Source organism: Falco biarmicus, chromosome 4, assembly GCF_023638135.1.
Source record: "Falco biarmicus isolate bFalBia1 chromosome 4, bFalBia1.pri, whole genome shotgun sequence".
NCBI lineage: Eukaryota > Metazoa > Chordata > Aves > Falconiformes > Falconidae > Falco > Falco biarmicus.
In genome coordinates this window covers 112647467-112789953 of record NC_079291.1, presented here as the reverse complement: position 1 = coordinate 112789953, position 142487 = coordinate 112647467, and the positions used below count along the sequence as shown (strand labels likewise).

General features: G+C 44.2%; 2 protein-coding genes and 2 long non-coding RNA genes across 8 annotated transcripts; 3 read left to right on the top strand and 1 right to left on the bottom strand.

Moving 5' to 3' along the window:
- The first annotated feature begins 30307 nt into the window (after positions 1 to 30307).
- Positions 30308 to 73976, top strand: LOC130147863 (uncharacterized). 2 transcript variants are annotated; one of them, XR_008821408.1, is made up of 2 exons: positions 30308 to 30727; positions 71669 to 73976. It is a non-coding gene; the product is annotated as an uncharacterized LOC130147863 (long non-coding RNA). The 2 variants fall into 2 exon arrangements; XR_008821407.1 differs by lacking the exon at positions 30308 to 30727 and adding an exon at positions 44961 to 49127.
- On the bottom strand, positions 66904 to 76134 carry CISH (cytokine inducible SH2 containing protein). Its single transcript, XM_056335618.1, has 3 exons — positions 75229 to 76134; positions 70561 to 70787; positions 66904 to 70040 (listed from the first exon to the last, which is right to left on the bottom strand). Exons 1-3 carry the CDS (start codon positions 75273 to 75275, stop codon positions 69538 to 69540), a joined length of 777 nt encoding a protein of 258 aa, XP_056191593.1. The 5' UTR covers positions 75276 to 76134; the 3' UTR covers positions 66904 to 69537.
- An 8189-nt stretch (positions 76135 to 84323) lies between these two features.
- On the top strand, positions 84324 to 134905 carry MAPKAPK3 (MAPK activated protein kinase 3). Of its 4 annotated transcripts, none has more exons than XR_008821405.1 (12): positions 84324 to 84550; positions 85575 to 85925; positions 119735 to 119874; positions 120718 to 120782; positions 122921 to 123000; positions 124825 to 124951; positions 126415 to 126490; positions 126669 to 126793; positions 128822 to 128907; positions 131509 to 131608; positions 133117 to 133164; positions 134119 to 134171. XR_008821405.1 is itself a non-coding variant. In XM_056335611.1 (12 exons), the coding sequence occupies exons 2-12, from the start codon at positions 85701 to 85703 to the stop codon at positions 134269 to 134271; spliced, it is 1206 nt and encodes a 401-aa protein (XP_056191586.1). In that variant the 5' UTR covers positions 84326 to 84550; positions 85575 to 85700; the 3' UTR covers positions 134272 to 134905. The 4 variants fall into 4 exon arrangements, 3 of the variants coding, with proteins under 3 accessions (XP_056191588.1, XP_056191586.1, XP_056191587.1); XM_056335611.1 differs by having other exon boundaries at positions 84326 to 84550; positions 131528 to 131608; positions 134119 to 134905; XM_056335613.1 differs by lacking the exon at positions 134119 to 134171 and having other exon boundaries at positions 84325 to 84550; positions 133117 to 133254.
- Positions 134906 to 137406: 2501 nt separating this feature from the next.
- On the top strand, positions 137407 to 139663 carry LOC130148796 (uncharacterized). Its single transcript, XR_008821670.1, has 3 exons — positions 137407 to 137928; positions 138324 to 138414; positions 139527 to 139663. It is a non-coding gene; the product is annotated as an uncharacterized LOC130148796 (long non-coding RNA).
- Positions 139664 to 142487: the final 2824 nt, after the last annotated feature.

Sequence of the window (142487 nt, the reverse complement as noted above, 5' to 3'; positions counted from 1 at the left end):
TGGTCCCAGCTTAGCTGCCTCTGTGCTGGCCAACCGTCCTGCCACAGCCTCGCCCGGCGGGGGTGGGCCTGGCGAGGTGCAGCCCCCGGGGGGGAGCTTGCCTCGACCGAGGGCTTCAGTAGGCGCAGCCGCAGCGTGGGGCTTTAACCCTTGTTACTGTGGCAGTAAAACAGGGCCTCTGCTTGGGGCGCGTGGAGGGAAGCTGGAAAGGGACCTCCCAGCTTGTGATACAGACTGGGCTTGTACCTCATGCTGTTAATGGGAGGCCTGAAGCCCCCCCTAGGGCTGCATTAATCCATGGCTTTGGACAATCTCCAGTGTGCTGGAGGACAGAGGTGGAGTATTCTTGTTCTGGTGCTATTTCCATGTAAGCACCCTGAAGTGCAAGTACCGCCTGTGTTTTCAGTTTTCCACCCAAGATGTGGGGTGAAAGGGACTTCTCAGGGACCTTAGAGAGTCAAAGAAACATGTTTATCCTCACAGCGCTCTTAGCTGAGCCTGTGGCCTTGTAGGGGTGAGACCTCTTTCCAGGTGAGGAACTGACAGACGTGGAGTGGGTCCACTAGGGGTGACCCAGGAAATCTCTGGGGACCCAGGTGACTGAATGCTTGTGGATTACTGGCCAGCACTCAGTTCCTTGATGCAGGGCCACAGATCAAAATGGGTTGGAAGAGAGTGTGACAGTCATTTAGTCCAATTTCCCTGTCCATGTAAGAATCAACTTGGCTTACATCATTCCTGATAAATGTTTGCCCAACCTGATTTAAAGGCTTCCAATGCTGACAAGGACTTTTGCATGCAATCTGTTCTGGTGCTTTATTGTTCTCTCTGCTAGAAACGTATCCTTTGTACGTAGTCTTCCTTGCACCCATTAAAGCTGAGTACTGCTGCCTCTGTCCTGAGGTGGAGAACAGCCAACTTTCTCCTTAGAGCAGCTTCCAAGTGGTAGTCTGTTCCCATGCTCCCTTGCAGCCTTCATTTCTGAGGAAAAGAACACCAATATTGTGTTGTTCCTGTAGGGCACTTGCGCATCATTCCCTCCCTGCTTGCAAGTTGTAAAGGGGGACCAGGTGGGCTGAAAGGTGGTGCACTTCAGATGTGTTGCAGGTGATTCTTGTGCCTATGGTGTTTGAAATAACAGAGCTGCTACAGCTCATCTTATTACAGGAGAGGAGTCATTTCCCAAGCAGTGAAGACCAAGCCAAAACTTGCATTAACATTTTGTTTGGGCAAGTTTTCAAAAGCTGCATTTAAGTTTTAATAAACTACTGTTTCTCCTCCAGGTTGCATCCAGAGGGACAAATACCCAGTGAGAAAAGGCTTCTCTCTCACAGCCAAGATGATGATGAGATACCAAGAGAGACTTTATCCAGTTTCGAGCCAATTTCCTGCTCCATATATGTTTTGATATGTTTTGAGTTACTTGTCAGAAGTTTCAGATGTTCCTCCCTGTGAAGGGTCATGTCACAGTCGTCCTCTGTTACTTTTGCATGGCATCTGCTTGCAGATCTCAGCACGGTCCATCGAGTCCCTGGTGAATGCAGAAGGCTGCCTACATGCTGCCATCCGGCAGCCATGGGATCACAGCCAAGGCATGCTCTGCATTCAGGTGTTGCAATTGGGACAGGTAGCAGAAGATACTGTAGCCTCAAGGATGTTCTACAATGTGCCCTAGTTGCAGAATCAGACCTCTATCCAGCTTCCTCCTGCTTTGCGGTCAGCTCTTTGGTTGTGCCACATGGGCTTAGGCTGATGTGCTTGGAGTCAGAGTCTGCATCTGAACTGTTCCCAAGATTTGCCCTCTGGACGGGGCAGTCTTTTACAAGTGTGCCTGCAAGCGGGAGGTGGTGTCTTATGGGGTACTGACCTGTGTGAGCCCCCTGCCCCTCTTTGATCTTGCCTGTCTCTGCCACAGTGGCTCTGGCAGAACAGCCTTCTGAGGGTAGAATGAAAGTACAAGCGGTTTGCTAAATTGCCTGCTCATGTTACTTGGGGTTTTTGATCCCCTCCAGAGAGGGTGCATAAGGGTTATGTTACCCTCTAGGTAGAAGGAATGGAGCAGTCCAAGGAACATGCCAGTACCAAGAGATGTGATCGTGCTAACCTATGTGTACTGTGCTGAGCTGAATACCGTGATGGTTTTCCTTCTGGGCTGAATCTTGGGATCAGGCTTTTGGGGAATATGGTGTGTGCAGATGCACTGGAGTTTTTGCAAAATCAGCTGTTTTCAAGGGTTTTGCTCTAGAGCAAACTGCTTTAGATTGCTTTCTCTCATGCCTGAGAAAAGAAATTCACGTGCCTGTGGATTTCACTGTGGGGACAGTGGGTTGTGATGAAAAAGAAGGGAGAACCTGTTTGCAGCAGTTCCTACCTACAAGCAAGGCCTAAGTAGTTCCAGCTGAGCCCAGAAGTAGGTGTGACTAGCACTCTTCTCCATCTGCTGTTGCTAGGTCAAAGGCAAATAAACTGTCATTCCATTTCACTCCCTTTGGGAAGTTTAACACTGCATTTGCTGGAAACTTGACAGTTGTTTCATCCTATTCTGGGATTCACCAAACTCGGATTCAGATCCCTGCTGTGTGACAAACTGCCGGCCTGACCTAGGGTGTATTATTGTTCCCTGCTGTTACAGTTGGAATAATATCCCTTCTCTGTCTTAGAGACCATTGTAAGAGTACCTTAATTAGAGGATGTTGGGGGCTCAGTTACTTCAGAAAGGACTGGATTATGACTGTCCTATGGCAATCTCTTCTTCAATTACATCTGGAAAGAGCAAAGAATGAGCCAACTCATATGAAATCTGCCTCACATGCTTCTTGGTGACAGGGCACACCACCCTGCTGCAGCATGACAAATCAGATTTGTTTTGCTGATTTCCAGTGCTGCCAGTGCAAAACCAAAGGATGTGGGAGTAAGCCAAAGTACCAGAACTAGTTTTTCTGCAGCAAGCGTATCTCTGAGCGTGAGAGCATGATGCACAGACAAACCAGCCTGCTGCAGAGTGCTGAGAAGGTGCATCCTGTTCACAAAAGCAGCTGGTGTTTTTACAGTATATGAGCATCTAATATATTGCTATTGCAGACAGGTGGAGACAAGTGCTGCCACGTTTTGTGGTCTCCATGGTTTGTCTCCTTTATGTGGTTGGTATCAAAACTGTAGCTTTGTTTAAGTAGCAGCTTCTAGCTCTAAAGATATGCTTCATCTTCACCCTCCACCAGCAGACCTGAATGGTCACTCTTCTGTCTTGCTCATCCTAGCATTCTGGACCGAGTGAGCATCAACGTGTCATTTCAGTTGCAGCTACCTGGTCAGTGTTACCATGATAACCGTGACTACAGGAGCACAGCTACCACAGGGCAGAAGGCCTTGGAACAACCGTGTGAACAAACTGCTGCCTGGGGGGGAAGGGGCCTTGTCCCCATTAATTATTTGCTCTGGGTTCAGCTTTCTTCAAAGGGCTACATAAGGAGTCTCAGGCTTCACCCTTTCTTTTGTGACAGCTGGGTGGTCTGGGATCGTCCTGTTCATGGCAGGGAGCATCGGGAGACACTGCTGGGATTCTCAGCCATCTAAATATCCAGGGCCAACAGGTGTGGTGAGAAACTGAGGCATAACAAAAGAAGAGCCATGGCAGAGTCACACGAAGAGTTCAAATGCTTTTAATGGGAGCTACCTAGCTCTAGCTGTACTTGTTTCTCCCTATACTGGTTCTTTAAATAGTATAGCTATCCCAGCTATCACTTGAGGGGATGACAGTGACTAGGAAGTCACTGTTATTCCTTCCTGTTTGCATAAGGAAAGGATGGGAGAGTGTGACCACAGAGATGTTCAGTTTCAAGAGCTTCAGTCTTGAGGTAGGACGCGAGGATGATTTTCACAGTTTGTGTTACTGGTCCAGCGATTACTGAACACTGCAGGACCTGGATGTATGCAAATGATAGATGTGATGGAGGAGGAAGGCAAGGATAAAAAAAACATTACGTGAAGTTCATCTAGAGAAGATAAGATTCCTGAGAAAGGGTGTGTTAAAATGAAGCTGAGGTTTTAGGAGGGATGGCTTGTGCTGCCACATTCCTGCTTTGTCGCTCTGAAATGATAAGCATGGGGCTGAGTCTCGATAAGGACCAAGCTGTATATAGGAGACAAACTGAGTATCTCTGCTTAATGTATGTACTTCAGAGAATGAATGGAACCCCTTCTCCAACGTGGATGGCTTTCTGGTAGGCCACAGGCAATGGGCCTGCAACAGTGGACAGAGCACAGGACTCTGAGGAGCCTTGTTGATCGAGAGCAGAGCACTGCTCAGAGTATGTCACAAAGATGCCACTTGCCCAAGTTTCTATAAACACCAGCCGCACAGTTAGGTATGAATATATGGGAGGCAGAACTCTGCTTCTAGTGGGATGTCTTCAGCAATTCTTACATGGGAGATTTTGATTTCCATTTTGTGCTAGCTGTTGCCTACAGTTTTTGCTCCCCACATGCTGCTGCTTCCTTTTTTGATGGTTAACTTGTCTCCTGTGTTTTGTATATACGCTATAGCATGTGCACAGTGGGGCATGCCCATCAGCTTGATAGCACAGTGCCTACTGCAGTGGAGTCCTTCCCTGGCAGCCTGAGCTGTACCCAGCAATGCTGGTAGAAGAGGGGCTTCTGCCATCAAAATTCTCACTGTTTATCTGAAATACTCATCCAAGACTGTCTAGAACATGAACAGCATTGCTTGGGTTGTTGAAAAGGGCTTGAATTATTATGAAATTCCTGGCCTCGCATTTGGCTTATGATTAATTACTTAGGTTTGCATAGCGCTTTGGTGTTCTACCTGTAAATCCAAAGTAAGCCGTTACAACTGTGTTGACCTCAGTGGAGTCATACCGCTTGCTCCAGCTGGGTTGAATTTGGCTCACCTGGTAGTATGTGGTATTTGCATTCTGTGAAACAAGTGTCCAATCACTGATCAAAGCCTTTCCAGGGACTGGAGGCTGCTAAGCTGATAAATCTTTCCTCCTTTTGCATACTGCTCTGCCACTTACCTGGGAATGACCTTCTCACCATACCTTTTGACTCTGAGCTTGCTGCGTCTCTGCAGTCCTTCTCTGAGCCTTTGCAGTTCATGGTGTGTTTGTGTTGCCATAGAACTTAGAAGCTTTTCTCACAGGTTACTCCATCTCTTTCAAAGCTTTCAGTACTCCATTCCCCTGCCAGCATCTTGTTGCATAACTCTCCCCCTGCCAATGTTGCTGGCTTGCATGGGTGAAATACTTTATGCTAGATAATTTGGAGTAACCTTGTGACAAAAAAATCCTAATCTAAAAGGCAGTTTAGTCTTGCATTGTCCTTCACGTGATTTTACTGCTGATGGGTTTTGCTGGGGTGGGAGTCATGGTGCTGGCATCTGGTTTCTTTGCTTGAGAAGAACAGATTAAGATCATACTGTGCTCAAACAAGGCTTCTTCATTTAATGTGTATGGGCAGTGGGCACTCAGGCTGAAAGTAGATTTTGTACTTTAACTTCCAGGTCAGTGAGTTTTTTGTCTCATTTGTGTCAGCAGACAGTAACCCTTTGTTCAGCATCACAGTATTTTCCACCTCAGCAACACTCACTCACACACAGACACACACACATGTGATGCAGATCCTGAATTGTGCAATAAACCCCATGGTAAGTTCCATAAACCCAGCAGGTATATCAATCTGTTCTGCTTCAGGGCTTGATTGTGTGCCCTATTGACCAGCAATAAAGCCAAGAGTATGGAGGTAGTTAGTTATTCATTTGTTTTGGCTTTTCCATCCGTCATTGCCTATGTGGGAAAGAAAAGGTGCATAAATAATTTGAGTGAAAATTTTGTCTTTGAAGAGGTAGCCTTTGTAACTTGTGAAAGCTGGATAACTCAGTAAAATTAGTTAAGTATTAAATAAATTATTTAATTTAGTAATTAAGTAATTTTGTTACTAAGTAGTGCCAGGATTAAGGCCAAGGTAGGTCATGAGCATGAAAGATCATGAGTCACAAGCACAAAAATTAAGAGGTGAATGCATCTGGATGAGTGCCCTGTAGCCTGTTGGTGATGTCCTGATTAGCAAATAACTGCTTGAAGTCCTGCCTTTGCCATGGTTGGTAGTTTCTGGAAACCTCCTTTGCTGATGCACAGCCTGGAGAAGCAAGAAGGGCGGCACCATCCTGCTGCTGGCACGCCTTTCCCGAGCATCCCTCTCGGAGGTGCAGGCGTGTGCCAGGAGAGCCTCAAGCATCCATTTCTGGGTAGCAGTGTGCGTCCCACACAGGAGTGTGACCCTTCTCCCTCTCGAGGCCTGACCTGCTGCTTTTCTGCAGACAGTGACCAGAAGAGTAAAGGCAACCCGCTTTGCTCTTCGAGTCTGGCAGCGCCTTACTTCCAAAACTCTGCTCAGCCCTGGAGTGCTCTCACACCCAGCTGTGCCTGACCTCCTGTAACCTCGCTGTTTGTGCTGTGGATCCCTACAGAATTCCCTCTGTCCTGATCCTCTTGGACTTTGTCCTCAGAAAAAAATCCTGCTTAGGCTTCTCGGAATTAACACACATTAGCTGAGCTCAGAATTGCCATTTCCTGGGAAGTTCTGACACTGTAAAGCTGGTTTGGTTTTTTTCCTCCTCTTTAATCAGAATTAAATAATTTATTTGTAAAATTTCCTATGAGGACACTGTGTCCCAGATTTTGAGTTTTAGAAATGTTTTGCTCTGGGATTTCTGAATTTTTGTTTTGAGTTATATCCATTTTAAGTTGTTGTATTGCTTATGCTTACTGCTGATTTGCTAAGTAAAGACTAACAGTAAGTCACAGTATGTATGTAAGAAAGTAGTAGTTACCTCTTTTTTTTTTTTCTTTTTTTAATCAGTAAAAGCAGCTGCTGCTTAATGACTGAAACATCTTATCTTATTCTCTAGAACAAGAAGTCCCTTGCTTACAATGTAACAAAAGTCTGGCACTGACATTACAACACCCAGGAATTGCCTTCATCTAGAAAAGCAGGTAACATTTCATTCTGTAGTAAGTAACTCATCTTAATGATCTAAAAAGTAATAAAATATTTCACTAGTTCTGTCATGTTAGGGCAAAGTAATAACAATGCATGTGGGACAAAAACCTCTAAGATAAAACATGTACAATTTGCAAGTGCTGAAGTAGAGCTTCTGAACTGCCAGAAACAAAGTTGTTCCAAGTAGATTTGGCAGGAACTTTTACGAAAATCAATAGCTCCTTCAGGAAAAAAAACTTTTTAAAAAATCTGTTCTTAAAAGAAGTTCTTCTCAAGAGTGTGTTTTGATGGTGCTTTTCTACTAGCTATGTTTCTGTCCCAGCAAAGGCACTTTTTGTTATGCTCCTTAGCACTGTGAGTAGAGATGACTTAAACCTTTCTGACTGGGAGTTAAACCCAAATCTCCATAGTGAAGGTCCTAAAAATTCCCTCAATGCACAATCTGCCCTTCTCTGGCTCCCGCACTGCTTTTGTACTGCTTGTAACACATCGTGTCAGGTATGAAATAATTCCCCTTATCCTGAGGCAGGAGCACGCTGTTCAAACAGCTGCTGTCCTTCCTGCCCCTTACACAGGGAAAGGATAGTGCTCTCACTGCTGGACCTCTTCTGTGGAGGCCTCCGTCCACGCGGAGGAAACAGCAAGTGTTGTCATGCCTGTTTTATCTTTTCTGAGGTTCTGCCCAAACAAGCAACACAAATAAGTTCCAGAAAAAAACAGGGTGGCCTCAGCACGGAAGGTAGTTTGCATGACCAGGAGACCACAAGATTAATAGAGGCAAGGTTTCCTTTCCTTTCATGCTTTGTGTTAAGATGCAATGACTAGTGGATGGGCCTTTGCTGCCTTTGTGGAGGAAAGTGTGTCTGTGGTTGCCTTTCATCACTCATCACTGCAGACACTGGTGGGAAGCCACAGTTGGGGAACAAATTCCAGTGTGGCTCACAGCACAGATAAAGTTTATCAGTCTTAAATTAAATCCATGCACCTATTACACCATATAGCTAAAAGAAGACAAACTGATACCACAGAAGCAGCTTGCGTGTGTGTTTTAAGCAAGCATGTTCAATTTGGGAATAGCATCCACAGTGGGGAGCAGATCTGGGCTGTCGCATGGCAAAGAACTCCAGTGGGAATGGGATTTATAAGTAGGATATTTTCATGGGAGTTGGTACACAATCCAGGCATCAATAGTTTTAAGATGTAAAGAGACCAGCAGAAGAAGCATGAGTCAGCAGTATGCTGCCGAAGCTGGTCTGCCCTTAGCAAGACACAGCTGCTATGTTCCCCCTACTCCACTGATTTAAAAGCTATTTTACTTTAATAGTATTGCGAAAGAAACTCTTAGCTAACAGGGAGGGCTGAGCTCTCCAGAAGTCAGAAGTAAAGGTGCTGACAGCTTTGTTGCAAATGCAGAGATAAGAAGATGAGTGACAGGTTTTGAGTCAGTGTAGAACAAGCAGATTTCATGAACTAGTTTATGCTGTGTGACCTTAATGCCAGTATTACTGCAAGGTCTGGGAGCAGTGCATCAAGCAAAGACAGGGTGTGAGGGCAGTTTCTGGAACCATGCCTCTGAAATAGCATTGGACAAATTCCCATGGGTGTACTCCTCAGAATTTTATTTCCACAAGACAACAGATGTTCCCACTTGCCTCAATTCACAGAATTAGATTGAGGGTTGGAGAATGGAAGTATTGGTTATTCCCTAGGCTGAGATCTGGGTTTAGCTATGTCCAAATAAATTCTTTATGCAAGTATGAAAATGCCTTTGCTTGTTCTTAAACGGTATTTAGTATGCCATTTTTGCCCTATCTGGATTTATGCTGGAAGTGGATCTTTGAAAGGCTAGGCAAAAGGCTGTAGTCTGGAGACATCACAGCTACGTGTACAACACTAGAAGCTACAGGGGAACCCTAATGTAATGAAGCCAGTTGAACAGGGAACTGGTGTTCCATTAGCAGGGAAGCCTGAGGAGAACTGGCCCGTGTCAGGAAAAGGATGTTCCTGTGCTTCATGGTAGCAGGGAAGGTTCAGTGCATGTATCTGACCATTTTGAAGGGGTTCTTTGGCTGCATTTTGGAGCTTGCAGAGTCTAGTTAAGGGCTATGTACTTCTGAGTAGGACAGAGGTCTAAGATTTGGGTGCCTAAGTGAGGCTCTGTCTTTCTGTCATCACTGACTGAGCCATAGAAGACCCAGGGTTGAAAGCTGGAGAGTCAAACCAACATGGTAAGGTTGCCCAGGAGGCATAGGATCAGGGGAGTTCTCTGTGGGCATTTGCTTGTTCTTATGTTGAGGAGTAGGGCAATGCAGCTGGTGCCTGCACTGTGTGTGGGAGAGCCCTGCGGAAAAGCAGAGAGCAAGGGACTGTGTGCCAGCACCAGCTTCATGCCATGTGCGTCCTCAGTCAGTGTGGGAATGATATGCACGAGGGGCTGACAGGTGGGCGTAGAGGAGGGAATGAGCAGAGTGCTGAGAAGGCTGCTGTAGGCAGCAGAGGAATTTTGATGGCAATAGGAATGTATGGTGAAGTGTCAGGGCTGATATGGTTGTAGGATAGTTTCAAGTAGACAGTCCTGCTACAGACAGGGATGTTTAAAACCAAGACACAAGAGTGTGCCAATAACACTGTGTACCGTTCTGTCAGAAAAATGTACTCGTTCAGGAGCAGGTGCAGAACAGGGCTAGGAGGGTAAGGGACAGAAAGCTCAGCAGATGAGAGAAAACTAAGAGATGGGTTTGTTTTACCTAGCAAAACAAAGACTGGGAGAGGAATGTGATGTCTCTTTATAAACACTTCATTGCAAAGTAAATACCAGAGGGGAAGAAAAGGTCTTTATTATAAAGATCAATGCTGGCATGAGGACAAATTGGTACAAATTTGCTATTAATAAACTTAGCCTGGAAATAAGATTTGCAACCACTAGAGGAGTGAGATTCTGGAGCAACCTCTCAAAGGGAGAAATGGAACCCAAAGGAGCTTTGTAAAGGAGCCTGAAGAGCCTGCAGTAGCAAAGGGAGAGTAAATCGAATCTCGTTTTATTTTGTGCGTGTTGATGCTATAGACAGCCTGACCCAATAGTCTATGCAGGAGGGCAAGTTGCAGTAGAAGAAGGAAGCAGCAGTCAGCAGCTGTAATTAAGAATCGATAGCCAGCTGCAGGAGATGGAGAGTTTCATGGCAGCTGAGCTGTGCAGATACCCAGCTTTGTGTTTAGTGTTTAGGAACAGAGACTTCACCAAATCGGGTAAGTTTAGAGCCTTTTCACAGCATCTTTTAGAAGCAAAACTTCCACAGGACTCACCTAAATCTTCCCTCTCCACCTCTCAGTTGCTGCCGTTTTCTGCTCTAGTCTGGCACAGATCTACATTGTGGCTGTAGCAGGGTAGCTTTGTCTCTGTGCCCCTAATTCCTCGTCCATAAAAGATTAGGATATGTTTTGGGACATATTTTGAGAATGCTTCCAGTTTTGCTGGAGAATTCCCAAGAGAGCCTTTTGGCATGAAATTCTAGAGGGAAGGTTAGCAAAGCTTAGGAGAGCTGCCTTTGTCAGAGGAGATGCTAGGAATCCTGCAAACCAGCTTGTTGGTTTGCAACAAGCTTGAAATGCTATCAGTAAATTTTTGGATTAAGAGAAAATGAAAGTGGTTTGGAAATTACAATGTTATCTTGGGTCAGATCTGAGGAATGCTTACCTATAGGACAAGCTGAACTTTTCAGGCTAGAAAATGAGAGGAAAATGCAAATAGATAAGCAAAAAAACAACGAGCTACAAGAACTTCAGCCCTTAATGGTGGTACACAGAAGGGTATTCCCAGAAATGGCAGTTCTTTGGAACTGGACTGAAGAATGCAAGAAGCAATCAATGAATAGAAGATGCATCTGCACAGAAACATGAGGAATGACAGAAGGGATAGTAGGGGAAGCAGAGCAAGTATCTTTTTTCAGCCGCTAATCAAACACGAGCATTCAGTGCAAGAGACAGTTTACTCCCCATTCCTTCTGGCTGCAGACCTGGAGACCATCAGAGATATATGGCAGAAAGCTGGAGGAGCACTATTGCCCATATGAAGAAAAAAATCTGCTGCTGCTTTGAATTTTGCTGCAATATCCATGGTGTAGCTGTGCTGAGTTTTGTTTTCTGTGCAGCATTTTTTTTCTTACTAATAGATTTTACTTATTTGTCCCCCAGACTTGGCAATAAAAGTAAGCAGAGCTTTGGAAAGTTGCCATTAATCGATGGAGTCAGTGCACTGGAGTAATAAAGTGAATATAAAAATCTCATTTCCCAGAGGAGGCTCTTACCCGACAACGTGAGAAGTCATAGGTCTTTCAGAAGTGGCCAACTTCTCTTGCCTCCATCTAATTAAGGCATTCTGTCTTTGCATTTTCAAGTGATCATGGGACCAGAAGGGAATTTTAGTAAGGAGAGGGAAATCAGTGAGGGACTGACACCAATATGATTTAATAGTTGGCAAGGACAACAAATCCTAGTCCTCCTCTGCAGCCCAGCTTGACACCTGTAGTCCTTGAAGAAGGACAGAAACTTGAGCTCTTCGCTTACGGGCCGTTTGGCCCATTTATGGTGAAGTTAACTGTCCTGTGCACATGCTGATTTGGTACCTTGTTTTTATGGTTTTCTGTTGGTGCACAGAAATAGTGTGATTAAAGCCAGGCCCATGGGATGCATGACCTGCAGTTGCTATTGACTTTGAGGAATGTTTCTCCCCATTCGACCTGACAGGTCAACAGAGGATTGAATCCTGGTGTTACTTACTAAAAATGAAGTTACTCAAAACTGTATTCTAACATATCCTGTTTGGAAATGAGCACAATCTTACCCTAACTCTTCTCAGCAGTGTCCTTCAACATTACAACAACAAAGTTGATGGTCAAAAAAGGTTACTAGTAGACTGGCATAATAAGTTAAGACTGTTTCATCGGCTGAAGGTTATCAATTTGAAATAATCTGAATTTGTTAATGCAATAACTCCTACAACATTACCTCACACTTCTGAGTATTTGAAGTGTTAAATATTCCAGATACCATTGTGGTAAGTCTGAATTTCTGTCTGGTTTCCAGAAGTTAAAACCTGTGTGTCGGATTCTGTGAGACCTAGATCTGTAGTCTGCAGGAAAAAAAATTCTCTTTTTCTGCAATATCCTAGAAATGGAGGTAGAGGCTTATTATTCAGTAGAGACAAAAGTTTTGTCCCCAGTTGTCCAAAAAATGCCTCTTCAGATATGACAAGAATATCTCTGTTCTAAGCTGTCTTAGGATGTTTGCATGAGCAGCATAGGGGCATTTGGAAGAATGCTGAGTAGCTCACAGTCTTTTCTCTTGGCAAATGGAAGAGGTGAATACAACAAATGCTGCTCACTAAGAAGCTGAAAGCCTCAAGAGAACATAACAAAGATTAATCTGTCTCCTTCTGAGGTATTCCACAATTTCCTTTTTACTTCTGTCAATTTAACATAGAGCGTAGTCTGTATAGGGGATAGTCAAAACATATTTCTGTATTTCTTCCCATTTGTTTTCCTTTCTTCCTCTGCCACTCCATTCTTTCTTTTTTCTTTTTCTTTTTCTTCTTTCCTTCACAGCTTAAATGAAACCAAGTAAGGTGCTTGGTAAGTGTTGTACAGTTTTAATTTCTTTCCTTTCTAATTCTGTTAGTTAATGTAAGAAACTTTTGCATGTTGAGGAGCTGGTTTTTATATTAGTTCCAGCAAAACAGCAATAACAGAAACAAAGGGCTCAAATCTCATTTGTCTTCACTTTTTCTTATTGGCTATTCCAAACCAGAGCAATGGTTGTAAAAGAGGACTGAAAGAATTCTGAAAAATGAGTAGTTGTAAACTTGCAAGTTTTGCCCTGAGTGCATGCTCAGTTTTGAAACTTTCATTTTTGCAAGGTGTTTGAATTTAGAACAGTGAGTCCTCAAGAGTGTCCTCAACTTGTATTGAGAATCTGTCTCAGCTGTGGACGTTCCAGAATGGCAGTGCCCTCATAATAATGGAAACACTTGGAAAATGCTTGCCACGTCTTTTTACCTTGTGTCACTGCCACAACTCTTCACAAAATCACAGGGTTGGTCAGGGCTGGAAGGGACCTCTGGAGATCATCTAGTCCAAACTGCTAAACCAGGTTCAGCTAGAGCAGGTTGCACAGTGGCATCCAGGCAGGTTTTGAATGTTTCCAGAGAGATTTTTGTCTCTACAACCTCTCTGGGCAGCCAGTTCCAGTGCTCTGTCACCCTCAAGGTAAAGAGTTTCTGCCTCATATTCAGAAGGAACTTCTTGTGTTGCAGTTTGTGCCCACTGCCCCTTGTCCTGCTGCTGGGCACCACTGAAAAGAGCCTGGCCCCGTCCTGTTGACACTCACCCTTAAGATACCTGTAGGCATTGATAAGCTCCCCTCTCAGTGTTCTCCAGGCTGAACAGGCCCAGCTCGCTCAGCCTTTCCTGAGAAGGAAGATGCTCCAGTCCCCTCACAACCTTCGTAGCCTCCGCTGGACCCTCTCCAGTAGTTCCCTGTCTCCTGAACCGGAGCCCAGCACTGGACACAGCACTCCAAACACAGCCTCACCAGGGCGGAGCAGAGGGGGAGGGTCACCTCCCTCGACCTGCTGGCCACGCTCCTCCTAATGCGCCCCAGGATGATCCCACTGGCCTTCTTGGCCCCCAGGACACGCTGCTGGCCCACGGGCAACTTGCTGCCCACCAGAACGCCCAGGTCCTTCTCCGCAGAGCTGCCTTCCAGCAGGTCAAGCCCAGCCTGTACTGGTGTGGGCGCTGGTTCCTCCCAGGTGCAGGACCTCACACTTGCCCTTACTGAGCTTCATTAGCCTCCTCTCTGCCCAGCTCTCCAGCCTGCCCAGGTCTCGCTGAATGGCAGTGCAGCCTTCTGGCTCATCAGCCACTCCTTCCAGTTCCGTATCACCCGCAAACTTGCAAGGGTGTGCTCTGTCCCTCCATCCAGGTCACTGATGGATGAGTTGAACAGAAGCAGACCCAGCACTGACCCCTGGAAACACCACGAGCTACAGGCCTCCAGCTCGACTGTGCTGCTGATCACAACCCTCCGAGCTCTGCCACCCGCCAGCTCTCAGCCCACCGCACTGGCCACTCACCTAGTCCACACTTCGTGAGTTTACATATGAAGATGTTATGGGAGACATGTCAGCAGCCTTGCTGAGGTCAAGGTAGACAATGTCCACTCCCCTCGACTACCCAGTCAGTACTAGCCACGGAAGGCTATCAGGTTGGTCAGGCATGATTTCCCCTTGGCAAATCCATGTTGACTGTTCCTGATGACCTTTTCCTTCACGTACTTCAAGATGACTGCCAGGATGAGCTGTTCCGTCACTTTTCCAGGGATGGAGGTGAAGTGACCAGCTTTTAGTTTCCTTGGTCCTCCTCCTTGCCCTTTTTGAAGACTGGAGTGACATTGGATTTCTTCCAGTCCTCAGGCACCTCTCCTGCTCTCCATGATCTTCCAAAGATAATGGAGAGTGGCTTGGCAGTAACACCTGCCAGCTCCCTCAGCACTTGGAGGTGCATCCCATTGGGGCCCATGGATCTGTGGGTATTAGACTTGCTTAATTGGTCTCTCACATGATCCTCCTGGATGAAGGGTAAGTCTTCCTTTCTCCAGACTTCCTCTCGTGCCTCCTGGGAAACTGGAGAGCCAGCCTTGGCAGTGAAAACCGAAGCAAAGAAGGCATTCAGTAACCCCACCTTCTCCATGTCTTTCATCACCAGAGCACCCACCTCATTCAGCAGCGGGCCCACATTTTCCATAGTCATCCTTTTCCTGCTGATGTACCTGAAGAAACCCTTCTTGGTATCCTTGACCTCCCTCACTAGATTTAATTCCAAATGGACCCTAGCCTTCCTTATCCGCTCTGCATGTTATGACCACATCTCTGTATTCCTCCCAGGTAAACAATCCCTTCTTTCATGTCCTGTGAATGTCGTTCTTCTGTTTGAGGTTTGACAAAAGCTTCTTGCTCATCTATGCAGGCTTCCTGCCCCCTTTGCTCAATTTCCTACTCATGGGGTTGCACCTATCTTGAACTTGGAGGAAGTGATGCTTGAATATTAGACAGCTCTCTTGGGACCCCCTACCCTCTAGGGCTGTAACCCATGGGATTTCTTCAAGTAGGTCCTTGAAGAGGCCAAAGTTACCTCTCCTGAAGTCCAGGGTTGCAATCCTACTTATTGTCCTGCTTCCTCCATGCAGGATCCTGAACTCTAGCACGTTGTCATCACTGCAGCCAAGGCTGCCCCCAACTTTCACATCCCAACCACCCCTTCTTTGTGAAGACAAGGTCTAAGAGCACACCTTGCCTTGTTGGCTCCTCCACCACCTGCATCAAAAAGTTATCATCAGCGCTCTGCAGGAAGCTGTCTTTCCAACAGATACCAAGGAGGTTGAAGTCCCCCATGAGAACCAGGGCCTATGGTTGTGAGACTACTGCCAGTTGTCTGTAGAAGGCCTCATCAGCTTCCTCTTCCTCATCAGGTGGCTTGTAGCAAACACCCACAACAGTGTCCCCCATGTTGGCCTGCCCCTTCATCTCGACTTGTCCTGCATCCCCCCCAAGGGAGAGCTTGATACATTCCAGTTGCTCCTTCACATAAAGAGCCACTCCACCACCTCTCCCTGCTGGCCTGTCTTCCCTAAAAAGTACACAGCCATCCATGACAGCATTCCAGCCGTGTGAGCTATCCCACCATGTCTCTGTAATTGCAATAAGATCATGGCCCTGCAACCGCACACAGATCTTTCATTCTTCCTGTTTATTCCCCATGCTGCGTGCGTTGGTGTACGGGCATTTCAGAGTGGTGCTCGAGCACACAGGTTTCCCAGGAGGGGTGCAAGAGGATCCACCACAGTGATGCACACCCTTGTGTCACAAGGCTGGCTTTCTGATACTCATCTTGGGAGGCAGCTAGGGTACATACATCACTGCTCTGGTTGGTCTGGCTTGTTCCCCAGTTGGATGTGACAGCATGAGCATTGCCACATTGGATCCCTTCCCCTGAGTCCTTCAGTTGAAAGCTTGCCTCACCAAGTTGGCCAGCCTGCTGCCAAAGATTCCCTTGCCTCCTCTAGGCAAATGGATCCCATCCCTCCCTAACAGGCTATAGTCAAAGAATGTCCCATTGTCATAGAAGCCAAACCCTTCACAACGGTATCAACTGCGAAGCCAGAAGCTGATGTGCATTATATGCCTATTTCTGGTTGCACTCCTTCCTCTTACTGGTAAAATGGAAGAGAAAGTAACTTGGGCACAAAAATTTTTCGCCTGCACCCCCAGGGCTTTATAGTCTTCCTTGATTTTGCCCAGGTTCTGGCTTGTGCATGGCGGTTGCCTGCTGCCTGTATGAGTTAGCCACAAAATCATTTTAGTCTGGTTCACACAATCACAAGGGCTGACCTACAGACTCGAGAGCTTTGTAGAAGCAAACAGTGAGTGTCAAACCCTGCTCTCAGTTGGATGGAAAATCAGACATCCATGGAACAACCCAAGCAGACTTCTCCAATAAGAAAAGAAAGTTGAATGTTATTTGCTGGTTAGCAGAGATAGCTGGGTTGAAAGAAATTTCAAGGCATTTTTTCTAATCAGGGGGTCCTTTTTCCACACGCACATACAGTCCTGCTTATCCGGTCAGAATGACACACTCAGCGCCTTCCTCAAGCTGAGTTTCAGTCTTTCCACATACTTCTGCTACTGGTGGCAGTCGTTGCAAAGGGGTTCTTGAACCTGTTCACTTCTTGTTGCATTAGCTTCAGCCTGACAATAAGTAATGAAGGGTGGAGTGTGTGAATCCCAGTGAGTGTGTTCATAATTTCACATTGAAGAACTGGTTGAGTTGGGAGTGTATTGCACAAGATGTATTGAAAAACCCAGCTACAGTTTCCCTGTAATCTGAATGCTCCTATTCATGATTGTCAAGGTTTGTCCGTTAAAAGGATAAAACACCTGCACTGAATAATGGAAGGTCTTTATCGTAGAAGTTACATTCCCCACTTGTGGCTCACTTAAGACATAAGCGCAACTCTGATATAAAGGACACCCCATCTCCTGTCCTGTCTTCCCACCTGCCATTCCTGTCTCCACAATGAGCTTAGCAGCTGGGTCGTTCTTTGTGCTGGTACAGCATGTTCAGTTGTGCTGAGGTGGTTTCTTGCTGCCATGAAGGAAAAAGTTAAGGACTGAAATGAGCTCTGCCATCATCTGTAAGGCAGTAGGAGCCTGGTGCTGCTTCTGCTTTGCAGAATTCCAGCACCTGATGGACTGGACCTTGCCACCTTCCCTGAAAGACAAGCCAGTTGTGGGGGATTTAAAATTCCCTTCCCTACGGCAGATGGGAAATGTTGCAGGATGGAACTCAGCACTTCCCTGTGGCTTGGTTCAGATCCAAGTGATACGAGCCTGTTCTTGAAATATGTCAATTATAACCAGTGCCATGGCATCATATTTTGTACCACTTTCTCTAGAAATATCTGAGAGGGCAAATCTTGGTCATTTTGGATGTGGAGAGTCTCTCATGCTTGGTTCAATTACTGGTTGCAGTCTCATTGTGAGGATGCAGCAGATTGAAAGAAGGAGCAGATGGCATTAGAAGATGGATTAATAAAATGAGGAAGAAGGCTGCAGACGGTGGGGAATTACCCCCCGTTTCCCTTTTCCTGGGTAGGCATGGACTTCTACAGTCTTTGTAATACAGAGCTCAGTGCCTGGCTGAGAAGTATGGTCCAGCTACTGAGGTGGATGTGGTTTTTAATGTCTGCTTCTCTGGCTAGGATTATGGATAATGACACTTCTTTTTAACATCTGAATGCAAGGGAGTCTGCATTCTGTGCTGTCTGCTGCCCAAAGGTTAGATATAAATGTAGCTGAACAGTCAGGGAGGAGGAGAAAGGGATGTTTATGTGATGCTGAAGTCTATTCAAGGCAATAGTGCCAGACTCCGGGGAGGAAATTCACTTGAGGAAGCAAATTAACATGATGTAATGCTCTGAGAAAAAACAATACAAATCAGGAACTGCACTAGCCTCACTGTTGTGCCTTTCAGTCTGACTCTTCTGTGCTGCTGTTGACCAGGAGGAGCAATGCTAAACAGTCCATGCAGGTGATGAGGCATTTGCCTTTCATTTCACTGGATCAGGGTAAGAGATGTTGTATAGAGACAGGACATCATCTAGTCAAAGTGAAGTTTAGCTGCAAATATCATGGCACATCACAGCGATGTTTGTGTGAGATACTTCTTCTAACCTCTCACTGTGAAGGTGTAGAGCTTCTTGTTTTAACGACTTTTCTGAAATGCATACACCTTCACCATGCTTGAGCCATTCACAGTGGCAGCTGTTGGAAGTATCTGAAATGCAACCATGCAGACTGACCTGTTGCACAATCTTGGTCTACAACACACCTGCAATTTTCCGCCCTAATTCCTAACAGGGCAGGGAGGGGTTAATGGTACTGTGACTTATGCCAAGTGACTCTTGACCTGCCAGTTGCCTGCCCAGCTCTGATAAAATCTCCGCAAAGAGGCTTTGATGGATCACTTGCTCTGATCATACCAGCTCAAGTGGGTGCTTGTCTTCAGACTCCTGAATCTACTGGCAGACACCTTATTTGAAGATTTGAAGTCGACAGCTCACCAAGCTTACGGGCTTTTCAGTGACTTCAGCAGAAGGATACCTAAGAGCTGTATTTATGATGTAACATACTGTGTCATAGGTTGAGAAGCACCTGGAATTTTTTTTTTTTTGTTCTCTTTGAAGTGACAACAAAAAACAACTACCAGATTATCTGAAAATATTCTGGTTCTTGAGCCTGTGTCTGTTGGGTTCTGCCATGATCCATGTTGGGAATGGGTGACCTCTGTGAAGTACTTAAGCAATTGGATTGGTAACTAGGGGACATCTGTGACAAACGGCCTTTTCACCTGGCTGGTGAGGGCTGCTAAATGCTTGCCCTTTGTGCAGGTGCTGCTCAGAACCGGGCAGGTGCTGGGTGTTAGCTGGGAGTAGGTCTCCTGCAGAGACCACCTGGAGCAGCTTGGGCACAGATCTGATTTGCAGTAGTGCTTCTTTACGTCTCTGTGGCAGAGGGTGTCTCAAAGTAGGAATTAATTAATTTTTCATCTGTTTGACCTCCTTTACTCACTGTAGTGAGATACAGAGTAGTAGAGAGGCACTGTGACATGAAGATGAAGCAGTTTGATCAGTTCCGGTCAGGACAATGGTGGTGATGAGGCTGCAGCAGTGTGCTCACAAAATGGTGCTGCATTAACTTTGTGTTGATTTATTCCAATGCTAGCACTGTTTGTTCCCATGCAAGCAAGGAAGGAAGGAGAACTGTGCTTAATATTCATTTTCAGCATTGCAGTTAATTGTAGAGTTCTCTGAAAAGTGAGGATGTTCCCTTTCCTAGTGTTCTTCCCTCTGTTAAATTAAGCACAGGTGAAATCATTGACTTTCCAAGATAACTATCAGCACAAGGTCATTTTTGTGTTGTCTTGCTCTTCCATGTGTATTAAAAGGAAACAAATTCAGCCTTACTTGTCTGCCTGAACGATGAGGTGTAAATATAGTTCTCATTCTTTTCTTCAGAAAGGAGAGTCAGACCAACCCTGATAGCCTTTGAAAACTGAAATGTTTGGGTTTTAATATATGTAAAAAACAAAAGAGTTTTATGTTGATCTACACAAGAATTGGAAAAATAACCATAGTCCTTAAAAATGCTGGGAGAGAAAAGTATTTTTCATATAATTGAAAACATTTGATTTTATTAAAAAGATCATTCTTTAACGCCAAGTTCCAGTTTATGTTTTTACCTGCATTGATTCCATATTACTGCTTATTTGTGGTTTGAACAGCAGATTGTGCATTACACTTAATTGTAAGATGGTTGTTGCAGCATAGATCACTCTGAGCTCTGCTTATCTGTATGTAATAGCTGTCCCTCAGCCTGGTTCAGACTTGCAGCAGGCATTTATGTTTATTTGATAGGTGAGATCAACTCCTTATTCTTTGTGATCAAATAAGAGATATAGAAAAGAAAGTGTAGTGTGTAAAATAATAATATGCTCAGTACAACCTTTATATAACAAAAATTGTACAAGGTACACAGTGATCCAGTTAACAGCGGAGCATGAAAATGTGCTATGCTAGTAAGTTTGGGAAAGGAAAAGTATCTGTAGGAAAACCTAAACACCAGGATTGTGTGACAAAGTTACCAATTTCACTTCTGTAGTGGAATGACAGTATACACAGCCATTTCTTTTCTTTGAACAGTGTTGCTGGGTTTTAACAGACCAGCATATTTTGTTTGGAAGGGTAGTCCCGGGTTTCAAATAATACCTCGGATCTCTGTGATAAAAGGGGGACCTCTGAGCTGCTGGTTTCCTGTCCCTGTTCAGATGAAATACTCTGGCCCCATAAATGTGGGCAGCCTCAGTCTTGTGCTCTGTAAGTGAGCACTGCTGGGATTTTGTATCACTCACAAAAATGTATACATTTGTATACCACAAACAAATGATTTGGTGGTGGTTGAATTTTGTTACTTGGAAGAGGCACTGAGATGTAAAACCAGGAGGACTTCACATCGTATTTCTTCCCCAAGAAAGTGCCTCTGTGGTGCAGGCTGCTCCATGTTCCGTGGTGGTCATGCCTGCAGCATGCTAGCGGAACTTCCCCGGGGAGCAATCCAGTTGCACCCCAAGCCTCTCCTGTCTTTCCACTTCTGTACGTACCGGCACCTGCCCTCCATGCTGTTTTCTCAGCAGAGGCATATGTAGATGGATTGTGGCACTGTTTGAGCGTTAGAGTCATGTCTGCAGGGTGTGGACCGAACAGGGAAACAAGGAAAGGCAAAGCATCTGAGCAGTCTTGTGCAGGGAGGCTTATAGGACTCTCATAAAAATGGGGAAAAACTCCTATCTTTTTTGAGGTTGATCAGCCACTACAACAGTAGAAGCAGAGACCCTCTGCTGACTCAGGAAGCTGCGTCATGTGCAAAGGCCTTTGTGGTGGTCATAAACACACAGCACTGAGCAACGCCGCAGCGCAGAAGGCGCTGACTCTGCCTGCCGGTGAACCACACGGTGTGACAACGTGTGCTGGTGAGCAGGGACCACAGCTCTGAGCAGGAGGAGTCCGTTCCTCACACTACTTGAAAAGTTGCCAAGTAGAGTTTATCCTCTTAGGATTTCATCAGGCACAGCAGAGAGAGATTGAAGGGGAAGGGAAAAGTTGGGGATATTGTTCCAGAAGCATTGCAACTCCTTCTCAGCACATCAGCAGGTTCTCACCTTTGAGGTGGCAACAGTTCCTGGTTCCCACAGAGCTCCTGCAAGGTGAGCAGCTGCTGTGTCACCCAGGAGCAAGTGTTTCATTCTTTTCACTTGAGGAAGAAGCAAGAAAAGAGTGTGCTGGGTTTCAAAATGAAGCAGTAGTCATTGTCTATATCATATAGCAAATTGCAAGTCCTGCTTCCCTCTCAGTCCAGGGGGATTCATGAGCTCTAGAAAATGCAGATGCAAGCAGTTAACAAGGAGCTGCTGAAAATAGGCTCAGCTGCTGTGGAGAAAGGAGCAGGATGAGTGTTAAAAATATTTTTTTTCACTAACAGGCCAGGTAGATCAAGCCCTTTGCCTCTGATCCTTGAAGGGACAGCAGAATAAACTTGGTAGAGTCATAGAACATGAGCCTACAAACCTAAGAAATTCTGGATCCTCCAGCAGTGCAATCTGGGCACTGACAAATGAGTGGAAATCAAATTCAGGTGGAATGTATCTTTCTGTCACCAATGACCCCTAAAGAAGCTCCTGTTCTAAGAACTTCAGTTGGACATCTCTGTTTAGCTGGGTCACTATAGGCAGTAAGGGCCTATACTAGTCTTCACTGAATTAGGTGGTTTTAAAAAAAAACCAAAACAGTCTGATGTATTGTTTAGTAAATCAGTTTTTCCTGGAAGAAGATATTTCCAAAAAGTGAGAGTACCTATATTTTTTGCTTTCTTTAAACCAGTTTCAATGGTGTGGATGGAGCCAAAGTGGTGGACAAGTCTGGGCAGAATCCTCTATCAGCTGTGAATTTCACTCAAGGTAAGTCACTCCCCTGCTTTAAGACTGTTACAGGATCAATGTCATGTTTTGTGCCTGGTGGTAACGATCCAAAACCTGCAGTGCTGGGGAAAGAGAATGACATTCTTTTATGCCTTCTCTATTTCGATGGACCCAGCAGGCTTAAGGTATCTTGGGGTACTAACCAAATGAAACACAGCACTTGGGACGAGCTGTGGCAGGTGGAAATTGCTGAAACTGTTTCTAATGTGATGTATGGTGGGTACGTAGCTCCTGCCCTACACACTGCCCTCTGAGCTGGAGCTTGCTGGAAGGGGACTTGTAGGAGTGCCTTAAAATACAGGAATGTCATGCAAGGAAAGAGGGGTGGGATGCCCAAGGCTCTCCTGTCCCCTTATGCTGTGATCCAGAGGAGTTGTCTTGGGCTGTTGTCTCTTGCTTTGTCCTGTGTCTGTGTTTTTTATAATGGATTTAGAACATGTTTCCCTTAGAGCTTTTTTCCTGTCAATATGACAATGAAGTAGAGAGATGTATATAAAGCACAGATGTTCCTTCCAAAGCACCAATCCTGTGCGCAGGAGAAATCAAGGCAGCAGCAAAGCATCACAAAATCCATAAGATACTGGTGCTATATTATAATATCAGTTGAACAGCAGTTGTTTGTTGTATTTGATTGCCTGAGGAGCCAGGAGTTAGCAACAAGTGGTAAAAACCAATCTGACTGAAGACTAATTGTTTTTTTTTAAAAAAAAATTAAGAGCACTTATATATGATTGGCTGGGATTTTTTTGGCTGAAAAAAAAATCAATTTGCATTTAATAAATTTGTGTCCTTTCCCTGTTTCTCAAAAAGCTCTTAATTTTTAACAAATTCTGTGTGTACATGCATAGGTAAAAAATGAAAGCATAATGTTTATTTGAGGGTGAAGTTTATATGTTTAAGCTGTAATACCTTTGGGTATCTGGTAAACAGTGATGTAAATATCTCATGAACATGAGAACACAAAAAGTTCATGAGAAGAACTTTTAGAAGTAGCTGCAGCTGTCAAGACTGCAGAGCTCTATGTGAACAGGATGGATCAGTGTGTGACAAGCTGAATAAATGGGCCTTTTGACTTTAGCCTGGCTTCTCAGGATTGGTTAGTGAATGCTGCTTAAAGAATCTTCCTCCTCTTGGAAGTCAGCTATTGCAGTTAACACTGAGTAATTTTAAATGAAAAAAAGGAGTGTAGCTGTCACTGCTGAAAGTACAGCTAGAGCAGAAGTAAATAGTTGCATACGCTAAAGTCTACATGCTGCAGCTCAATAAGCTCCATTTTTTCTCATAAATGGCTTTTTCTTGCCTGACTTCTCCTTCCTGAAAGCTTGGGTATGTAGGACACTATGCAGCGTCTCTTAAAGTTCATCAGACCCAGTTAGTCCGAAAAGAACAAGACAGGATTCAGGAAGAAGGACAGAAGCTCTTTGGTTTCTGTAGAGGAATTACAAAGGAATGAAGGCAGGTTAATTAACATTGATAACATACAGCTGTGGGCTGGCTTCAGGGGCGGTGGGTTGGCTGATGTGGCTAATGTGCAGCTTGTGGCTGGTTCCCAGTAAGTAGTTACATAGCTCTAAGGGGGCTGGAAAAGGGGTACCATATGAAGAGGAGCACTAGATGAAGAGAGACTTGGAAGAGGCAGAAAGAAGAGAGAGCGCCCCAGGTGTAGGAGAGGCCTGGGGAGAAGCAGGGGGCTTGGATGAGGAGAGGCTGGCTGGAAGAGGAGCCCGGAGAAGGAAGACTCCGGATGCAGCAGAGGCAAGAAGCAGGGTGGGCTGACCTGAAGAGTATGAAGAAACAGCGCAGACAGTAGATGAACTGTTGAAACCTTGTGGGGGATTGATGGCCGTGCTGGGGCAAGGTGAGGGAACTACTTACTGAAGTTAACCTGGGATGGAATGGTAAAAGCCTTGTTGCAGCCGGCCAGTTTTGATAGTGCTGCGACAGGTTTCCTCAAAGAGGTTTCCCGTTATGGTGAGCATTCTCACACCACCTCCTCCTCTGAGTACCCCTTGCACAGAAGGGAACCTAACAGAGCATTGAAACTAATGGCCCTTCTCCTGGATGAAGGGTTGGGGTGCTGATCGAGGAAAACTTATCCACAAAGACTGCTTTTTACTCTGGGCAACAGCACAGAGTCCCATGATAACTGTCAGTAGTGCTTCATTCCTGGAGACCTCTGTGGTCTATTACTAAGCCATGGCCGGTGAAGGGGAAAGGGAAGATGCTTTGTGATTTTTGTGGTGAAAACAGCCCTTCACATCTTACAGAGTAATGGCACTGCAAGAAAGGATGTGTTGTGGGTAATGTGTCAGCCAGCTAACCTGACCGTCCTGGTTCCAGGTGGGACAGAGTTAAGTTTCTTCTTAGCAGCTGGCGCAGTGCTGTGTTTTGGGTTTGGTGTGAGAACAATGTTGATAACGCACTGATGTATTTAGTGGTTGCAGGGTCATGTTTATACTCAGTCAAGGACTTCTCAGTTTCTCAGGCCCTGCCAGTGGGAGGGCAGGTGGAGCACAAGGTATTGGGAGGAGATACAGCCAGGACAGATGACCCAAACTAGCCAAAGGGATATTCCATACCATAGAATGTCATGCTCAGTATATAAACTGGGGGGAGTTGGCCAGGAGCTGCTGATCACTGCTCGGGGACTGGATGGTCATCTGTCAGTGGGTGGTGAGCAGTTGCATGTGCATCACTTGTTTTTTTCTCCCTTCCCTTTGGATTTTATTTCTTTTCCCTTCTCCCTCCTTTTCATTATAATTGTTACTATTACTGACATTATTATTGTTGTTGTTTTGGAGTTTTCTTCCCATTTTATTTTAATTATTAAATTTTTCTTATCTCAGCCCATGAGTTTTACCTTTCTTTCTGATTCTTTACCCCATCCCTCATTGGGAGGAAAGGCAGGGAGTGAGCAAGTGGCTGTGTGGTGCTTAGTTGCTGGCTGGGGTTAAACCATGACACTGACATAAGTGGTGGCTGCTTGCTAAACCTACATAGTAATCAGAGTCTCAGAGATGAGGGATGTTGGGTTTTTTTAGGAACAGCCTTGTCTTGTCTTCGATAAGAGAGGTTAAGTGAGACCCAAATGACTTAAGCATTCCTTACAGTGTTTTTGTTGTATAGGTGAATGTTTCCAATACGTAGGAGTAGCCCTGAGTATCATAGAATCATAGAATGGTTTGGGTTGGTACCTTAAAGATAGTTGTTCCAAGCCACAGGCAGGGACCCCTCCCCCCAGCCCAGGTCGCTCCCAGCCCCATCCAGCCTGGCCCTGAGCCCTGCCAGGGTCGGGGCACCCACAGCTGCCCTGGGCAATGTGTTCCAGCGCCTCGCCGCCCTCACGGGAAAGGTCTTCCTCGTGTCTAATCTAAATTACCCCCTTTCAGTTTAAAGCCATTCCCCCTCATCCTGTCGCTACATGCCCTTGCAAAACATCTTCCCCCCGGCTTTCCTGTAGCCCCCTGAGGTACTGCCAGGCTGCTACAAGGTCTCCCTGGAGCCTTCTCTTCTCCAGGCTGAGCAACCCCGACTCCCTCAGCCCGTCTGCACAGCAGAGCTGCCCCAGCCCTCTGAGCACCTTCGTGGTCCTCCTCTGGATTGGCTCCAACAGGTCCATGTCCTTCTTACACTGGGAGCCCCAGAGCCGAGTACAGTGCTGCAGGGGGGGTCTGGCGAGCGGAGTAGCGGGGGAGGACCCCCTCCCCCACCCTCTGGCCACTCTGCTCTTGGTGCAGCCCAGGGTTGGGTTGGCTCTCTGGGTGCAGGGGCACAGTGCCAGGCCAGGGTGAGCTTCTCCTCAATCAACCCCCCCAAGTCTTTCTCCGAGGGGCTGCTCTCAATCCATTCTCTACCTGGCCTGTACTTGTGCTTGGTGGAACTGTTGTGTCTGTTCATGTGTAGCTAGAAGAGCACGTAGTTGCCTTCACAGATGCTGGTATTGCCACAGTTACCCACCTCCAAGTCACTCTGCTGCAGAGCACTGCATGTGGGGCCATCCACTGAGATCACTCTGAAACTGAAGCCAGCACAAAATAAGTGCTGCTTGTTAAGCAGTGTGTCATGGAGAGAACATGTGGCAGCAGTTTCTCAGAACTCATATTGGCTTAAGTGGTATCAAAGAGGAATTCAGCCTGTGGTTGTAACCTGTGCCAGGGGTTCCCAGATTTGTGTTGCTCTAATGCACAGGCAGCAGCAATAGCAACCGTAGGTATTAGCAACAGCCATCATTATCAGTACTGGAGTCAAGCGCAGATCACGAGGCAGCAGCTGCTGGAAATGTTCTGTTTCATGTGTGTAGGAAGGTGGGCCTCTTGAGTTTCCTGTTTGCACCCTCCCATCATATACTTTTCTAATCCTTAAGCTACCATATTCCTTCTCAGAGGAACCCATTCTCCTTGTCCTGAGTCAAGACCCACGCTGTAGCCTTTCATTTACCAAATCCCATCTCCATCAGTTTTAACTGTGCTCGTAGAGATGTTTGCCCTGTGACCTGGGTAGTTCCTTCTTCAGTGATTCCAGTAGTGCAGCTTAGGAACAACTGCCATGTAGGTTCGTAAACATATAGAGATGATCTCTTTACCTCTAGTCTAGTAACGTACCCCTTGTAAATTGCTTTGCATTGGTAATGAATTAACTGAATTGCTGAAGTATCAAAACAGTGCAGGTTTGGGTGAAATATATTTTGTCATTGGAAAAAACAGTGGTGAGTGAAAGTGTCTTCAAAATTCAAATTCACTCTTTCTAAGCTGGCACTGGTATCTGCATGTAATAAGATGACTTTTTGAGATTATTTTTGTGCCTGTGCAGAGTTCATGAAAGCAACTGGGTTTTTTCCTGGCATGGGGGCTGAAGGAAGAAGGTCCAAAGCACTGGGATCTTACAAGTCTCTGCTTTGTCTCGGCCAGTCCCCTGAAGGAATTTACTGCTCTTTAAGTTTCAGGCTTCATAGTCAGCAACCTGTAGTATTGCAAGGCAGAGAAGAGGCTCTGGTATGTGAATCCTGCCTGAAAGTATGGCCTTTTGGGAGGGAACTGAGAGAACAACTCTGTCTCCTGCCTTCCCCCTGCCACCACCATGGAAGCACTGCAGTTTGGTTAGTTGCCTGTTAAATTTATAAAATTAGCTATAGGAAGGCCTTTCTACGTGCTGGCTGTGTCTCCACTGGGGCATTAGCAGGGGCTTGCCTGCCATCGGCTCAAGGCTTGGATGAGATGACAAAGCAGACTGCTCCTACGTAACAGACTGGAGCGTGGAAGTGTGAGATCTTGCCCAAAGAAGCTTTTCAAAGATACAGGAGAGACATGCCTGAGTGCCACTTAGCAGCCTGTGCCTTTGAGCTCCTTGCTGCAAAAGCATGCAGCAGTAAGGAAAAGGCTGTTCAAAGGAACAGCACGCCTTTGGGGGAAAAAAGAAGGCAAAGCTAAGGGTGAAGTATTAAACTAGTTCACATGCTGATTATGCTTTGAATTGTACGATAGAAGATATTTATTGTCTGTACTCTGCACAGTTGCCCACCTCCCCGTCAGCTTTCCTCACAGCTTCTCATTTACCCTCAATTACAGCTCTGCTGTCCTCTGCTTGCGTGGGTTCACTGCGATGGCAGAGGTGGCAATTCCACTTCTATTTCCTTAATGTTGCCTTGATAGGAAGGTAACGTGGCTGTTTTTTAAAACGCTGGAGTGTGTTTCCCTGAATTGCATTTGACATGTAGTTTTTCAATTATACTTATGTCTCCAGTGAGTGTTTTGTAATCTAGGAGTAAATTATTTCTTCTTGGTTTTTCTTCTAGGAAATGCTAGTATCTGTGAGTATCAGAGAGACTTTTGTGTTGTTAGGTTAACTCAGAGGTTAGGGCAGTTTCTGTACTCTCACGCTTTGCATGTGGTATTTTTCATCACCATTCATTACAAATAAGATTCTCAGCCTAATCTTTTGTTCCTACTGTCAAGCTGGTATCTTAATGATGATGTGAAAGCAGTATTAATTATTAGATGAATGGAAGGAACGGAACTGCAAAGGCAATGATTAATATTTATGGAAACTTAATTATGCTATGATGTTTTGTAGACCTGCATTGAAAAAGATCTGCACCATACAAGAAATTATTTCCCTGATGTGGCTTTACAATAACCAGTATCTGGGGCTTTGAGTGATTTTTAGGTTCAGCTTTAGCACTCGGCACTGCTTTTCCACTGCAGGGTGATGGCAGGGAATGGAGCTAGCTGGGCCCTTCCTTCTTAGTGCTCTTGCCTCAGGGTGAATCAAAGGCACAACGGCTGATTTAAATTTACGCTACTGTTGTCTGGTTCCCATAGCCTGTTTCTCTCCTTGCTTTCTCACTTTCCCTGCTCTGTCCTTGCCTTCTGCCTCCCGCAATAGCATGGCATGGGAATGCAGTATATGAAACCAGTGCGGGGGAACTCTTAATCTTTCTACCTCATCTGCCTTGGTCCAGTAGAGATCCCACAGTATGCAGGAAACAATTGCCAAGAGAAGTCAGTAGTTTCTGCGTGTGGGAAGCAAATTCAGTCCTAAAACTTTGGCAAAAGCTGTTTGGAGGACATTTGTAGGGGCACACTCTGCACATGACAGGCTGTTCCGTCTGTTTGCAGAACAGTTGCAGAAAGCGTGAGCAGAAGAGACGGGGAGGTACAACTGACCTCTTCAAGGGTATTGCCAAAGCTAGAAAGTGTAGCTCTGAAATATGATTTAAAAGTCTGATTTAGCTTTCCTCTGACTTAGCTCTGCATCAATGTCTTTGCAGATCCTAAGTGGCATTTTGAGGCTTGTGGTGCAGATATTGTAGAAATATATAAATATGAAGCTCCCTTTCACTCACTGTGAGCTGCAAGCTTTGACAGTTTCTGAATCATTTCAACACTTCTTAAATGTCTAACTTTGTTTCTCCTTACAGAATATTTTCGTTGTCTTATTCTTCTGGCAATTGTTAGGTTAGAGTGCAAAGAGGAAAAAAGGAAGTTCTCCTAAGAGTGACATGAAAACTGGTGACCAAAAAAAAGATTTTTTAAATGTAATTCTATTCAGCCCCCCAATAAAAATTAGAAGATTAAGAAGAAAAACTAGAAGACTCAATTTTTTGTCCTTATTTTGAAAGACCTATTAAATAGTGGATTTGAACAAGTGCAGTGCTGTGGGCTCCTGCCTGCTGTCCTGGCTGTGTTGGTCAGTGCTACTGCAGTGTGGCTGCTGCCTGTTTTATGCATATTGCAGTGTGTACAATGAATTTTTCTTTCACCCACTCCTTCCTATACGTTCTGCTGTTCACCAAAGTTGCTGACAGAAACAGATTAACATTATTGCAGAGGTACTTCAGACCTGTCGTTTCCTTCATCCATTAAGGACAGGGGTCTGAGGATGTTCTTATACAGTGAAGTGCAGACCATCAGAGTTGTCTGCTCAGTAATTCTTTGTACATGGGCTGCGCACTCTGAAGCCTTCCATGCAATCCCTGGCCAGGGTCACTGTGAAGCCACATTTAATTTAAACAAGGGTATGTTCAACTGGCCAGAATGTGTGTTTGGAGTTTAAACTCATGGTGGTTTCCTCCTGCCTCCATGGGGCTGATTACCACACATTCTTTTAATTTCAGCCCGCTGCAGTTCTAGGAAAAGGTCCTTGATTAAGTACTGAGAAACCAGTCTATTTGCGGGTCTAACTTTGTTGCTTCAATTACATTACTGTATGCTAAATATAGGAAGGCACCAAGCAAATCCCAGTTCCTGGACTGAACAGGGTGTTCAAGAGCACTCTTCAAATTTAAATGGTGTGGCTTGGGCCTCTGTTTAGTTAATGAACCAATTTCTCACAGTCTGTAAATCAGCACATCTACATTGATTCCTAGGCGAGTATCTGGGTCATCACGGTTTTGCACAGCTAAAAATGAGCCTGGTGCCCAGTGCCTCGCTTCGTGTTTCTAATTGAAGGTAGCAGAGATAAATGGTGCGTCACACTGATGGAGTTTAGAAGTCCTGGAGGGACAGCAGAGTGCTTCAGTCTCTTAGCTGGTGTCTGAGAACCTAGAAATCAGCAAATGGAAAATGAACGTTCAACAACCTATAAACTGGTCTTGTGGTTTGCTGCTGACTCTGCATTGCTTTCTGTACTATTCCCTAAGTAGTTTTTTTTTGGTAGCCCTGAAATCCATGAAAGATAACGATGAAGCCTGCTTGTCTTCTAAACACTTGTGTATGGCCTTGGCAGTGCAGGGAACTTCAGTGTCCCATGTAACCATGCAGATTTGTATTTTCCTTCTGTCCAGCAGGTGAAAAAAACACCGGACAAACAGAAACCTGCAACAATTGAAGTGTAAAACTTATAATAGGTGAGAGACTGATTGTGCTGGAGACAGACATCTCATCTGCTGTATATCTCTGGGAACAGCTTCTCCTGCAGTGCCTCCCTGGCAGCGTGCCATGGCTCTGTCCTGGGGTCACCAGTTGTTCGGCTGAGCTGCTGTGTGGCCCATTCGTTCCCGGGCCTGCTGGCCAAGACACCCGACAAGGGAGCCAGTTTGCTGGGTGCTCTGTTGAGGCCTACTGACACAGGTGACGCAGGCTTTCTTTTATTCTTCTGCAGGGCCAGACCTGAGTCTGTGTGAGAGATGGTGCAAATTCTCACCCAGCTGCACTGGTGACTGCAAACTTTGCAGCAGGATTTCTGCCTCTGTTCACAGCTCAGTGCTGCTGCCTTTTATTTCAAGGGCAGTTTGTGGGGAACCATGAAACAAACTGTCTGATTCCTGGTTTCCTTTTTTGTGTGCCTGGAGGAGATCCTCACATTCCTCACAGCTGGTGACTGCTCTATTTCCCTGAATCTCATTCAGTGTACTGTACCTACAAGCCAGATACTTGTCATCTCTAAAAGATGTTGTTTTCCACTGAAGAATAGCAATGAGGTTACAGTCTGCTCCGTTCACAGTCAGCCAGGCTGGGAGAAGTCCAAATATCCAATCATCCCTTGGAATTCGTGTTGCATGAAGATAAAGCAGCCAAAAATAGTTTACGTGAGCTGGATGGTTCTATAGCTTTCTGTGTTTATCTAACAGGAAAATGCTAAGAAGTACAGTAGGTCATGCACTAAACTGAGTAAAATCTTGGGGCATGTGGGAGCTCATGGAGAGGAGCTTATCATTTATTTGATTAACTTAACCTGTCTCTGCTTGACAATTGCCTGCAGTTTTCTTGCATTGCTCTTATGTTTATTTGATAAAAGGAAAAACCAACCCAGCTCTACTGCAAGGAATCAGAGACACTGAAAGAGGCTTATGGGGAGTGGAGGAGGGAGAAAGCAGAGTTTGCACAGCTCTGCCAGAGCTTTATTTTTTCCTGCCTTCCAAGAACAGGGCTGTGTTCCATCCCCTGCTGCCCCCTCAGCTGGTGCTGGGAAGAGCAGCTGGGTTTAGCTCACTGTTCCTGGAAGTCACTAAGCACTGAGCATCGAGAAACCAGCATTTTCTGTATCAGGCTCTGCTTGAATGGAAAAGATGAGCTGATCTTGGTCCCTCTTGTTCACTAGCCTGGATTAACCCTCACTGCACCAAGAGAGGCTACAAAATGTGCTCTTTTAGAAAGGGACAAAAGCTTTCTTCGTTCACAGGGGCCACGTGTCTGGAAGCCACTCTGAAATACAGTGTCACATCATCAGCCAGATATCTCCCTGATGTAGCGGAGGTTCACTAGATCTGTGCTAGGACCACCTTTTCTTTTTTTATCTTGCCTATCAGAATTGAAGCAGGAGCAGCTGTTCAGCCAGGCAGGTTGCTCCAGTGGCCATGTCCTCCCTGGCTCTGTGCTTCAGTAAGGGAAGTGTCTTTTGGAGGGCAAAGAACTTCTCAGCCACAGGCTCCTGCAGAATTGTCCTGCTTAAGGTGTACCTTGAGACCGTAATTACAGCATGGTGCTGTGTACTGAAGCACAAAAAGGTTGATGTGCTTTTAGGGCCATATAAAGACTGTGTGCCATAAGGTAAATTGCAGTCAGTTAAGTGAAATTGCTTATATGAGGGTCTGTGGTTGTGTTAGAATTAGAGAGGAGTTTGTAGTTTATAACCTTGTAATCTGGATTCTGTTTCTCGCTGTGTGTTTGGGGCCAAGCACTGTTCTCCGGTGCCTCAGTTTCCACTGTGTAGTGTAGGATTACTGATCCTGTGGTTCAGCTGGGGATCATAAGGGTTTATTATATATATATGTGAGGTCCCCAGGCAGAGATATCTCTGGAAACACAAACTATTACTGGATCACTGGAAATGCACTGGCTCATTTGCTTCTTTCTTCAGGCTAATGCAAAGCTTGTTATTCCACAGCTGTGACTGTCACAGCCATAGCCCCAGTGCCAAATTTGTCTGAGTGATGACTGTGATGAATATGATGAGATCCAGAAAACCGCTTAAGGTGACCAGCAGATGCAGGCTTTTCTACTGCTATTTCCATGGGTGCAATTAGGTGAAGATGAGTAGTGCAGAGGTTTTTCTCTTTCAACATTTTTGGCTTGCTTTATCCAGGGGAGAAAGAAAATCCCTTCCTTCCCCTCTGTACCTACAATTGGCTTAGGCTTCTCACTTTACACAGGTTGTCAGGTTGATTTTGGTCAGCCTGGGGTCTTTACTTTCTCAGCGGAGCTCTGATGAGGGCTGGCCCTTGATTTCAGCTCCTCAGTGCATTAATCTGGGAAAGGAAACAAACTCACCATGAACACCTTCATAGGCATCTGTCAAAGTACACACGAAGGAGGGAATGAGAAGGGGTTGGGTAATCTGGGATGTCAAATTCACTCTTTCTAAGCTGGCACTGGTATCTGCATGTAATAAGATGACTTTTTGAGATTATTTTTGTGCCTGTGCAGAGTTCATGAAAGCAACTGGGTTTTTTCCTGGCATGGGGGCTGAAGGAAGAAGGTCCAAAGCACTGGGATCTTACAAGTCTCTGCTTTGTCTCGGCCAGTCCCCTGAAGGAATTTACTGCTCTTTAAGTTTCAGGCTTCATAGTCAGCAACCTGTAGTATTGCAAGGCAGAGAAGAGGCTCTGGTATGTGAATCCTGCCTGAAAGTATGGCCTTTTGGGAGGGAACTGAGAGAACAACTCTGTCTCCTGCCTTCCCCCTGCCACCACCATGGAAGCACTGCAGTTTGGTTAGTTGCCTGGATAAACGTCGGTGGGGAGGTTTTTTACTCAAGCATGTATTCTGGGGAAATGTAACAGCACATCCTGGAGGCTGCCTTGCTGCCTCTGGTGTCTGCAGAGGTGCTGAAGGTGCTGTCTCTGGCAGTTCCCTGCATGCGTTGCTCAGCCCTTCTGTTGTGTGTGGTCTCGTTTTGGTTTCTGCAAATTTTTGCTACAGCGTGGGCAGTTGCTGGAGCAGTGATGTTCATGCTGTTGATGAATCTGTAGAAGTTTCTTTGTTCAACTGCCTCAGTTCTTGGAATTAATCTAGGCCAAGCAGCATCTTGAAAAACAGTAACTAGAAAAATAAACTCTCCACCTGATGCTTTCCTATTAGCACAGATTCAAAGGGAAAAACAGAGCCACTTCAAAAGAGTGCAGGCATCCTGTGTGGTGAGGAGGTGTCAGCAGCTGAATCAGGCTCACAGAACATCATTTAAACAAAAATCTATGAGTACCTGCTCTGCTGGACACAACTTTGTCCCTGTACTGTGCCCATAAGGTGGGTGAGTGTTTGCAGGGAGCAGAATAAGTAATGCATGCTTATAACACATGATACCAATAGTTCCAGTTCTTGCACTGTGGCCTTACAGATACCGCCTGCAGGAACAGAATATGGTTGTCCTATTTCTGGGTAGCAGACTGATCACAGTGAAATAAGCAATTACATTATAGGGTCTGACTAAACCCATGATAATAAACACAGCTCTTCTTCCCAGGCTCGCTAGCCCTGGCATGTTAGGTCATATGAGCTGTGACATTTGTCCTAGAAATACTAGGCTTGAAACTTAAAGTAGTCATTATGATTTCCATTACAGAACCATTCAGCATTTTGCAGTCTGGGATGCATTTAATGTTACAGGCATATACTGTCCAGCAGCCAACGCCCAGGAAGCTTGCATTTAATACCAGTGAGGCAAAAAAGGGAAAAGGGACCTGGAGCCCAAGGATGCACAGTGGTTTGTCTCCGGACAGCTGACAGGTTGGGGCAGAAATGGAAATAGGCTTTAGGTCTTCTGAGTCTCAACCAGCACCTTTGCTGCCCCTCAGCTGGGGGTAAAAGTCTCTGAAATGGATGGTTTTATCACTTCTGGCTCCTGACTCAAACATAAATAGCATAACAAATTTGCATTTGAAAAACTGTATGGTATTTTTTAGTGCCGTATTGTGCACGGTGAGGACTCTGAAACTGTGCTTGAAATGCAGTTCAGATCTGCTTCAGCTGGACAGAGCACCTGTGCAGTGCACCCCCGGGACACAACCACCACGTCTGTGGTGTGGAGCTCTCCTGGAAGCACAGAACAGTCCCTGCTGACAGCGATGCTTCCTAGGAGTGAATTTCCTGGATAGCCAGGCCTGGATTTCTCTCATTTATTCTGTCTTTCTGATTGTTTACTGGGTTTTGACACCAGTGATTTGGGACAGGATGGGGCCTTTTCTGACTCTGACAGGTTTCTGTGAAGCTGGTGCATGGCGGCTGCGCGTGCGCTGGTGTGTCTGCACGGGGACAGGGAGGGCTTCCTTCTCTCCTCCTCTGTGTTCAGTAGTTTGTTTGCAAAAGCAATTTCGTAAATGTGGTTTTGTCTTCGGGGACCAGAGGGTTGGAGTTTGGAAGTTCAGTTGACATTGAGCTCCCTAAGGTGCCTGGGAGCTTAACTTGTTCAGCAGAAATTTCCAGAAGCCTACTCATGTCCCAAGACCCTTTTGCACCAAGTGCTGTACTGACACAGGCAAAGAGCTGAGCTTGTGAATACTAGTGCTGCTCATGTCTGCATTCATGGTAAGGAAACCAGGACCATCTTCTATGGCTGAAAAAGAGTGACTTTTGTGTCTTGTTCCACCTCCCTGCTTTAGGGCTCTGGTTGTTTTTCAGGAATGGCCCTTATGCAGATGAATAGAGACGCAGAAACGCAAACTCTGGCTCTGGTGTCTTGCTGAGAACTCAAAATGGATGGTAGCTTCTTTCCCTCAGTGTAATGTCTCTTTGTTCTCTCAATCCCAGGGCCATTGTGGTTTTGCTGTACCTTCCTCACCACCCCTGAGTGACCGTCCCTACTATCTTTTCTCCACCCTCTCTGCCCTCCTCGCTTCCCTTGTTTTGCCTGCACTTTTGGCTTCTTTCCTCCTGGGATGTCATGTACCCGTCTCCCTGGCTGTCCCCCCACCAGTCCCAATCACACAGACTGTCAATCCCCATCCTATTGCCACCAGGTTTGTCCTCTGCTTTCTCAATTTTTTTCTTAAATCCTCTCCTCTGCTTTGTAGCTGGTTCCTCTGTGGCTTTCAAGTACTTCCATTCTTAAACTCTTTGTTCCTGAAAGAAGAACAAATAGACTAAACAGGAGGTTTGCCAGGTCTTTGCTGTGCTCTTGATAAATTCAGTGCTTCTGTAGCTCCTCTTCTGACAGCACAGGCAGGGAGCCCAGCATCCCCCCTCCCACGCGATGAGCTCACAGGGAGCTGTCACAGTTTATTCTAAGAAATCAGCTAATGTACAGTACTCAGCAGAGGCACCCCTCCCCTGGGAGGATCAGCAGAATTAGGATGTGCAGCAAGTTATCTTGGGGATTACACAATCTTATCACCTCCTCCAGGGTGCCAGGGAGCAGTGAGCACCCTGCCTCTGAGTCACACTTCCCCCTGCACGAGGTGCGGGTTTCCTGACTCACTTCCTCCCAGGACTTGTTTCCTTTTGGCTTGTGATGTTGGTGCAGAGACCTAAAAAATGTGACAGACACAAGGGAAGGCAAGGTAGCCGTGGCCTCCAAGCCCCGGTAATGCCTGCCCCGTGCTGCTCCTCTGTTCTGGCTTCGGGTGGGAAGCCAGTGCTACTCAGCAGGCAGTGCACAAACTGGTGCTGGGGAGGCAGTAAGAGTTTTTATTTGGCTTGGTGAGACAACTAGGACCTAGCTGAACATTTTCAGTTATGTGGCTAGTTTGTATTTTTTAACTTGGAAACACCCCATCGTATATCTACAAATCAAATGCACACAAGCGATCACCCTCCTACGATGGGCAGCTTGTCCCTGTATCATCTGAGTCTGGACTGGAGAGAAGAGGTGGTGCTGGGAGCAGGCAGAGCTGCTGTGGCACAAATCCTGCTCTGGGAGCCAGCTGGTTGTTAAAAGCCGATCTTCTAGGCAATGATGGTGGGCTTTCCTTTCTGCTGGTTCTTTGAGAGGACGCACCAGCCTAAACTATCTCCAGCATCAGGGGGATGCCGTGGTAGTTGTTAGCTCTCTGCATACTTTACTGTTTTTCTTCAGGCCTCTGGCCCTGGAGTTGTAATTCTCTCTCATGATGAGATAGTCTATGATTATTTTTAAAAAATAAAAAGAAGATTCTCAGCACTTGTAGTGACAGAGAGAGCTTGGGAAATACAGCTCTCTGAAGGGTCAGCAGACTGAAGGCCAATAACCAGCCACACGCAGCCGTTCCACCCTGACACCCCTGCTACTGCTACTAACATTTCAGGCCATTGATTTGAGACCTGTGACTCCTGGGTTCAGAGTAAGCCTCGTGTCACTCACTCACCTGCTTCGGGGGAGGGAGAGGGGAGTGCTAAGTTATTGGAATAGCTGTTTCTTCAGTACCTGGAAACACTCTTTCTGACTGCATCACAGCCTAGTTCTAGAGCGTGAGCGTGCCATGTGACATAAATTAAGTTCAAGTTGCTAGTCATCCCCAGGGCTAAATTCTGTCAAGCCTTTATATTAGAGAAAGGATCTGTACGGGGCCTAAAAGGTCCTGCTTATCTCCATGGTGACCTGGCTGGCAGTGTGCGTTTCCAGGACATGTTGATAGAAAGTCAGAGCCTGGTTTGGGGTAGCACTCCCATGCAGAGCTCTAGATCAGAGTGTAGCAGCTGGCAAACTTCCTGACGTCTGCCCCCGATACCACCATGTGCGCTTTGAAGTCGATAATATAAAGTCATCCCACTGACCTGCTAGCTTGTGTCTCCTGGCTGTTAGAGAACAGGCGAAAATGAACAGGCCTTTCCCTTTTGTTTAGTGTCTTCTCTGAAAACACTAGAAGGAGCTTGAAAGAGAGTACATGTGACACCCGGTTCCTGTGTTTATTTGTGTGCTTGTGGTTTGGCTGAAAGACAGGAGAGGGAAGCGTGACTGTGTGTAGTCCACCTGGGACTCCCTCCTACCCAGCACGTGTTTTGAATGAAGATCTGCTCACACTAGTTAGCAAGTTGTCCCAGGGAACTGGACGTGGGTTAGCTCTTTGGGAAGTTTGCCTTTCCGTGCGGGTCAGTAGGACGGCATGGGACAACCAGGCTCTGTTGAGATGCAGGTGACTTGCATTCTGCCTTGCAAATTAACACTTTACAAGGGATGAAACACTTTGGCCTGGGTTAAGCATATAGTTTTCTGTTACTCTGACAGCAGAGATGATAGAAAGGTCTATTTTTTCTTTTTTTTCTTTCCTTATTTCCTTTTTTTGGGGTGGTGGTTTGTTGGGGTCCCCCTGTCCCCGCCCGGTCCCACCACCACTAGCAGAAGCATAGGCTGCTTATCTTGTTAGCTACTAATAGCCAAGGAATGCTGCACCTCAGCAGTGATGCATTGTGCCTTAGCCAGGAGATAATGATTGTGTTTTTCCACTTAGTTACAGGTATACAAAGCCAGCACCAGTACTCATGCAAGAATCAGTGTCAAGTACTAGTTTGAGAGTCTTATAAGAAGGAAAGCTATCAAAGGTTCGCCAGCTTTAAGCTTTCAGAAGGAGGGGGGAAGGAGAACGTGCAGCACACCTCTGTTTGAGGAACAGGAGTAAGAGCGTTGGCCTCTGCTTTGGTGTGGGGAGATGGGTTTGGGAGTCACAGTGGCCAGGGAACAGGAGGGCCCTGTTGTGGAATATCCCACTGAGTGCCAGGTTTATTGCTGTTGAAAGGAGGGATTACAAATGTGATCAGACCTTAACTCTGAGCATGTGAGAAGACTGGCATCTCCTCTCGGAAATATGTAGCAGCTGATTACTGTGCCCATTTTTGTGTCTGTTACGTGACTGTTTTCCCATTTCTTTTTGCCCCCTCCTCGTTGACCTAGAGTATTTTGGCCATTAAATGAAAAAATCTATAGGATGTAATAGAGTGTTGAATTTATATTGAGTGACGTAATCTTACTGTGACTGCTATAACTGTATCTTAAAGGGCTTCTCCAGCAGGAGAAGCCTGACCTAACACATATAGTTCTGCTGCAGGCCCCTCTTCCTATATATTCCCACAGGATAGCTTATGTTTTGGGGCAGGCAGTTAGGTGGATGTGAGGGGCAAGGAATGGCTTGTATGTGCCCAAGTCATCGTGAGTAGCAGGGAGGAGAGGCTCCTCTGCTGACTTTGGAAAACAACCACTTTGGCTCTAGCTGTCTCAAGTTCAGAGGGGTGGAAGACTTCGTAATAGCACCTGGTCTCATTCTTCCTTCCCGCCCTGATATCCTGGAACACTGGGCATTTATCCTCTGTCTCTGAGAGGATTTGCTCCCAATATATCTGATAGTTAAAGTAGTAGTTTTACAGTCTTGTCTTACGCTTAGGGAAAGAGTCTTTGCTTGACAGCTCTTGCAATCTAAATAATGCAAAATAAAACCACAACAGATAAAACACATGGCATGAATTGAAAGAAGGGCTAGCGAGAGGACAACTTAGATGTAAAACAATGTAGGCATACTGAACTAAATTCTTGTTTTTGCTGGAATGGTTGAAATCAGTAATGTGGGGGGAGGACTTTTCTTGGGGTCTTGTCTTGAGTTTGCAGATCTGGTCAGAATAGAGCCCTTTGCCCAGTTTCTTCCATGCCTCGGTCTGTTAAACCTGCAAAAGGGGAAAGTATGTGCAGCAAACAAAAGGCAGCTTTGACGTCAAGACCTGGGACCGTTGCCCAGACACTGGGAGGTGGAGCGCAGAAAGGAATCCACAGCTAATAGGCTCTGGACTGGAGTGCACTTTGGCAGAGGGACAGCTACTACCCCTTCTTTCCAGGAATAATATTGTTTATTTCTATCTCACTCTCTCTGGCTAAAGTTACCCTAGTCAGGTTTCACTTCACCTGTCTCTACCATAAAGTCACCAGAGCCCAGGAAAAATCTAATCTGCAGACTCCCGGTTCTCCATACCTTCTTTCCTGAAGAGCTACGCTACGTATTTGTTTTGTTTCTTTACTTTGATGAGTTCACAACTGCAACTTTCTCTTACTGAAGCTTTTGCTGGTATGATTTAATAAACACATACACATGGTGTGTTTGTGTGTGGCTGCACACATGCCTGTAGATGTTCAAGTAAGCACCGCTCCCGCCTGCCTGCAGCTGTGTACATGGAACTCACGGTGTTAAGAGCAGCGGATATTTCTGGTTTGTGTAAATGGCTCTGTCCTGTGGGTGAAAGCTTTGTTCTGGGAAGTTTCAAAACATTTCAACACAATGCGGTAACAACCTGAAGTTCAGTGGATTTGTCACACAGTTTGGATTGGCTTTGGATTTGTTAAAGACGACACTATTTTTACATCAGTTTCAGGTTGCCAGCCTTTCATGGGCAAACTTCACAAACTGTTGAGTCATAGACCAAACCTTTAGTAAACTGTCCCGTATTTTCTGTTTTATTCATATTTCCTAGCTCTGCAGTTCAGGTCAGTGCGTATTTGCCCCCTGTGCACTTATGAACATTGTGCAGCCTTTGAAAGTTTAGGAGCTGAATCCCAGCCTCTGGACAGGATGGCAAAGGCACTCTCTGGTGTAGCTGTATTTGGCTGCACATGATCCGGGAGGAGATGAAGGGAACTTTATGACCAGCTTTGGAAAGCTTCGCTCAGTAAATGAAATGCAAGTTTTTCTCAGAGTCCTAAGAGTTGTAATCCCTGATCACTTGTTCTTCAGGATGGTTGTGGGGAGCGACCTGTAAATAACCATTCCCAACAGTGCACAAGGCAATACCACTACTCAGACTGTTACAGTCTTTTTCACCAGCTCTTATTTAACCCTTCTGAGATTTAAGACCATGAAAGTGCATTACCACGCTTTCTACATATGGGTGCAGTATGAATGAGAAGTATTGAAAACAAGTCTATGAGATATTAATGGCGTAAGAATTTATAGCTCTTTTTGGTCTTAAGATGTTTGAGTTAAATTCACCCCTTTGAAACATGTGAGTTCATTTTTCCCATTCACCGTCAGTTACTCAGGATTGTCCCTGGTGAGATCTGAGCTGCTTTGCTATTTTAGCAGTCGTTTGCTTCCTCCTCCTACCTCAAATTCAAGTGTTAAAATCGTTGAGATCATCTATGTTAAAAAAAGGAAAAAAATTAAAAACTGAGTGTTCAGCAGCTCCTCAAATAGGAGCATTTAAACAGGGCTGTTTTTTCCTTCTAGTTCCTAGTACAAGCCTGTTGCTCGCATCTTACAGCATGCACTTGAGGATCTGCAAGTTTTCAAGTTTGGTTCAGAGCTGTCTCTGTTTCTCTCTGTACTTCCCTAATCTGAATTCCTCACTTCATATGTGTTGTAAGAGTTTCTTTGTGTGTCATTCTACCCAGAAGCCAGATCCTAAGAAACAGTAAAAAGCTGCTTTAAAAAAAATTAGTTTCCTCTTACAATCCCTTGCCCCTGCTGTATGATCGGGTGGTTGGCAGATGTGTGATTCTACTCTCGTCTTGTCTGGTTTCCTGGAAGAGCCTGGCTGCTGGCTGAAGTGACAGCAGGAAGGAGGATGGGAGGGACTGCGTTGCAAAAAAGCTGGTGGCAGATGAATGTTAAAAGAGAAGATAGAGTTCCTGGATGTAGTTTAAGCTCCCCAGCCTTCCTAAGAAAGGGAGGAGAAATGAATGCAGCTTTCCAACACTGTGCTGTTCCAGCTGCCTTCTGCCCTTCCAGATAGGCACTAGCTCAATGTTTCCATGTTGAGCAACAGAGAAGATGCTCTGGTCTGGACCTAAAGCACCTTAACACTTTAGATTATACCGTGGTTTCTCACTGTGTTTTCCCCTGCATTTTAATTCGAGCTTATATTACATTCTTACTTAGAATTACTTATGTTACATTCTTTCTTAGACTGTGCTGTGGAAAGAGAAGGTGCCACCCAGATATTTCTGCAGAGGAGGAAGGAAAGGTGGGGCACCGGGAGACACAGGAGAGGGCTTGAAAGATGAGCACACAGTGCTTCTGATAAACTGATTGGCAGTGAAGTAACTGGCACTGGCACACTGCCATCACTGAGTATTGATACAATTTTCTTGGATCGGGTTTTCAAGGTTTTTTTCTCCCAAGTCCTGGTCCTAGCAGCCCCACTGGTGAACTGCAGTTTGTCGCAGTAGAGGAGAGACTAGTATGGTAAATCATATGACTGCCCAGCTATGATAGTTGGAGCTGGGGGACAAAAACAGGCAAGTGGAGATTTCTGAGTATTTACAAAGGCAAATCCTGGCAATCAAAACCCTCTTTGGAAACTAGCTCTTTGGGAAATGGCTCTGCATTTTATGCTGGCTGGGCAAAAATACTTGCTAGCGATGTGTATAGAATTAAGCCCTGAGAGGTGAGCCTGTGACATGAGTGCTTTGCTGGAAAAACACAGGTGTTACCTTACTGGTGGCTGAAGGAGTTAACTGAGAAATGGGCTGTGTCTGTTTGGACAGATTTTCAGTTGCTTTTGTGCTCAAACTCTGAGAACCCAGAGCTTTAAACTAGATTTTAAGGGGAAAAGGGACAAACCCAGGATTGCTAGAGATCAGTCTGCAGGCAGCACACCAGTGTTTGAGGGACAGTGTGCTAGCAAGGTTCTTCCTTTTGACACCTCAGTGGAGGCAGGAGATAGAGATCCATGCAGCAGCAAAGGCACAAGGGTTATTGATGTGTTAGAAACCACGGAAGTGCCTGAGAATGATCGTGTAGGAATTAGGGCTTCTGCCTCACAAAAGTCGGTGGGATCAATAGCCCAACTGAGGTGCATCAACAGCAGTGCATGCAGCATGGGCAACAAACAGGAGGAGCTGGAAGCCCTTGCGCAGCAGGAAAAATATGACATAGTTGCCATCACAGAAACTTGGGATGGCTCACACAACAGGAGTGCTGCAATGGATGGCTATAAACTCTTCGGAAGAGACAGGCAAAGAACAAGAGGTGGTGCGGTAGCCCTGTGTGTTAGGGAGTGTTTTGATTGTCTAGAGCTTAATGATGGTTAATAGGGTTGGGTGCTTATGGGTTAGAATCAGGGGGAAGGCCACCAAGGCAGATATCATGGTGGGAGTCTGTTACAGACCACCTAACCAGGATGAAGAGAAAATATTCTATAAGCAGCTGGGAAAAGTCTCACAATTGCTAGCCCTTGCTCTGGTGGGGGACTTCAACTTACCAGACATCTGCTGGAAATACACTACAGCAGAGAGGAGATGGTTGAGGAGATTCCTGGAGCATGTGGAAGATAACTTCCTGACACAGCTGGTGAGGGAGCTGGCTAGGGAAGGCACCGCTGGACCTGTTGTTAGTGAGCAGAGAAGGACTGGTGGGTGATGTGATGGTTGGAGGCAGCCTCGGGCACAGCAATTGTGCAACGATGGAGTTTTCTGTTCTCAGAGAAGTAGGGAGGGGGGTGAGCAGAACTACCACCTTGGACTTCTGGAGGGCCAGCTTTGGCCTGTTCAGGAGCCTGGTTGATAGAGTCCCCTGGGAGGCAGTCCCGAAGGGCCAAAGGGTCCAGGAAGGCTGGACATTCTTCAGGAAGGAAATCTTAAAGCTGCAGGATCAGGCTGTCCCTATGTGCCAAAAGACAAGCTGGTGGGAAAGAAGACCAGCCGGGCTGAACAGTGAGCTTTGGCTGGAACTCAGGAAAAAAGGGAGAACTTATGACCTTTGGAAGAAGGGGCAGGCAACTCAGGAGGGCTACAAGGATGTTGTGAGGTTGTGCAGGGAGAAAATTAGAAGGGCCAAAGCCCGAGTAGAACTTAATCTGGCTACTGATGTTAAAGACAAGAAAAAGTGTTTCTATGAATACTTTAGCAACAGAAGGAGGGCTAAGGAGAATCTCCATCCTTTGTTGAATGCAGAGGGGAAACAGTGGCTAGGCTGAGGAAGAGGCTGGGATACTTAATGCTGTCTTTGCCTCAGTCTGTAACAGTAAGATCAGTTATTCTCTGGGTACCCAGCCCCCTGAGCTGGGATGCAGGGACGGGGAGCAGACTGAAGCCCCCATAATCCAAGGGGAAGTGGTCAAGTGACCTGTTGCACCACTTAGACACACACAAGTCTATGGGGCCAGATGGGATCCACCTAAGGGTACAGACGGAGCTGGCAGAAGTGCTCACGGAGCCCCTTCCAGCCATCTGCTAGCAGTCGTGGCTAACCAGGGAGGTCCCCAGTGGCTGGAAGTCAGCAAATGTGACGCTCACCTGCAGGAAGGGCCGGGAGGAGGATCCAGGGAACTATAGGCCTGGCAGCCCCACCTCAGTGCCGGGGGAGGGGATGGAGCAGATCACACCACGGGGCATGTGCAGGGCAGCCAGGGGATCAGGCCCAGCCAGCGTGGGGTTATGACAGGCAGGTCCTGCTTGACGAACCCAATCTCCTTCTACGACCAGGTGATCTGCTTAGAGGATGGGGAAAAGGCTGTGGGTGTTGCCTACCCAGACTCTAGTAAAGCCTTTGACACCAGCTCCCACAGCGTTCTCCTGGAGAAACTGGCTGCTCCTGGCGTGGATGGGTACGCTGCTCACTGGGTGAGAAGCTGGCTGGCTGGCCCAGCCCAAGAGCGGTGGGGAATGGAGCAACATCCTGCTGGCGGCCGCGCACCAGCGGCGTTCCCCAGGGCTCCGTGTGGGGCCAGCTCTGCCTCGTACCTTCATCGGCCATCTGGACGAGGGGATCGAGCGCAGCCCCGGTACGTAGGGTACTGGTACAGCTTGTGGGGGAGTGTGGGTGCGCTTGAGGGGCAGGAAGGCTCTGCGGAGGGATCTGGACAGGCTGGACCGATGGGCTGAAGCCAACCGCGTGGGGCTGAACAAGGCTCAGCGGTGGGTGCTGCAGCTGGGTCACAACAACCCCCCGCAGCGCCGCAGGCTCGGGCAGGGGGCTGGGAAGCTGCCTGGCAGGAAAGGGTCTGGGGGTGCTGGTTGATGGCCGGCTGAACACGAGCCGGCACTGTGCCCAGGTGGCCAGGGAGGCCAACAGCATCCTGGCGGGTATCTGAAACAGTGTGGCCAGCAGGACGAGGGCAGTGACCGTCCCCCTGCGCTCGGCGCTGGTGCGCCCGCACCGCAAATCCAGTGTTCAGTTTTGGGCCCCTCACTGCAAGACAGACACTGAGGGGCTGGAGCGTGTCCAGAGACGAGCAACGGAGCTGGGGAAGGGGCTGGGGCACAAGTCCTGTGAGGAGCAGCTGAGGGAACGGGGGGTGTTCAGCCGGGAGAGGAGGGGGCTCAGGGGGGACCTTATCTCTCCCTGCAACGACCTGACAGGGGCTGTGGGCAGTGAGGGGTCGGTCTCTTCTCCCAGGCAACAGGACAAGAGGAAATGGCGTTAAAACACACCACAGGAGGTTTAGATTGAATGTTAAGAAAATTTTCTTTACTGAAAGGATTGTCAAGCACTGGAACAGGCTGCCCAGGGAAGTGGTTGAGCCACCATCCATGGAGGTGTTTAAAAGACATGGAAATGAGGGACATGGCTTAACGGTAGACTTGGCAGTGCTGGGTTACCAGTTGGACATAATGGTCTTAAAGGTCTTTTCCAACCTGAACAATTCTGTTACTCTCTGATTCTAAATAGGGAGGGGCATGGAGAACAGCAAGAAAGGGAAAGATGCTTTTTGTTGGTTTTGGGCCAAGTGGTGGTATGAGGTCAGGCAGATGACTGACTGCATTTGCAGTGGCTGTTCCTTTTAGTTTGGAACATGGTTGTGCGTTTGTGTTGGGACCAGAAGAAAACAGGGGTAAATAAAAGGGAAAGAAGCAATATTGGACGTCCCCTGTGGAAAATGGGGGAGGGAATGTGTGAAGTCTAGAAATCAACTGAGGAGCTACTTTATTATAACAAAAAAGGTGTGGAAACAATGGAGGGAGTAAAAAGGGTGAAAACAGCAACTGCTGTGAAAGAAGAGACTGAGCGGAATATGGCCTGAATGAAACAGGGGGAAAGAAAACAGCGAAAATGTGTGAATCAGTATGGTTTTTACATTTGGTTCTGTATTTTATTGAATTTCCATGGCACCAGCTAACGGCGGACTGTTTACTCCTTTCTGTGCATTACATTGTGTGTGAATGTGTGCAAGCCCTTTGTAAACTGTTGGGTGTACAGTACACCCTGGGTTGCTTTGACCTCAGTGAACATTCACAGCATCTTGCTGTCCTTGGCAGGGCTACGGAGGGCTGGTCAGGATGCCAGGAGCTCCATCCTCTGTGCTGGGGCCAAATCCTGCTCTGGCTTATCAGGAATTTAGGGGGTAGTTCCTAAAGCCTATTGCAGACCTGCTCTTCTCTCCTAGATGCTTGCTTTCTTACACCTCCATCACATGGAACATAGTGTAAGAGGCAGGTGTGTCTGATACTGTAGCAATAATGAACAAGTTTAATCACCATCTTGAGGGTTAGATATTATTTATAGTTTATGCAGTTAGGCCTTGATGGCTGCAGAAACAGTACGTCCAGAACGAAGAAGAAAGGAACATCTTGTTCAGCTTATCAGCCATTGTCTGAGAAAAGGTGGAAGCTTTGTGGTCCTGTAGTGGGCAAGACAAAGCAGCAGCACAATTAAAGTTGTGGAGAAGGAATTAAGGACAATCATTTCTCAGACTGGAGTATGGCTACATGGGCAAATTGGCAGCAGTGATGGTACACTCTGTATTAAGAGGTCAGTACATGAAGGAAGGGTTATGTAGTTCGTGCAGTTTTGCATCGCCTGGAGGGTGGAATCACATCTGGTTTGTTTTTCTTATATTTTGCTGCAGGGATTCAAAAATTCACTGTTTTGACTAGCAGAATTTGAGTGATGAGTGACGACAAAAAAAAGCTGGTTTTCTAAACAGAAAGAAAAAATGGTTTTCTTGCATCTTTCATCTCTCATATCAGTAAAATGACCTAACCTGCTTTGCCTGAGCAAGAGTTAATTTAGCCTGGAATTTAACAGGAGGAGCTAAATTAGGAAGGAGTGGATGTAGCTCAGTATGTAGGTGGGAGGAGAAAGAGCATCACATCACCTGTCAGCTCCCACCCAAGGCATTAAAAGACTCAGAGAAACTGTTTGCAACTCATCACCTAAAGTAGTGGTTGTCAACACTTTCAACATGACTAACTCAAAACTTTCCATCAGAAAGTCCTCCTGACAGTAGGCTTCCTCCAATTAGTCGTCTTTCATGGATGTCAGCAGTAATCCATGGAAAACCCCCAAGTTCTCAGGATGCAGCTTGAAAACCACTGGTGTAAGACAACTTGATGATGCCTCTGGTGAACTCTGGTGTCTGGTGTGTATTTTATCATGTCTTTTCTTCCTTTTCTGTATCAGAAAGGGGCTTGGATCTGAGGGAAGCTGAACTCTGTATTCCCGTGTGGTCACTGCAGTCATTGTGCTGCTGGGTCAAAACCAGTGCACGTTTGTCCAGGGTCAGTGTTGGTGCAACTTCAGCATCAGCTCACGTTGTTCCCCATGTGGTGTGTTCTGATTTCTGGAGGTGTCTCAGGAGCATGGATTTTTGCCAGTCGTTCTCCACTTGGGTAGGGAGAGATGGTTTCATTTGCAGTTGTTCTTTCTGGAAAAGTGAGACACAGTTCTGGACCAGTGTCAGGCTCCCAGTCCTCTTGATTTCTGACTATTTCTGTGGCCACTACAAACTGAAAAAGGACTATCACCAAATAGACCATGGAGTTGGGGGATGTGGAGAGTAGGACAAAACGCCTTTTGGATAGTGTGTGTGCCTGATGGCCTGTTTTCACAAACTACATGAAGTCCCAAGTTGAGTTTTCCAGATAAAGGAAGCTGATAAGCCATGCCAGTGGTCTTTTGGGTCCCATGGAAAGGGTGGTGTTGCACCTGACTTGCTAACTGCAGCTTCTGCCCACGTATTTAGACTGGTATGTGAACACAGTAGCCCCAGGTATGTGATTGGTAATAACGGTACTGATTGCTTAGAATTCTTCCACACAAATCAGTGTGAATAACTCCCTGGATGTGCCTGACTTGTCTGAGATCGGTCACTCAGGAGGATCGGCAATGTGTTCTGGGAACACTGTAAAGTCTAGATCTTGATGTTTGCTTCTCTTTCCTCATGTATAATAAATCTTTGAAAAGCTGTTGAGAAGGATGTGGAATGAGACTGAAAGCCTTCCCTCTTTCAAAAGCCCCCCCTAATATATGTAAACAGCAGTAAATATTTTTTCATTGCAACCGTCACGCTTTGGTTTAAGATCCCAAAGGTGAAAGTCCACAGTAAACTTTCTGTGTTACCCAAATACTTATTTGACCTTACGAAAATCAAATAAACACACTGTATTGTGACCTTGGGGACAGGCCAGGAAAAACTCTGTAAATGGAGCAATATAATCACCTTTCATTGCAGCGCAGATGATTGAAGGAAAAACCTGGGCTGTCAGAGCAGGAAAACCCATTTAGTTTATTTACTTTCTTTCAGCTTCTAGTTTTTATCGACTGTGTTCTGGGGTTTTCTGGCTGTTATTCTTCAGCCAGGTGCTCAGAGAGCTTCCTTCTGAAAACCCCAAGCCTGCGTACAGCTAAGTGCTGTGCTGGGCAGTAGCTGGACTGCGGGCCAAATTCTTCCTCCATCATCTTGGCACAGTTTTCTCGAAGCAAGAGAAACTGTGTGTGATTAGCTAAGAAAAGAATTTGGTTCCAGACATGTCTGGCTCACGCTGTAGACATCTATTCCCTAGAAATAAACTTTATAGCTAGGTGTGTGATGGGCTGTACACACAGCTGCTTGGAGGGGAGGTAGGAGCCGAGGTGGCTCTGTGTGAGTGCTTGGGATAGCCATGACATAGAAAATCTGTTAGATAAAACGAGCACTGTCAGAAGCACAATGACATGACTGCAGCAGCACACAGCCTTTGTACCCAGCCGCCATTCAGGGGGCTGTAGAGATGTAGCACAGATGTCCTGTGTTAGGCTCAGCCTAGCTTAAACCACCCTCCTGTGGCAAATTTCCTTCTTAGTGGTACGTGTTACTGCTGATGTTTCCCGGTATAACGCAGGCTGACACTCGGAAAGGAGTTGTGGCGTGATACGCAGGCATGGCTGCCACCTCTTGCAGAATCATTTTCAAATCCAGGAGCTGGAATTACTGAAAGCAAACGGGAGATACAGCAGGAGTGGGGAGGCAGTGCCAGGGAGGCGAGCTGGGGGAGAGGTGGGAGCTGCCACTGCCAGTGCAGGCAGGCTGCTGCTAGGCTCGTCCCCACACTTAAAAAGAAGGTAAAAATAATCCTCCTGGGACTCACATGAAAAAGGAGAGGGGAATGTCTGGAGAGCTGAAGAGTCTGCGCAACATGGCCTCTTTCCCATCATCCGTGCTCCCCCTCCTCCACCCTCTCCCCGCCGTGCCCCTCACCCCAGGGGTGAGCGAAGGCCCGGCAGTTCTAGGAAGAGCTCAAGCCGAGTCAGCAGCCGCCAGTTCCTGGAACTGCAGCCTGGGCCCACGGGACGCTTCAGGGAATTCTCGCTGCCATTCCAAGGATGGCAAAGAGCTCGTCCAGTGACCTGGGGCTCCCCGGCGGCAGGGGGCAAAAGTTTGGAGTCACGCCATGGGACTGGGAAGATTACCAGAGCCACGAGGGCCTGCTCAGAGCTCTACTACAGTGAGTTGTTTGGCTCCTCGGGGGAGAGAGAGAAAGAATTTGCTACACAGGAGATACCAGTAGCGACCACAGGAATTTAGAAAAAGGATATGGAGCTAAAAGGTCAAAATTTCCCGCCATCAGTCATCATCTCCTTGGTAGGGGCTGGAGAGGCTGCCAGAAGCTCAGAGATTTCAAGACCCTGAAACCTCCCACAACCACATGACCTTGAATAAATGGAACAAGAAGCAGCAAATCAAGGTTGAGCCTGGCGTGTGCTGCTGTCCCACACTTTCTGCTTCCCAGTGCTGTGGCTCTCATCAGTCGTTTGCCTGTTCAGGTTCAGTCCCACTGCATGTTCCCTCCTTCCAAAGCAGGAGACAATGGGAGCTTTTTTCCCAAGCCCTGTAGACCTTCTAAGGAAAACAGTCAGCATGACACTGACAAATTAATGTTATTCTTACTACCCATTTACAAGATAAAATTATTTCACATGCTGCTGGCAGCCTGGGGGGAGTGAATTACTCCCAGTGCTGGACTTTAAATACGTCTGCTACATGCAGTTACTGAGTTGCTCTGGGTCGACTTCAAATTATCAGAGATTTGAGTGGAGGAAGTGTTGAAGTTGGATACTGGCTTCCAAGATACTTCTATAAGTCACTGTAGCAAAGCTGCAGGCAGCAGGTAGCGCCTGCTTTTTCTGGTTTTGTTACCAGATGTTACTGATGGAAGGGTTGCTTTTCTGGAAAAGGTGGGCTAACTACTGCGAGTTGTTCAAAGAGAGGAGGCAAGGAGTTACATTTTCTGGCTTTCTCCTGGGCCAGGCCAGATGGGTCCCTCAGGCCTTGACGTCGTCAGTGCCATGAATTTTATTGGGACTTTATCATTCTGCACACGATTTTGATTCTAGTTCTGCTTTTTTAAAAGTCCTGTGAACTCTGTTCCAACTCTGAGTTTTGCTGTTCTTTTTTGACTCCAGCTGATAACCACAGCTCTGCCACGTTGTGCTCTGGCCAGCAAAGGTGTTGTCTTCAGATGTTGTTCATTCAACGCCATCAGCTTTCCCCTAGACATCATAGCAGATTTTCTTTGCTTTTACATTTAATGCCTTTCTATGGTATCAGTCAGCCCACAGACCTCTTTCTTCCCATACGTTTATTATGATTCTGCTTCCAGTATTTGATCAGACTTTCTGATGCTGCTTTGAGCCTTTCTTCTTCTCCATTTCTTGTTTTTTTTCCTGTGTATTTTTCCACCGTGGAGAAACTTTCATAAAATGAGAGCTACCAAAATCTTTTCGGCTTGCATCTGCCCTTGGTTTGGGAAGAAGCATATGCTCATGTTTCGGGGGGAGGCAGCTGTTCTTGCTCTTCATGTAAAAGACTTTAATGGATTCCGAGGATTATGCTGCTGGAGTAGCTTTTTCATCAAAGCCATAGCAACTTCCTTGTTGCCTTTCATTTTCTTATTATATTAGATGTATTTGGGTTCTGTGAACAACTAATTAAAATGCAGAAGAGTAGCTCTTTATTAAGGTTTTATTAACATTTAATTTGCTTTTTAGTTTTTGGTAGGAGATCAAAAGGCTTAGCTCTTTCCTAGAAAGATAACCGAAGGGTTGCAGTGCTGTGCTAGGCTGATCTCCCTCTCGTAACTATGTGGAAGATGCGGGCAGAGACCCCTGCTGCCGGGGGTGCGTGGAAGAAAGGTGCAGTGGGGGCTGTGCATGGCGGCCAAACCAGAACATGGGACTTGCCCGGTGCCATGGGTAGGAGCAGCTCTGCAAGCTTCCCCCAGGGAGCGTTCTTCCTGCCCATGGTGCGGAGGGCATCCTGCACGCTTCTGGCTCACCTGGAAGCATTGAAATCCTGAATTCAGGAGAGTCCACCCTCCTTCAGCCCATCTCCCTGAACGTGATGCTTCCTCCCTGTTGAGCTTTCATACCACAAGGGTGAATGCTTAGTGAAGGGTGATTCCTTGTCATGGCTTCTTCATGGTCTCCTGAGGTTTTGCTGGTGCGTAGTCGATGCAGGCTCTGATGAATGGGAATGCACACACTTAGCAGCTGTCTTTCAAAGACTGTCCGTAGACTCTTCATCAGGAATCTTCCTTTTTCTCCTAACAGGTTCAGTTTCTTTTTAGTTACCTTTCTGTGCAAAGGCCTTTTGAGGGTCTGGGAGAGCAATATATTCAGGTCCTTTGTAGGTGCTGTGCTTTAATGGAATTATTGCCAGGCCTTTTAGCGTGTCTTCGCTGTGCTTGAAAGTAGCTAGAACAGTGTAAGTAGTTTTTTCTTTCCTGTCTCAGTTTTTCCCTCCTTCACCAAATATTCTCCTCTGGGATGCAGGCACATGTTTAAAATACACAGGACTCCTGCTTGGTTTTGTGACTTGTTGCTTTGCTGCAGCAAAGAGACAGGATGGAGCTGAGGGAAGCCATGAAATTCTATACCAAGTTAATAAAAAAAAAAAAAAAAAAATCTGTATTGCTTCTCTCTCTTTCCATTGCTGCAACCGGCATAAGTAGGTGCAGGTGCCATATGCCATTATTCACTCAGGTATATGCAGTTTCAGCAGCTAATACTTACATGGATAGAACCTGCGTTTCAGATGTTACTTGCTGTCAAGATAGGGGGTTTTGTCATGATACAAACTTCTTGGTGCCACCACAGATCAGTGGTAGAGTAGTAGGGCAATTATCATTTTAGTTTGTGAAGTCTTGAGTGATTTTTTGATCGATCCATTGTTGCGTTTTCTATTTACTTCCATCTAGGAAAGGTAGGTTTGAAGTTTGCCCATAACTTGTTTATTACATATGTATCCAAAAGGTGAAACAACTCTCAGCTTTTCTGTCTGTTAGCTTTGAAACAAGCTGCACAGTGATTCCTCAAAGTAGCTATCAATGAGTTAACTTTTTATGAATTTGTTACCTAATCTGAAGGGTAAAGATGGTGTTCAGCTTCAGTTTCATAGGAAACCTATGGGAAACTGGTGTCCTAAAGCAAACAGATCCTACCCCTCCCTAAACATACAGATATTTTGCTGTAGAAGTTCCTTTGTCCTGTCAGAGAAACCCCTTCTCTTCCAGACAGTAACTGCATAGTTATTCTTGCCTGAGCAAGTTTCCTTGCAAGCGATGAGCAATGCCTGGGACTGAGAATCCAAGCGTGGCTGTGTCCTCTGCAATGTGGACTGGCTGTCCGCGGCACTTTGGCTAACTGAATTGTGCCACATGCTGTTTTGGCTCCTGGAGTAAAGCAGCTTTTGCCCTTCCCTCTCTTGGGTGTTCTCTGTGCCACATTGTCATGCCAAGAGTTGCGGCGGAAAATCCTGCTTGCTGGACTCCATGGAACCTGCAGACTAGCAGCAGGGGCTGGCACAGGAGGGAGTTTGGAACAGCTTGAAAAAAGTGGGAATAGTTGCAGCATAATGTTTACAGACTGTATGGTCTCTTTGTGGTGACCCAAGAAGGGTGCAGAAGACATGAGACTCCCTGTTTCGTGAGCTGTGGGTGACGTCTGTCCAATCTGAGATTAGCGCCATCATTGGAAGAGCTTTTCCCTATGAACTGGCTCTCCAGTGGGGTCTGGGGAAAACCTGTGCAGATTTCTTGCTCAGCAGTGGGTGGGAAGGTTCCAAAATTATTCACACCACCATAGGGTTCCAACATGATCTGGTGCCAATGTATTAATTCTCTCCTGATACTGTGTATCTCTCTGTATTTGTTTGCCTACTCATTTGTTACTTTATTCTCCTGTTGCTTGAGACTATCTGATAGAAGGTTGGAGGGAACAGAAGCAGGTGAAAGGTTTGGGGCAACACAATATCCTGGAGTAACACGTTAGCAGTTGTCTTCATTGGAGCTTCTCAGTCCAAAGGGGGTGTTTAAGCAGCTTGAAGGCTGTGCAAAGCATCTGTGATAACAGTAAATACCATGCAGAGGCCAAACCTGAGCTGTCACAGCCCTCACTAACCCCACAGCTGGAAATACTGGGCCTCTAAAACTGCCCAGATGCAAACAGAATGTGCTTGCCTGGTTTGCACCCTACCAGCAATGACTCATTTTGGCAGGAGGGACCTACTGGTGCTCAGCAACATAGCTCTGCTGCCTGCAGACCAGAGCAGGAGAGCACACGCAGTGCAGTGCAGTCTGCTGCCTGTGCAGCTGGATAATCTGCTGCAGTGAGGACATCTGCACTGAGCTCTCCTTGCCTGCTCCTAGGTCTTCCTGGGGAGAGCAACCACATCTGCTGCCATTTGTGGTGTTTTCTGCCTAGAAATACTAGGAATTTGTTTTCTAGCTGTGACTGCTGGAGGAATTTAAATAGAATTCATTATTCTGGCAGCTGCACAAGCCTTTGTTGAATTACGTCCCACAAATAGAAGGTATCAGGGAGACACTGAAGAAGATGTCTCAACCCTGTTCATCCTTCAACCTGATGATTATATTATCTGCCTTTCAGCTGTGCCTGGGCCCTTCACCTTGCACAGGATTGGAGACCCTCTGTTCAGATGACAGATAGGTACATTTAGAGTCAGAGTGTCCAAGACAACATAATATAAAAAAATGAGCAATAATTTTGTGTCCTGTCCAGCCTACATTTATGGATAATGTGTTTCACCTCCCTAAATTCCTTGTGAACACTTCCTGGCTTCCAGTTCCAAACTGTAGTTTGGAGGTGCTGCCTCGTAATGAATTGCTGTCTTTTTGTGGGATAGGGATGTATGGAGTGATTATTATATATCCTTTAGTGACTTGTGCATCAATATGTGGATTAAAGATTAATTCTAGTCATGATAAAATTACGCCTGTGCTGAAGTGGGCACATTTTCATAAACCCTTTAGAAAACCTCAGATGAAAAATCTGTAGGAAGCCAATTGCTATAAATAACTGTGTTATGTTGCTATATTTCTATTTATCTTGCCATTGAAGTGAGAGCTATGGTGTGTATGAGGCTTCAAAGCTTGTTTCCTATCTGCTCCATCTTTGCTTCCATACCTGTGACCTATAGCAGTGAGCAACCTATTCTCTTTTTAAAGTCTGGAGAAGTGTTTGCATACTACAAGTCATGCTGCAGAGATGCTGGAACGGGAGCTACTCTGAGCTTTTGTGTCTGTTCAGTACATGGCCACGGTGATACCAGCTTGGGTTCCAAGAGCAGCATAGCTCTGTGGGACCTGGTGTCCCCAGGCTTGTAAAACCATGGCTGGTGCGTGATGAGTGCCTTCCTGTTCAGCCCCATGTGTGCTCTGGTCCCTTCAGGAGTAGCCTTCCACTTCTGAGTGGGATGGTAAAGAGCATAGGTGGGACTGACAGGAATCATCTTGTATATCCAAGGGGTATATTCCCTCACAGTTTTTAGGTAATCAAAGTATGACTCTCCCAGCCTTGCAGTGCTCGATGTATTTGTAACGTTGGGATTAATCTCAGAACCTTGGGGCAGCAGGAAGGCAGGCTGCTTTACGAGTTACTACAGTACAGAGAGGGCAACTGGAACTCTACAAATACAGAGTGTGCTCAGTGTCCTTGGCCTTACTTTCACCACTTCAGTGTGCTAATCACTGCGAATGGGTTTGTGTAGTGAACAGCAATTCCTGTCACACGGTGAATTCTGAGTCATCTTTTGCCCCACAGCTCACACTGAAAAGTGTGTGTAAAACTGTCATTTTAGCACTTCTCCAGGCATTGATCCTGGAACTGAGACACCCCTTCAACAAAGTGTAAGGTGCAGGCCAGGTGTGGGTCTTATGTCCCTTCCAGACCCCAAGGAAAGCTCATCATTAGCTTTTTGTGCTTCCCTAAACAGTATTTCCAGCTGATCCTGTGCCTAGTGTCTTGCCCTCTGGGTTTTCTGTGTTTCGTAGAATTTGCCTGTAGAGCAAAGCAGTGGGTGTTGGTTGGTTTGCTGTTGGGTTTTTTGGTTTTTTTTTTTTTGTTTTTCTTTTTAATAAGACATGTTCAATTAGCTTCTTTAGAAAAACATCAGTCGGTGCTCTGATTGGGTGTCTGGCAGAGGAGGGACTGCTGTCAGCATGTCTGAGTTCCTGGAAGAGCTGAAGTGCAGTGAAAATGACCCCAGGGAGCAATGGGCTTTCCACAGAAACCTGACAGTCTGGAGGCGGGCTGACTGAGACTGGATGGTGTTAAGAACTCATTTAGTTTCTTTTCTGCAGCCTGACAGGGAAAAGCAAGGAGTGACAGTGCTGCACACAGCTTCAGTTGCATCCTTCAGCAGTAGGGGCTTAATGCTTCCTGCAGCATCATGCACAGTAATGGCACTGGGCCATCCTTCTGTGGTCTCTCTGTGTGCCGCAGGGCACCCTGTGGGTACTGTCAGCATCCTTCTCATTTCTGGAGACCAAAAAGTTCAGCAGATAACTTGTCTGTTCCTTGTTTAGACTATCAGTTTTTAATTCTAGGTCATATTCCCATTTGTGTGATGTTTTCCTTCACCTTTCACTATTGTACTTGCACTGTACTTGCCTCTCTGCTTCTAAAGAAACAAACATGAATTGCAAATTCCATAGCTGTGCTTTGGTCTTTTCCTTGGCTTGTACCTTTGGGCTGATCTGGTGGTACGGCCTGTTCTCATCTTTTTGTATCATTGTCATCCCACAGATGTACTGGTGTTTACAGAGTTGCTTCAAGCTTGTACCTTTTTTTTATCTGGACCAAATGCCTTTTGCCTTTTTTGAGGGTATTCAAGGAAGAAGGAAAAAATAGCACCTCAGTCCTTACAGCAGAGGCCTAAGGGAATTCACATGAAATGAAAAATCTGCCTCTGTTACAATCTGGAAATAAGATAGGAGTGGAACAGAAAGATCTGGAAGTTGCTTTCCGCCCCAGCTTGCTTGCCTTTGAATGCAGAGAGCAGTGTCCTCTGGGTGCAGCCCAAGGTGTGAGCAAGCAGAAGAAGGTGCTCCTGCTTTGGTGCTGTCAGGCTGAAGCTGCTGTATAGGAAAATGCATGTGCCTGGTTTGCATGAGAGCAGTCTCGATGGCTGCGTGTTGCACAGCAGCAAACCTTTGGAGCCTATGGCTGCAACTGCCTTGAGTTCAGGAGTTTGTCTTTATCAAGAAGTCAGAGAGAACTAAGCCAGTGAATGGATTTATAGTGTGCTTGCTGCTCTCTGTGTATTCGCAGTGTCTTCCAAGAGGTCTATTTTATGTAACGTAGTAACTCACTGAAATGATTTAATTACCTTGTGTTTGAAACTGTGACCAGAACTGTGGGGTGCTTAGGGTACCCTGGCATGCAGGGTTATACTGTCCTCCTGCAAGTTCTGCCAGGCTCTGAGCATGACAAACTGTTGCTCTGAAAAGTAACCTGCTCAGGATTTTTTCCCACTCCTGTAGTGTATGTAGGGTGAGCATCATCTCAGACTGCAGGCTCCACTGGCACCGAGATCTAAATTGTTTCCTTGCCTGCAGAGGTGGTTCTTCAAAGTTTAAGTAGAAGAAAGAGGCATGCTGCTATTGTTGTTATGCTTGGTCTATGGATGGATCCTCCTCAACCAGCAGCAAATATAATGCTGCTTCTTGGCCAAGTCAGAAACGGCCCCGCTTTCGTTTCCCACCCTCGGATGCATGAGCAGGCCAGTAATGTGAGTTTGCCCCTCCATTCCCACATCAAAGCCTTCTCTTAGGCTGTCTGCAGCCACTGCTGCATGTAGCGGGAGTGACTGCCCTTTCACACACACCTCCAGAGCCTTGAGTGGCTTACCTGGGAGCTTTACATTTACCACAATATTGGAGGAAAATTGAGTCCAAAGTATTGTGCATAGGTTACAAACTATTAGTGCACCATACGGAGGAGGCAAAAAGTACTTTTCCAAGCAGGGGAGGTTTTGAGCACAATTTAAAAATCATCTTCCCAAGCTCCTTTTGTCCACTTTGGAGACTCAAAAAAATAAGTGTACACATAACAAAAGTACTTGACATTTAACAGCACAGGGAAATTAAACTAATCAGATGTGGTGTATGAAGACAGCAGGAGGGAAATGCTCTTTTGTGGTTGGTTTCTTTCCAAGCAAATCATCTTAGTCATCTCTCTCAAGCAAACACAGGGTGGAATAGGTGTTTGTCATAAGAAGGGTGTAGCTAGATGTAATTAGTTACAGAATCCAACTTTCCATGAAAAGCTCATTAGCTGACGTGAGGAGTCAGACCTGTTCAGGTGCTCTGACGTTACATGGCTCCTGCTCGATCAGACTGAGCTTCAGAGCAACTGCGATTCATCGCCACCCGCAGCCAGCTACCCACCACGGTGATGGGGAAAGGGTGGGCTGTTCCTAGCACTCCGGCCAGCCAAGCGCTTGTGTGTGTGCAGGAGCAATAAAAATACAGGGTATGAGCTGTCAGATGAGGGGTCAAGTTGGGGTGTTTTCCGTTTGAGAGGGAGAGGACCAAGTGAAGACCTTGTATGATTAGGAGCCCAAGAGACAGCTTTACTTCTCGAGCTTGTAAAGCCAGGCTTAGAAACGTGGGTTTCTTCTCTGCGCGGGACTATGCGGTTGATTGCCCTAGGGACAAGAGAAAAGATTTAGTGAAGTCACTTGTGCTTTCCTTTGTCGTCCTACCAATCTGATGGACTTGTGTCTTCACTGGCAGCGTTGGAAAAAGGGAGCTTGGGCCACTTACAAATCATTCTCGTTCAGATTTGAGGCAGTGTTGCAGAGGGCTAGAGAAGTCACCTTTGTACAGAGTAGCTTTGGGCCCGACTTACTTTTTGTTAAGGTTACTTGTATCAGTTTGACCTCAGCAGAGGCGGCAGAGCAGAGAACCAACCCCTCTGCACGCTGGCCATAATCATTTCTCCAGAATTGTTTTTGAGGTTGTTTTTAAGTTGCGCTGCAGGAGACTCTTCAAGCTTGGGTAGAGCCGTGTTGGTTCTGGTGACTGGCTCCTTGCCCACTGTTGGAAAGGGCATTCCCGCTGTGGTGGCTCCCAGCCGGGCGCGTGGCCCGGAGCTCTGCAGGAGGATCTGGGCTTTAGGTCAGAGTGGGAAGCCTGGGGAACCTGAGTGCTGTTTGCCCCCTGCGCCCCGCACCCCAGAGACCTCCCCGGGCCACCCGCGGGCAGCCCTGGTCTCTGCGTGTAAATCCACGGACCACACAGGAAGCGTTGATGTAGTCCTCTGTCATCCCCGGGGACAAAGGAGTGATTTGAACACAACCTCTGAGACTGGGTTGTTCAAAGGATTTTCAGTAACGTGCACAGAATTAATTTTAGCTTAAGACAGCAGTAGGAACTGTCTGATAGCTGGAATAACTGGGTTTAAGTGAACACAGCGATGGTTGGTCTGTTTTGAATTCGACAGTGAAGAAATGACCTACTTTCTGCAGAGAGAGCTGTCATTTTAAAACAGATGTTAAATTGTTACTTGGTAACTGTGTAGGGCCTGAAGTACCTTTAATAGTCCCCCTTTGTCCCCACTGCTGCATGTTGTAGCTGCCTTTGTGTGCCTCAGGGTCAGGCTGGTCACCACTGATAATTCTGTATCACTCAGACATTTCCTGATTATGTGGTAGCAGATCACCAGTACAGGGAATGGAAAGGAGGAGTGACATGAAAACTCTGTCATCCAGGCACTTCCGTCAAGCGCCGTGTAGGTGTGCATTCAGTCCTTGGGTCCTCGCCCTTTCCGTTCCTGCTCCCCACTGGAGGCCATGGAGGCAACACACAAAGACCCAACATCTCCCCACCTCAGAGGAACAAAAGAGGAAACTTCCTTCATCTGCCAGTTTTCCTTATGTTCCCTGAACATGCACATTGTTCAACTGGGGAAGGAGGAGTAAAAGAAGAAGAAAAAAAGTTGCTGGGGCTCATAGATTTAAACAATCAAATTAAAAAAAAAAACCAAATCCAGAGACACGTCTATGCAGATTATTGATGTCTTTGCCATTTCACTATAATGATTCCATTGCTTTAACTATTTATAGGTTTGCTAGTGCCACCATCCTTTTCCTTGTTGCTGTTAGAAAGTATCACAGCCATGATTCCTTCAGGATAGGAGGCAATTTTAAAAGTTTGTGTCCATGGGGTAAGACTGTAGAACACATTTCATGTTGATTTTTATCAGAATCATCTCAAGCATACATACTGATCTCAAGGTTTAGAAACTGGGGCTGGGAGATGAAGCTGAAGAGAGCGTATGTGAACAATATTTGATTGCTAGTATTCTCCGCACACACACACACAGAGGGATGATTTTGGGGGTGTCTTCCACAGTTATTTGGCAGTGGTTCCAGCTGGCATGAATGCCTAATAACAGAGACAGCAAAGGGCCTGTTTTCTTCCCTTTTCCTGTGGTTGATACCATAACATATAAATCTCATTTGACTTCATCTCCCATAGCATCAAAAAGCCATCTCTACAAGGCAAAAGATACATGAAAAATCAGTGTTCCCTGGCATAATTTGAAGTGCTTCCTTCTGTAGGCTTTAATCATCAATTGCCTCCAAAACAGCACTGCTGTACTGATTATATCAGCCATAGGAGGGCTTGAGGGTAAGAGTAAAAAAATAATTCCTTTATACTTTGATTTCCTGTGATACCATCTTTTGAAATGTCCGCCTTAGCAAGCAAACATACTGGAACAGCAAGCCATGGCGAATAATTGTATCTCTGTAGCTGGTCAAGGTAAACCCTGTGTGAGGAGTGTTGACCTCAGCTAGCTACGTCATCCAGTATTTGTTGGGTCGTTACATGAGATAGCTGGCTACCTAGAATCCACCAGTGTTCGTAACACATTCCCTTCTCAGTAAGTCATTTGTTTCGTCAGTGACTGCAGAGACAATTTTGAGAGCTTTCTGGTTATGCTCCAGCAAGAATTAATGATGCTAGGTATAGGGATCACTATAGGATATACAACATTTGCTGTAAGGCTTTGGGATTTTAATTCCACCGAAGCAATAGGCTGAAGAGGGATGCTGGCTGCTGCTGCTGGGGAAATGGAAAGAGATAAATAAGAAACAGCTTATTTGATAGTTACCTATTTCCCTTAACCCAGGCATCAGAAGAAAATGTTTCTTTTGTCTCACAGGAAGGATTGTCCTTGGTTTAAGAAGCTCTTTGACAGGACTATTGCTCTTCCATCAGCTAATTCCTCTTAGAAGAGCTGAGGCAAAGGAGATGATTATGAGATTAATAATAGGCCAAAAGGAAAATACAAATTAAACTGCAAAATTAACATACAAAATCCTGCTTGTTGCCTTCTGCAAATGGAGTAAGAAGCCTAAGGAAGATAATATATTTATTTTTATTGTTTATTAGTCAAGTAGGACTGGTTTGACAACATGTGGCAGGGGTGATCTGATTGTGTTATAGAATGGACCATTTTTTTCTGAACTCACCTTTCTTCCCATCCAAGACTGAGTGGAGTATTTCCCCTTCCAGTAGTTGTGATGGACCCTCCCTTCAAAACCATTTTTTCATTTAAAAATTATTTAAATGAAGAAGTAATACCAATATGATGTTCAATGCATATTTTCTGTCAAAATCTGCTGATGCACTTCTATGTTAGGAAACAGAAGCCAGCATGTGACATTTTCACTTAGTACAGAAGTCCATGTCACACTGTGACTTGACGCTAATGTGAGCTATTTGGTCTTCAGCTGCATGCCTGATTTGTACTGTTTTGTGTAATAAAGGCTCGTCTTTTCAGGTAAGACAGGCTGTGTTATACAGCCAGCCAGTAGAGAGCTAAGGGGTCTAAGAAGCACTGGCCTTCAGGTGTCGTCTTTACGCGGCACATCTGAACAAGAGGGACCTGCATACGAAGGAGTGTGTGGATCTGGCCTCCTCCCTGCCTGATACACAAACTGGCAAGGCATGGTGAAATTCTTCCCTTCACCCAGAGTCAAGCTAGAAGGTTACATGCAGCCTGGGGGTGCACAAGTATGTCAGGCAGAAAATGGTGTGGATGAAGAGAGATGGATTGAATCGAGTAACAGGCAGCCACTGAAAGCGGAAAGTGCAGCTGTTCACTTTGTAACAGAACCAGTGACTTCTGCAGCAGAACTGTTTCCCCACAACCTTAATGGCCAGCTTTCCCTCCCAGCTAGTTTTCAGTATCCTGAGGCACTGGGGTCATCGCAGCATTTGCACCTTTTTGCTTGGAAGTGCTGTTTGTGAATACCCCTGACTCAGCAGCTTGGCAGGTCACACTAACTCCGCTCCTCGCTCCTAAGGATTTGATCAGCAAGAAAAAGTTTTGCAGGCACAGGGAAGCCTTCAATCTCCTATATTCTTGGAAAGAAAAGGGTAATATGGAGTCCCCATGTTGGCCCCATAGACCATCCAGCTGACCTGCCTCACTGCAGCAGTCTTGCAGTGCTGCTTTGTACATGTTCTTTCTGAAATGTTGCCCAGTGCCTCCCAGCCACAGTGACTTTCATAGCACAGGACTGAAGGGAAGGAAATTAAAGAGGGGTGAATTGCAGAGAGTCTTAAAAGAACATAAGGAGTATTCCAAAACCAAAGGCTTAGAAGAGAGGGAGGTATTTTCAAAAAGAGTTACAGATATTTTCCCAAAAGTTCCCTGGAAATAATATTAGGTCATGTTTTAGGCTTTTCCGGATTTACATTTTAATCATAGCACCACCTTTTATTACTACTTAACACTTTTAGACAAGTGCAAACACATAGCATGTGCACTGCGCACTGTGCTTATTCACCATACCTACGGGCCTGGAGCTGGCGTTTGGAACTGCCTCTGCAGCGTTGACTGTGGCGACATGGGCATGACGGGAAGAACCATTGCCAAGTTGGGTAACTTCTGACAAGTATAAACATAGCTCTGCCTTCTGTAAACTAGATTTCAAACCATATTGCTGTTCAAGGGAAGAGACAAAACTGACAGGAAAGACTGCGCAGCCTCTCTGATCAGCTATTACATCGAGTGAGCCTATAAAGGACATGCAGCAAGGGACGGGGGGTGGGAGGACGTCCCAGGAGCTCAGCGCTGGCTCTTGCTGGCTCTCTGTCACAAGTACAACCCAGATCTGTTGTTTTTAGGAGTTGTCATCACTGAAAGTTCTCTTAGCCAACATGAAATGAGCTTGCTGAGATCAGTCCAGGTTTGTCTGCTCAGTTTTCCACGGACTAACGTTTACATCCCAAAGTAGCTTTGCAAATATCTGGCTGGCCCATTTGTAGGTGAATTCAAGTGAAGCCAGAACTTAATTGTCCAATGCATGGTGAGCTTTCCTTTTAATTTTAAAAAAAGAAATGTCCAGACTAGGGTTTATGCGTGCTGGTGGGGCAGTGTGTGAAGGAAGGTTTTTCTTGTATTAAGTAACCTGCGCTTCAGTGTTACGGTTTCCCTTAATGACAAATTCATGTCAGAATTACACCAGGGATAAGATCCTTTTCTGTAAAACTAGGAATATTCAGCAGAGCAAAGTCAGCCCTGAAGGAAAGTAATTCCCATCACACTCAATGGGAAGCAAGCCTGGATTTAGCCTGTTATGTTTTACAAGTTCCTAGGCAGGGCAGTTTCAGTAAGAGCAGCACTTCTCCGACGGCCACAACTGGAAAAGCTGCAGCATATCTTCTAGATCAAGGCAATCACATGATGGAGTTGCGCAGACTGCCAGGCTGGAGTCCAAGAAACTCAAGTCCTGGCTGAGCTCTGCCACTGATTTTTGGTTGACCAGCTCTTCCTTTGTCCTTCCGTCTAGCATAATTGTATCATAGGTTTTTGAGAAATACCAAGTCTCCGATTACATGTTTGGACAATCTAATGCTGCAGTACCCAGTATTATTTCAAGTTTCTATTGTCACTGTAGTTGCACAGGGGTGCGTTAGAGCAAATGCCTTTTCTGCCTAGATAGAGTGTTCTCTTAAAATAGCTATTTTTAAATTAAAAACTGACATTGCATTCATTTTGCAACTCAAATCTGATCTGCTGCAAAGTGCAGTTACACTGCACTGAGGAAATAATGGCATTCAGGAGAAAACCCAGCAAGGTCTGAGCAAGAGGAGGCAAAGGGTGAGAGCAGTTCCTGGTCACAAGGGGAAGCCTTTTTGCAAACCTGGGTTGATTTGTCAGGCTGGGAGCAGCTCTGACTGAATACTTCCCTCTGCTGGGGCAGGCTGCTTACATGGGGTCTGGTCTTTTCTATATTTAATTTATTCAAATGATGATTTGTAAGAATGCAAGACCCAGCTCTGTGTAGGGCTGACCTGTGGGCCATCTCGCCCAACAACCTGTCTCCAGCTGTGACCGCTACCACAGCTGATTAAAAGGAAATTGCAAGGACTAAGCCAGCCACCAATGGTTTGCAATAAAATTTCCTTTTTTGTTGAGTCCCATCTTTAATGAATATTCGCTAAGTTCTGAAGTTTTGTTGTATTCCCTCCCCTTTCCTTGTCCTAAAAGCCCTCTAAATTATTATGTTAAGATTAATTTTTATGTTATTATGTAAAATCCAAATTGTAGTTTACTTACTTTTCATGGTTTCCTTTTGAAGTTTAATGCCCAGGCTAACAGTGAAGCCATTAAAATTATTTTTCTTCTGTCTGGTCTACATTTTGCCTGCCAGTAGCCTTTTCCTCTAAACAATAGAATCTTTTTTTTGAGTAAAAAACCCCCAAACTAGTTCTTGCAAATATTTGGAATATATGTTTGTATACACCCATCAGTCTATGTGATGTGAATACTGAAAGACTCTAATCTAATTTTATTCCTAGGCCCACTTTGTCATTTTTCTTTAAACTTCTTTTTTGATGTATAGCGGAGGAGATGATGGATGTCTGATTGATGTTGCAGGATTATGCCTGCTCCTGAGGACCACTCGCCTTACTTGTTTGTGCGGTGTGTAGCAGAAGTCACACGATCCTTGTGTTTCTCAAGAAGCGTAAGTGGGAGATCAAAATGGGGTTCACATGAGGCAGCATTAGCCTCCAGATAAAACCAGGCCTCCACCCGGTCTCGTTCCCTGACACTCTGGCACCTGTGATTATAAAAAAAAAATAAATAGGCAGGACTGGGTGTGGACAGAATGTAGACATGTCTCAAAAGAAATTAGTCTGAGTCTGAACGTGTTATCAACACACTTAGCAGCAGCATAGCCCTCTTTTTGCTATCATGCCGTTAGGCAGCACTGGACGACTGGGGTCCCTCATACTCCTGCTTAACAATTCAGTGCTAGGTTGCTGTGAACAGAAAAAGGCAAAAGGATGAATGTTTCTGCCCAAGGACAGGAGAGAACTCTTTAAATAATACCTTATTTTTACCTTTGGCTGGTTTGGTTCACAAGGCGCTGCGTAGTCTGGTGATTTTTCCTTTCATTTTCTCCTGTGAATGGCAGGCGGGGTTTGCTGAAAGTAGGACATTAGTGTTGTGATAATGCTGCTAGGAACTGAAGATGTTACTTGGCATCCAAAGTTGCTCTGGCACATCAGATCTGTACTGGGTATTGCTTTACCTCATGCTCCAGACCTTTGGACTGCTGATGAGTTCAGGGCTGGGGAGGAGGACCGTGTGTTCCTGGGAGGACTGCAGGTGCGGCACAGGCATCAGGGAGGGACAGGCAGGGACTGTGGTAACTGGCCTTTACCTGGTTTGAACACAAGAACATGATTCAGCAGAGCAGAAGAGCCATACGTACAGTATCCAGTTAATTTCAATTTTAATTTTCTCAGTTTCATAGGTAGCAGGTAAGACTGCCAATGGATTTTGGACTAAAAATGCCATGTAATAGGTTGGTGCTGGAAACATCTGACCATGTCTGTCGTAAGAGAATTAAATACATTCTGCTGATTCATTTCATTTCTTGCTGGTTCATCTGGCTTGGGCTAAGGGAAGTTGTGCACTTGAGAGGATCTGGGGAAAGGAATAAGATTTCAGTAAGTTTGAAAGGATAGGAACATGTGCATGTTAACAGGTTATTTTTCCCTTGCATGTGTTGCTGTTTCAGAAGGCTGATGGTTTAAGACAGAAAATGATACTGTATGTGCCTGACAAACTGTGGGGTATTTCTGCTGTGGCAGTGAGCCATGGTAGTGTGGCTTCCATCATGGGCTGGGATTTCTGTTCCGATCCTATCAGTCCACTTTTCAGACTCTCAGTGAGGGCTCCACGTCCATGTTTCTGTCTGCAGTCAGAAACTGCAAAGCAAGAGAGAATCCAGCCAAACTGTTGTGCCTTGGCTCAGCAAACTATACAGGTGTCGCTGCATGAGGTGTTGCAGCTGGGCTTCAGCGATTATAAAGGTCAGTCTGCGTTCCCAAGTCAGTCTGCTCCTGTTTCCAGAGATGTGGAACTCTGTTGTAAAAATCAGTTCAGTCTGCACAGAGGTTTGGTGCAGGAGTTTTCAGAACATGAACCTGTTTGCTTTAACAAAATGTGCTGAAGATGCCGGAGTGGGAGTTGTTAAGATAACAACTGCTGCAGTAAAACGATGTGTGTCTGCAGTTGTGTATCGGCTTGACTCATGCCAGTCGTTTCTGCCTTCAACCTGCGGAAAGGGAGCAGTGGGGTTTCATGTGTGTAGCTGGGGGAAGAGTTTAGCCCAGCTAAGAAATTAAGAAATTACTTAATAATGTGTCAGAAATGCTGCATCTTTTTCAGTATTTCCCAGGGGTTTCAAAGTTCTCTTTTAAAGGTGGATGCAGCCTTTCCTTCCCTTTGTTGTCATTTTTCCCCTTTGATTGCATTTTTTTTTTTCCACCCTGTCTAGCTCCCTTTCCACATTTCCTGTAAAACCAAGAGGGATGTGATTGTTTTTGTTTAACAACTTAAACTTGAGCAGATTATTCTGTTGCCGACATTTCCTGGTTGGGGTGCAATGGAAATCTGCCCACAGACTTGTGTTGGCGAGGTTGTGGGAACAATGTCTGCTAGCAAATGCCAGGACAGCCCATGCTTTAGGAATAGTTTAAAGCAGTACTTTGAAGTTTGAAGCCAGTGGATTCAGAAAGAGAGAATGATGGAGAAGAACTAGTTGGCTTCTGGTTTTTTTCTGAGCATGTTTCACCACTGACAGCAGCTGAGACATGTGGGCCTTGCTCGCAGCAGGACGGGGGGCTGTGGCGGGAGCTCCTCTCCTGGGCCGCGAGTGCGGAGGGGCCGCAGTGGGATCACACCAGCAGTGGGGTTGCCTCAGCGTGTTCCCTGCGTTTCACAGGGGCAGGACGGACGAGGTGGCCTCTGCACCCTCTGACACCACAGGGCAGACCCAGTTCCCCGGTGGTTTCCCCGCCTGCTGTGTCTCATGCATGGTGAGAAGGGGAAAAGGCGCTGGGCCAGAATGCAAGTACAGGCAGACTGAGGCCCAGCAGCAGCAGAACGTGGGGGGAAAAGCTGATGCCATGGGTCTCCCACCCAAAACATTGCCTGCCTTTGAGGTCTTGGCTTTCAACACTTGCCAGGAGCAGAATTTTAATTTGGGGCCAACTTGCAGCCTGCTGTAAACAAGTTGCCAGAATTCGAGTTATGTTCCATCTCCTTTCCCCTAGATTGTAATGGTTTTCTACGGCACACAGAAGCAATCCAAAAATCAGTCCTGTGTTTTTCTATGTCATTAGTAAGGTCTGAAGGGGACATTCTTTAACTTGGGACTTAGGGTCTGCTCATTGGTGTGTGTAGAAATCAGGCCCACACTGATGGTGGTTTCGGTGTTGATTCTCCCAGTATCGGAAAGGCTTTACTTTTCGTTTAAGGGTTTTGTGTCTTGTTTGAAAAAAATGGTCAAGAGTTTGCCCGCTTTTCTTGAGGAGGATTTCTGTGAATAGGAAATCAATTCATCCATTTGGATTTTACCAAAGACTTCTACATTGAGTGGCTTAAAAATATATTTAAAATGTTTATTTAAAATCCAAGTCAAATGATTTTTAACAAACTGTCTCAAGATAGAAGAAACCGACTTTTTTGGAGTAACTGTGTTGTTTATTTTTGTATTGCAGTAGCACCTAGAGAACCCTATTGTGCTAGATGCGGAACAAACATACAACAGAGATGGTCCCTGCCCATATGAGCTTACAGCCTTCAGCTTAGCCTCTGCATCGTCCTGCTGGGGGATTAACCAGGCATTCATTCCTGTTACATGGGCTTTCTTGGGCCAATGAGGTCAAACCTGCAAGCTTGATTTCCTCATTACCCCCAACAGAGAAAAGATCAGGTGGGAGGCAAGTTTCAGAGCGCTGAACAACTTGCCCTTTCCCGCTGTACTTTTCTCAAACTGATTTTTCACACGCTGTAGATACCAAGCCTGTGGCTGAGCCATGTGGGCTTCCTGAGATCACTGCTGCCCCTTGAAGAGCTGTGGTTTCCTTGTTCCCAGTGTCCTCAGGCAGATAGAGGTGTTTGGATAAAAGGAAGCCTTTTCAGTGGTTTATGGTTTATATTATTTAAAAAAAGAAATAAAAAGCTTTCTTTTTTGTTTTGCCTTTTAAGTTTTCATTCTCATTCAGTACCTTCCCACAGTTGCTGCCATATGGGGCAAGAGGGAAGGATATAATAAAAAGCAAACCTGACATCACACATGCACTGTCAATCATCAAAGTATCAAAACCAAAGCTTGCAAGAGCACAAACTTGTATAAATGTGGAGGGGGAAAAAAAAAAAAAAAAAAAGACACTGACTAAGCACATCAGGCCATCTTGTCCCTTTGGACAGCTTTAAGATAGGGTGGAAGAAACTCCACCCATGTTTTGAGCTTGCCTCTTAGGTCACCATCCCATCCTTTTCCACCTCTGCTCCCAACCCTCAGGTATAGCTGGGATTTGTCTATTCTAATTTACAGAGCCTTAGAGAGACAGTCCCAGGGAGAAATGAATGAGGAATCCTTAACATTGGTTCATGCATCATCAAATTACAGGGTCTTGGGGGCAAAAGAATCCAAAAGATAATTTCTCTAGACCTGCCTGTTCCTTTCTTCATTCTCACTTGATGGCGTGGACTGGCTCCTACAGGCTGGGAAGGTGGTGGGATCAAGCAAATGAAGAGGAAGGGGCAACTTCTCCTTCTATGCTTGGTTTTGGGTAGATCACATCTGCTGTTTGTCCCTCCTATCTGCAAAAGAGCAACGGAGAGCCGTTGTGCTTCGTTTGCAGGGGAGTGAAAGGGATGGGGTGTGAGAAGTAAACCCAGAGTGAAAAATCTGATTAAGGATAACAAACATGCAAGTCAGAGAAAGGGAGAGGAGAGGTCTCCCTCCTTGGCAAGCAGAAAACTCGAATTGTGGTTTCCAGTGTGTGCTAGAACCTAGCTGTGACTGAAGCCGCATGGCTTGTGAATAATGCTGGCAGAAGCAGAGCAACTGGCAGTCTGGCATTATGTTAGCAGAGGGGAAGGACAGCTCTTTCCTACTGAGGTGCTTCTAACTTTTTACCTCCCAGAAATAAATAAATAAATATCCTGAAGGCGTGTGTGCCACTGGTGCAGCTCAGCAGAGCTGTCTCTGAACCCCTCGTCAAGGAGTCCCTGTTCTTGCCCCACGTCTCACAAGGACAGTGTCAGGGAACAGCACTTTCCAAACACAAGCCAAATGCAGAGTGCTCTGAAACCAAATCTCTCTGCCTGCAAATAAGAAAGTTTGTTTTCTGATTACTTGTTTCTAAATGTCTTGTCACAAACTTTCTTTGGAGATGGTGAAGATGAAAAAAAATGGGATGAGTGCTCCCTGGCCCAAGCTCAGTATCCAGAGTCTCTGCTCAGAGGTCTCAAGGAAGAAGGGCTTCCTTGAAGAAGTCTCCTGTCCACAACCTATGATGCAGCATGCATCTCTGGGAGCTACCACTGTGCTTTGAGGTTACAATACCAAGCCCCCTGTAGCCAAAGAAGAAAAAACAAAAAAACAAAAAAAATCTTTACCTCTGTAGAGGTGGGTCTAAGATACAGTCTCAGCGGAGTACTACATATCCCAGAAGTCTGGAGGAGTTTGGATGTGGACTCCCATGACCTGTTACAGAGACAGACTCAAACAGGTACTATTTGGATGTGAATCCAAAACCAAATTCCCACAGATTTTTGGCTGCCACTTGGCTGGGGGCATTTATTCTATTTCTAATGTCACAAAAGAAAAAGAAACAAAAACCCATAAAGTAAAAGGTGCTTTTAAAATACCATGAGGAGAGAAACTGCCATGGAAATAAATAGCAAAAATAACAACGTTAACATTCCCGGTGTCACAGCAACTCTGAAATTCAAGTAGTGTGCACATGCCTACAGCACGTTCTCATAGCCACTGTCGGCGCAGCCTGAGGTTCAGAGCTCAGATTGTGTCCCGTTGCTCACTGAAACAACCAACTCCTCCCTGGTGCTGGAATGGATTTAGAGAGAAGGGGAGAGGAAAGATGGATGCAGTCTCTGCTGATAATCAGGTCTTTACTGTGCCCACCTGATGCCGCGCTGTAGCGGGACAAAGACACAAAGTTCTCTTATTTCTGTCCGTGTCTGTCATGCCTGAGATATAACGGCCCTGCTTCAGAGCTGGAAAGGGTATTGCTTCAAATAGTCCCCCATCCGCCTGGGCAGAGGGAGCTGGTCCACGTCGGCTGTAGACTTGTTAATCCGCAGCCGGCACAGGTGCTGTAGGCTGGGGATGTTGTCTTTGCGGCTGAGTGGCCGGATGAGTTTCAAGTGTACTGCAGCTGCTGCCATCTCTTTTTGCATGGGAGGTAGAGGAGACGGAGGCGGGTAAGGAGCCTCATTCTTGCTTTCCATTGTGCAGGACATGACGTAATGCTGGATAAGGCTGACCACATCTGGGAAGGCCAGGATGCGAGGTTTGGACAGGTAGTTTGAGTCCAGCCGGAACTTGCTGTCAGTGTATTCGATGCGCACGTTGGTGGGACCTCGATTTGTCTTGACAGAGAGTGTGAAGAGGTAGCTGGGGTGGGTACTGTCCCGTACCAGGAAGGTGCCTTCAGGCATCTTCTGGAGATGCTGCTTGGCCTCACTGGCGGTAATGGATCCCCAGTACCAACCTGGAAAAGCATCCAAGAAAGAATTTGTTAGGGAAGGAACATATTAAAGGACTGGCAATATATTTAGGGGAGCCCTGAAGCCTACTGAGTTCAAGGACCTGGGGAGCAACCTGGCCCAGACTCGGTAAAACCTTCAGGAATGAAGAGCATGTCAAGTTCTAAGGGTTTCCTACCTATGTTTGTCATTGCTGTGCTGGGGCTTGGGATGAGAATGATTACTTTTGCAGCTATTGCAGTTCACAGGGAAGAGGGGCCTTTTTTGCAATTCTTTCTCCTGATTCAGTTACAAAAGACAAACCTTCTGCTTACACTACTTGTAAGCATGAATTACTTCATGACACGAGTTTGTAGAGACTGCAGATAAGACAAGCTGCACCCACAAGAGTCAGCCATGGCTGTGACAGAACCAGGTTCCCATCTGAAGCGGGATCAGGAGATTCTCCTTAGCGCTCAGATTGCAGAGTTGGCTCCCTGCTCACTGGAGCCTTCTGACCCCGTGACTTTGTGAGTAGAGCCGTACCAGATTCTCGCAGATAGGAGAAGGTTTTTGCAATGCAGAGAAGGTCTTCTTCAGGGTCTCGTGTCTGAGGTGGGTTGCTGTCTGGAACTGGTGCTGTAAAGGCTGGTGTGGACTCCTCCTGGAAGGTCATAACTGGGAGAGGCTGCATGATGGGCTCTGACAATTCCACTGCAATGCCCCTGAGTGACACTCTCCTGATCTTCTCCTCTGCCAGCAAAGGATGAGGTCTGAAATGAAGGGCACATTCTGCTATTTTTCCTTGCCTTGAAATAGGTTGCAGTGTCTTTTCAGTGCATGCTACATTGTACTACAACATGTTATGTTTTACAAACAGATCCTCAATACGATTATGTTTCAGAGAGGGGCAAGGGGGGAAAAATTACACCACTAAAGATGGGCGCTTAGAAACAGGGAGAGAGAGCTGGCCTCTTTCACCTTGTAAAAGGTGGTTTATCTTGCAATTTAAGTTGATTTGAAACCTGATATATTTAGATGTTGCCTTTTAATGTGTAGTTGCAGAGGCAGGAAGGTTCATAGCAGCATTACAGCTTCATTTACATCATTAAAACATTGGAACATTTCTTTTTCTGCCAGTGAGATTGTTAGTCATTCACTGTAATATAATTAGAAGCAGAATTGGGAATAGCTTGGGTTTTGTCCCACCCGCTTTCTGCTCAAGGTTGACCTGATCCTAAATGTGTCTGTTAGAACTCAGGGTGAGCTGATCTTGTAGTAGAATAATGGGAATTCTTGTTTCAACCAAGCCTGTGCACTACACAGACCCTAGCGTCTGACAGCACAGCAGAGATCTCCATGCAGCTGTAATCCCACAGGGATTACAGCAGTAAGTGGTTCTGCCATGACTGGACTGCTGTGAACATTAATCCCTCTGTGGCCTGAAGAGCGTGTTAGTGTAGCCATTCAGCATCTAAGTGCAGTTTCACAGAGCCTGGAGCCCTCGTGGGCCATGGGTGCTCCTTCTTTGCAGCATGGAGATTCCTAAAGGAAGGCAGAGCTCTAGGGGAAAGGTGGATGTTGGGGGCCAGAGAAGTCTTAACTCCTAGGCAAGCTCCTGAGCAAAACCATCAGTTTCTGTCTTTTCTTCTAGGCTCTTCGCCTCTGTGTGCCCTGTGCTGCTGCATGTCCTGTGTTGTGTCCCCCACATGCACTCGCTTGAGACATTCCTTCGGACAGGTAACATAAAAGGTGTCTTTGTTTCCAGAGAAATACAACACAGTCCTCAACATGAGAGTGTCACAGCACTGCTGGAGCTGCTGGTGATGGTGAAGGCAGCAGCCACCGCCTCCCACATCACTGAGGGGAGAAGCGGAAGAAGACTGAAGTCATGAGCACTTCCCTCCTGATCTTCCTCCTTCTCTGTGTTTTACGTGAACAGTGACACTTCAGGCATGCACATAAATTTGTTGTAAACTGATCTGCACCTGGTGATAGCTGCACTCCACCTTCTCAAACTGCTGAGTTTCAAGTATGGGACAAGCAGCAGGAAGGAAGGATTTGGGGGGAAGTAGATTAGAGATAAACTGAAAACAGCTTCACAATGCTTTGTGAGCGAGAGCCATGCCCAGTTCCATGACTCTGCATTTCTAAGAAGACCATATAGGTTTGGAGTAAGGTTTTTGTAAAAGCACCAGTAAAACTGAATCTACAGAGACACTTCTTGGCCATGCAATATATGGCAAAACCTCACTTTTTTTGGTATTTTCTAGAAAAGAACGTTCTTCCTTTTTCCATACTTCAAATCACATTTCAGAAGCAGGATATCTACTTGGCATTCATGGTATTGGATCCTCATTTCTTAATTTCTATTAATAGGTCGGAAGGCAAACCTAATAAAAGTGATTGCCAGCCCTTATCTTCACCAAGCACCCTTGATCACAGGGACTGCATTTTCAGTGGCTTTCACTGAGGATGTGAATGTACTGTTATACCTGGAGATCACTGGAGAGGAAACCTCTGAGTTCTTTTTTAAGTGCTACTTGAGCTACACCTGTAGGTGTTGAGGGCTGCATTTTTAAAGATATTTAGGTGTCCTAATGTCATGGTCCTCACAAATGTCTAGCTACCTGCCTTCTTGGGGGAAGGAGATTCCTGATCCATTTCCCCCCTTTTTGAGCAAGAAGGATTATAAAGTAGATCCTTCCCTGTACTGAACCTAATATAATAGCTCATGCTGTGCAAAGAGGGTGTTACACGGGACTGTTGGCAGAGCATTCACTCTCAGGTGCATTCTTATACCCACTGTTCACTGAGCCGAAAATGTCTGTGACCAATGTTAAGTCAAGTCAGTCCTGCACCGCTCACTACCCACTTACTCCTCAGAATTTGAATACTGTAATCCAAATTCCAAGTCTCTTTGAACTTCTTTTCTCCTGGAAAATTTTTCTGGAAAACCCTTTGGGAAAGGTTTTTAAAACAAAGAAAACTTGTTTTGTTCCTTGCATGGAAATACTTTTTTTTTTTTTTCATTTTATATACCTGCTTTGGAGAGGAAATTAGGAATTGGCTACAAGACTGGGAAGGAAGGGAGAAATAGCAAAGCTGTTACACAGGGAAATGTACTCCTGATTCATTGCAGAGTTGTTCAAGGGCTGTACCAGTTCATAGTTCAGCCTTCCAAAAGGTATGACTGTGTGAATTTGTCAGTAGGTTTCTGTTATTGAGCCACCGTGGATTTCTCTGAAGCAGAGCCCATGTGCTCGAGATGAGGTTTGCCACTGTGCTTGCTCTCTGCTGCCTGACACTTTCTGGCACCTTGAAGCCAAAGGAGACCAGACCCCATGCAGTCACTGTGGAGATTTTTCCACTGCAGCCAGAGCGGGGCCATGCTTACACTTCTCCTCGTTTTCTTCTATATACCTGCCTTATGCCCCTCTCTCACCCTACTGCAGCTGAAGGAGTACAGTGGAACAGAGGAGGGGGTTAGAATTTCTCATAGACCCACTGGTGTCCTGAACAACTTTGTACATAGGTTGAAGAAAGAAGAGACACTGCTGTGCCCAAACAAAGAAGCTCCAAGCACAGGGACAGGACAGCAGAGGTATCGGCAAGTAATGGCAGACTAAAACTTTTTATGCAAGTTCCATTTGCAAGAGGGATTAAAAGAGTTTGCTGGGGTGAGAACATGTTGGAAAAGGTATGCTGACATGAAAAAGTCAGCCCTTTAATGGGGCAAAGTAAGTATTCGAAAATTAGTGCTTGTAAGACAGAAAGTAGAGACATGGTGGAGGATCAGGACTGAACAGAGTAAAGCATTAGTACCACAGCTGCCATGAGGAAGAAGACAAATATATAAAATATGGGATGTCCAGCTGGCAGTCTGTGTGAAGTCTTGAGACAAACAGCAAATGAACTTCCCTGTGCCTTGGCAAGCAGCGTTTCAGAAAGCCTTGGAAAGCCAAGAAAGTTCAAGAGAATCAGATGTCTGATATCATTTAGTGTTAGCTTTGCAGTTACTTTGCTGATAAGCTAAACTTTGTAACACAGTACAAATAGCACAAGGAAAAGTGTCAAGCTGCTCTCCCTTCCATCAGCCACATCCCGTGACTCCCACGGGAGCTTGGTCTGAATAGGAGGGAAAGTATGGAGGCCAGGATATACAAAATCCTACAGGATAACGAAAACTGAGCAATAAATGATCACAGAAAAAGGTATTAAGAGACAGTCATTTACACATCTGGCTACGTAACAGGTTATTAATGGTGAAGGGAAGCAGTAAAGCTTCAGATAAAGGTTTCACAAAACCCAAGTTGAAAAATTAATTCCCTTTTGCTGTGGCTACAGGAACTGCAGCGGTAGACTAAAGATGAGAGTGAAAAGAAACCTACTTGAGTAGTAGGAAAGTATTAGTAAGCATGAGCTCTGCTTGTCTGTGGAACAGATTTTGGGGAAAAATGGCAGAAAAATCCCCGTGCTTTGGTCATTTAAAGCAGACAAGGCACATGTGCCTCTCAGGAAAATCCGCTGAGCACGGGAGGGACAGGTAACACTGACATGGCTCAGGCTGAAACAAATGCTGACAATTTCCAGATACGTAGCCTGTGTGAAAGCGCTGGATGATTCCCGCAGACCAGGTATCTACACGTGCTGGTGACCTGAGCCCATCACAGAGACGCTGAAGAGCCGACACATGGGTACGAGGCACCGGTGCCGGAGAAGGGGCTCGGACATTGCCTGTTCTGGACAGCGGTGGTAGCCGCATTCTACAGAACGCAAGCCTGCCTGCCTGGACATGCATTTAATCTTACCCGTAACAGCAATAGGAAAAAATTAAATTATGTGGTTAGCATAACTGCTTACTTAGAAATAGACCAAGCCATGTGAGCCCGGGGAGGTTTGTTCCCAGCGGACCCGGGCGGGGGGCCCTGCGGGGGGCCCGGCTCGCACCGCTCGCTCCCGCTGCTGCTCGGCTTCGCTCCCCCAGCGGCTTTGGCTACCGCCCCGGTTCTCAGCGGTAGGAAGCGCGGAAATCGGGAACACTTTATGGCCCCATGGTTTGGGCTGTGGCACCTAAAAGGTACAGCCGGGACCCCCGCGCTCGGGCAGCCCCTGGCCGCGTCCACCGCGGTCACAGCCGGCTGGGCACAGCGGCTGGTGTCCCTGATCACCGGCAGCGGGCACACAGTAACAGAAGACTGCAAAGGCTCTTACCCCTGAACGCAGAGGATCATGTCACTCCTGGACCAAGGGAAAAGCATGAAGTCTTGAAGAAGGTGGGAAACGCTCACTCCTCTGCTCCTCGGCTCCTTCGGCTTCGCTTCCCGGCAGGAACGTGCTGGGCCCGGCCTGGGGTGGGGGCTGGGGCCGGGGGGCCGCGGGCCTGGCGGGGTTCGGGTTCGGCCTCGGCAGCGCCGCAGTTCGGCCGGCGGCTTCGGCCGGGGAACGCGCACCCGCGGCGCCGGGAGCAGCGCGTCCGCCGGCGGCTCGTCAGGAAGCGACAACAACAAAAGTTTTTAAAATCACCACAGAAAAGGGAAATGACATCTATTTAAAGAGGAACTACTCTGCCTTCAGAGCAGCCTCTTAGAAAAAAATATTCGGAGCGCTCTGAAATAGTAATAAATAAATAGCAATAAATAATATCTCCCCGAAGGCTCAGGGGAGGGGAGCCGGCAGAGCAGCAACCTGCTCTTTCACTGACTCCAGAAGTAATGAAGCTCGGCGGGGAAAAAAAAAAACCACACCACCAGACCTACTAAGTAATCTTTTGTGTGCCCCTTTTAATCTGTTCCAGGAAGTGAGGGATTCCTGGAATCGCATTGTATTCACATCACTCTTCCGATATCAGCCACGCGGGGGGAAAGGGGAAAAAAAAAAAAAAAGAAAAAAAAAAAAAAAGAGGAGGCACGGTATAAATAGCTGTGTCCATAACGGCCGCGTTGATGTCAGCACGGCTCGGCGGGGGAGGGGTGCGGCGGGAGCGGCGCGCGGAGCGGAGCGGCGCGCGGGGCGGGGCGGGGCGCTGCCGGCCGCGCGTGTTCGCGGAAACGCCTTTGATCCATTTCCAAGAACTTTCCAGGAACGCGGGGCCGCCGCGGCGCGCGCTGCCAATGGGCGCCGCCGCCCGCCCCCCGCCCGCCAATGGGCGCCGCCGCCCGCCCCCCGCCCGCCAATGGGCGCCGCCGCCCGCCCCCCGCCCGCCGCATGCGCGGGGCCGCCCAGTGCGGGCCGTCCCCCGCGTCTGCCCGGCGCATTTGTAGCCTCCATGCATTTATTTGTACTTTTACCCCCAAATTTAATTTCAAATTTCTGTATTTTGTAACACGTAATTTGCATTTTTACATTTCGTTCCGTTTCGGTTTGGCGCCCTTCTCGCGTTTCTGCGCTCCCCCGAGCCGGGGGGCCGCGGGAGCGCTTGTGCCGCTGGCGGCTGGCCGGGGGGCCGCGGCTACCGGGCGTTCCCCTGGGATGCGACACGGGCGAGGGAGCAGCGGCCCGAGCCGGCGCAGCCCCTCCCCGCCGCAGCGGCAGCCCCCCGGGGCACACTGCGCTGCGGACCGCTCGTCCGGGCAGCGCAGTCCGCAGCGCAGGCACGGCGGGCACACGGCGCGGGTGGTCCCCCGTGCCTTGGCCACCTGGGAATCCCCTGGGAATTTGGATTTCAGCTCGGCTGAGGCTCCTGGAAAAGGTTACACCACCACCGTGTCGTCCTGCGCTTGTAGATCACTGTCAGGTTAAATGTGGGTGACCCAGGAGGAAATACTTAGTTCCGTTTCGGGTTATTGAACCCTTTATTTTTAAACACTTTATAACAAAAGCTTGATTGTTCTTTTCCTGCTTCGGGTTGCCACCTCTGCAGGTATCAGAGATAACAGCAAACGTGAGAAGGGGCTGTGTGCCATCTCCATTGAAGCAGACTGAGTATTTAAAACCACTTGTAATCACGGTGCTGTTGAGAACCAAAGCGGATGGGACCAGGAGCAGGGGGTGGGGGGTAATGATAAGGATAGGGTTAGAAGGTTGTTCTCACAGGCAGGGCATGAGCCTGACAGCAGGAAGCCTGTGCTCAGCTCATGACTCAGTCTTTAACTCCCTGCTGTTTGATTGAGCAGCTGCTTAGCCTTCTGCAGGCTTAACATTCGTTTTCTTGACCACTGCAGGGCCAGTGCAGTAATGAGTGCCACTAATAACGCTGAGCTATTCAAAGTGAGAGGTGCTGAGGGCCATCTAAGTACCCAAGAGGGATGTGAATGTTGTCACACATGCACCCCTTGACCAGTTTGCTTCTAAGCCTAAGACGGACTTCAGCTCACGCTTCCATCCGACTGTGTGTAAATTCACAGGAGAGGTGAGGGATGGCAGAGGAGTGTCAAGGCTCACCCTTCCTGCGGACAGCAAGCACAGCAGTCACAAGCTCCCTGGAAGGCTTACCTTGGCAGTTGTGGCTCGGGGTTGCAGGGGGACGCCTGTACGCATGTGCTCCTTTGTATCCAAATTCGCCATTACTAAACCTTGCGTTAGTGGTGCAGCAGCACGGCGGGTGTGAGCAGGGCTTGAGTAGAGCGTCGGAAGTGGCGGCTGCCTCCTGCGAGCTGCAGTTGCCCTGCACGTTCAGAAGGTATTTCATCTTCAGCCTTGGAGAGGACAGCTGTAGCGTGCCAGAAGGTAGGAGTGCTGCAGCAGCGCTGCCATTGAGAAGCTAGTTTGACGTGTTTTTTTACTTAGAACTGGGCTCCACCTAGTGATCATCTTCTGGAAAAGTCTTTGTGTGCAAGCTCTGTGCCCTTGGTTGAGTAGCCATTTGTGTCTCTGGAGCAGGAAAGCTTGCTAAGGACTGTGCAGTGGAAACATGCAGAGGCAGGCTGCAGCCGGCAGCTCTGTATTCCTGCCCTGTGGAAGCAGCAGAGGTGTCCGCACCAGTGTGGACGCGCTGTTGTCCAGCGTGCATTGCGTTCTCATGCAGTGGTTTTCCACCTGCAATCACTAGGTCTGTGCCGCTCTTCTTGTGAGCCCTGCAGGACCTTGAAAGATGAAAATTAAACTGAAGTAGCTGATGCATATGAGTATTAATGAAAGGAGCTTTCATTTTCATTGGAAACTTTTTTAGCAGCCCCCTCAAAATTTTTATTCAGGCTAATCCTGTGCCATTTTATCTACAAAATTAGGGATTGGTTTTGTCAGCAGTGTCCAGTACTACTTCATCACTCTTCCTGAACGTTTTGCCCGTCACTGGCATTCCCCATGCACATGGCAATGCCCTAGGCAGGAAACAGAACAGTGTGCCCGATAGCCAGTGCCCCAGGCCTCATGCAGTTGGTTACCTGTACACAGTCAATATAAAATGCTGCCATTCCAACAAATTATTTGTTTAAACCCAATTTATAGTGATACAAATGGTCCTCAGGGTTCAGTGTTGAGGAATTAGGACATTGCAGAGGCAGTAGCACAAAATATTGTTGAGCATTACCATTGAGTGATAGGCTTTAGTTATGAAAGGTATCAAAGAAAGCTCACAATGAAGTCAGGAGGTTAGAAAATCCAGAAATCGTGAGCCAGTTAGTCCCTTCGGAAAGTTCACCAAGACAACAGCACCATCTACTGATAAACGTGTGTTTGAGGAGACGGGCGGGCAGGGTCCCCTTTCCACCCAGGGCAGGTTACACTGCTCCAGCTGCACAGCTGGACATCTCCATAATCTTGTAGAGTTGGCGTCAATGAAAAATGACATCCGAAATCGTAACTCCTGCGAGAGGTCTCTGTGCCTGGAGGCTAGGTTTACCTTCGCTATGAACTTGTATAGGAAAGACTGAAAGAAAGCTGCCCCTCAGGCTGCTGTGTGGCCGTAAGGCCATCTCTGACCTCCACCTTGTGTTGTAAGGTAAGGAATATCATGCGACTGAACAGACATTAACAGTAATAAGCATCTATTCCTCGTTTAGATGGGCCACCTCATTATTTGAGCAGGGCACACCAGTTTATGTAATCAACATGACACAGGAGGGTAATGGACTCACTGTCGTGGTTTTGATTTGCCAACTTGGTGTGGAGCAATGGAGGGGCCTCCAGGGTGTGGGTGAGCAGTGCCATGGATGCAGGGACACCCGTGCTAGCTCCCCGAGGAGCAGGGTGTGCAGGACAGCAACGGGCTTCATTGCTGGCTACAGAAATTGCTGGCTACCTCTGTGTTCCTTTAAGGATCTCACCATATCAGTTGCTCCTAGGCTTGCTGGCATGTAGTGACCTAGAAGATGATGGCAGTGTGGTATCTGTTAGGAACTTTTCTGCTTGTATCAGATGCTGTGTTTCTGCAAAAACTGTATTCCTGAGTGGCCTGGAAGGCCACCCCAGGACTTTCACACAATACTGCCATGCCCATTAATTGCAGGATCTCTTTCAATGAAAGAGATCAATTTCTTGTGCTCCACTGCAGCATAAAATGAAGCACCATCTTCTGTAGCCAGATTGGGAGATTTAGAATGCTTTCGATTTATGATACTTCTATGAAAAAAACTTGTCTTTTTTTTCCTCTCTGCTGAAATGGCAATGTCCAACCGGTATCTCTCTGACTTCCTCTGTAAATAAGCTGTGTCCCAGAGTTCCTGCTGCTCTAAGATCCCTGGATAGCAACCCTTAGTGGAGGAGCCAGGATGGAGCCTCCCAAAATCTTCCTGATGACCAAGACAGTGTATCTGTAATACAGTGTCTGAATGCAGGGCTATAAAAACAACTGTTCTACCCTCTTCTGTATTTCTATAGAAGAATGCCTGCTGAGTATCTGCTAACAGGGAGGAAGTAATCTTGAGGAACTAAGTCAGGTATTAGGACATGCTCTCCAGATTGTGAGAACTGGTGCTCTTGAGATTTTCCTTCACTTGCAGCTGCTTTGTAGCTAGAATTTGTAATTCCTCCTAGAAATCGTGTTATAATCCCAAGTCAGGGCAAAGGGCGTTGAGAATAAAAGAGAAGTTTTTCTAGTTTTGTGATCACAAAGCATCAGGTGAACATCATTGCCTATGAAAGAGCTCTATAAACCTGTTTTTACCTCACCCATGGAGAGAAAAGAGCTAGGCTGTTTGCTGAGGAGCTTTCCTAGTTGTGTGTTCAATTTCTGGCTTGTTGTTGGGCTTTTCTTCTTTCCCCCCCCGCTTCCCCCCCCCTTCCCCCCCCCCCTTTTTTTTCATAAGTCTGAGACAGACACACACAGGTGAAAAAACATGTATATAGTCTCTGTTTCAGACCACTGTGCACATGACAGACTGAACTAAATATCCTACAAGAAGCTTCTTTTCTTCTTCATATCGCAGTATTGTTCCATAGAGCTGTCCTTTGTTTCTTTTAATATCACAGATGCAGTTTCTGAAGAACTTCCTGAGAGATTTAATAAGGTTGTTGCTACCACCCAATCAGACAAAGCTGTGTCCTCACTTCAACCTGACAAGATAGCAGATTTTGTCTTTGGTGACATCTGTATAATGCACCCCGGAGAGTAGATTTCTCAAAACACCAGAAAAAATATATAGCTGTTACTCAGAGGAAGCAACGTTTCCGAAAAACAAGTCACTACATTTTCAGCTGATGGTGATAATTTCTTCATTGTAGTTGATATTGTAGCAATTTCCACAAGATATTGCTTATCAAAGGACTAACCTCCATGCAAATCACTTTTGTATATAAATGAACTCAGGTCCCTGTAGCATTCAGGTCTCACTCCTCCAAAATGGGCCACCCCTCAAAGAACATTTGATGATGTCAGCTTTCCTAGCTGTCCTGATGAGAGCAAACTCAGATAATTTCATTTCATTTTTGTTAAGAAATGACAAATCAGAAAGTCTGACATGTCTTTGATCCCAGATATTACTGTTACTGAATTGCTACAGCATGGCAAAAAGGCAGTGAAAATACCCAGTGGGATAGCCAAAATTAACCTTCTTTAGTTAAACAGTAGTGGTCTCTCTGTGATATCCAAGACATGAAAAAATCAGGAACGGTGTATCCAAACTGCCTGCTGGCTAAAATATGAAGCCTCACAGGGTTAACACACTAGCTTAGAGAAAAGGGGCTGCTGCCCCAAAGCTTCTTGCAAGATTAGGGCCTTACTGTTTGGTTATTTTTTCCTATAAGCTACCATTCTAGTTTGGGGCAAGGCAGGTACAGCTGAGCTACTAAAATCTCTCTTGAAATAAGTTGGTTTGTGTTGTTGCTGTTGGGTATTTTTGGTAAAAACAAAATTAATATTTAATTTACAGGTTTAGGGATTTTTTTGTGGATTAAAGAACTTTCGCCATAGTGGGCTTTTATCCTGTAATAGTACTGGGGCTTTTTAAAACTTCGAAAAGCAGACATCAATAAATAAATAAAAACACCTTTTTCAATGAAAAATGTCCCCCAGCTCCATAAGCCGCTGTGGGCCTGTCAGCATGTCCTCCATCAGTATCTCCAAAGGATGCTAACGTGGCTTGACCTGCCACGAGCACAAAGAGGAACTGCAGGATCTGCAGTGTGAGTTTCTGATCATATGAGACGTAATTCCCAGGGAGATCTAAAACTGGCATTTGAACGCAGACATTGTGGGAACTACTCCCAGAGCCAGACAGGGGGACAGCTACAGCCAAGGTGACCGCACTGTGCTTGCTTGCCTTTAGGATGTCAGAGGCATTGGGGTTAAATGGTTAACCCACTTGTTAATTGCAACATGTGTTCCTGGACCCAGTATGCTTGTCCTTCCCCCAGAGCTTGTCAGAGAAATTAAAAAACCTTAAGTGGCTTAAGAGAAGGTTATTGCACAAATGAATGCTCTTGGCTCTGTACAAACTGCATGTGGATTGCAAAGGCCATGATTTACAAGTGCAGGAACTTCAGAGTGGGTACCCAGCACGGGTTTGCAGGCACAGCCACCTAAGACACCACACCAGGTCACTGTAGCAGAGTCATTTCACTAGTATGGAAACGAACCAGACTGCTTTGGGGCTGCTCAGCGTGGTCAGAATAACTTTGAATAAAAAGCACCTGCTAAGCAAAATCAAGAGAGATGTACAGGACAGTTTTGGCTGTTACAGTATCAAGATGCTACCTTGTTCCTTGTGAAAAAAATCTGCTGCAAAGACTTTTAGATATTGAGAAATACTGTCTTTGTCACTGGTTTTAAAAATTTTCTGCATATGATATTCATGTTTCACATGGGGTAGAGATATGCTTTGTGCTTGGACAGCCTATCTATCTAAGGCAAAGAATGAACACAAAAAGCAAGGAAATATATTTGCTTTTTGTTCCTCAGCTGTGGTCATCTTTGTGTACAGTCAGGTTATTTGATACTTGGACTGGTGCAGGAAAAGCTTTTTCAGAGTTTATGGTGGGTGAAATTAGCAGAGGGTTGGTGTAAGGCCTTATTAGTCATGATTCACACTGGATTTTTAAGGTCTTTGCCCTGTTTAGACTTACTACTGGTTGCTGGTAAAATGATGAACTTTGCTAAAAGCGTACATAGACAATATGGAGTCATAAACCCAAACAAGCATAGGTTTCAGTAAGGTATCATTTCAAGCAGTGACTTGTAAAATGTGTTTTGTATCCTACCAGCTGAACTTCTCTCAGTGGGAGACTGTAACAGAGACATGTAGAACCAACTAAGTTCACACAGAAGAATCCTGTCTTATTCCCTCATTTTTCCTCCTTTATTTCCACACAAAGCTTACTTTGTAGAAACTCATTCTTGTAATAGTGAGAGTCATAATTTCTTAATGAAATTCCTTGCTTCTGACACACTCCGTAAAAAATAGCAAGCCCTTAAGTAGACATCTGTTTGGAATTTTTGCAGCATTTAATATTTCCCAGAATAGAGCCATAAATTTCTTTCTGCAGTCTTCAGTGTGCTAGCCATTGTAACTTCTCTTTCTTTGGTCAGCCATAGACTTTTGTGTAAGTTACATGGAAAGATCAGAAGCAGGGTCGGGAATGGGAACTACAAATCGGTGTGAATGGGTATATTTCTCAAATTCTACAATACAGAGGACAGCAGAGGTATATAGAAATTTTCTGAAGGGTCTGGCCCCCGGTCACTGTGAGCTGGGAAGAGGATTATAGTTAACTGTTGCAAAGAGAAGGAAATTACCATCCAGGACAAACAGAACAGGAAATACAGGCAGAAGCTGTGGGAAGGAAAAATAAGAGTGAGCTGCTGACTGCAGAGCAGTGTTATTGGAGGTTTGCAACCTGAGAGCTTACAGTGATGTGTATGTTTCCCTGAGATTGCCACAGCGGGAGGTGGTGCAAAGCCTACGAAGTCTGGAAGCCAAACCTAAGAAGGAAAGGTGGGAAACAGCTGTTTTCCTCTGGGATTTGATTAGCCCAGAATAGGCAAACTGAATCAGGGGAACTGGGCCCTCCAGTCACTGAACTGCTGAAAGCCTGGAAGGGAAACCTGAGGCAGAATAGCTGTAGTGTCACATCACGTGGCGATACACTGCAGATCTGCATCCTGCTGAGCTGAACTACTTTTTATCCCTTGGAGAAAGGACTCATTAGCCCTTTTAATTATTTTCCTAACCGCTAGAACTCCAGATGCCATTACGTTATGTAAAATGACAAATGTATTTTTAACTTGTAAGGCATGTGAACTTTAAGCTCTTTCCAGTGATACAAACACAGCACCATTTCAATGCATGACTCATCTTTGCATGTAGGAAAAAACTCAGCATTTCACATCCCTATAACTACACGCTGCGCACCAGCGATGAGTGACAGTTGCTGTGGGAACCGTCGCTTTTAATATTTTAATATCCTGACTGTACATACCAAAACGCAAGGAAATACCGACCGCTTATTTGGCAGATAAGGTCGCCTTTTGTAACAGCACCGGCTATTTCGGCGGCCGCAGCGTCTGAAGGATCACAGCCTGCCCAGTACCGAGCGCTTTGCTCCGCAGCCGTACCCCCACTGTTGCAAACAGGGTGTGGAGTGAAGGGGCAATGCATTCCCCCTTCCTAAAGCGAGCCGGGGGTGGCGGGGGCGGCCGGCGGTGCCCCTGGCCGAGCCGAGCCGTGCCGTGCCGTGCCGTGCCGGCCCCGCCACCGCGCGGGCGCGCTGCCGCACAAGCTCGGAGCCGCCGAGGCAGCTTCGCCCCCGCCTTCGTGTTCCCCCCCAGCAGGGCCATTTCATCCCAATAGCTAACTAACGTGGCCGATGCCTGGCAAACACCACCCTGTGCAGGGGCTGTTCCCCACCTTCCACGGGGAACCTGCCGCCGGGCACCGCCCGCCCTGCGGGGGTGGTGCGGGGGGGCGGGGAATGAGGCAGCTCCGGCCTCCCGCTCCCCCCTCAGCCCGCGCGGGGCCCGGCCCGACCGCGGGGGAACCTGCAGGTTCCCCCGGGGTCGGGGCGGTTCGGGCCCCGCCGGCGGCGGCCTCCCCTCAGCGCTGGCTGGGGGGAGGCGGCGCGCACCTGCCCAGGGCGTCGGGGCGGGCCCAGGCAGACCCCGCCTTCCGGGACTCCGCACCGGGAAGCCTCGGCTGGGGCCGCGCTGAGCCGCCACGGGCAGGTAACCGTCTTCCGGTGGGGCCCAGCGGTGGAGCCCCCTCCTCCTTCCACCTCCGCCGTTAATACCCCGGCGGTTCCCCGTCGCCGCTAACCCCCGCTGCGTGCCATGGGGCCTGCCTCACCTTGCTTCATCTCACCTCAGGGTTTTCCCGCCCTCCGCCCCGCAGTGTGAGGGGCAGAGGGAGCGGCCCCGCCGCCGGTCGGCGCTGAGGGAGCCGCTCCTTCGCCCGGGGCGCCTGTGTGAGGGCCAGGCCTCGGGCCCGGCAGCTCCCCTGCGTGAGGAACGGTCTGCAGCCTCCCTGGGGGGCTTTGCCTGCTCGTGGTTCAGCCGTGTTAAGGGGGGGGGGGGGCTTGGAGGCCCTAGGACTGGGACCTCCCCCGGGGCCGCACTCCTGAAAGGCCCGGGGCTCTCTGGTGCCCAGCAGCGTCAGGCAGCCCCTCAGCTTTGGGAGCCACGCTGTTGCATCTCCGTGTACCCATGTTTTTGGGTGGTTTGATGGTCCCCGAAGTAATCAGACATGCCCCTTGCTCTGTGGACCGGGACAATTCAGTAAATGCTGGCCAGCATCAGGTTTGATGCCTGCCCAGGGGTTTAATCCAGGTATTTGTGGTTCACTTGCGTAACTTGGAATATTGGGATGAGGTGGGGGACAGTTGTGGAGATCTCTACGTAAAACATTGAGGCAACAGGTTGTTGATGCAGGTTTGTAAGCTCCCTGAAGCAGAAGCTACCTCTGTTCAGTTGTACAGAGCTTAGCTGAGTAAGACTTCACTCCAAAACTCAGCACAAGCACTTGTTGCAGTAAAAGCAGTAATTTATAACTGCAGACTGATAGATAGTATATATTGGAACTGGGGTGACTGGTCTGTAAAGCTAAATTAAATGTACTTTCCTGTGCTGAACCTCCACTTTTGGTCTCTCTAGTGCCTGATCATCTTGTTAAGAAAGGAAGAGAGAGAAGTGGTCAGGTGAGAGAACAGTTAGCTGATGTTAATTATTAATATTCATTTACATTTTTACTCAGGACTAAATGGCGAGCAAATGGACTGTTTGATGCACAGGGCTTGATTGCCTAAGAAGAGGGACTCGGCCGAGTGTACCCCACAGGGAATCTGCTGGGTATCTCTGTCATCTCAGACTCTTCCTTGATATGGAACAAAGTGAAGGTGAACAGGAATCCCAGCCAGAAAGTCACGTGGATAGCAAGAGCAGCGTGAAATCCTTGCCTGGGGGACCAGCCCATGTCAAACTAGAGATAAAAAAACACGCAGTTACGGATGACTACAAACTCTCCAAACGGGTGCTAGGGTTAGGAGTCAATGGCAAAGTACTGGAGTGTTTCAACAAGGAGACGGGCCAGAAATGTGCTTTGAAGGTATGTAGGCTTTTTCTTTTTTTCTTTATTTATGGTTTGGAGGCCAGAGTTCACTTCAAAAGCCCTGTGAAAGCTACTTGTTCTGCTGCTTACATTTCACAAAGGGTGCTGCTTAAAGAATTTTAATATGTGGAGCTGTTTTCTGTTACTTACAACACTGTAGTCCAAACTTGAGTCTTTTCCAGAATATTCTGTGTGAGTTTTCAGATGAATGTTATCAGCTGTAAAATTCACATGTTCATATTTAAAAGACAAAAAATAGGAGAGAGAACAGTGTCTTAGTGTGTTCTGTGATTTTGAATGAACATATTATGCAGTACTTGGGAAGGAAACTATTTTGGATCTTGTGCAATTAAATAGGCCTAAACTGGGAAGTTTTTGAGTGTTCATTGGTCTTCAGGCTTTCTTCCCTTTGAAGAGTTTTCTTAAGGGGTATTCCTAGTTGTTTACTCACTTATTCTCCTGTTTATTCTTGCAATCCATTTAAAGAAGGGTATTAGCTGGGAAAGCACTGATTACACCAGTATAGCAAGTAGGTTTAGTAGATATTTATGGTGATAAGTACCACTTAAATAAATGGAGCAATAACCATTCATTAAGAGAACATAAAGCTTACCTGCCTTTTGCTCTGCAGCTTTTAAACTTGAAGATTTCCCTGATGCTTTTAAACCACACTGTCAGAAAAAAGCACCTCAAATGAGAACAAGGATGGTTCTGTATAGCAAGATGGAAAACCAGCTGAAGTAATTGTCATGAGAATTACTTAAGAGTGTTACTGAGTCCTTGCTGGTGTTAATCTTACTAGCTGGGATGTCTAGAAGGCTTGCAGGTACCCTTCCTTTTCTTAAACCTCACGCTCCATGTTTGCTAACAGCAGGACAAATCTGCTAGTGGTCAGCTGGAGGGCTTGCCAAGGTCTGGGTATGGTGTTACCTTCACTGAGCTGGAACTGCTGTCCCCAGCAAAGCCTTTGCACTTTGACAGAGCAAACTGGAAACATCTGGTAGCCTTGTGTATTGAAAAGATTTTTAATAGAGGAACTAGAAAAGCTTATAATACAATAACATGCTGATTAATTCACATGTTTCCAACACACTCATTTTCATTATCACACTGTTTTTTTGTATTAGCTTCATGTAGCTGACTCACAGAAGTTGTATCATGGGGAAAGTGGAGGTTTTGGCAAACAGACTGGAAGTACTGGGGTTTTGCGCCTGCATAGGGGAGTGTCAGGTTTTTACAGCTCTGAGGTGATCCATTAATTAGAACCTTCTGAAGGGCTATCAACATTAATTTCTATACTTAGCATATTGAAATGAAGGATAATAGTTAATACTGAAACTGTTTGCTGTTTCTGAAGAGTTCAGAGGCTTTGTTCCTGATTGTAGACCATTCATACTTCAAAGGTTTTGCAGTCATAAGGGCTGGAAGCATTTTAAAATAAAGTTGCCATTCCAGAGCACGGTCCAGTGGCAACAAGTGTGTTCCACAGAAAATTCTGTAGCTCTGGAATCAAATTGGACAAACATTCCTATGGATAATATTAGCATCTGTAAACTATATTTTTTAAATTCAGTGCTCAGAGTTGTGGAGGGGGAAAAGAGAAGTAAAGTTGCTGTGCCCTGACAATGTGCTCTGCCTGATGGGGAGGATAAATCTATAGTAGATCCTTGTAATACCAGTGTCTGTTCAGCAGTCATTGAATTGGTTGATTTTTTTCAGAACTTTTAAAATATATTAAGGACAAAAGTACCGCCCCATCCCCCCTTCCCAAAATGGCGGTTTGTCAGTTACGACTAATATATCACTGAAATTGTTATATATGTGTTTTTTATGTTCCCCAGCCCCCACCCCACCAGCTGTGGAATAGGTGCACTTTTCTTCTGAAAGGGACAGATATATTAAGATGTTCGAGTTCTTTAGGGAGTTTAAATGGCAGATAATAGTTTGCTGCTTGCGTGTATGTATTTCTCATCGTTATGAGTTTAAGTGCTGAATAAAAAGTTAAATATGCAATTAAGTAAAACTGCCAGCAGCCCAGAGAGAATCCACTGTTCTCTCCAAATATGGTCTAATGAGAAGATAACCCAACAAGGAGAGATAAAAGCTGAGCTTAGTTAATTGGCAAGAATGGAAAGATATTTTTTTTTCTGAGCCCTGAAGATATTTGCAAGGATGAAGATATTCAGAGGAAGCTTTTCCATTGTTTCTTATGAAACCTGAACTGGGCCACGCAAGTCTCCAGTCCTGCTCCAGATGAGACTTCAGAGCAAACCATCCAGTCAAAACAGTTATGGAAAAGGGACAAGAAACTTGAGGAAAAAAATGTTCAGAAACAGCTTCGGTGCATAATTCTCTGCGTAGGGACAATAGGGCCTTGACTTTTCAGCCTTGCCACTGCTTATTCTTCCTAGGTGTGATGGCAAGCTTATCATTCACTTACAGGAATAGAAAGTGGAGGCTGATGAAGATGTCACAGAAGAAAAACCCCTACTGGTCTGACAGGTAAAGAGAAATGTAAAGATTGAATTGCAAGTTGAACAGGAAAAAAGGGATGCTGGATGGATATCTTTTTTTTTTTCTTTTTTTTTTTTCCCCTGGAGGTTGCTTGTGCAGTATCCATTGAGATCTATGTATATTTGTGGACAAATACCTCAGGTGTGAGTGTGCTCACTGTAACCTACTCCTGGCAAAGGAAAAACATCACTCCTGCTGCTGAAGATAAAGCATAATAGTCTATTCCCCTTCACACCAAACTTGCCCATTAAAGCAGCTTCTGACTTGGCAGATGGCGCTGCTTTCTGCCTGCAGGTTTTCTTTTATATGGGAACAAAGCCAGCACAGCCAGGGTCTGGATAGAAATTACTCAGTTGAAGGAATTTTAACTGAGGTACTCAAGAGAAAAGGGCTCCAACAAGCAGAAACATTCATCCCTGGAGCCACATGTCAGTCAAGTACTACATACTGTATTTGGGAGGTCCCTGTTGACATCTTCAGTCTACGTCCATAATGGGAACTAGTTAGGATTTCACTCATCATTTTGGAGTCGGAAAACACCAGACATCCTCTCAGAGATGCTGCAGGGCTTTGGTTATTTTCGTAAAGTATTATGTGGCTTAGTTTGCTCTTGCTTGGCATTGTGATTTGCTACACACTTTTACAATGTGCTGTCAGCTTTGTTTCTGTTAGATTGAAATGCCACATGCATTGCTGTCCTGCTCCAGAAAATCTCATCTGGTTACTCACTTAGATACATAATGGCATTTTGGCTGAACAGCACTGTTCCCAAATAGTGAGAATGCAGGGATTTAGAAAAGTAGAAGCATAAACAAAAGTGCTGTGCAGGACTATGGCCTTCTAGAAGGCAACTATGGTTTAGTCTCTCTCTCCCTTACAAATATAAAACCTTCTCAGATCTCTTTCTGTAGTTGGTCCAGAAATAGCAGTCAAGTGAAGTCTAGTCACTCTTCTATTTTTATCTCTTCTTTGCCAGCCTGCCCCCTTCTGTTCACTTTACCTTGCGGGGCTAAAACTTAACCTCCTCTCATTTAACACTGTCATCAGCCTGAGTGTTCTCCGCTGTTTTTCACACTCCTCCCTGTTTTTAGGGAGGGGAGGAGACTGATATAGCTGACTACCTGTGAGGATAAATGTGAACTCTTGGGATTTGCCTTCCATTAAAAAAATCCCCAGCCTACATTGTTCTTTCTTTTTCGCTCACTACTTTTTCTTTTTTGGGGGGGCACAAATTCCTGCTAAACGGTGTCAAAATAATATTTCAATGCATTTGATGACCTACTTAATTTTTGTGAAAGATGGTAGAAAGGGCTCAGACAGAGTTGGGATTAAGAAAAGAGAGTTTTAGAGTGTTCTTCTGGGGTATTGGGATTCTCTGCATCTGCAGCTTCAGGATTTTGGTGGATGTTTCAGGCTGTAAAAACAGTGCTACATGTCGTTGGCATACTATTCACTTTTCAGTAAACAGATGTTGCTTCTTTCCAGGAGAAGAAAAGGAAGGAAAATTTAGGCATAGCAGCAAAAAAAGACCCTTGGAACTTCAAGGAAAACAAAGTACATAGGTTATGAGTGTACTGGTACTTTTGGTATGAAAGCTCTCCTGAAAAACAGTATGGCAGTGGGTAAAGTGCTTCTCCTCTGCAGTGCTGTGCGTGTGCTGTATACTGCAGCTGCCTTCCAGTCATCTGAGACCTCTGGGTTAAGGCGGGGTATATATGAATGGACCTGCTAGCTCACAGAATAATTTAGATTGCAAAAGGCTTTTAAGATCATAGAGTCCAACCGTTAACCTAATACTGCCAAGTCCACCCCTAACTGTGTCCCTAAGTGCCACATCTACACATAGATCTTGTTCTCTGGAATAAAGAGTGAGATAAGCCATGGCCTGCCTCATGGAAAATGTCCTTTGCTGCTAAGTGCCAACAATGCAGTGTATGCAACTTGCTGATTTGAAGACGAATAAGTGAAGCCCAAATGTTAAATAAAGCAAAAAGCAAACACAAAAATTAACAGGCTCCTTGCTTAGATTTAAGGAATGTTTCGTGGATCTTGGAAACCATGCATTGGACAAACTATATAGAGAATGTTAAGTGGAGTCACTGTGGAGAAAGATAGTCATTCTGCAACACCTTAATTTCCTTTAGTCTTGAGCTATGTTTCTGTCTCTCATTCAATTTTAATGTTTCTGATTATGTTAAATAATACTGTATCACGTAAGCTAATTGCTGGGTAGTCTGTTTTCAGTTAGTATACCGTGAAGTTGGGTCATGATTGCTCACAAACAGGAGACTGTAGAGTCCAAAGTATTTGTTTTGCAAGTTATCTAAATAGCTGGTACTTGTAAAATACCCTGTTTATTGCCTGAAATAAGATTATGATCAAGGAAAAGAATGTAGCAGTGGAGAAGGCAATGCATACAGTGAAAGTGAAGGTCTGATGATTGATTGTGGAATAGGAAATATTAACTATCTTCTTACGTGCTGTACGTTGGATTTTTAGAAGACAAGAAAATTATGCCAGGTTAGGAATTAAACATTTCAGCGTTTTTAGAATGTTATTTAGAAAATAATGTTTTAGAAAAATAACATTATACTAAGCCAGAACTGTGGTGGGAATTCAGGGGAACCAAGTGTTGGTTGGGTTTTGTGCAGAATGAAGGAGCTCTTGCTTTACAGGAGCAGTTGTATGTTTCTTGAGGAAACTGGCACTTTTATTCTGTAGTTCACTCTTACCTACCATGTTTCCTGCAGCCTATTTATACTGGTTTATCTCATGCTACAGGAAATTCAGTATCAGTACCACAGCTGAGTATGAGTAATAAACTTCAGGAGCTGTGTGTTGTAGATCAAAGCCAGATACAGTGTAGAATGAATGTGAGTTCAAAAAAGTTCTACTTAAATGGCAGCCCCCAGTGTATGGAGGAGTACCTAAAATACAGATAGCATAGGTCCTTGAATTTTATCCTTCAGTGCCAATCTTGGTAAGTATTACGTAAATATGCATAAAATACCTAAAATAACTTTCAGTTGATTAAAAAGTGGGTCATTTCTACTGCTACAAGAATTGTTTTTAAACCAGTGAGTCATTCAAGACCTGAGTCTTTGAGCACTTGGTGCCATTCTGGCCCAAATATGTACATTCTGGAGTGTCAGTTGGACTAGTTAATTTAAAAAGGTGGATTTTATCAATTTACTTAAAATCTGACGTTATTGACTGGTTTTGTCATTATTTTAAATACAGCAAATAATTAAAAAACCAAAACAAAACAGGGCTTGGTCTGAAATAATAGAACCATGTGTAGTAAATTCTTACTAGGTTCAATGGCAGTTCATTAAGCCTAAAAAGTGCAAACAGAAAGGCAAATGCTGTGAACCATTAGGTCATCTTGAAAAAAACAAAACTATACTTTGCAGTTTCTGTGCTTTTTTTCTAGTGTGCTAGCAAGCTGGCACAAGTTATACCCTGACTTCTGGGTACCAGCAAAGCTTGGGAAGATCAAGGTGTGTTCCCCTGCCATCACCCAGGTTCCAAGATCTGAGGAAGTATTATAGATACGTATCTTATTTCAATTGCGAGGAAGGTGCTTAAAGAGAGAGCACGTGTGTGTACTGGTCAGACACAACTGGTCACTTGATGCCCCCTTTGGACTGGAAGACCCTTCTGTCTCCCCTCCTCCCTTTAGAGTCTAAAACTTCCTATTCCATTTAACTGAAGTAAAACCTCACTGATTCATGGTAGCTGGGAGTCTCATTACAGATAACTGGATTTTGCAAATCAGCTTTGGTGCAAGGGAACAGTAAGCAAGAATTTTAAAGTTCATTTACAAGACAAGTGTACTTCAACCTCATTTACTTACAGTAATACAATCTACAGAGATGCCCAGACTGGAAAAACCTGATAGCATCTAATTTGGGAAGATCAGGGCCACACCTGAATATCACAGCTCACATGCATCATTTTTTCCTTAGTATATTTTTTTCTGTGTATGGTAGCAGCCTGGTCTGCAAATAAATGACTTCTCATGATAGCTTGCTGCCAGTTAAGTCTCAACAGAAAAAAGAGATTATCTTCATGTTGTTATAAATTCATGGGAAACACGAAGAAGGAGCATGTCACTCTTGCTGGGAGCAAAAGCCAGTGTGCTTTTGAGAAACTTAATATACTAGTCTCTTGCATATAAAGACTGTTTTGTGTTAATCTTAACTGTATACAGTCATTATTAAAAAAAAAGATACAATTGTTGATTTATTTACACAATCATATGCAACATTTTGCATCCCTAAATGTTTTTGCAGTTACTATTTGCCTGACTGAAAAAGTTGCCATTTCTCCTGTGAAGTGTGTATGTTTCCTGGTTATGGAATTTTTCAATGTTAAGTGTGTCTTTAGAATGCCAGACTTCAGGATCATGTGTGATATTCTAGTAGTAACAGTATAGCTGTCTGCATAGCTATCCTCATTTCTTTGGGTACAGTGGAGTTGTCTGAACTGTTTGCATTGTGGCTCTTACACTGTAGGAAGATGTGGCGACATTCATGAAAAGGAAAGTGCAGAGATGGGGCCAGTGTTGGAGGTGGAGAGTAGATGACCTGTTTACTTAATTGGAAAACCGTGAGAACTTCTTTCCATCAGCACCAGTGAAAGCTGGTGGTGTGGTCTGTCTGGATTAGTGTATAAACTGTGTGGATTGTGGTATTTTACACAGACTTCCTAAGTACTTAAGATGATTCAAAGCTCTGTAAATGAGATTAAGCTATAACGCTCCAGCATTTTAATACATCAGAGTGAAGGGGAAGAGAATTCTTGCTCAGCATGTAAATCACGCATGGTCTTCTAGTTCCTGAATCTTTGTAATGTATGGCATTTTGCATCGAAGCTTTCATGGCCTGTTTTAAGAGAAAAAGCAAATATTTATGTAAAATTGGTTTTTCATCCAGAAAAGTTTGCTTGCTGAACTTAAACCCAAACAAACTACCCCAAATGTGCCATTTTTACAAGACATTTCAGATGGCTAAGGAGCCAGTCTTACTAAAGTTGCACTGTTCACAGATCTTAAAGTCTTGCCAGTTGAAACTCTGGCTCTTCCCATGGGTTTTTTCCCCAGGATTTTTTTTTTTTTTCTTGAATACTCTCTTAAGTATGCTGGCATTCCAAGTAACAGGCCCTAAGGCAGCTCCTGGGGTCTGTGTCAGCTAGGGCTGAGGACAAATTTATTAAGCCCATTGTAAGGGGGGAGCTCAGAAAACCTTTCTTATTTGGTTTTTTGGACAGCACTTCTGAAATATATAAACTCTTAGGAAATGGCAGGATGTGGAGTGACTCATGCTCTTCATCCACTGAACTTTCCTGTGTGGTGAAATTTTGGCTGAGGTGCATAGTTTGCCTAGGTGTGAATCAGCTGTAAGCCTGATGAAAGCACTTGACTAGTGATTTGTAGCTGCCATTGGTTTCTGTTACACTGTGGAGTGGATTTGGTTTTTATTTTTGTTTTCAAAGGAGAAGAGTTGAAAACTGGATAGGGAGCAGCCGCCTTGTGCATCTGGTTCTGCGTGGGACTCCTGTGTATTCCTTAGCACCACATCTACCATATATTTCAGGGATGATGAGTCCTTAAAATTCCATTTGCAGTGCCACAAGGCCTGGTGTTTGGTACTGCTATAGCTGCTAGTGTTCTTCCTGCTTGTAATTGTAATGGTGAGAAATACTACTGTTCACTTGCTTCATTTTTAACGAAAAATGTATTTATTAGTTTTCTTGTAAAGGATTAATTTCTCTTGGGGCCTTATTCCATTTTCCCACATGTTGCTTTTAGTCAATGTGGCTTTGTCAAAAGCAGTCTGGTTTCCACAGCAACCGAGCTGTTAACACCAAAGATGTCAGCGCTTGAAGGTAGGGAGGGGAGGAGGCTGCATTTTCTGGCTCAGCTGCCTTGCCGCGGTAGAGGCCCTTGCTGCAGCCATGCTACAGTACAACATCTCCATTGTCTTTGTGAAGAGTAAAAGCCTTTCATTTTGTTCTACTCTTCCCTTTCCAATCAATTTACAGTCAAAATTCGACACTTGGGAGGGTGACGGGGCTTGATGGTTCCTTGATCCTTAGAAGCTTCCTGTTCTTTCAAGCCCTCTGTTCTGAAGGGCACTGCTCTGTCCTCTGCTTTTTAAATAGTTTTTCTTTCTTTGAAGAAAATAGTACTTGCATACATGCAAAACCTGTAGCAGTGAGTAGAGCACTATTCTTTCTGACCCATATTCAATGTCTGCTTATGAATGATAACATGAAAAATGATCAGTCCTTTTACCTTGCCCAGTAATGTGAACCCTGCTCCAATTAAACCTGCTCAGATGGATTTTCTGAGGAACCCATCCCCTTAGGGTGGGAACTAAGCCTCACTCCTATTGACCTTGGAAAATTGCATTGTTAAAAAGTATTTTCTAATACGTAGTTAACCTGTGAAATTCATTGCCTCAGGAGCTGAGTGGTAGTGATGCTGTGAAGATCTGGAGAGAAAAAGCAGTGCTCTTCTGACTATTGCAAATGCAAAGGAAAACCCCCATTGTTTCAATATACTGTACAAATCTAGCTGTGGTTTTCTAGATCGTGTTATTACAATTTATAATTACAAGACTGTCAGGATAAGTAATGAAACTTAGAGCATCAGAAGGCACCTTATTGTGTCTCTTGTGTAAATTGTATTGGTGCTGCAGGTGTAAAATACCCTCCATAGGGAGGTGGAACTTCCATCTTAGCTTCATGGACGGCTGTAGCTCTGGGTAATGTCTGTCACTTGCATAATAGTTTCATGTCAGGGTGTGTCTTCCTGGGTGAGTTGTTCTTGTCTAAATTAGAGTATAAACATAAAGTGAAATGGATTTTTCATAAGGGCTATTCATACTTAGTTGGTTTTTTTTATTCTTTTTTTCGTCTTATGAAGGGCAGGACAGGAAGGCACTTCATAAGACCTGGCTCATGGAAGTGCAAAGAGTGTAATGTTGGTGAAATTTCTTTTTTGGCACATTCTACTGCTTATTTTCACCTTTAATAGAAATTATGGTAAAAAGCAACTGCTGAAGACAGTTAAAACTAGAAGCTGAAACTTTAGAGAAATGGGAAGTTCATGCTTTCAGCTGGCTCAAATACATAATGAAATCATGGACCCAAGTGCACGCACAGTTTTAATTCAATCTTTTGGATGCCTATTAATGACTTCTAAAGACTAAATTTTGTATCTGCAACTTAGAATAGAATTGCAGCCCACTTTTGATAGCTGGTTGTATTCTTATTGTTTATTTCTGTCACTTTCTTAACAAGTATCTGGTTCTGCATTGGAGTTTGTGGTATGCAAGTCATTCTTACAAAGGGCAAAATCTCTGGATAGCTGTCTTGTCTACCAGAATTAGGTGTTTTGCCAGGTTTATTACATTTAGTTAGGTGGTTGATATTCTTTATGTTTGGAAACGTACAAAGTAGCATCTCAAAGGATTTCTGGCACCAGAGTGCAAGGAAGCAGGCTGACAAAGTGAGAGTGGTAGATGAGGAAAGGTCAATTAATTTAGAAACAGTCTCAGTTCCTGTGGATTAGTATCAAGTGGAATTTTCCTCCAGTCTCAGCTCTGTAATAACTTCTTCCTGTTGCTGAGACGCTGTGATTAAAGGCCTCGTGAAAGCAGAGGGAGTGTGAGAGTGACTTGCAGTTCCAGTTGCGTTTAAGAAACCGTGATTGCCAGGTGCCTCTGTTTTGGCAGGCAAGTGTGACTTAACTTGGGCTGGGCCTATATGCCTGTGTTATCATTGAAAAATGGGAAGTGACACTCAAGATCTACAAAAACTAATCTCTTACTGCAGTACGGAGGAGGAGAAAACAGTGATATGCATTATTGGTAAAAGACTTTATACAAGAGCAATTAATTCTGAGTCTTTCCCACCTCTCTGCTGTCTGAATCACTGTTGTGGGGGTGTGAGGGAGGGTGAATGCAGTGTTGTGTGTTAGTGCACAACAGCTAAGTCTCACAGGGGAAGTACGGAGAAAGTTCTCACAAGTGTTGGTTCAATAAAACATCCAACACAGCATTAATAATTTTTTGTTAAATCAAAATACTCCAGGCTGGTTCTTGGTATCAGTGACAGTCTTGATTTTTGGCAATATGAGTTAATAACTCTGTAAGACAGTTTAAAGACTAAAGCAGGAGTTTGCCAGCATTCTACAAGCAAAGGAGCATGTTTCACAGGAGGGCAGTTTTGGAGGAGAATGGTTGAGCTTGGAGCCTGGATACAGTCAGTGTGAGAAAGGTATGTGTGGCAGTCCTCTAAGGACAGGATGGAAAGGATCCATGCTACTGCTGAATGTGGAGTTTCTTACATGTCATCTTTCCCATCTATCCCAAGCATCAAAGGTCATGAGGAGATTTGTATTCTCAGGTTTTGTTTATGTAAACCTTCTAAATGTGAACACCTGAGCCCACTCACTGTGCTATGACTGTGTTAAGTGCTGAACAATCATTTTCTAACACAAGTTGTGCTTGTTCCAGATGAGATTTCTTCATCTTTGTTTTTTTGAGAATGCTCTGACTCAGCAGACCAAAGTGGTCATTTCTGTCTTTTAAAATTCATCTACAGACCTGCATTTGAGCAAGTTAAAATAGGGATGACTTGGTAGGGGAAGGTATTGTTAATATCACTGCTAGTCATCAACTTCTCATGTGCACAACATACTACCTACATCACTGAGGAATATTGCACTGTTTTATATTAAAAATGAATAACATTAATGTGTTCCATCTTCATTTGATTTCCTGCTGTGAAAGGGATTACCAGTAGACAACTGCATGACATTACTCCTTTATATGCACAAGTGCATTAAATGCTCTTTGGTTGAGATTAGTGCTGTTAATATATTATTAATATGAATCAAGGTCCTGTTTTATGATTGCTTCGTATTACCCAAAGGTTCCTCACCTTCTCTGAAGGATGGTATCTTTCAAAGCGCCCTAGTACATCAGAGTTTTTTTTTATAAGAGTTCACCAGAGTAGAGCTGCCTCAATTTCAACTACTTAATTTGAAATGATTCAAAGGAGGGATGTCTTTTCAAATGTGCTGACCCTACTGAGAAATCAGGTTGCATTGAGTTGTCTTAAGATGTCTGTTCAAGCCTTCAAATAATACTTAAACATTAATTAAAAAATAAATTAACTGTAATCAAGATAATTTACACTTCCAAACTACATTTGATCTAAATCTGCAAATTATTCATACCTTATACCTTATACCTTTGGACTGTAGTCAATTTTTAGATTCCTATGCACATTTTGTTGCATGATCGTGCAGAAATCTGGGCTGATGTTTTGCATTTCAGCTTGCATCTGCATAGAGTGATTGGTGTCCCTGGTACAAAACTCATGGAAATTTTACTCTTTTCTATTCGCTTTTAAAAAATGAGTTAATTACATTTATAAAGCATTTTCCTAAACAAATAATAGACTCCTATGTGGATTTTGACCTATATGTTAGTGTGTATTGGTCACTAATTACTGCCACTGAGACATCAGGACCAGTGATCTCTTTTTCCAGTTTCCTACGACTGATTACCATCAATGGTTTGTAGCTGACTGCTTGTTTTGTAGGAGATATTTCTAGGGAGTCCAAAATCAGTGTTCCTGGGACTGCTGACATCCCCCTCCATGCCTGGGAGAACTTAATCTGCAAATACTCATTGTTTTGTGCTTTCACTCAGTTTATTCCATGCTTTTAAACTTTTTTCTTCAGTGCAATCAGGGCAGAAATTGATTCCCTTCTCTTCCACCCCCAACTTTTTCTGCTATTCATCCTCTGGAAGGATTAAATTTTAACTGCTAAATGTCAGTAAATGTCAATTTTTCCTTCCACCTCAAAACTTCCATTTTATTATTAAAAATTATAGGAGGGGAAAGTAATCTGTGAGACATCACTCTTTGCAGTTTACCCCTTTTTCTTCTCTCAGATCCATTTAACATTGAATAAATAGAAACTGTACTTCCAAAGTATGATTAAATTTGCTGTTAATCTTTTTCCAAACTATTACATTTGGAGTTTTCAGTACCTAATAAGGCATACATTAAAGAAGAAAAAAGTAAATTTGCTTTAAAAATAAAACTAGCATTTGCATTTGAACTTTTTCTGAGGCCAGGTAAAAGTGTATTATCTCTCCACTCAGCTTTTTCTTTACAGATGATATGTTCCCGAACTAGTTACTTTTTAATTATTCCTAATTTTTTTACTAGTTGTATAGAAATGTAAGTTCTGTTATATTATTTGCATGTTTACTGTTCTATAAAATCTTAGAGCTTGTTAGCTCAAAACAAAATAAAATACATTGTTCTGCACTTTTTTTGCATGTATATATCTATAACCCTTGTGTGACAACATGAGAGCCAAAATTTGTATTTTTTAGAAAAAGGAGAACAAATAAACATTAATTACTGGGAACTGTAGCCCACTAGAGCCTTGTTAGCAACCACAAATACACAACAAAATCAAACTTGTAGGATGAGTAACTAAAACAAAAATGTTAGATTCCTTTTCTGCCTTTTTCCTGAAGTCTGTTGGAGTTTGGCTTGAAATAGTAATTCAGTTTTGGCTTTATTTGTTTTCTCACAACAGTGAAAATAAAAGTCAGTAAGCATTGCCATTTTCAGGAAATACTCAGGCTTCCATGCTTAATATAAATCAAGGATGTAGGAAAAAGTAGTCCCAAAATAAATGGCATGCTACTTCTGCAGTTTGACATAACTGCACTGCCTTTGTGCTTCTGATGGCCCTACAGTAACCCAAGTTTCTGTAATTTAACACCAGGCCCAGGAGGTCTATGTTCAGGTTTCAACACTTACATTTTCCTGTTTGTCCACACAGGATTATAATTTACATCTTAAAATCTGCTAAGTGTGTGACGAGTAAAATCTGGATATATGAGGATTTTACTCAGCAGAATATTCCAGAGTTTACCTAGCTACTTTGTTTGATTTAAGTGTTCCCATGGGAGACTTGCAGGACTTAGAAGTCATGTTTACCCAGTACATCTACTGTTTGGCCAAAGTACTTTTTACATGAAGTTGTTACTTTTACGTGCAATTTCAAAAGCGTTGGAGAGTACTGGGGAACCGTTCCCTGTGCCCGCTTCCTGCTGGGCTGCATTACAAGTATGTGTGTTGCACTGCGCAGCATGGGTGTCTACCTACAGAGGTGTTCTGGGGTGAACAGCACAATCACTGTCCAAGAACGACTCTCTGTAAAGGACAAGCTTTGGTTGCCCAAGATCAAGGGAGTATTCTGGGATGAGTATATCTGTTCTTCCAATGCCCATGCTTTCCACTAATCTGAGTTTTCCATAATACATAGTCAGGTAAGGCTTCCAGGATAGCATCTCCCTTACCACTTCCCAAATGGCTTCTCTGGTTGAGAGGACCCAGGTACAAGGGCAACAGCACGTAAGTTGATAAGGTTGATACGCGATCAGATGATGAGGATGTGCCCAGCTCAAGCTCTTAGCATGAGGGCTGTAACCTGGAACTCAACACAGTATCAAAGACCGTAGGTAGTCTCCTGTAACCTGAAGTTACAGCATCTCGTTCTGTGCTAGCAGTAAGAATTTATGTAGTGTCTGTAGCTAGCTGATTGAAAACATGAGCCAACTGTCAGCACTGCCTTCCAGGAAGCTTGGCTGCTCCAAGAGCTGCTTCTATTCATTGTACATCAGCCTGCGTCCCCTTTCTTGCTGTTGCTATTGAATTGGGGTCTGTCTGCTGAAGCAAGAAACCTAAGTACTGTAAAAAGCCCAGCACAGAATTGGCCAAATACTCTCTTAGACTTCTTTAGCTTGACTATGTTTAAAGTATCTTCTATTCTTAAAATGTTAATTTATTGCTAATTGCCTCAAAATTAAGGAAGCATGAAATATAAATATCTTCCAACTTCAACCATTTTGTTGTTAGTTTGAAATGGGAGAATAGGCAACAGCCAATTACTTATCTGTAAACTTTGTACAACAAAGAAATATGGCATGCAAATGATGTGTTACCCAGTAGAACTGAGGAAAATAAAAACAACTAGTAAGTATACTGGGATTGAAAGACAGATAATGACCATTGTTGAAAGAGGAAAGCAATCAGATAAATGAGTCTAAGAATTATTGATTTTCATTATTTCAATTAAAATAAACCAAAATTGGAGTGGTAGAAAAATTACATATGTTTTTAAAAGCAATGTAGTGGCACAATTATGTGTAGTATAATGCCAAAATAAAGATAATGCCTAGTTTTGATTATTGGATTGAGCAGGCGTTAATAAAATTAGAAAGTCTTTTATTCCAGTTTTTGGTTCTTTACTACACCTCATCTCTTTCTAGAGGAATGAGGCAGACTTTGAACAAAGCAAATGAAGTTACAGTAAAAGATGCTGAGGGTTGTGTTAAGTTCTTGATTCTTCTGTTTTTGTAAATGATTTTCAAGCAGAAGCAAGAGGTGCAGAATAATAACACAGTAATCAATATGATGTTACAAAATCAAAACAAAATGGAAGACTTAGCTCTCCAGAAGATGGGAGGAATAGGCAGAAGTAAAATACTGAGAATGATGCAGACTGATATTTGAGTACAAGTTTATTCCCTTTGGGGATTAATGAATGACAGCAAAGCAACATTAAAAAAATTAAAGAACTTTCCTATGCAGCTGCACTTGGGGACCCTGTTATATTTGGTGCCTTAGCGTTCATCTGATTCACTACAATAGTGCTGGTGTTGGAACTACGTAATGTGTGGATGGAACTACCATCTGCACCCTGCAAATTTCAGCATCAAGTGACAGATACTGCCTATCAGGAAAGATGGGGAAACATCAACTATCTGAATTGTTCCAAGAGTAGATCGTTCTGGATAATGGGTGCTTGCAAGGGTAAGCAATGATGAAAGCTGAATATATATATGGTTTGAAGACAACGTCAGGAAAAGTAATGTCAGATAAAAATACTGATTACTTTTCTATGTAATTATCTTCTCAGGCAGTATTAGAGTTGATTGTGAAAAGAAACAAAAATAACTGCCAAAGTCATTGTCCTTGTTCAGGTGAAATATCTGCTAAGAGGGGTTTATCTTGTTGAAGACATCAGAACTGTGACTAATGTGATAAATCTCATGTAAAAAAGAAAAAAATAGACATCAGGAAAAATGATGGTATTATGAGTGCTCTTACCAGGGAACTCTACTGTGCCTCTGGAAGGACGCAGAATTGGGCTGCACAAAGCACTTGCCTGTAGGCAAGGTTCATAGCTTAGCTTCCTGGTGGGATTGCCTTGATCTGCATGGCCTCTCTCTCTCATCTTAATATTCTGACAGACTTGAAGGATGGTGTTTCTTGTGCTGAACAGGAATAGTTTTGTGACAGTTGTTTTGGCAGAATTTTTCCAGCCGTTTCCAGTAATAAGACTGGAGGAAAAAATTGTTTTGCCTACATAAAATACAAATTAACTTTCTAGTGATTTGCCTTTCATTTGGATTTGAAGTTCATTGAGGGATGAATTTTGTTCTAGGAGCACCTTGTCCTGTCACCATTAAAATCATCCCAAGTTCAGCCAGATTCTAAATCTTTAATGGTCAGTAGAGATGTGTTCAGTTTTAACAGTTGACTTCCCCAAAGGTGCATTTGCACTGGCGTGCCACAGACTACAGCAGAACAGGTATATTCACAGGGGTTGAATCCTTGTGCTCCTGAAATTTATCTTGGCTCTGGATGCAGGTACTAAGAGAAGCAATCTCTAGTCTGGCCTTCAACTCTACCACTTGTCCCCAAAAGCAGAGGAACAGGGATTTGCTGGGTACCAGCAGAGAGAGTGGGGTGCAGAGAAACGGGGACCTGGAGATGGTAAGAGAATGAGATCTGCTGAGGAGACGTTGCTGAAGGAGCACCCAGGACACAGAGGCAGGAGCAATAAGATGATGGATGGGGAGCAGAGACAGGAGCAATAAAATGATGGATGGGGAGCAGAGGGTCAAGGCTGAGTTCGGTTGAGGGGCCTCGACAGAAGCAGAGACAGAGCCAAGGGGTGGAGAATGGGGAAGGGGAAGAAAAGTAGATGGAATCTGGGATTTGGAGGTAGAGGAACAGACCACAGGAACCAGGGGAAGAGCTGACCAGGTAGGGGCTCTGGTACTAGTTTCAAGGGGTGGGAAAAGAGCTCGTTGGGTGATGAGGCTTGGTAGGAGAGGAAGATGGGATTAAGGCAAGGGGTCAGAGGTGAGGATGGGAGAGGGTTGGGTTTGTTTGGGTTTTGCCTTTTTTTTTTTTTAAGATAAATAGAAAACTGCCTAGCATAGTGCTTACCCCTCCAGGTAGGACTGCGTCCCAGAATCTCAGTTTCCTGGTTTCTCTCCAGTCAAGTCATCAAGTAGCTGTAAAACTCATTGGTGTAAAATGTTTTACACCCTCTTGTTTATCCACAGTTGTTACATTCTGTTATTATTAGTTACTTTTAAGCTAACTGATAGAGGTCTGTGCAGTAAATGTGTGAGCTTTAGCGCTGCAGCTAAGTCATGAGGGATAGTGGTATGAAGATATGTAAGGGGATTTGTTATTTTCAGGGTGGTTTTGTTGTTGCTAAAATAAAAACCACACCACAAAAAAACCTAGACAATCTCTTGCATGTATGCAGAACTCCTTCCTAAAGTAGCAGCTTTGGGTTGAGAAAATGGAGCATTCAGCTGTAGTAATGTCAGGATCCATGCTATGTATATACTTCGACTATCTTGCACTCTGTATTTTCTACCACATTTCAGCCTTTTTCAGTGCACAGATATTAGATTGTTAAATGATTGGTTTCAGCAGCTGGTTTCATTGTCATTGTTCAGCATACGCACAAGGCTTCTTTACTTCAGGTTATTTCAGACCTACTCTGAAAACTTTTTTTTAATTTCTTTCTGATTGTGCTTCACTATATTGGCTGGATCACTGTTACTTTCACAGCATTGCTTTAAGATAGGTCTGTATTGTCCCTATTTCACATATGGGGAGCAGAGGAGTACTTCTAAGAGTAAAAGTATCCACTGAATTTTGGGAGCTCCATTTGAAATATCTTGCATGAGGGTGGCTTGGTTTTGGGATCATCCCCCTCCCCGTTCCTCCTCAGTGTACTGAGTAGTGGATTGCAATTTAACTCAAGCCAAACTTTTTAGACCCGAGCTCTGTTAGAGCTGGGAGTGCCCAGCTCTAACATTTTTTATTTCATTATAACTGATATTATAACATGTTGCAGATGAAAAAAAACACCATTAGTCTGTCTTGTTCCTGCTATCAACAGGCCTCTGTGTTGATTAACAAAAAAATCAAATACAAAAATATACAGATTTCATAATATGACTCAAACTGCCCTTTTAGACCTTCTAACATTAGTGAATTTCAGGATTAAGTTGCTTGAGTAACTTGAATATTGCTCCCTTTGTAAGTACGTATTAAACACAGTATTATTATACACCATTCCTCCCTCTTCAACTTCATCCTTACAAGAGAGTACAACCTGAACCTAATCGGGATGCAAGTCAGGATGCAGAGTGATAGGAACTGCTATCTGTAGCCTCTCCCACCTCCTCTTCATTTTACAGAGAAACTAGAAAGTGTAACATAAGAAGGGTCTTGTGGTTACCACAGCTGAATGCTACTCTCAAAAATCTGGATTCTACTCTTGTCCCTTTCTGATACCTTATGCAATGCTCTGGAAGTCAACTGAACCAAACAGGTAGTCACTAATTGCCTATATCTCATTTCTTAGAAGCCTGAACTGCACCCTCAATTGCCAAAATGTTCACTCCCCCCTCACCCAGGGGGATGGGGAGGAGAGTTGGAAAGGAATGTAAAACTTGGGGTTAAGGTAAGAACAATTTAATAATTGAAATAGAATAAAAATGAAAGAACAATAACAACAATAATGACAATAACAGTTATAATGAAAAGCGTGAGGGAAAGAATAAAATCCAGAGGGAAAGGAAGAAAGAAACACGTGGTGCACAGTGCAGCTGCTCACCACCTGCCAACTGATGCCCAAGCAATGACCTGCTCGCCCTGGCCAACTGCCAGTATATATGCCATGCGTGCTGTCCCATGGTATGGAATACCTCTTTGGCTACTTCAGGTCAGCTTGCCTGTCTGTGTCCCCTCCCAATTCCTTGTGCTCCTCTAGCCTTTTCACTAATGAGGTCTGAGAAACTGAAGTCTCACATCAAAGCCAAAACACAGCACTGTACTAGCTCCTAAAAAGATAATTAACTCCATCCCAGCTGAAACCAGGACACCTCTTAACTATGCCATAGCAGTTCACATGTTGGCTATATGTATGTAAAATTTTCTGTTAGACAAGTCCACAGTGTAATCTTACAGGCACTTTCCAGCACCCTGAGCCGCAGAAAACTTGCAGTCCATGCAACATGTAAAGACTATATTGCACAACAGCTTTCAATAAATGCTTCTCAGAAATTCAGTTGCTGGTAGGGTTATTTTTACTTCTACTATCAGTACTTCCAATAAGCATCACTATTCTTCCTTTCTTTCAGTTAAACCTTTCCAGTGAAATCTGCAACCTGGGCCTTGCCTGCTTTACTGTTTTTTTTGTTTGTTTGTTTTGTGGGGGTTTTTTGGTCAGGAATATGCAAAGAAAAGAATTCAACTTTCATTTCTTTTTCTTTTCATTTGTCTACATTGGATCAGAAGCTCAGGTTTTTGACTGCTATGCAGTTTCTTTTAAAGGTGCTTCTAGGTGTGTGTAGTGGTTACAACAAACACTGCAAATGGTCCTGGTAGGAAAATAAGCTGTATGGGTGGTGGTTTAAATTTTAGTGCCATGTTTTTGACAGCTTAGCTATGTAAAAGAATATTAATGTATCTGAAAAATCCAAACATCACTTGGAGTTTTTAAAACCCAGAGCCTTGCATGTTCTGAGCAGTGAAAAGAGTCCATATTAGGGTATTGCGGAAGAGATGGAGGGAGGACACAGGATTGTGCATGTCGTGTCTGCTTTTCTTCATGTGTTAAACTGGTAGGGCTACGACAGTGAGCTTCTATGTTAACTTTACCCAAATAATAAAAACTTAGAAAGGATGTCTGAGCTAAAGGTACAATAAATAACACACACACTGAACACTATAGGTTATTGGTGATGAGGAAATCTGAGGCAGCAGTGTTTACAGCCTAATGGCATGGAGATCAGCAAAGATAAGAAGAGGAATGCGACTGTTGACTGGGCGTCTTGAATTTTGGGACAGGCAACAACAAATGTTTTTTGGAAGCTTTGCATAGTCGAAGGAGATTTTATCCAACATGGCCTAGATGAAATCTGAACTGACTACTTCAAGAATCTGCAACACCATGGCATATTTATAATCTGTAAATCTGTAATCTTTAAATTTGATAGTATCTTTGCAGTATGGTACCTTTAAATTTTACCTTTAAAGTGCCAGAGAACACTTGCTGGATTCTGCATTTTAACTGTCTTTCTCTCTTTGGCTTCTGCCAGATTATTTGTTAGTTTTTGTACTTTTTGCAAAGTATATAAGGCAACTGTGTGGCTGTATATGCAAGAGAACAAAGCTGTTGCATGTATTGCAAAACAGCAGGGGATTCATGGCCAAGGCCTGCAGACTTGTCAAGGGGAACAGAGCTTAAAGAGGAGTAGCATTTATTTACAAGCTTCCAAAGACATAGAGGCTGTGCAGCTTTAAAAGTTGCAGTCAGGCCTTTTTGGGGCAGACCAAGAGGTGGGATTATGGGTAGTGGCTAAATGTCACAATTCCAAGTTTCCAGGTGTGTCTCTAAAGGAGGATGGTGAGCTCTGCTGCTCACTTCATTTGATGGCACAGTCTTAGATTGTTTTTTGTTTGATTTAGCTTCCCTAAATAATTGCCTTATTCAAATCTGAAGCTCTATGCTTTATAACATCGGTTTGGTGGGTTGGGGTTTTTTTGGTGCTATTGTGGTGTAGCCAGAATTTGGGTCATGAAAAATGCATGCTTAGTCATTTGAGTAAGCATCCAGATTATAGTCATGTTTCTGCAGCCAAGCCTTACTCCATCTTTCTCAAAAAGCAAGATAATTTTTATTTCTGATACAGAGGCTAAAACACCCTTTATTAGAAATTGCCTTGGTGAGCATGTTGCAGAGTTATGAAAAGGCTTCACTTTCATATTCCAAGTCCCAAGTTCTTGTGGTATTCTCACCTAAGGCTCACAGGGATAAGCAAAACAGGCATAGGTATTTATGTAACAGTCCTTTGGGAAATGAGCAAAAACATTTTTCCGGTAGTGCTTCCAATGTCACTGTATGTTCTAGAAACTAAAGTGCAGCTATCGCATAGCATCTCCCAGAGACCCTATGAGAGTCCTGGTGTTCTCCAGTTCTGCCAGCATTCATGAAACTTGTCTTAGGGGTGTCTTGTTTTCTCTGACTCTCTTCTGAATCTCCCTCATGCTGCATTTAACGAGTGCGTGTACACCCAAGGAGGTTTTCTTGCCAAGGCTCACCTTTTCCCTTCTTTTATGGCAATTGTCTTTATAAGTATCTCCCTTAAAAGTGAACAGGAAATAGTATTTTGACTGCGTGAAAACTTTATCAAATACAAAAATTTGTATTCCCCACATTTAGAAACACTCATGAGCCTTTAAAACTCCTCATGAGAAATGAGAATAGCCATACCCATCTCAAAATAGACAGTGGTTCCCACTCAGCTGGGGTCTGAGAAATTCAGGGCTATGTCCCTGCTTTGCCAGCTTGTGTTTCAGTAGTGGAAACTGGGAGACATAGCACACTGTGGACAAGCAGAGAGTTCTCTGTAAGAGCTGTGAAGACCCTGATCAAATTCAGGCAAAGGAAGGATCTTGAAGTGAGTTTCTGTACTCAGACTCAATAGAGAAATCAGATTTTGATTATCTGATATGTAAATACAAGGTCTCGGTGGTTTTGAATGTCTGTTCTGTCCAGGACCTAAGAATTCTTTTCTATCCATCTGTTGTATATTTTTGTGTGGAAACTTTTAGTTTTGACTAAAATAGTTATAATCTTGCAGTTGGAGATACAGCTAGTGATGGATAATTATGAATTCTGGCAAAGCACCCCCCCTGTTCAAAATATCACAGCTTCTTAGTTTAGAATAGTCAACTGCTAGGAAGAAGCTGAGACTTCAGGAGCTTTAAGGTTTAATACATTAAGGTTTGAAAAATGTCTTCAGATTCTGCAATAGTTGGTATCATCATTTAGAATTAAGCAGTGTTTTGAAAGTGATTGCATTTGACCTGGTTGAGCTTGTACTGCATAGTTGTATGATGAGAACAATATATCACTGTCTTGATGTTCTTTCCCTGGATCTCGGGGATTCTCCTCCCTCACCCGAAACAGAGCAATGAGAGTCGGGAAGCTTGCAGTGGTAGAGATGCTGGGGTGCTCTTCAGAGCTAGTCTCTTGCTGGTTGTGAGTAGCCTTTATAACTTCCATTAGTAACTAATGGGGGCAGGAGGATCACAAGTGCGCCTCTGAATTTGGGCAAATAACCCCCTCCATCTTATGACACATGATAATCATATGGTGAAGACAAACCAAGAGACAGTTTCTAAAGGTTATCAAGTTACTACTGTGTGTAAAAGTGTTATATGGCCACATATAAATAAATACACAAGCATTTTTGGTGATAGAAGTATTAATCCCTGAAAGCTGAAATTACCACCACCTGGCAGGTGTTGGACAAAATCCTGCATATTAAGCAGGTATCATCCAGGTCTTACGCAGTGCTGCATGGTGTTCAAAATCTGCATGTTTCCCTTACCCTTCCTGTCTCCACTTAGGGATCCATCTTCCCGACTGATGGACAGAGCATCATGGCTGAGTGCCTTTTCCCCTTGCTACTGCCTGCTGTGAAGTGTTGAATCAGCTTTGTTGAGAGACCAGCAGCTGCACAGCTCAGACAATCTGTTTCTCTGTTAACATGGCTTTAGTGCGGATATGTTTTCCTGATTCCCTGATGTGTCATGTCTAGGAGAATGATACTGGATGGCACATTGCTTCTGTGAAATCATCACCTCCGAAGTCATTAACACTTTTGTGGGGCAGTTGTTTCCACAGTACTAATGTTAGTTGGAATCAGGCAGGGGACCTCAGGCCAGAAAGATCTTCTGAATCCCTTTTCTCCATTGCCCCAGCTTTCTCACTCCCTCCTCCCCTTCCCCAAGCCCAGACTTCTCTCTCAGGCATGCTGACTTGTGGAAATGAGCCAGTGTTGCAGTGTACCACAAGCAGATACTGCTGCAGGCAGAGCGGGGGAAAGGACAGTGTCTTAAGGGAGGGAAATGGATGTATGTTTCAGCTCAGAAAGATTAAAAGGATTGACATTCCTGGAATGATTTTTGTTTGGCAGTGCTTTTGCTACATCTTGTTTTTCTGACCCCTGTGCAGTCCTTAGCATGGTGCTGCTTTAGCTGAGACATCAAAACATTAGGTTTCCAAATATTCTTGGGATCCTCCTCCTCTTCCTTTTGCATGTGTAGTCATGAGGCAGCCAACATAATGCAGAAAGCAGAGAGGAAATCAATTCAGGAATGTGAAGGAAATGCTCTTGATTTTGGCAAGGAGAGACCCTTCCATTTAAGCTACTCTGTTCTACCTTTGTGGTGTCTGACTGCTTTCTGCCATCTGGTTGCAGGGAATGTGGAGCAGTTCTCTCTAACGTCTGTCAAAGAAATGGAACATGGATGATGGGGAGGGAGCCCTCTGCTCCCACCTCATGCCACAGCATATCCTGGTATGGGGAAGATCTTTAGAGGGGGGACCAAGGTGACTAAAAAGTGGGCAGCAAAACGGAAAGGTGCTCCTTGCCCTCTGAAGTTCAGGGGAAATAAAGTCTGCTTGCCCGGAGCAGCCAGGAGCAGTGACTCATCAGGAGCTTGCAGAAGTTCTTGGCTGATGAAGGAGAGCCTCCAGGGTTTTATTGCTTGACCAGGCAGGGTGGGAGTCTGGATGGGCTGAGCAAGTAACTCAGATGGTTATTTTTGTATGAAGAAGAGGAGCTATGGCTCAGGAAGGGTTTAAATTGGAAGGATGGGACGTTTATGTGATGAGGAGATCTTCCTTAAAGGTAGTTTGCATGGTGTTTCTTGAAGGTTTCTGAAAGGAACTGGGAAGGACTGTTATGCTGTGTATGAACTGGCAGCTCCCAGTTGTGTTCTAGGAAGTGTGTGTTTTCCAACGTCCTGGATATTAAAGAGCACTTAATCAAGTAGTGAGTGCTGTAAGGCATTAGCTGCTCCAGGAGTGTGCTGTGGGGCTTGGGAGAAAAGTAATGTTTTTGATTGCTGGATTCTGATGCTGTTCTCGTGAAGCAGAGCTGTAACCCCAGGTGGCTAAGCTAGTGCACAGAGCAAAATGAATCAATGAGAATTGCAACATAAATAACAGTTTTACTGCACTGTCACTTGCTTATGTTGACTCCATCTGTTGAATTCCCTCTTCCCCCAGTTTATTTCTTTTCTTTCCTTTCCTATGTAATAGCTTACATGTCTTTAGAATATATATTCAGACAAAATAAGCACAAGTAGTCTTGGGAGAGCAATTTACTTTCCTTTTTCTCTTAATGGCTTCCTTTGCATTTCTAGCCTCTGCTGAATGCTGCATGGTTTTGTTTCCATTCACAGTCATACCATTCTCTATCATGTCTTTGCTGTACACAATAAACAGTTCCAGGGATCTTCATGCCTGATGGACCTTTAAACCATCAACCACTGAGCTATCTACCGAGTTGTGACTTAGAAACAGATAAGAGATATTTGCTTGAAAATGCCAACAGCAGAGCTTGCACAAATGTGAGTGTGAAAACATATGCAGCAGTGATTTGAAGCGAAGAGAAATCCTAGATATCCTTGCTGAAGATTTTAGGGTTTTGTTTTATTTTTGAAGATAAGTCAAGTTCCCACAGGTGACAGCTTTCAGGAATGAGTTTTTGACATGCTGGTCAGATTAGCTCAGATTCCCAAGAACTGTGTGAAATCTCAGTATCTCTTTGAGGGGTGTGGGGTAAAGTTGCTGTCAGTGCCACTGATGTCTAGGATTTAGCAAGTCTCCCCTTAAGGTAATGCTTAAAAGAAGTAGATGAGCCCTGCAGAATGGGAGAAGGAAGATTTGAGAGTTCTTTGTTTACTTCTGGGTCCTTGTGTTTGGATGATTTAGTAATACTTGAGATAGATGGTGCAACAGAAGAGAGAGACACTGCTTGGCCTGTTTGGTCATGTGACAGAAAGCACAAATGTGGGTGTCGAGAAAGGAAATGTGAAAAAAAGAGAAAGAACAGCAATATATGAGAAAGAACTGGCCTGTGGTGGCATATTGCCAAGCTTTGCATGCATGGATGACAATCTTAAATTCATGTGGAAGGGAAAGGGAAGTCAGCTAAAAGGGAGTTTAGGTGTGTGAGCAGTGATATGAGAGGATGGTATCCTCATTTTGAATCCCACTACCAAGTGGTGGGGCCATAGAGGAGAACATAGCTGCAGTTGAAGGGTTCCCTACAGGCTCATTAAGGTATGCACTGTCAAAAAGTGGGGCTAGGGTGCAGAGCAGAATAAAAAGACAGATGCATGGCAGGTGTCTCCATGAATTCAGCACGCACCTCGAAGAGCCTCCGTGTATTGGGGATGGATGTCAAATCCTTCCTGGGAGTTCTTGAGTGATTTAATCTTCATATCTTTAGTCACACATGGAAAAAATACAGAGGAAGGCTGGCGGGCAGCACTGGTTCCTCTTGGAGCTACTGTTGCCTGTGATTAATGAGATGCAATATGTTTCTAATTTTTGCTTCTACCTTGTTCAGTATTACTACTTCTGTGTTAATTTTGATACATTTATTAGCATGAAGACTGGGAAAGGGAAGATTAGATTTAGATCTTCTCAGTACTACTGTTTCTGGTCTGTGCCTTCTGCCACATCCTGCTCCAACAAAGATGTGCCATGCCTCACTCATCTTGGTATCAGTGCCCTGCTGTCCCACACAACTGTACAGGTGGGTTTCATGGTGGTTAGCACTGAAATGAGCATTAAGCATTCTGAGTAACATCTATGGTATTTGCTCTTTCCCCTTCTTTCTGTGGAAAATGTGTGTAGAGTGCAATGGCTGTTGTTACTAATTAGATATGTTGTTGGGGGGGTTGCATGGGTTTTTTTAAAAAGAAAAAAGCGTAAAACTATATATATGTATAAAAAAAGTCATATCGTTGGGATGGGTGGGTGTTAGGGGTTGTTAAAATGGGATATAGCAACTGTGCTAAAATGCGATATAGCAACTGTGGCTGTCAATATTGGAAAGTGTGTGAGAGGGTCACATCCTGGCAGACACACATTCCATCCCATTTCATGACCATGAAAAGTGCTAGTATGTTTTTTTGGAGGTGTTGCTGGATCAGAGTCACTGCACAGGGGAAAAGCAAAGGTAAGGAAATAAAATTTAAAAAAAACACAAAGGAGAGAGTTTTTTGTGATGGCCATACTTCTTGTGGAAATCTGTGTCTCAGTCTCAGGTTACCCCCAAGACAGCTCTGACTCCTGTACAGGCAAGATGTATCCTCATGGGAAATTTCACTATGGCAGGGTAGCAAAACTGTTGGCCGTGGTGTACGTCTCAAAGTTTTAAGTCACCTTTTATATGCTGTGATTCAAGCATATAAAGGTGTTAGACACCTAGAAGATCAAGATTATGGTCTTTAATTTGTTTTAGTGTTCTATGAGTACCTAAAGACAAAGCAGAGGGACGGTTTTGATGGACTTATGATCTGAGGAGGTGCCATGTCATTTTGTACTGCTGGAATTTTCTTGAACAGCAAAGTTTACAAATGAGCTGTATTACTTTTGACAAGCCAAGGATTGAGATGTACTGAAGCCAAGTCACCTGAATCCTTGTTAACAGAGTTTATGTACTCTTAGCTGGCAGGAGTGAAGTTTTTGTTAAGGTCCTCCCCCACTCTTTTTTTTTTTTTTCCCCTCCTTTTCAAAAGCAAACTTCATATTAGGCACTAGAGTGAAACTGCAAAGTAAAAAGTCATCATTTTCAGCTGGGATTTTAGATTTCCTCAACTCAGAAATGCAGAAAAAGTAAAAATAATGGTAGAGCTACAGGTTACTTTATTTTTATCACAGTCCCAATTTCCTGTAGGTATTTATGCCATATGAAGTTTTGGAAAATTTTGCATTATGCTAGTAACCTGAGTATGCTATAGGTAGAGCAATGCTGGCACATCTGGCTGAACATCCTGCATTTTGGGTGCTGCAGTTACTGGGTGTCCCGTGCTGTGTGCGTGCAAGCACTACAGTCAAAATCCTGCTTTGAGGAAGGAGGTGATAGTTTTGGTGGTGAAGAGCATCTCAGTATGGAGCAAAGCCCTGTCAAGATACTACACACCAAAGATCAGACATTGAAAGAGTGGGAACCCAAAATCTGTAGCTCGCCTGTCTGTCCTGCGTGTCTGCCTATTCCCAGAGAAAGAGCAGGTTTTAAAATGAGGGGTGGAAAGACCTTTAGAGCACCTCCCGGTTTTGTCTTGTCTCAGATGGTCATAATATGCGTATTAAAGAATCAAGGAAAGAAAGGGTGTTTTGTAGTGTGTCTGAGTTTTGGAAAGGGCTTTACAGCAGCTCTCCCCAGATGCTGAGTATTGACAGCAGATACTGAATGCAGTTGTCAGTGATGGCGAAATGGCAGTGTTTTGTGGCAGAAGTTGTCATAAGGAAGGTAGAGAGGAGCTGATCTCTAGGCCTTCTTGTATAAACAATCATTTGAAGATGTTCGTGTCTGGTAACAGCATGTTAGTAGCTGTTGGTGATTTATTTTTCTTTTAAAATACAGTTGTGATATTTTGAATAAAATAGAAGCCACATGTAGCTGGTTTGTAGCTTGTCACAACTGAGTACAACTGGAATCTTAAGGTGCCAGCAAGAGTTATTTTTCCATCCACACAGCATAGTATTAAAATGCAAAGTAATCTTGCAGTTGTAGCAAAATGCATAGCATGCTTTTTATTTATATATACCCCATAGTATTGAATGTACAGTCACATACCTTGGCACTGCAGTTCAAATAGATTAATGTAATATTATCAGAGTATTTATCAGGACAGTAGCTTTTCTTCATGGGCATTTTTTGCTCGTTTTTGTGCCTGTCTTTTCTAACCTCATATATGCAATGCAAGGGGATAACTTTGAAATATATACTGGCCCACTGCTTTGCCATTTCAGTTGTATTTGCCATATCACCACTAATATTTATGAACAAAAACAGTTGACCTTTGCAGAGTGAATGACTAGATGCATATGTAATTAGATAATTAATAGTGGTATGTCTCATTTATTTACCTCAGGTGGTATAGTCATATTGGGTGCCTGGTGGTGATTTGAATACTGCTACAATAAATAAAATTCAGAACCACACCAAAGGTATTTTTGAGACACCTAGTTGATTCACTGCAGGAGAGGGGCGTGGAGTGAAATAATATTTATGTGGTGTGTGCTCTCTGGGGATGAAGAAGCAGGAATGCTTGGAGAGCTAAATTATTTGGCAGATTTGCTGTACGTCCAGTATGCACACTCTTACAAAAGATCACATATCTCTGCTAACCTATTCTTTTTATTTTTGTCCATTCTACACTTTCCTCCTGTTTTCCCCTTAAAACATGTGCTTAAGGAATTTGAAGCCTTGTATGTTAACAAGAAATTGGTTTCAGAGTGTGACTCTGACACCACATGCAAGCAGTCCTCTCCGAGTCCACTTCATTCTCATTTATGCTGGCAAGATACCAAAGATCTGTTGTAGCTGTTGCCATTTCGAAGTATAAGCTGAGATTGGAAAACTGGAGAGAAGAGGTGTATAGAGAAGGCCCCCCAGTGGAGATGGTAAAACCCTGATACTCAGTAGGCTGAATGAAAGGATTGGATACCAGGAGCTGGAGTATTGCAAAATTGTGCTACTTGAGTGTTATTACTGACTATTTGTTAACTTGTAGAAGCCCACCTCTGGGACTGGCTGTCTACCTGAGCACTGATGGAGATGCCAGTTAATGCCAACTGTGGCAGCAGCTTGGACAGCTCTGTGGGAATCAGGATGATGGTTTGTTTCAAGGAAACCTCCAAGCAGATTTAATTTGTAATTGTCTAAGACAGGTTTGAAATAAAAGCAGAGAAGTGAAAGACTTTGTGATGACCCACTGTCTGTGCCTGCCCAGCCCTGGCTTTATCCCTTGTCTAGAGACTGATGCTTCAGTACTAAATAATTTGAGCAGAAATGTGTTCTATTTTTTTATTTTAAGAAAAAATTCAGTGCTTTCTTTGAGATTTGCATGTGTAGATTTTCCTTCTTGCTGGGCTGCTATTGCAAAAAGGCACATGCTTCTTGCTGCAGCTTGACTGACTGGCAGTGCTGATGCGTGAAGAAGAAAACCTGGATAATTTCAATTCCTTTAGTGTTCTAACACAAAGGATGGCTTTATCCCTTATGAAGAGATCTGAAAACAGATAAAGATTATTAACATTAAATTAATAGATGTAGGGCAAATAATCAGGATGTAATAAAAGACAAAATGTCCAAAACCATAGTGATAGCTCTTCCCACCCCCACCCCCCCTTGCTTCTTTTTGTAGCATAGAGGATGGAGGAGATGAAAGAAACATTATCCAAGCCTCCTTTTGCCATCAACTCCTCTTGAATAAAGAAAGACTGGAAGAGCTGCTCTGCAGCAAATGGTGTTAGTTTCCGTGTATCAGTGTGAATTTAGATTGCAAGGCTTATTTGTGGGATTCAGCATTTTTTCTAACAGCTACAAGCAAAGAGGAAAGAAAGCAAAAGAAGTTAGACATTTACCCGCTTGTGCCTTTTCTTTTCCCAGCTAGAAAAATAAACAAAAGCTATATTTAAATGCCTATATATCAGTATTATATGCTGACGACCCCTAGGACTGAAAGTCTCTACTGGTCCCATTGCTGTTTTAATAATGGGAAGCCTTCCTGTGAGGAAAATAGTGTAAAGATTATAGAACTGATTGTCAGTTGAAGGAGAGTTCAGAACCTGGAAGCGGTGCAAGTAAAAGATGCTTGCAGTGTCAGATGCTGCTTTAATGTGGCATGTGCAGTAGGTGAGAACTGAGCCTGTAACAGTTCTAATCCAAGCACTGCAACTGTTTGGAACTAGGAAGGATTACTGAAGTTCAAAATAAATAAAAAAGCATATATGGGGGTCTTAATCACCTATGTAGGGAATGGATAGCAGGTGTAATAGTAATCTGTGTTATCTGCTGGTGCATATTAAAGAGAGAGTCACAGAGAAGTCATTGCTTCCTGTCCTCAGCCTGTTTCATACCTGTGCCTATGCATGTTTTCTCTCTCTGTTGTTACGATTTCAGAGTCCAGAAAATCACTTGCTGCTCCCTGGAGTCCTTAGAAGGCTATTTCCTGTATAGATCAGACCATTAAGGTATGAGGGTTCTTGCTATCCTTCCTTGCTTACAAAACACTGAATCGATGGAAAAGCAAGTAGATGATAGTGTGTTCTTTTTAGTCTACTTTTTTTTTTTATTACGAAGAAATTCTGCACAGGGGGAAATTTTGCAGAGCTGGCCTTCCAGGCTGCAGTTTAGAATTAGGCCATTACCTCAGAACTGAAAGAGTTCAGGCCTCCCTCCACTGCCCAAGCCCTGAATTAGCAGGGCATCCTGGAGCATCTGTTGGTGTCTGCCCTGTTGTTCCTCAGAAACAGGCTGAGCGAACCCTATGTGCAGCTTTCTTGCCTCCAGCTTTTGCAGATACGAGGAAGAGTTATGTGAATCACTAGGGGTTAGTGCTCTGGAGTTCTTGTACTTTCTTGCCATCCATCACCTGTGTTTTTGGTGATCTCCCAGTGAATAATTGTTAATACTTGCTTCATCTGCTTCTTTTAGGCAGTGGTTCAGTAATGCTGAGCTCCAGCAAAAATACAGCTTTCTACCGCGTAGCTCCTGTTCCAAATTGTGTTGTCTGACCACACACATGGGCATCCCCTCGCTGTTATGCAAAGGCTGCTGTGCATTGTACATTGGATCACTGATCTGGCTTCATGAAAAATTGGGAGATATAGCATGTTTCTTGGGTTTGTCTTGTTTTGAAGTTAGGTTGGTTCATGATCCTGCCCACAGCCCATCATGACAATCTGTGACTCACCTGAACTATGTGGGAATTCTAGGGGGATGACTGGCAGCTCCTTGAACTGATACTGTTGGACAAAGCTGCCCTTTCCTCAAACCAACGTGAACCCGAAGTGCTGGAAAACTTATCTGAAACTCTGAGTTTGTTCACAACAACCTCTACACTTTTGTAGAATGTCAGGGGAAGCTGGTTGCAGTCTTATGAAAGCTGTTGCAACAATAGAAGCACAGACTGTTCAGGCTCAGGAAGATGCCAGAATGTCCATTTATGTTTTTTGCAAGTTTGTAGCATTTAACCACAGGGCTAGAATTTCAGTCTATTTGGAAGTCATCACCTAAATGTTGTAGAAATTGGTGCTTTAAACCCTGCCTGACTTTCATTTTACAGGTGTCTGCATCTATAAAGTGTCTTAAAAGTTGTAGTTATGGCTTCCAGTTTTAGACATAAGGAAAAGATTTAATTTATTTTTGAGGCTCAGAAGGAGAAATCTGAAGGTTAACAGTTGGTTGATATATCAGATGTTGCTTGGTATGTGTATCTGCTCTTTATTTTTACATTTCCTTTTCTCTGCTTCTCCAGGTGTCATCTTGACTTGAGTACTTTCAAGCTTGGCACTAAAGGAGTATATGAAACTTGCTGGTAGGGGTGGAGAAAAGAAAATGCAGCATCCTTGTGTATATCAAAACGCCTTGTAAAAGCTCTTTAGACAGTGAGAATTCAATTCTGTGAAACAATTTTCATAAGCACTTGATACAAACAGGAAAAAGAACATCTCTGCACACTGTGCAGGCACAAGATGTACAGGTTATAGTGCAGTTAACATTAGTAAAGAGAACGGTTATGTCTAATTAGCAGCATAGGATAGGTGAGAAGGTTTTTAAAGCGTCCTTCTCAGAAGTGGCATTAATCCAGTAATATCCAAGCAGTAAACCCTCTAATGCTTTTCTAAATGGCCTGGCTAGTCCTGAGGGTGTTTAGGCTTTATTGTTGCACATGTAATTTAATGAACTTTTAAAGAGACCTCTAGGCAGCAGCCCAAACTCAGAAGGGCAGAGAGGAAAATGCTGATAGACAGTCCTACTGAGCTAGAACGCAGTGGCTGTGAAGGAAAAGTTACTGAATGGGCTGATGGCTGAAAAAAGTAAAGCTACTGCACTTGCACTCATTAATGGGCTTTTTGTCCGAACTGGAGCCATCTCTTTCTCTAGGAAGTTATTTGTGTTGGAAATAAGGCCACAGCTAGGCTGGAGCAGGAAGGAGGAGGCGGGTAGTTAGTGATCTCAAAAGGTGTGCTCTGGGTGCAGAACAAGAGCTGTGGAAGAAGTAGGTTGGCTGCAAGGGCATTTAACTTGGCAAGAAAGCTTCTTCAGCTCTGTGTGCTCTGAAAATCTGGTGTCCCACTGGAGCCTTTGGGTCGGAGCTGAGGAAGCCTGGAGGTCATGGTGGTGGGGTTCCCTGCCCATTCAATTAAGGAGCCAGCAGCCCTCCTGCAGCAGCTTGTCTGTCCCCTCCTGCAGCCTCTCTGTGCTTCACAAAAACACTAGAAAGTGCACTCAGCAGAGGAGTGCTTGTCACCCGTTTCCTGTTCCCAGCCTGGAAAAGAAGCCTCTTACCTTGTCCAGTAGATCCCAAGGGCTTCCCCAGCATTTCATAAAGTGTTATGAGCATTTCCTGCCATGTTACTGTGTCTGTTTTGCTTAAAGGGATGTCAAAGCAGCAAAGAAGTGCAGGCTGTTTTTTCCCTAGTGATGCAGATTGTCTGTATTGGAGTCAATAAAGAAAACAGAACTTTTGATTTCCTTCCTGTGACCTTTAAATGATGCATTTCCCTATATTGAGAGGTGCCTGTGACTTCATTCATGCCTTAGCTTGGCAACTGGATGGAAAAGCGATCTTGCTTTCCTGGTCTGATTCATAGGTCCCTAATGACAGGTTACATGTTAATACTTGTTTTCAGCAGTTAACATGCAGTTGTGTTGTGACTGGGACCTGATAGCAAACATGAGTGAGAAGAGCTTCAGGCTAAATAAAGCCTAATAGTGCAGCAATGATACTTTTTGTTTGCCTACTTGAAAACAGTTTCCCCACAGTTGTTGTAGTCCTTTTCTAAGGCAAATAGATCAGAGGTGATTGGTTTTGCTTGTTTTCTCTTCTGTTTTAATGCATATAACAATGCTTTATATAGCATCAGTTTTGTTGCTGCTCCTTCATTGCAATGATTATTACTATAGGGCATAAAGTATCAAAATCTGATCACAGCCGCATTGTGTAGGAACTGTATAAATGTGCTGTAAAGAGAAAGTCTGTGTCACAAAGTGTTAGTGGTGTCTAGAGAGATGAGGCAGAGAAGAAAAGGCATGATTCAGCAATGTGCCCCTGTTGCACAAAAGCTCAGTTGCAGAGTCTGATACAGACCAGTTCTTCAAATAATAAGGGACGCATTTCTTGTGTACAAATTTGCAGGATCAGGAAAGATGAGCTCTTACCTCTCTTGTAGAGATTAGTGCCTTTAAAATAAACTGGCCCTGCATGTGACAGTGAAAGAAGTTGAAACATCTATATAGTGAAAAGTCCCTTTCCCAACCCTGATAGGGCCAGAAATTTGTGTAGTATTTAAGAAGCCCATTCAGAGTCAGTGTGAAATTCCTCATTGCTTTAAATCTCATTGAACTTAAAGGATTTGCATTGCACCCGGAAGTCTCTTCTCCCAGCAGCTGAGGAGCAGGTGGGAGGGTTATTGTCCTTAGCAGAGGGGTTCTCTTCTGTTTGCAAGTACTGCAAACAAATAGGAAAAAAATTGCTGTTTCCCACCCAGAGGTGGGTGAGATAGGTTTGTCTCCATCTCAGATTCAAAGTCTCTCCTTACTGTCATTTGAGGTCTTTCCAGTTCCAAGGGACCAGTTGTTTCTGTATTTCTAAGAAGCTGGGCAGCCCAGAGATGGTGCAAGTCTTGTGATGGCTTGGCATCCTTTGGCTGGAGAAAGTGCTAAGAGGAGCCTGTGCCACTATCTTTGAGCTCAATGCATGTAGGTGCCGATTTGAAGCAGAATGATGCTGGCTCACTGACATTGCTCTCTCCTATTTCTTTACAGCTCCTGTATGACAACCCAAAAGCCCGTCAGGAAGTAGAGTATCATTGGCGAGCATCAGGGTGTCCCCACATTGTCCATGTCCTGGATGTTTATGAGAATATACATCATGGAAAGAGATGCCTCCTCATTGTCATGGAATGGTATGGACCAGCAGCGGCCCCCCATCAAACAGCGGACTTTGAGAGGGTGGAGGGAGTGGTAGAATGTGTTGGATGTTAGATGAGAGTTAGGTGAGCTTTCTCAGCAGCATGATTTTGGTTTGCACAGCAAACCTTTCGTTGTCTTTATGGTACTGGTAGGGAAATGTATAGCTGCTCCAGCTGTCTTGTATGATGGAAGAATGAGGAATCTTAACCAGTAAATAATTTTTCTTGTACCCCGTGACAATTGCCCTCATTAAAACATTGACTAATTAAGACCATCTTGAAAGATATGTCTCTACAAATATGATGCACTTTGATTGGTTTCCAACTTCAGATGTAAATCCAGTGATCTGACATGATCCTTTTTGCTACTATTTTGACTTTAACTTTTTGTGTTCTCTCCTTTATCTGTAATACCACAGTTACTGTTGTCTTCACTGGGGACAAATTAATCCTTTTCAGTATATTTGCTTCCTTCTTTCTTTTTTTTTTTTTTTTTCCCATCTTCAGCACTTAAAACAAGATTACTGGTCAGCCTCCCAGTGCTAGTGTATCTAACTTCCCAACTACTTGTGTCATGTTCCTTGTGACAGGGTACATTGAAAGCATCAAAATCTCTTGGTCTTGTTTTGTTTTCTGTTTATTCCATATCAGAATGGCTTTTTGCACTGATTCAGATGAGTGTGATGTTTAGGAAGCATTGGCATAGGAGGCACCCTGTAATCTTTTCTAACCTGTTCCTGCCATGGTTCTGTGCCATTACATGGATGCACAATCAGATGTTAATTTGATCTTTTCTGCTCGTGTAAAGTGGGGTTTTTTTTGTGTTCTTCGTTTCAGCATGGAAGGAGGAGAGCTGTTTAGCAGGATCCAGGAGAGAGGAGATCAAGCTTTCACTGAGAGAGGTGAAAAATCAGAAGTTTAATTTTAAAGTTTGTTAAAGATTGCTTCTCCCTTTCTCTGTCCCCTTGCTTAGTTACCTTACAGGAATTTTTCTTTAATTTGATTTTTGTTAGTAATTTTTAATTTTTTAAAGTTTTTATTTTTAAAATTTTCCATCTAACATTGTATTAAACAGTTATTTTTACAAGTTACAGAAAATCAGGAATTACCAGAATTGGCTAAGTTCAGGCACAGTGTGGAAGGTTTAGAGGAAAACTCTTCATACAAACCTGCTCAGCTTCATTTCTGTACCACCGCAGCCTGTGTTACTCTAGTCCCTGGTCTTCTGCTAGACCACCTCTGACATGATTAGTGCAGCTGCTACTATGATTTCTTTTCTGGTGGTCCCTCAAGCAGCATCACTGTGCACAGCTATACTGTTAGGTGATTAATATCACAAGGAAATCGCATCAGATGAAACATCTCTTATTCAAGGGTTTTAAAGTACTACTTGAAGGGAAGTATTATTAGCCTCACTGTAAACAAGCCTGCTTATCTATGATAGGGAATATGCACAAGTTAAAGACCTGGTGTGAGTTGGTGACAGAGCTTGCAGTAGAATAGTCTTGCCATTTTTATTGTCTTTGCTATTTATTATATGCGGAGCACCACAGGTGTGGTTGACTGTGGTTCTTCTTGTCCATTCACAACTCCTGTTGCTGCTCAGGAATAAAATGTTAGTGTTTGTAGCTAGTGCTGTGACAGAATGATTAGAAGAAGAAACATTTACACCCGAGCTTGTAAATTACTGTGACTGTTTTGCAAGTCTCTTATAGAGCCCAGGCTTTTTTTGATCCTGTGCTCCTGTGTTTCCTAGCCTGGGATGAATCCTTTAAGTGTTATGAAAGACTCATGTAGGGAAAATGAGCATTTTCAGGAAATTTATTTCTTCCTCGCTAAAATAAAAGATTCCAGGGGAAAGACTCTGATCATTAGTGACTCCACTGTGCTAAAAACGTGATTTTTCTAGATTAAATAGCATTGTATAATATCTTAAACACTTACTCAAAATCGTCTGGGAGTGTTAAACAAAAAAAAACACCTTAATTCTTTCCTGAGATAAATGAGTCTTGTTCCACCGCATTCCCGAGGTTCGCTAGCTGTTTATATATCAGCCACAACTTCCCATTAGGAGCCAAGGTTTTCCCTGAAGAAGATGAGTGTTCCTGCCTTCTGATTGGCCTTGCTTGAGATTGCGTAATTTCAGTCTCAAGCCATGTCAGAAAGGATTCCAGGTTGTTATAGTACAAGGATTTCTACCTTCTCTCACTGCTGCAGCCAAGGTTTCTACCTATGCAGAAAAAAGAGGACCAGGTTGAAGTTGTTGTTTCCCTGACAATGGTGATGTAACATAATGCTCACTTAGTACAATGGGAATGTCACTCCTCCCTGCTCTGAAACCTCTGCCTATGTAACTGAACTCTTCCAGACTTCAAGAGTACTGCTGTTGCAAGGCAGCTCACCAACCACTAGAATTTCCCACTGGAGTTATGTTAAATTTTAGAAACATATTATTTCAAAGGTGGCAGTTTGGGCTTTGCAGAATAGAACTGTTGATTTTGTTTCTCCTGAGGAAAAACTAAAGATTGTGAGGAATGAAGATGTAACCTATCCTAAAATTACTATATTCTTATGTTGCTCTGTTTTTAGAAAATCTTTTAGATCCTTCTGTTACCCCTGAACTAGAAGCTGAAAGTTAAACTTCTCTCTCAGACAACTGAGGACATGTCCTGGACAATCAGGGTTATGTCCTCGTTGGGGCTCCTTTCTCCGTAGTCTTGCATGTTACTTGTGTACCTGCTCTGCTCTTGCTGCTTTTCCGGTGAGCAGGTTAAAACACAATTTTACAAGCTCATAAAGAGCAGGAGACTCAATGGTTCAGTTGCAGTGCCTGCACAGGAGGGCTGAACAGCCAGGGAACTGGGGGCTATGGCTGCCTGCAAAACCAAAACACAGCTGTTGGGGCTAATTTTAGGTTCTCTAGTCTTGATGCTAGCCCTGTATTCCAGCAAGCTGTTTGTAAGTCATAAGCATTCCCAAGCATGTCCCTGAGTTACAGTGGGAATGTTAATGTGACCTTTCTCTAAAATTGTATTTATAGAGGCCTCTGAAATAATGAGAGACATTGGAACAGCCATCCAGTATCTGCATTCAATGAACATCGCCCATAGAGACGTCAAGGTGAGTCTTGAAAGTGTGTGGGCAGGGAGAAAAGAGCATAAGGCAGAAAAATAAATGGGCAGTGGTGGTTTAAATAGATCTAGGAGTACAATCAGATGGTCAGAGTGTTCCTGTACCTTTGCCAGTGTGAGAATGGATCTGTTCACAACTAGTTTGCAACTAGTCAAAGGTCAGAATTTTATGTATGCTAATGCCTCCTAGGTGTGTACAGAATGCAGAAGAATCTCGTGATAGTCAGATGGTTAATTAAAGAGGTACTACCAACTTGCAATCCAGTTAATTAACAAGAAAATAACACTGCCTGAAATGAACTTATATTAGATGCTATACCTCTATGTACAGTCTTTGCCAGTTATTAGTTGTTTTCAGATTTATACTTGCCTAAAAAGACCAAAAAAACCCCCAAAATCAAAAAACCCACACCCAAACCAACAACCAAACAAACCAAAAACCCACCCCAAAAACAAACACCACCACCCCCTTCAGAAACAGGAGCAGTGCATATATGGGAGGAATAATACCAATTCCATGCATCCAACCCACTTTACTAGTATATGTAAATATTTGGGAAGATGGGAAGGTCTCAGTTATTACTATGTGGAACAGTGTTTTATTAGCTAAAGTTTGTACCCAGATCTTGTAGAGATTTGACAGGGTTTGTAGTATTGTATTTTGTGTTCATTCTGTAAAGTGCACAGTATAAGCAAAGACAAGGTAGCTGCGCCAAGGCATTTCTAGTGCAGCGGTACAGCAGTGTGATGGAATGTGCTGGAGAGCAGGTCACATAATGATAGACCAAGGCATCTGATTGCTTCTGCAGTTCAGTGTTTGTGAATTTTCTACAGATGCTTCTGTGTGTTTAGCTGGAGGGGAGCTGCCATTGCTTGGTGTCACTGAGGGGTGGGTTGAGGGTTCTTTACGTAGGAACTGGAGAATGACTTAACAGTTCTGAGACTAAAAATCTATTCCCTTTTGTGGAGCTATGTGCCATTGCCTATCACCAGTGCAAAACCTGAAGTGCTTAGCCCCAAACACCCCTTACACACACTCAGAGAACTAACATAGAAATGGTACAAATTACTTAATAGATCCTAAATCCTGTTTGCTTTCAAGCCCTTTGTTCTTTATGTCCCTAAACACTAGCATGTGAGAAGGCATAGCTTCCTTATGACTGAGAAGCTAGAAAACAAGTTCAAACAGTTGCAGATTCTGAAGATGTTCTATTGTCCCTGTTCTTGTGCACAAGAGCTGTGTGATTCTGTGATTCCTCCTTTGCCAATTCTGGTTTTGGGGAGCCTTTATGGAGTGTAGAGCAAGAGTGGAATTAACTTGGGTTTCAGGGTGGGGGTTGGGGATGGGGATGGACAGGAAGGGACCTGTGTCTGTGTCCGTTAATTCTGATGGCGTTATGTCAGTTGCTCATTGAGAGTTTGGCTGATGACTTCTCTCGTCTTCTACCTGAGCTACCTGAGTGCAGTACAGAGTGCTGTCACATCAACTGGTGTTGATTAGACAGAACAGTCCTAGTAAGTGCAGTGAACTAGAGAGAGGTTCAAGAAGCCAGACTTGATGCTAATCGGACATGATGAGAGTCTTGTGATGGCTCTCCTAAATACCATATTGAGAAGGATGTTGATCCTTAGTCTGAGCAAAAATGCTACATGTTGGGAGGGAACTTTCAGCATGCTGTGGTGGAGATGTGAGAGAAATAAGAAGACCCAGATGCTGGTGGTGATCCAGGCAAGCAGGAATCGTTTGACCTTTCAATTCAGTAGAGACATCTCTTCATTGTCCAGTTTATCCTTTCTCTTGGTGGCCTTTCAGCCTGAAAACTTGCTTTACACCTCTAAAGAGAAGGATACTGTACTCAAACTCACAGACTTCGGCTTTGCCAAAGAAACCACTGTATTAAACGCGCTGCAGACACCCTGTTATACTCCTTATTATGTGGGTAAGTTATCCAAGATGCATTTCTTTTCTATTTCAGTCTGTCACCTTCGCCCTTCTAGTAGGACAGTGAACTGTAGGAATAGATGGGAAATTTTCTATTGTGAATGTAATGCAGAGAGGTAGCCTGCAGAATTTAACTGGGATCCAACCCAAACATAGTCTGCTTCCAGTACAGCTCAGTTCTGCTCTCTTCCTCGGCTGCAAAGGAAACAACCTTAACAGGGGATGCAAATGAGGAACAAGGAGAAAGTACATGTTGCTTCTGATTGCACTTGAAGTAATCCAGATGTTTCCTTTGAATGATGCAATAAAAGCCATAATTTTAACTCAGCTTCATGATTATTTGGGTGTTTCTTTGCGAAACGTCCCTTAGCTTAACTAATGCAATAAAAGATAACAGGAGAGTATTGCCTCATCTGTAAAGCTTCTTAAAGCTGGCAAATGGAGGAATTAGTAATAAAAGACCAACATGACTTAATCACAGCTGAATTTTTGCCTGTATTTTGTATCTGGTCCAGAGACAGAGCACCGTGTAATGAATGTCACAGTAGACTGTCCTTTATGCACTCATTTTAGAGTACATCTCTTTTGGTCTTTGAGTTAATAGCCATTCACCATATGGTATAACTGAGGCAGTCCATGCTTGGAATTTCTTTGGAGGAAAGGGTTTAATTTTTTGAAAGAATTGGTTCATTTCTACAATGTAAGTTTTTTATATTTTTTTGTATTGAAAGATACTGTTATTCATTGTTAGCAGATCATACGTTAGCCATGGGTTTTTTTCTGATGCTTTCTTTATATTTTTGTAAGACGGGATTAGTGATAAAATATTAAGTAATTTACACATACATCGTTTTATGCCTTATATTTGTATCTAAACAAGCTGACATTTCCCTTCTCAACACCTTCTTATAAACCAGCATGATTGCTCATAAGTTTAGAGAATCATTTTCCTCACAAAATCAAGCTCCCTGCCAGTTCACCTGCCTCAGGGGAAAAAAATGAAATATAATGCTATGGAAGCCAAATTAAAATACAGTGCTCTGTAGCTGCTGGAGATAAACACACTCCATCTAAGTATCGTTCAAAATTTTATCACAGCTAAAGTAGGTCCTTTCTGTTCTGATTTCTGGAACATATGCTTCTGCCTCTTTCAACACAGTGTCTCCCTGTACACATTTAGCTATAGCTCCTTCTGCTTCTCTGTAATCTTAGTACTCTCTTGAGCAGAGAGACACTAGGGTGAAGAGTAGGGCATTTTGCCAGCTTCATTCCTCCTCTTTAAAGCTACATTAGATGTGTTTAGGAACTTGTCAATAGAAAATAGTACCCAGTTCCTACAGTGAGTTGCATTTTTTTAATGCCTCTGATATTTGTTGATGAAGTGTGCTGCTACTTATAAGGTGATGGAGAGGAAAGAAAATATCTGGTACTCTGTTAATTTCTGGGTTTAATCTTCTTCAGCTCCAGAAGTCCTTGGCCCTGAGAAGTATGACAAATCGTGTGACATGTGGTCGTTGGGTGTCATCACATATATTCTGTAAGTATTTGGAAGGAGGCTTGATTAATAGAAAACAGACATATCTTGTTAAATCTGCTCTTACAAGTAATTAGTCACTAGGATCATGCAACCTGCTCAGGAATATGAGCTTGTATGGGGCTTTTTAAGAGATGAAAGGACTTTCCTAGTTAAAGAGTTCTTTTGTCCACTCTAACAGCCTCTGTGGGTTCCCTCCATTCTACTCAAACACTGGTCAAGCCATTTCTCCAGGGATGAAGAGAAGAATTCGGATGGGACAGTATGGGTTTCCCAATCCAGAGTGGGCTGAAGTGTCAGACGAAGGTAACAATGCTCACTGCTACTGATGAGTGTGTGCATGGTGTTGTGCAGTGATGGAGTGCTTACAAGAGACTATTTCTAAAAGCCTGTCTTAGTTTTTGTTTCCCTTTCTTTTAGAATTTAAATTAATTTTTTGTAAAGTGTTACAGAGGATGACTGGGAACTCAGATACTAGCCAGCAACCTAGGTACTACAGAAAGTAAAGGACTGATGAAAACTTTCTTTCAAATTCCAGCTAGCACTAGTGAATGCTGAGATTAAACCCTCTGGAAACAAGTCTTTAATCCCGAGAAAGGAGACTGCCAGGACAGCTGCAATGCAGGCTGAGTTGGAAGAAAGGCAAACTGTCTGAAGAACTCATTCAGTCTTTTCCCTCCTTGGTGATACAGCCAAGGATGGCAACTTTTCATGCTAGTTTTTTGTGATGTGTGAACTTGCCAGCCACCACTTAAATCAAGGTCAACAATTCATTTTGTATAAGTCATTGACCAAAAGCTGCTGCTGTTCAGCTGTGGCCTGGATGGGTTCAAACCAGTGTCCTGAAAGTGGGTGTTTTTGGTTCCCTCTTATTCTGAGAGTCTCCATAAGCTGGAAGTCTCACCTGCCTGTCATATTAGAGGGAAAGGTCAGCAACCTCTGGGCACATCTTTTTTTCTAACAAGCCCTTTATCTTGCTGTTGCTAGCATGCTGTTGTCTCCTGTTTAGCAATAACAAGTTATAGTTGGATAATACTGTCATCTGTGGCATTTTAACCCCTCATTGGATCTCATGGCTGCTTGTGCAGCATAGACTACTGAACATTAATGAGGAAGGTGTTTTGCTTATGTGTTTCTGGTTTAATATTTTGTCTGCCTTGGGTCTTGTTCATCTTACAGCAGTTATCAAAACACCAGGAGAGCTTGGCAAGAGGACATGCACTTGGAAAATCTGTAGGGTTTCTGTATGCTTGCCTGAATGAAGATAGGTGCCTTCTACCTTTAAACCTATTAAGGTCACCTAGTTTACATGTGCTCTTTTAGGCTGATCAGGCACCGTAGCAGACTGCTTTTTTGCTCTCCTTTGTACTGTTCTTGTCATGATTTTCTTTATCTAATTATTGCATCATTGCATCATCTATGGAGACTTCCTCTAAATTCCCCTCCAGCTTCTTGTAACCACCTTAACAGGCTCTGTTGTCCCCTGCTTTTGTTCCCTTGTGCATTTTAGACTTCAAGTAATCTCTACTGTAAAACTCCTTTGCAGCCTCTCTCAACAAACTAAAGTCTCAGCTTATATCTCTGGCAGCTTCTTAGAAGCATTTAGTTGTCTTGCATTTGATGTTTCTAAAAGAGAACTTTTACTCAGAAGTTTTTCTAGGTTCCCCCAAGGAAGTTATGTGAACATCTTTCTAAATATCATCCCTTGGATGCAGTGTTCCTGGTCTGTCACCTGCATTAATGAAACTCTTGTCTAGACTCTCATCATATCTCCGTTACTTAGTACTCTTGCTTTGGCAGATACCATGTTCTCAGAAACTGCTACAAAGCCTATTTGTACAATCTATTTCTTTGACTTTGTTGTCCTTCTAGTGGCCTCTCAGTTGTCAAATAAAAGTTTATTGTCCTTTTTTTTCCACAGCCTGTGCTAGTTTTTGTCTTCTGTCATTTCCTAAAACGTCAGCTTATGCATTCATTCAGCCCATAATGCCAAGCCTGTTGCCATCTTTCAGACAGGCAGCTTGGCAGCTTTCTGTTCCCACGTTTCTATTTTTCTCAGGTTCTTGCTCTCAAAATGGTTTGGTGGTGTAGATAGCGTAGCTGGAATCCCCAGGCCTTCATCTTTCCTTCTTACCTCTTGTTCTGGATGTTTTCATGTTTTGACTCGTTAAACATCGTAACCTACCTCACTGTACATGGCTTCTTAACATGATAACAGCAATAGGTAGGTATTTTGAGTTCTGCAAAATTATCTTTTTTCATTCAGCAGGTCTTTCTTCTCAAGGTGACTTGGGAACACAGTAGTAGACTACAACATGCCATGTTGTTTTTCAGCCAAACAACTGATTCGCCATTTACTGAAGACAGACCCGACAGAGAGGATGACAGTTTCTCAGTTTATGAATCACCCTTGGATTAATGTGAGTTACATATATTTACAACATGAATTCTTACATGCAGATCTTAATGTAGCTCCACATAGCACGGCAAAAGAAGGATGATGATTACTGTTAACAGAAGTTCATCTGCCTGTAGAACCACAATTCTTCTTGGTGTTACCAGAGGACACATAAAGAAAGACACCCACAACAGTGTCCTTGGAAGCAAAAGCTGAATGTATCTGTATCTTCTCTGAGCAGTCAGTCACTGTTGACTCTGCAGCATATGCATGTGTTACTCTCTTTAAAAATACAAAAATAAACTGTATGTACTTACTTCATCAGTGCAGGATTTAAAAAGAGCTATTATTAGTGGTCCCAGGCACCATTGTGCATAGCTGTGTTAGTGTGAACACAGTCCTGTGCTTAGTGGGAATTCTTATCCTTGTTTGGAAATGTGTGTGGGAGGAGCAAGGGTCTCAGCTTAGTACCCAGTAGGAGATTGCCAGATAGGGTGGTACACAGAGCTGTTAATGGTCCCAGTTCAGGTTTCATTCTGTGACTTGGTTGAATTTACTTTTCCTTTAAAAATATTTCTTTGGGGGGGGAAAAAATACTCTATAATATTAATATTTCAAACGAGACGAGAATCTCAGGAGTTACCAGACTGAGTTTCAGGATATCATCTCTGCTCTGTAGGTGTCACTCAAAATAGCAGATTATACTTCTCACATTTCTGGCCTGAAAGTCTTGTCTTGTCAAGACACCAGTCTTGTTCTCACTGCCCAAAAAATCATCAGCCAGGAACAGAATCACTTGTACTGTAGAATGCGCTTTTCTCCCATAGTGCTTTCTCTGTCTATGCTGATCCTCAGAGGAAGGGGCAGAAACAGAGGCATGACTAAAGCATTTCTTTAATGCCTGTTTGAAGATCAGAAAGCCCTTACAATCATATAAAAATAGCTGTGTAGCATCCTGATGAAGTAAATGGATGTGTTCATTTAGAGTTGTGAAAGCTGAGAAATTGGGGTTACAGAGATTCTGTAGAACTAGAACAGAACCTAGACAATGTTTCTAAGTCTTTTTTAACCAAACAAAAATGTAATCATGTTTGGAATAAATACCTCCAGCTTTAAGTGTTTGAACACCCAAGAAGGAGGTATTTCAGAAGTCAGCAGGCGATGAATTTCACAGAATGAGTGCCTAATAGCTAAGGAAGCTACCACCTACAGCGACACATGTCACTTGAAATATGCATATAACCAATTAATAAGGAGGAGATTAGAGACAAGGTCTATAGACTCCACTGCACCAAAGAGCTGTGCTAGATAATGTTCCTGGAAGAATGCTCTAGGAGCTGCAGATTGGCATTTTTTTTCTGCTGAATGTATTTTTCCCATGAGGCAGAGGGAGGGAGAGGGAAAGACCAACATAGTGAATGTCTGTGTTCTTCCTTGCACAAACAGCAGAGCAGGGTGCTTGTCTCTCCTTTTTCTTCCTTTCTTTTTTTATTGTTTTTGATAAATGGATAGCAGAAGTATTATTGTGAACTATGCAAAAATTGTCAGTTTAGGTGTAGCACATAATCCTCCAGTTAGCTTGTAATTAAGGAGTTTTTTTTTAACAAGTAGCAGCTCACAGCAGATAGGAGGGCATCTTCAACACCTGCTAAGGCACATCACTAAAGCCATTCTGCTGGTTTTCCGTTTCTCTTATCCCAGCTGTACTTAATAAAACTATACCCTGGCCAGCTAGGGTCCTTTTCCAGAGGCTGCACAAGTCATGATTTCTGCTTCCACTTCTGTAACTACTGCAGTGCTTCTGTTAGCCTGGTAGTGTAAGCACTGCTTCCAACGTAATGCTTCTTTTACAGTGATATGTGGAGGGATCTCCCTAGATTTTGTTGGCATGCAGCTGTGTCTGGTGTAGGATCCCACAGCAGCAGACAGCAAGTTTGGGTAGAAAGCATAAGGAAGGTAGAATATCCAAATGAAATTATAGTTTGGGTTATGGACCGGCAAGAAATACCATGATTCTTGCTGAATTTAGCTAGGGAACTATGCCTTGTGCTTTAGAAATTGTACCTTATTCTAATTTAAAGTATTTACTGATCTTTTGTGGCAGGTGAGCATAGATCTCAATTTTGTGTGTAAGAGCATCTCAGACAATGCACCGTGTTCTGAACTGTCCCGTAGTCTGAATAATAGTATAATTTCCTCTTTTGGGCACACTTCTGATCTGATAAACTGGTAATCTCAGTTAATGTATATGTACGAGAAAAGGTCCCACAAAATAAAGGTCAGATTAACCACTTTAAAACATTGAGTAATGAATAGTGAAATGACAGTTAAAATCTAAAATGTACATAAAAATTTACCTAGCACATGGTTATTGGTTGGACTGGAAGGGGGCAGAGTGAAAGAAACTCAGCACTGATTTTTCTCTCCTTTTGTTCTTTAAAGATACTGTCATGTGGGGACTAAAGTCCTCTTCTACCTCACACATGAATTGGCTTGTGGGGTGATTGGAAGCATGAATAATGAGGGCCACCAAAGGACATTAGATAAAGTTTTATGCCCTGCATACACATAAAAGAGCAAGCAGTCACTTCCCAAACCTGATTTTGCAGAACACTTCTTTCAGAATTTTTCCCTTTTCTCAGAGATCAATGGCAGTGCCACCAACTCCTCTTCATACTGCACGGGTCCTGCAAGAGGATAAAGACCACTGGGATGAAGTTAAAGTGAGTCAATTGTAGTTCAGATTTCTTGAAGTCAAGTCTGATAAGAGATTAGATGGGCTGGTTTCTCTGCGTTTGCTTATTTCCTTGAAGATTGTGGCTATTTTGAATACAACTGTGTTAAACAAGGGAAGCATTAACAGTCTTGGTTACAACAGTAGTGTACATGGTAACTGTTTAAAAAAAAAAAGCTATTTGAGCTTCATCTGACAGCCTTACAGCTGTGCCAAGTATCAACAAAGATTATATTTATGATCAAAGGTATTAATGATGCTACCTGCTGAGCCACTGTATGTAACCACAGAGGAGAAGGGACAGTGTTGAGGAAGTTTCAGGTTCATTATAGTGAAGTGAAGAATATGATGAAAATCTAGGGGGACAGGGCAGGAGGGATTAAGCTGCATTGTGGTTTTCTGCTCTGTTCTTGTATTGTAAAACACCATGAAACACCTTAGCCTTGTCTTGTTATGACATTTGGTGAGAGTGGGGATAAACATATCTGTCTTTCCCTTAATCTAACCAGGTGCCTCACCTCCTGTTTGTAGTAATGGCAGCTGAATGCTCCCTGCACAGTGAAATTATAGGGCAGACTAAAAGTTGTATGCAAGCCTTAACTCTTTCCTGCTGGCCTTTATGACACGGGCATGCATTTACAATTAATGATGAATTTTCTGCACTTAGTGCTTTGTGTTTTGATAATTGCAACATTTCTATAGTGTATTTTACAGATTACTGATTCTGTTTAAATTACTGATGTATAGTCTCAGATGTTGAGCTATGTAATAGTAAAATTTCATAGGACCTAGGCAACATTTTCCTCCCAAGTCAAAAGAGGTCAAATTTTCACTTAGCCTTCTTCATCTCCATGTTTCTGAGAACTTCTTATGTTTGTGCTATGTTTATGTATAGGTCGCAGAGGTATTCCCTTGGGCCACCAACATTCCCGTAACATTTAATCGGTTTTCTGTTCCTGAACTAAATGCCTAGACATTTACTTAAGCAGATTTTTGTTCACAACCTTCTTTAAAAGTTTTAAATTTGCCTGCATTTAAACATTAATCCCAGCTAAGGAAGCGTGTGAATTCGAAGCTCCTAATTTTAAGCAACTTTGTATGGACTCTTTATTCTAGTTCCTGCTAGCCTAGTTTGGTGACAGAGCAAGGAAAGCAGTGGTTTGAGTCTAGTATAAGAAGCCCAGGCTCAGTAGCTGGTGAAGGCCCAGAGCCAGCCAGTAAGAAATGCTGGGCATAGGGACATGGTGGAATTTAGGCCAGTGGAGTGTGGTCTTGCATGCTCACATATGAAACACTGTCTGAATAGTTCCTCCTGAATGAGCCCATCACTAGAATGAAGCCTTTAGTCATAGTCCAATGCAGCAGAAAGGGCTCAGCTATTTCTGGCTGTAGTGTAACAGAGGGTTCCTTTCTGTACGTTCATCTCCTGCAGTAGTGTTGGAGTAGTAGTGTGCTTTTTGCTTCAGGGTTTTCAATAAATTTCTTCCTTGGTTTCAGGAGGAGATGACCAGTGCTTTGGCTACCATGAGGGTGGACTATGATCAGGTGAAAATCAAAGACTTGAAAACATCCAACAACCGTCTCCTGAACAAACGCCGTAAGAAGCAGAAGCAGTCAGGTGCCTCTTCTGCAGCCCCAGGGTGCAATAACCAATGAGAAGAGAAGCCAGGGACCTGTAGGTGGAGGGTAAACGTTAAAAGGAACAATTTAAAATAAGTGCGATCAACTCAGTCTGTACCACAAGGCAATGAGACCATGAAGAAGCTATCCTGCAAAGAGTGAGCAGTGTGAAAGATTACATTTTTATAACTTGAATCAGGGCTTTGCTTTTAAAGGCTAATGTATATGACATGACTCTGTTGCAGGTGCAGTAATACCAGAAAGGTTATGGGGTTTTGTTTTGGCTTTAAATGTGTCAGACAAGAGGAGAGAGCAGGAGTCAGTCTCAGCATACTAATGCACTGAAGCTTTAACAGCCATCTACAAAAGTAACTTCTGCTAGTGTTTAAAACTTGGGAATAGAGAAAATGCCAAGTGTTCTGCTAGGAGTGTTTTGGTAGTTCAAACATGAGTACTGAGAAAGAAGAAAAATGTCACTGCTCTTTATATGAGTAGCACAGGTGCAGTTCTATTATGTATGCATCTGGACAGTATTTCGTGTTAGAATTGGTAATAGTCAATATTTCCAAACTTAGCTCCTATAGTTACAGAATGTCACCTGTATTCCTGTTACAGGAAAAGGCATCCATACATTTCCATTTTCATAAAGTCTTCATGTGGTCTCATTTGAAGGTTTGAGTTTGTCATGTAATCTCATTTGAAAACATGTACGTTTTCTAAACTGTAACCATTGTGTCACGTCAATGCCACTGTCGGGCCCTCTCTTGTAATGTTTTTCATTTAAATGGTACTTTATGTGAAGATTTTTAATAAGGATTTAATTAGTTGAAAGTATCCTGCAGAGAATATTACTGTTCCTTTTGGATCCACAACCTCTAGGGCGTGCAACTGGACATGCAATTGTATACAAGAGACTGCTCTGGAAGAGGCACTTCTGAAATTCAGGAAGAAGTGGCAAATGCATGTTCTCTGAATGGACCCTGGTGTCTGCCAGCATTCCTTCTGGTAATTATCTCCAGATTCTGTGCCTAAGATGTGCTGATCGTAGCAAATTTTGGGGTGCTGGGGTTGATTTGTTTCCTGGGGTCAGAGAGGGGGAGGATGCTACTTCATTTGCGGTGTTTTTGTCAGTGTTTCTGGATCCAAAGATTTTCACCACCTAAGGGACATTACCTACAAGGATATCCACCCATTGGTTTTTTCCTATTCTAATTCTTGGTTTATGAGATTCTAGCCTTGGTTTGCTAGTTTATTTTACTTTGTGATCAAAATATTTCCTCTCGCTGTGTTTTGATTATTTTTTTTTTAAGTTGAGGTGACACAAATATTTGTGAAAGTATTATTAGTCTAGGCTGAAAATTATGTGCTTCCAGTGATGCAGACAAAAACTGCTTTGAGGTAGGCGCACAGAGTACTGGTGTGTTAATAGGCTCGGAAGAATGTTAAAAGACAAAAAGGAAAACAAGGCTCCAGACAGGATCTGAATCGTCAAATCTGACTGCCACCTAGATCTTGTTACCTCCAACAAGGATCAATATGAGGCTTTGGACCGTGTCTGGGGAGCTCTGTTCCCATCTTCACAGTGTTGGATGAGACCTCCATTCTCCTTTGTGAAATGGTCCTAGGGTTTTATAAACTGATTTTAATAAATCATGTTACAACATTCCTTCCTCCTGTCACCCCTGGTTTTGTTGAGATGTTGCAGAGTTTGTACTGCCTTGCAAGTACATCTGTGTCGAAGGTGATGGAAAAGGGGAGAAGGGGAGTGAGTGTTCAGTGATGTCCACATTCAAAGGCTACCCAACTTCAAGATTTTTTTTAAGGGTTTTGTTTTAAGTATCAGTCTCTGCAAAGATGTGTTTTAAAATTATTTCATGTTTATCTAGCATCTCTATGATTATAGCACATCCAGTATATTTTATCGTGTTACTCCTAGAAATTATGCAAGTGTTATTCACTACCTGTAAATGATAATACAACAAATGAATAGTTGTGATGTGTTCAGGGTGCAGCAGCTGGGATTAGAGCCAGATCCAAGTTTCTGTCCCATGCTATCCAAATTTTTGAGGGTGCTATGTACATCACTGCTACCTTCCCATCTCTGTGCCCATCGGGGTGATACATGCTCCCACTAACCCAGTTAACACAGCAACCTGTGTATGATGTGGTTATGTCCTGGCTGCCTTGGGGGTAGCATGGTATTGAAACTGTCACAACCCATGTGTTTGCTTCTGTCTTGCCCAAAGTTTGAGCAGGAGCTTTTGGTTTCCAGCTGGTGCTGCCTTGCTTGTCAGTTTGGTCTGGAGCTCTGAGACATGGTATCTCTTCCTGAGTAGTTTTCCATGGGGAACTGTAAAGCCCATCTGGGCCCGATTCCTTCCTGTGGGTTTCCAGTCTTAACCGGGCAGCAGTTCAGAAGCTGGAGTGATGGGTGATGCATGCGGGCACAGCACCTTCAGCTTTCGGTCCCTTCAGGCAGGACAGCACCATCTCCTCGGGTTCGGACTTAAGAGTGCTGGCGGCCCGCCCTGCACAGACAGCGTCCAGGAATTCTGTAAAGCCCGGCGGGAGACTGAGGGCCTCAGAACGGCAGACGTGGGGGTGTACGCGGGTGTTGCCCGGCAGCCCTCGTGCCCACTGCAGCCGAGGGAGGCGGCGCCGCGGGAGCTGCGCAGCTGCTGACCCGCGCCCGCTCGGACCCCGCAGCCTCCCGCAGCGCGGCGGGGCAGGGGCGGGCTCTGGGCCTGTGCTAAGCGTGGCCGGCTCAGCCGGAGCTGTGCGAACTGCGGGGACCTGCGCAGGGAGCTCTGCTCGTCGCCCCCCCTCGACAGTGCGTACCGGCCCCCCCGGCGGTGCGTACCGGCCCCTGCGCCGCCCGGCGTCCCCCGGCCCCGCGGCGCCCCCTGCTGGCCGCAGCGCCCCCCTGCAGTGCTGGGGGCCGCGGGGGACCGGCCTGAGCATCGCCACCAGCCCCGAGGTCCCCGGCCTCCCCGAGAGCTCCCCAGCCCTGGTAGCTGGCGTCAGCTGAAAGCTGCGGGGTCTTGGGGCCTGTGGCACGTCGGTGCTGTCGCCAGCGCCCGCAGGGAGCGCTGCCCGGTGCCAGCACGGGCGCTGCGCCCTTCGGGCCCCGCGGCGCGGTAGGTGCGCGCGTTGTGCCGAGGGTGTTTCCTGCCGGGCTGCGGCCCCGCTGCGGTACAAAGAACCCAGGTGTGCTAGTGGTGGTGTTTGAGCCTTGCCTTTTCCCCCCAGCCATACAGTATAATAGTCTTTTTAGAATCTGCTGCTTAGAATCCAAATTTATAGCCTGTTTTTAGAAAGGATAGGCTATTACAGAACTGATTATGCATTTGCATATTCTTCAACCATATAGAAGAGTTAAAGAGCTGGGAAGGGAAAGAAGAAATGAATGGTCAATAGAGAAGGCTTCAAGGAGAACACAGATTAAAAGGTCTATTTATTTTTTACAGCAGAAGCTATAAAAGGACTGTGCACAATTCCCCGCCCCCATTCCTTTTCATAGCAATTGCTTATGGGCCGCTGCCTCCCCTTGTATTTCCCTGCACTGTACTCCTCTCATACACATGCGTTCTTGCTCACTCAAGTGCACTTTCTCTGATTCACACACAATCGCGTACACGAGTGCAGATAAAATTCCCTCCCTCACTTTTCCATTTCTTGCACTGCACACTTTCTTACCTCTTTGACCACGTGTGCCATATGATGACCCTTTTTTTGACATGGTACAATTAAAAACTAACATTAATGGTAAGCTCTTGTCCTACTTCTGTGTTTTTCTATTTGTCAAACCCAGCATGCAGTCCTGGGATTGCTTTTTCTCTCTTAACACTTCACTGCCTAGAGTCTAGAGGCCCAATTATGTAACCGCTTCTGACTTGGCTGACGTGAGGGATAATGGGAATGCTACGTACTCAGTTTGATCTAATTTCCCGTCCTCTTTTCAATTCAGTCTTTATTTGGCAAAGGCGCTTTTGAGAAAAGGAAGATTTAGTGAGGAGGAGAGAGCCAAAGCTTTTAATTACTTGCATGTAATCATGACTACATGTACTGTTTGAAACCTGTGTTACAGATTAACACCTCTGCTCTACCTTTGTCCAGCTGCTCTGGTCTATTTGCACGCTTAGCCCAAGCATGAAGTCAGCCCTGGGAGGCAGCTCCGCTGTACTTAATGGGAGGAAAACTTGCCCTTGAGGATGCACCCCAGCTCATTCACCAGTGCCCTTTCACACTCACTAACAAACCACAGGGACAAAGGGAGTGAAGGCAAGCAGAGAATTAATTTATATGTGGGAGAACTCCTTTCTTCCAAGAGTACATGTTTTAGAGAGTTTTTTGTGGAAATACCAGATTCTCTTTTTCCTGTTTCAGTATTTCCCCTCTTCACCTGGCTGTTCTCAGTAGTGGAGCTGGCATGGCTGAGAGTGAACATAGTTAATTCTCTTTTAGAGAGCCTAAACAGGATGAAGACAAGGGAGCAAATTTGGAAGGCAGAGAACACATACTTGAAACCTCAAAGAAAACAAAAATAGTCAAAAATTCTTGCAAGCTAACAAGAAGTAAGTTTACTACAGGTACATCCTTAATGCATCTCACATCTAGAAAACTGAAGTTAGAGCACTCCTAGGTAATAACATTTGCTGAAGAAATGTTTCCCTGAAATCTTTGCACTGGGTAAGAAAATGCTTTTTGAGTATTAGATACAACTTTAAAATAGGGGGGGGTAATATTTTTTTTTTTAGTCTTGTGTGGTTAGATGTATTTGATGAGGCAAAGTGAGTAGAAATGGGGGATGATATGTCATGTTGAAGAATAAGATAAGAAAGTTTGCTGCTGTATTCTGCTCCAACTTATTTTTTACTGCAAGTGCTACCTCTGTGCAGATGTAGCAGGATAGATTCAACTTATTATTAGACTTTTTCACTGCTAGAGAAGGAGAATCTTGCTGCACTCTAGGGAAATGTGGAAGATAACCCTGTGGCTGTAGATGAACATCTATATTGGTAAATCTGTAAATGATGCCTGGCATTAAATTCACTTCAAAATTTCCTGCCTCATGAATCTACCAGGTGCCAAGCTGTCACAGGTCTGCTCTAACTGCATAAAGGCACAGAGGCATCGTCATACAAGTTTCCTCATACTACTTGAGACTGCAAAAAGGTACTGCGGTGGTTTTAGCTTCCAGAAGCCAAAAGAGAAAAAGTGCAGCTTTCAAATAGCTGGAGGTGACATGGAAGGGCCAGGCTATCTTCTGTCTGGGGAGGGGTGGTACTTGTAGTGTACAGATATCTTGACCTTGCTTCAGTTCAGCTTCCAGATCTGATAATAAATATGTTTTAGCTGTGTGGGACTGCTGGCCCAAGTTACTAGTGAAGTCTCTGCCGCTTTGACAGCATGCTGGGGTTTGTCCACCGTTAGCCACTGCAATGTACTTATTTAGTCCATGGTTGCAAACCACTTAGTATTCTTGGTCATGGGGCTGCAATGAAGCTGAAAATTAAAAAAAAAAAAAAAATATGGAGGTGTTGCATCATTTTCTTCCATGTTAAGCTTCCAGATTTATTTCTGTTGAATTTTAGTGCATTCAGGTTAATTACCAGTATTGCTGGTGTAACAAGTGTCTCTTGCTGCACCTACTTTATCTGTTAACAGTGAGCTAAGTGCTTCTTTTTTAGAGCTTCTTTTTGTCTTTTTTTATCTTGAGAGTTTTATTCCAGTTTTGAAATTAAATGGCCTGTCTATTTTGCCTAATACTGTTCTCCCAAAACTTCCAGGCTAATCCATTTGGGAAACTTGGAAGATGTTCTCAAGAGATTTCTTATTGCTTAGCTACTGAAACATCTGCTAAAGCTGAGCTCTTTAAAAAAAATGAAAATTATTTAAATGTGGAAAAGAGTGGGTTGATCTGGAAAAGAAACTTCTCAAAAGACTAAAATTAGAATGGAATGTGTTAGAAGAGGAATACTGGTGGGGGAGGAGGAGGAAGGTTTTTTAAAACAAAAATGCTGCTGCTTGAGTAATGATCAAGGAAATTCTGGTTGGGATATTAGCTGCTGCTCCAGCCCAGAGCAGTTCCTGAATTCAGAAATAATTATGTTTCCCTAAAGATGGATATACATTACAGGCTCCATTTTTTTTTTTTTCCTGAGGTAGTCTAAAGCAAGGCTCAGCTTGATGTTTATAAATGAGACTTTTGAGTAAATGCTCTTAGTATACCAAATAAGTGGCCCAGTTTTTAGAGCAACTAATAACTGAACAAATATGCTTTGCAGATTAAATTCTGCTCCCCCAAAGCTGCTTGAGTGAACTCCCTTTCTGCTTGCAGAAACCTTGTCAAGATGAGGTTAACTTTCTTTTTTGCTTTCAGACATTTTGCATTTCTATCTTGCACTTTATCACTGTGTGTTTGACCCTTGTCTTGAGTAAAAATCTAATTATTTGTCTCAAGGCCCATGTTCCATGGTGCAATGTTTGTGTTTGGGTTCTTTTGGCTCAGTTACAGTTGTACCACCTCTTCTTTTATTTCTGAACTTCTTGTGGTGTACAGTATTGGAAGATTTTCAAGGAATCCCACTACGTGGCAAGAAACAAGAAACTACGTTGTATGTAAAATGATAAGGAGGAAAGTTCCGAGCAATGAGTAATAGCAGGAACAATATCCCTCTGAGGGTAATAGAAGACCTCCACAAAGAAATTAACCCAGCTGGAACTTAATACTTTTTCTTCCTGTTTGAGAATGGGCTGTGGGTTTACTGTCCAATATTTATGGGTGCCTCCTTTAGAGATAACCCAAAAGGATGCTGGTCTCCCTTCAGCATCACAGAAGTCCCCTGCTTGATGGTGTGATGAGCTGCTCTGCCATGCTTGCCTCACTGAGACTCCTCCCAGAGGCTGATGCACTTCTTCCATCATCATCTCTCCTACCCAACGTGCTGCAGTAAATGGAGGGGTGTAAGTGGAGTCATCAGCTCTTTCAGCTCCTGCATGGGTGTTTTAACCTTTGCTTTTTCTCAGTTTTATACAGAACAAAACATTTTTAAATTTCTTAGGAAATTATCTTGCTTTAAAGTCCTATTTCCCATGGGATTTAAGCTTTTTTTCAATCAGCTGTGTAAAGCACGGTGCTCGTGTCCTGCATCATAGAACTGTTATTCCAGAATTTCTTGGTGGTGGTTGTACATTATCTCACTGACAAGTAGCCAATTAGAGCAGAAATACTTCTATTTCCTCCTCCTGACTTTTACGTCTTTATGTGGAATACTTACTTAACTACAAAGAGTGAAATGAAGTGGTCTAGTTCTCTTCCCTTCAAATCCTTTTATTTTTTTCTTCTTAATTTTGTTAGTTTGATGTATTTTATACTGCTTGGAAGTTATGAGTATTTGCTTTAAAGAGATTTGACTGCAATTTCAGTTTCTTCCCAAAACATTAAAAAAAAAAAAAATCCTATTGAAGCTTTTTGCTATAGGATATTTTAAATCTAAGGAGTAGGAAGGAGTTGAATTTCCTGGTTTAAAGTGACTCAGCTAGGTCTGCCTCCTTGTTTCATAACGGATTCTCTGCATCCAGCTCAGACCTTGGCTGGCACTCAGGAGAGCTATCAGATGTTTTCTTGATTAATTTGTCATGCCTGCACAAAGTCAGGTTTTAAGCTGTTCCTCGAGGATCCTGGAACAACTGTCTAGTAAGAAATCATTAGATTGAGAAGTACACAACTGTGTCATAAGGCATCTGGTGCTTGTCACTTGAAGCTTCCGTCATCTCAAGTTACAACAATTATATGGCTGGCTAACAGGAACTCAGTAATAATAAGTGATTACTTTGTTAATATTGTTTACTTTCATAGCTTATCTACAGTCATTTGTGTGCACACACATACACGTCAAACTTTCTTCCCACAACTACAGTCTAATATAAAAAGTTTTATTTCTATATGAAACCTAAATGGTGGTGCTATTCTGTACTAAAGCAAATAAATTTTAAAGCATTTCGTTTAAGCCTGAAACTTTTCTGGGTAGGATTCCTGAGGTTGTGTATTTCCCTTTGGAGCAGATTTAGTTCCCAACCTCAGGTATTTATTTCCAGTGAAAATATGAAAAGGAAGTTCATATTTGATAAAAAGAACATTGATATTTGTATGCATGTATGATCGCATATGTTGAAGTAATAATGTGGAAGAATCTAATTAGGACTATCCAGGCAACTGAAAACCTTGAGCTTGCTTAATTAGAATTAACTCCTGTATATGTGAAAGCAGAAATTTAATTCGAATTTCTGTTAATCAGAAATACCATCATAACAAAAATTATTTATTTAAAGACAGACCTGGTAGCTTTCTCTTTGTATGATGATGATTTCCATGTCAAAAGTGATTCTGTGTGCTTACATCTCTGAAGTCATATATCGTAAAGTTTAGTATATGTGAAAGTATTGCAAATGTTGTGGCCCAAATGCTTTCAATTCAGAAGTACAAATCAAATATATATTTACATATGGAGAGATATATATGCTGGCACAAAACCTCAAAAAGTTCAGTCTGAGCTTTTGTTGTCACGTTCACTTTTTTTTCTTCCCACAGCATCATTAAAGTAAGGTTCTCACTGCCAGTAAATGTCTGGATTCATGTCTTTTGTCATCTCTTTTCTGTCTGCCACTGGACATTGCTTAGTCCAAAGAGGAGGAGGAGAGGGGTGGTGAGGAGGAGCTCTGGCTGGAATTGCCTTTATTCTACATGCGCAGATGGGGCCTGGCAGGTCAGGTAAAAGGACGTTGAGTTAGTTGTCTGTACATACTGCTCAGTAGCTGTACCTCAGCTCTATAGGAAATTTCAGTTTTGTGGGAATCTGCCTGGCAGATCATGGCCTGTCACCCTGTCACCCTGTCCCTGACGGCAGGCCCACTCATAGTAGGTGTATGTCAGAGGAGATTGGCACGGAATGAGAACCTGTCCTGTAATATGAACGGTGAGCAGGAGTGAGCAGCACGTTTGCTCTGAGGGCTGGACCTCTCGTACCTGGGGCATCTGGATGCAGGAACATAGTCCCCCAGCCGGGGATACCAGCAGCCCTCCCCACTTCTGGTCTGCTGCACTGTGTGGCAGATGTGGGGGAAAATACCCTGTGATGGAGTGGTGGTTAGCCCTTGGCTGACCGCTTTTAAATCATACTCAGGTTTTTGTTCTGTTTCTCCTGAAATAATTGGATTATAAGAAGAAAACGATGTTCTGTTGAAAC

Excerpts from the sequence above, each read along its gene's own strand:
- CISH (XM_056335618.1), bottom strand. The coding sequence starts at position 75,275 with ATGCTTTTCCCTTGGTCCAGGAGTGACATGATCCTCTGCGTTCAGGG. Across the intron at positions 70,788-75,228 it reads ATGATCCTCTGCGTTCAGGG|ACCTCATCCTTTGCTGGCAG; the intron begins GTAAGAGCCTTT and ends CCTTCATTTCAG. Across the intron at positions 70,041-70,560 it reads CTCCTATCTGCGAGAATCTG|GTTGGTACTGGGGATCCATT; the intron begins GTACGGCTCTAC and ends ATGCTTTTCCAG.
- MAPKAPK3 (XM_056335611.1), top strand. The coding sequence starts at position 85,701 with ATGGAACAAAGTGAAGGTGAACAGGAATCCCAGCCAGAAAGTCACGTG. Across the intron at positions 126,794-128,821 it reads GGCTGAAGTGTCAGACGAAG|CCAAACAACTGATTCGCCAT; the intron begins GTAACAATGCTC and ends GTTGTTTTTCAG. Across the intron at positions 133,165-134,118 it reads TGAGGGTGGACTATGATCAG|GGCGTGCAACTGGACATGCA; the intron begins GTGAAAATCAAA and ends CACAACCTCTAG.